The 132,569-nt window shown below is 40.5% G+C and overlaps 1 protein-coding gene across 3 annotated transcripts; it reads right to left on the reverse strand.

Annotated features, from left to right (window-relative positions):
• Positions 1–30,620: 30,620 nt before the first annotated feature.
• On the reverse strand, positions 30,621–105,893 carry LOC115172949 (gamma-2-syntrophin-like). Of its 3 annotated transcripts, XM_029730849.1 has the most exons (17): positions 105,644–105,893; positions 90,588–90,725; positions 89,998–90,054; positions 88,403–88,460; positions 85,872–85,915; positions 83,534–83,575; positions 82,550–82,637; positions 80,848–80,939; positions 73,334–73,461; positions 62,943–63,072; positions 60,407–60,445; positions 52,449–52,565; positions 50,470–50,541; positions 50,086–50,295; positions 34,303–34,395; positions 34,040–34,150; positions 30,621–31,675 (listed from the first exon to the last, which is right to left on the reverse strand). In XM_029730849.1, exons 1-17 carry the CDS (start codon positions 105,710–105,712, stop codon positions 31,550–31,552), a joined length of 1,614 nt encoding a protein of 537 aa, XP_029586709.1. In that variant the 5' UTR covers positions 105,713–105,893; the 3' UTR covers positions 30,621–31,549. The 3 variants fall into 3 exon arrangements, with proteins under 3 accessions (XP_029586709.1, XP_029586710.1, XP_029586711.1); XM_029730850.1 differs by lacking the exon at positions 52,449–52,565; XM_029730851.1 differs by lacking the exon at positions 105,644–105,893 and having other exon boundaries at positions 89,998–90,049; positions 90,588–90,616.
• Between the last annotated feature and the right edge of the window lie 26,676 nt (positions 105,894–132,569).

Raw genomic sequence — 132,569 nt, forward strand, 5'->3', positions numbered from 1 at the left:
GTGGTGCTAGTTTCTAGCTAGTTTCCAGTGTGGTGCTAGTTTCTAGCTAGTTTCCAGTGTGGTGCTAGTTTCTAGCGAGTTTCCAGTGTGGTGCTAGTTTCTACTGAGCTGCTATTTTCTAGCTATTTTCTAGTGTGGTGCTAGTTTCCAGTGCTGTGCTAGTTTCTAGTATGGTGCTCGTTTCTAGCTAGTTTCTAGTTTGGTGCTAGTTTCTAGGGTGGTGCTATTTTCTAGTGTGGTGCTAGTTTCTAGTGTGGTGCCAGTTTCTAGTGTGGTGCTAGTTTCTAGATAGTTTCTAGTGTGGTGCCAATTTCTAGTGTGGTGCTAGTTTCTAGATAGTTTCCAGTGTGGTGCTAGGTTCTAGTGTGGTGCTAATTTCTAGTGTGGTGCTAGTTTCTAGTGTGGTGCTAGTTTCTAGCTAGTTTCCAGTGTGGTGCTAGTTTCTAGCTGGTTTCCAGTCTGATGCTAGTTTCTAGCGAGTTTCCAGTGTGGTGCTAGTTTCTAGTGAGCTGCTATTTCCTAGCTATTTTCTAGTGTGGAGCTAGTTTCCAGTGCTGTGCCAGCGTCTAGTATGGTGCTCGTTTCTAGTTTGGTGCTAATTTCTAGTGTGGTGCTATTTTCTAGCTAGTTTCTAGTGAGGTGCTAGTTTCTAGTGTGGTACTAGTTTCTAGTGAGGTGCTATTTTCTAGTGTGGTGCTATTTTCTAGCTATTTTCTAGTGAGGTGCTAGTTTCCAGTGTGGTGCTAGTTTCCAGTGTGGTGGTAGTTTCTAGTGAGGTGCTCGTTTCTAGTGTGGTGATAGTTTCTAGTGTGGTGCTAATTTCTAGTGTGGTGCTATTTTATAGTGTGGTGCTAGTTTATAGTGTGGTGCTATTTTCTAGCTAGTTTCCAGTGTGGCGCTAATTTCTAGTGTGGTGCTAATTTCCATTGTGGTGCTAGTTTGTAGTGTGGTGCTAGTTTGTAGTGTGGTGCTATTTTCTATCTAGTTTCCAGTGTGGTGTTAGTTTCCGGTGTGGTGCTAGTTTCTAGCTAGTTTCTAGTGTGGTGCTAGTTTATTATTGTTGTGTTGCAGCAGGTTATTGTATTATCATTCAAACTGTTAAATTACAAATATTAGATTTTTCATTATTTTTAGAAAGTGTTTTGGTAGATCTGTTTAACCAAAGCAATAACACCCACGAAATCTCCAAGGTCTTTTCAACATATATATAGTATACAGTATATTTACAAGTCGGAAGTTTACATACCTCTTAGCCAAATACATTAAACTCAGTTTTTCACAATTCCTGACATTTAATCCTAGTAAAAGTTCCCTGTCTTAGGTCAGTTAGGATCACCACTTTATTTTAAGAATGTTGAATCTCAGAATAATAGTAGAGAGGATGATCTATTTCAGCTTTTATTTATTTTATCACATTCCCAGTGGGTCAGAAGTTTACATACACTCAATTAGTATTTGGTAGCTTTGCCTTTTAATTGTTTAACTTGGATCAAACGTTTCGGGTAGCCTTCCACAAGCTTCCCAGAATAAGTTGGGTGAATTTTGGCCGATTCCTCCTGACAGAGCTAGTGTAACTGAGTCAGGTTTGTAGGCCATGTTGCTCACACACGCTTTTTCAGTTCTGCCCACAAATTTTCCATAGGATTGAGGTCAGGGATTTGTGATGGCCACTCCAATACCTTGACTTTGTTGTCCTTAAGCCTTTTTGCCACAACTTTGGAAGTATGCTTGGGGTCATTGTCCAGTTGGAAGACCCATTTGCGACCAAGCTTTAACTTCCTTACTGATGTCTTGAGATGTTGCTTCAATATATCCACATAATTTTCCTCCCTCATGATGCCATCTATTTTGTGAAGTGCACCAGTACCTCCTGCAGCAAAGCACCCCCACAACATGAGGCTGCCACCCCCGTGCTTCACGGATGGGATGGTGTTCTTCGGCTTGCAAGCCTCCCCCTTTTTCCTCCAAACATAACGATGGTTATTACTGTCAATCAGTTCTATTTTTGTTTCATCAGACCAGAGGACATTTCTCCAAGAAGTACAATCTTTGTCCCCATATGCAGTTGCAAACTGTAGTCTGGCTTTTTTTAATGGTGGTTTTGGAGCAGACGCTTCTACCTTGCTGAGCAGCCTTTCAGGTTATGTCGATATATGACTCGTTTTAGTGTGGATATAGATACTTTTGTACCTGTTTCCTCCAGCATCTTCACAAGGTCCTTTGCTGTTGTTCTGGGATTGATTTGCACTTTTCGCACCAAAGTACGTACATCTCTAGGAGACAGAACGCGTCTCCTTCCTGAGCGGTATGACGGCTGCGTGGTCCCATGGTGTTTATACTTGCATATTATTGTTTGTATAGATGAACGTGGTACCTTCAGGCGTTTGGAAATTGCTCCCAAGAATGAACCAGACTTGTGGAGGTCTACCAGGTCTTGGCTGAGGTCTTGACTGATTTCTTTTGATTTTCCCATGATGTGAAGCGAAGAGGCACTGAGTTTGAAGGTAGGCCTTGAAATACATCCACAGGTACACCTCCAATTGACTCAAATTATGTCAATTAGCCTATCAGAAACTTCTAAAGCCATGACATAATTTTCTGGAATTTTCCAAGCTGTTTAAAGGCACAGTCAACTTAGTGTATGTAAACTTCTGACCCACTGGGATTGTGATACAGTGAATTATAAGTGAAATAATCTGTCTGTAAACAATTGTTGGGAAAATTACTTGTGTCATGCACAAAGTAGATGTTCTAACCGACTTTCCAAAACTATAGTTTACAAGAAATTTGTGGAGTGGTTGAAAAACAAGTTTTAATGACTCCAACCTAAGTGTATGTAGACTTCAACTGTACCACCACCTCACAGAAATATATTTAACAAACAAATACATTAATATCATCGCTTGTAGCCAATCAATTGACTCACACTGAAAACTTACTTGATTATTGTTTGTTTTTAATTAAACACTAAAAGTTTGTTCAACGTTCAAGCTAAATTAAAATTGTACCACGTTACAGGGTGTAACTTGTGGTGTGTCCAACTTAACTTTGCTGGAAGACACCAGCTGTGTCACCCATCTCTACATATCTATGATGTCACGGTACACTTGGTCCTCCTCTCTCCACCAAGCAATAAAGACTTTTTATTTGTTCGAAATTATACACCAGTAACTGCCAAAATAATGTACGTACTTAAGTAAAATGAGGGATACAAAGTATCAGAGGAAGAATTTTGATTCAAAGATAATTTTCCTGCTGTATGCCAGTAACATCTTGCTTGTTGAGGATTGGAATGTCTACCCAGGCACTGAATGTCCCAAAGCAAGCTCAATATAACTCGACAAACTGCCCTGGTTACGTGGTAATCTGACACCAAGCTGGTTTTACAGGGTTGTGAGTCGTCCGTGGCTTAAACAGCATATCAGTCCAAGTCGTAAACATTAGGGCGAACTTGATCCAATGGTAGAAGACTCATTACTACTGTACATTAACACTCTCTCTCTCTCTCACACACAAGCCCTACTGCATATCTTCTTTGGGCAGTACCAAGAACAGCACTTGCATCGAAGCGGAACCATCTTTTACTGTCTAGTGACGCACGTTTGACAGCAATTACAGCTATGTCATTTTGAATAGCGATCCACCAACTTTTTACATATCTTGGTTTTACTTTATGTCAATACATTGAAATGAAATACATGGATACTGGAGTGGGACAATTATATAGTTAAAATTGTACAACAAACACAGAACAACAAAAAAATAGTTGTTGTTTATAGAGGATCTCTTGCTTCTCATCTCATCTGATCTCATCTGGTGTTGACTGAAAGTAAACAGGAAATGCAATGTGTATTCAATGTGTATTTCCTAAAGTAATTAATCATGCAGGGTCCCACATCGTGACGGCAGGAGACACTGCTGTGCTCGAACACTTTTCTCCCACAATGGTGTTGCTCTAAGAGTATAGCACTGGGGAGCAGTTAAGAACCAAGGCAAGATTACACAGTGCTATTTTATACTGATGTTCATGCAGGGTGAGACAGATGAAACTATGTGTGTTAGATTTTCAGTTGGTATTATCCATGATTCCATCATGGAATATTTTGGATTGTATGGAAGACTGATTTCCTCTCACTACTGGTATTCTGTCTCACTTCAACTCGACTTCTGATTGAAATTAAGTGATTCTGGTGCAGAGGCATGGTCTAGTTGTTCAGAGATTACCCATCATGCATTAGTTTGCATGGAATTCTTCATATTTTCAATCGTAAACCATATGCTTGTGTTTTTGGTATGGTTAATAATATCATGCTTTGAGTGTGAAGCCCACCTTAAATGCATAAGTGCCAGGGAGAATCACATGACGAAGGGGGGGAGGGGGTCACCTAGCTCTACACTGAGGGGGTTGTGTGCTCCAGCCGTTCCCAGTGCAGATTCTTTCAGCTTAACCCTTTAAGCTATAACCATGGTTGCATGAATACAAAGCGACTAATTCTTCAGATGTGGAACAAAATACAAAATCGCAATTTTTCCTGTGCTGAAATTTAAGTGAGAGATTATTTCACACAAAAAGTGTCATAAAATGTTTCCATGCAATGATGGGAACGAGAACAATCCCTACTATTGTTTATAATGTAAACATAAAACCCTACTGAAATATCATACTGTAGCCATGTACAATATATAGTAGAACCAGCATACAAGGTGCTGGAACTACCCATACTACAGTACCTCAACTCTACTTGGAAAAATACAGTTGCTATTTTCACCGTAAAGCCAAAAAAACATCACACGGAAAGACGGCATCAATTCACATACAATTAAGTTGGTATACGCTACGCAGTGTAATGAGAATCCCTAATAAAACAGTTGTATTTGTTACGTTCGCTATGTAAACCATGTGAATGATTGTTGTGCGTTCCTTTTTGGACTCGTCTTATATGTCCTAAAGGGAGCCACAGTAAACATGTAGATGCTGCGATTGTTTTGAAATATGTAACCCATTTACATCTTACGTCATTTAGCAGACGCTCTTACCCAGAATGACTTACAGTTAAGTGCATTCATCTTAAGATAGCTAAATGTGGGACAACCACATAATCACAGTCACGTTATTAAGGAAAATGTGCGTACTATCAGCAAGGTCAGTAATGGGGAGGACAAAGTAGGTGGTGCAAGAGGGGGTGGGATTATTTATTTTTTAACTCTGAAGTGGTAGGGTTTTAGATGTTTTCGGAAGATGGGCTGGGACTCAGAGAAGCTGGTTCTACCATTGTGGTGCCAGAACAGAGAAGAGCTTGGACTGGGCTGAGTGGGAGCTGCCCTCCCGTATGGGTGGGAGGGTCAGGAGACCAGAGGTGGCAGAATGGAGTGCTCAAGTGGAGGTGTAGGGTTTGTGCATAGCCTGAAGGTAGGGAGGGGCAGTTCCTCTTGCTGCTCCATAGGCTAGTACCATGGTCTTGTAGTGGATACGAGCTTTGACTGGAAGACAGTGGAGTGTGCAGAAGAGTGGGGTGACATGGAAGTCCTTTTAACACCAGGCGGGCTGCAGCGTTCTGGATAAGTTGCAGGGGTTTGATGCGGGGAGCCCAGTCAACAGAGAGTTGCAGTAGTCCAGATAAGAGATGAAAAGCACCTGGATTAGGACCTGCGCCACTTCCTGTGTGAAGGGTCGTACTCAATGGGTGTTGTAGAGCATGAACCTGCAGGAGCGAGTCACTGCATTGATGTTTGCAGAGAACGACATGGTATTGTCCAAGGTCATACCAAGGCTTTTTGCATTCTGGGAGGGGGACACTGGAGTTCTCAACCTTGATGGAGAGGTCTTGGAGCTGGCAGACTTTCCCCAGGAGGAAGAGTATCTCCGTCTTGTTGAGATTGAGCTTGAGGTGGTGGGCCGACATTCAAGCTGAGATATCTGCCAGGTACGCAAAGATGCATGTCGCCACCTGGGTGTCAGATGGGGATGGAAGGAGAAAAGTAGTTGAGTGTCATCTTCATAGCAATGATAGGAGAGACCATGTGAGGATATGATGGAGCCGAGTGACTTGGTGCATAGAGAGAAAAGGAGAGGGCCTAGAACTGAGCCCTGGGGGACACCAATAGTGAGAGTCCTTGCTGCAGAAACAGATTGTCTCCAAGTCACCTGGTAGGAGCGGCCTGCCAGGTAGGACGCAATCCAAGAGTGTGCAGAGCCTGGGACGCCCACCACTGAGAGGGCGGCTGTAGGATCTGAAGGTTCACACTGTCGAAGGCAGTGGATAGATCTAGGAGGATGAGAACAGAGAGAGAGAGACAGCTTTGGCAGTGCAGAGAGCCTCAGTGACACAGAGCAGAGCAGTTTCGGTTGAGTGACCTGTCTTGAAGCCTCACTGGTTAGGGTCAACAAGATGGTTCTGAGAGATAGCGAGAGAGTTGTTCAGCGACGGCGCGCTCAAGTGTTTTGGAAAGAAAAGAAAGAGATACCGGTCTGTAGTTTTTGACATCAGAGGAGTTGATTGTTGGCTTCTTGAGGAGGGGACCGACTCGGGACATTTTGAAGTCAGAGGTGACGTGGTCAGGGATGAGTTATACTCATCCAGAAAGTTATACCTTTGACTCATCTGTCCATAGAACATTCTTCCAGGCGCTTTTTGGCAAACTTGAGTCAACTTTTTGGATGAGATGGGTCCCATTATGTCTGGCGAAAACCGAACACTGCATTTCACAGTACCAACGGTCAAGCATGGTGGTGCTAGTGTGATGGTTTGGGGATGCTTTGCTGCCTCAGGACCTGGACGACTTGCCTTAATAGAAGGAACCAGGAATTCTGCTCTGCATCAGAGAATTCTACTTGAGAATGTCAGGCCATCCGTCTGTGAGCTGAAGCACGGCTGGGTTATGCAGCAAGACAATGATCCAAAACACACAATCAAGTTTACAAGAAAATGGTTAAAAAGCAACACATTTAAAGTTTTGGAATGGCCTAGTCAAAGTCCAGAACTAATCCTAATTGAGATGTTGTGGCAGGACTTGAAATGAGCAGTTCATGCTTGAAAACCCAAGAAAATGTCACTGAGTTGAAGCAGTCCTGCATGCAAGAGTGGGCCAAAATTCCTCCACAGCAACATGAGAGACTGATGAACAACTACAGGAAGCATTTGTTTGCAGTCATTCCAGCTAAACCAGTTATTGAGTGTAAGGGGGCAATTACTTTTTCACACAGCAATTGGGTATTGCATAACTTTGTTAATAAAATATGTCTAAATTTTTTGTTATTGGTAAACTCAGGTTCCCTTTATCTAATATTAGGTTTTGGTTGAAGATCTGATATTCAGTATCAAAAATATGCAAAAGTAGATCAAATTAAAAAGGGGGAAGTGCACACACACACACACACACACACTACCATTCAAAAGTTCGGGGTCACTTAAAAATGTCCTTGTTTTTCAAAGAAAAGCACATTTTTTGTCCATTAAAATAACATCAAATTGATCAGAAACACAGTGTAGACATTGTTAATGTTGTAAATGACTAATGTAGCTGGAAACGGCAGATATTTTGGGGGGTATATCTACGTAGGCGTACAGAGCCCCATTATCAGCAACCATCACTCCTGTGTTCCAATGGCACATTGTGTTAGCTAGTCCAAGTTTATCATTTTAAAATGGCTAATTGATCATTAGAAAACCCTTTTGAAATTATGTTAGCACAGCTGAACACTGTTGTCCTGATTAAAGAAGCAATAAAACCTTCTTTAGACTAGTTGAGTATCTGGAGCATCAGCATTTGTGGGTTCAATTACAGGCTCAAAATGACCAGAAACAAAGAACTTTCTTGTGAAACTCGTCAGTCTATTATTCTTCTAAGAAATGAAGGCTAGTCTAAAGAAGGCCAGTTTTTATTTCTTTTTTAAATCAGGACAACATAATTGCAAAAGGGTTTTCTAAAGGGTTTTTTAAATGATGAACTTGGTGAAGTCATTTACAACATTAACAATGTCTACACTATATTTCTGATCAATGTTATTTTAATAAAAAAATAAATAAATAAGACATTTCTAAGTGACCCCAAACTTTTGAACAGTCGTGTGTACACACATAGTATATAGTGATCAGAGCCCTGGATGGGGGGTTGCAGTGAGATTAGTAGCGTATTGTCTGCCTGGGAAAGGGTGAGGTCGAAAGAGGCAAGGAGCAGACCAATGAATTTCTTTCCAACTTTCTCTAAGGCAGATGTCGAAGTCCCCAAGAAGATAAGTGAGCCATTGCCAAGAAATTTGCTTGTCAAGGTGTCAAGCTCATTGAGGAACTCTAAGGACACCTGGTGGGCGATAGATGACAATGTTAAACTTGAGCGGACAAGTGACAGTGACAGCATGGAATTCAAATGAGCAGATGGACAAGTGAGAGAGGGAGAAAATAGAAAATCACTTAAGAGAAATGAGTAGACCTGTGACACCACTGTGATGACCAGATGCTCTCGGACTATGAGATAAAAAAAAAAAACGTAGTCAGATGAAGAGCGAGCAGCTGGAGTAGCAGTGTTCGCTGGGGTGAGCCAGGTCTATGTCAGGGCCAAAAATTCAAGGGACTGAAGGGTAGCATAGGCTGAGATGAACTCGGCATTCTTGACTGCCGATCGGCAGTTTCAAACACTGTCAGAGACCAGGAATTCCACATGGGTTGGGCGCTCAGGGTACACTAAATTAGAAGGGTTGCAGTCAAGGGGCGGGGAGCGTCTTCTAAAGCCTACAGGGAGAGGAGCGAGCTGGTATAGAAAACACACAGTTGACAAGGCTACAAAAGAGCAAAATGAGATACTAAAATAACTAGGTAGGACACTCAAGTGAGAGAGTGGAGCCTTCCTTTCTCTTCATCCTCCAACAACTCCGCAGAACCGTCTTTGTTTCAGCGACGAGACCGCCGCTTACAACTGCCACTGAGAAAACAGGGGAGACTGAAGTACTAATACTAATTGCCTTCCAAAAGTGAAGAGCACACCTCCCTGTACTAATTACTGATTGGCTAGGAGAGGAGAAACCACTCCCCTTAATTGCTGGTTGCCTAGGAGAGGAGAAACCACTCCCCTTAATTGCTGGTTGCCTACGAGAGGAGAAACCACTCCCCCTCCAATACAGCCACTGATTACCAAAACAACAACAGTCGCAAATTGCCCCTTAATAGCAGTCAGCAGTTCACACACCAAGTAGGCTAACAGAAAGACAGGCCCTAGCTAGCAAAAAAAACAGTACTAGGCAATAAAAGTCTAAAATGATGCTAATCATTCCTGGAGATATCAGGAGCCCTGTAGCTATAAGATGAAGCCCTGAAAAACCTTAGCTTACATCCCAATACCTTTTAAACTACATCTTTAGTCTACTTAGCATAAAGAAAATCATAAAATTTCCTCTCATTCCTTTTCTACAAATGACCCAAGCAATGACTTGCTTATTATACCAGCATTGCTCTGGGTGGACACGTCAAAAATGGACTTGCTTTCTAATTTGACGAGCTGTGACGCCGTTCACGCTTGCAGCCTGTCTGTTTTTTCTCATTCAGTCCTGTGCATTCTAATTAGACCGTGTACAAAAAAACAAAGAACGTTTATTTTTATTGGGTTTAAGAATGGGTGGGGGTGGGTCCACTTAACTGCCAATGTTTAGCACCACCGACATTTAAATACAAACACATAAATGAATAAGAATGAATGGGCTAGGCTCCTCTCTTCAGGCCTCCCAAGCTCATTGATGGCATATTATCACACGAAGAAAAAAACTCTGGGTATTTCCCAAATCTGAAGGGGTCAAGAGGGGGCCTCGTTCACTTCACTTTTGTTACAGATGACAAGAGAGTGCCTTAGAAGTTCAACCCTCTGTGTAAACACCCTCACTGCCCCACCACAACCTGTCCCACCAGTCCAATATAGTCAGATACAGACACAGTAAAAAATAAAAAATAAAAAATGCATGAAATGAAATGTATGCATTACATTTTACATTTTAGTCATTTAGCAGACGCTCTTATCCAGAGCGACTTACAGTTTCATACAACATTTTCTCCGTACTGGTCCCCTGTGGGAATCGAACCCACAACCCTGGCGTTGCAAACACCATGCTCTACCAACTGAGCAACACGGGACCATTCACTACTGGATAAGAGCGTCTGCTAAATAACTCAAATGTAAATGTAATACGGCTCCACGCAGCATATACTAACACAATACTTCAACAGTGTATCCGATACCCGTTACCTTCCAAAGTGCTGTGTGGGTTTACTCTATGTCTTTCCATGTAGTCTGTAAATGTGTTTCGAAAGCTCACCTGACTCCGTCTCAAATCATCTGTTCCTCTACCAGTCCTCCCAGCCAGCAATCAATGTTGACAGGATGTCTATATAGGTCCATTATAAGTGTAGTCAGGATGTCTATACAGGTCCATTATCAGTGTAGTCAGGATGTCTATACAGGTCCATTATCAGTGTAGTCAGGATGTCTATACAGGTCCATTATCCATGTAGTCAGGATGTCTATACAGGTCCATTATCCATGTAGTCAGGATGTCTATACAGGTCCATTATCAGTGTAGTCAGGATGTCTATACAGGTCCATTATCAGTGTAGTCAGGATGTCTATACAGGTCCATTATCCATGTAGTCAGGATGTCTATACAGGTCCATTATCCATGTAGTCAGGATGTCTATACAGGTCCATTATCCATGTAGTCAGGATGTCTATACAGGTCCATTATCAGTGTAGTCAGGATGTCTATACAGGTCCATTATCAGTGTAGTCAGGATGTCTATACAGGTCCATTATCAGTGTAGTCAGGATGTCTATACAGGTCCATTATCCGTGTAGTCAGGATGTCTATACAGGTCCATTATCCATGTAGTCAGGATGTCTATACAGGTCCATTATCCGTGTAGTCAGGATGTCTATACAGGTCCATTATCAGTGTAGTCAGGATGTCTATACAGGTCCATTATCAGTGTAGTCAGGATGTCTATACAGGTCCATTATCAGTGTAGTCAGAATGTCTATACAGGTCCATTATCAGTGTAGTCAGGATGTCTATACAGGTCCATTATCAGTGTAGTCAGGATGTCTATACAGGTCCATTATCCATGTAGTCAGGATGTCTATACAGGTCCATTATCCGTGTAGTCAGGATGTCTATACAGGTCCATTATCAGTGTAGTCAGGATGTCTATACAGGTCCATTATCAGTGTAGTCAGGATGTCTATACAGGTCCATTATCCATGTAGTCAGGATGTCTATACAGGTCCATTATCCGTGTAGTCAGGATGTCTATACAGGTCCATTATCAGTGTAGTCAGGATGTCTATACAGGTCCATTATCAGTGTAGTCAGGATGTCTATACAGGTCCATTATCAGTGTAGTCAGAATGTCTATACAGGTCCATTATCAGTGTAGTCAAGATGTCTATACAGGTCCATTATCAGTGTAGTCAGGATGTCTATACAGGTCCATTATCAGTGTAGTCAGGATGTCTATACAGGTCCATTATCAGTGTAGTCAGGATGTCTATACAGGTCCATTATCAGTGTAGTCAGGATGTCTATACAGGTCCATTATCTTTCCAACAACATTTGCATTCTTTACAACTTCTCTGAAATCGTCTTGATTCTCTCTTCAGTCAAGTCCACCAGAACGTCCTCCAGTCTGGAACATAATTATAGTTCTATTTTCATTATGCCCGCTTACTAGATGACAAAAACAGGCCTTAACAGTGGACTAGTGCAGAGTGATTCATAGTTTTTGAATTTGGTTAAATTTCAATTAGATTTGTTTAAATGAAAAGTCCTAATTAATAACTTGTGATTATGGGTAACACTGAGCTGGTAGTCCATGATCACGTCCCTTCTGCAGGTTGAGTGCAGCCAAGTCCCAGCCCCGTGGGACAGTGAGAACCACCTGTCTCTCTGTCAGCTCCTCTGTCAGTAGGTTGTCTGGGGTCACCTGTCTCTCTGTCAGCTCCTCTGTCAGTAGGTTGTCTGGGGTCACCTGTCTCTCTGTCAGCTCCTCTGTCAGTAGGTTGTCTGGGGTCACCTGTCTCTCTGTCAGCTCCTCTGTCAGTAGGTTGTCTGGGGTCACCTGTCTCTCTGTCAGCTCCTCTGTCAGTAGGTTGTCTGGGGTCACCTGTCTCTCTGTCAGCTCCTCTGTCAGTAGGTTGTCTGGGGTCACCTGTCTCTCTGTCAGCTCCTCTGTCAGTAGGTTGTCTGGGGTCACCTGTCTCTCTGTCAGCTCCTCTGTCAGTAGGTTGTCTGGGGTCACCTGTCTCTCTGTCAGCTCCTCTGTCAGTAGGTTGTCTGGGGCCACCTGTCTCTCTGTCAGCTCCTCTGTCAGTAGGTTGTCTGGGGTCACGACAGCCGCCGGCGTCCCCAACAGACCTCAGAGGACTGGCTCTATTCCATCTTTCATCGAGGTAGAAAGATGACAACAATACACTTTCCACTATAAACACAATATTCTCCACACAAAAAAAAAAAAAATGTCCAATCAAATGATTTCTAGTTTAGTCATGTAAGTTTCCAGCAGAGCTTCTTGTGTGAATATGACAAGTCCCTTTCATTGCAGTAAAATACATATCAGAGAGGCTAAATCCTTCAGACTACTAATAATCACTGAGAAATTGCTATGACTATTATAGTTAGACATCACTTTGAATGTTCAGTAATGTATTCTGGATCAGCTCCACATAATGATGTATTTGACTTGTGTGTTATTCCTTTTTTAAATACCAAATAACAGTGTCAATTCTCTGCCAGTTTAACAATATCATATGAACAATACAAAACAGTACTTCAAAGGAGACCCCGTGTGAACTGTAGTAAGGTACATCTATTTATAGATTTCAGAGGCTACATTCATCAAATCTAATGTATTTATAAAGTCCTTTTTACATCAGCAGATGTCACAAAGTGCTTATACAGAAACCCAGCCTAAAACACAGAAGAGCAAGCAATGCAGATGTAGAAGCACGGTGGCTAGGAAAAACTCCCTACAAAGGCAGGAACCTAGGAAGAAACCTAAGAGAGGAACCAGGCTCTGAGGGGTGGCCAGTCCTCTTCTGGCTGTGCCGGGTGGAGATTATAAGAGTACATGGCCATTAAGGCCAGATCGTTCTTCAAGATGTTCAAAAGTCCATAGATGACAAGCAGGGTCAAAAAATAATCACAGTGGTTGTAGAGGGTGCAACAGGTCAGTAACTCAGCAGTAAATGTCAGTTGGCTTTTCATAGGCGAGCATTCAGAGGTCGAGACAGCAGGTGCGGAAGAGAGGGAGAGAGAGAGAGGGAGAGGGAGAGAGGGTCGAAAACAGCAGGTCCGGGGAGAGAGAGAGGGAGCATACTTAAATTCACACAGGACGCCAGATTAGATAGGAGAATTACACCATACAGGACAGACTGACCCTGTCCCCACAGCACATAAACTATTGCAGCATAGATACTGGAGGCTGAGACAAGGGGGATTGATGGCCACTGTGGCCCTGTCTGACGATACCCCCAGACAGGGCCAACCAGGCAGGATATAACCCCACATCACTAGAGGTATATCATCAGATCACCAACTTACTACCCTGAGACAAGGCTGAGTACAGCCCACGGAAATCTCCTCCACCGAACGAGCCTGAGGGGGGTATAGATATCTTGACTACACTGATAATGGACCTGTATAATAATCACAGTGGTTATAGAGGATGCAACCGGTTAGCACCTCAGGAGTAAATGTCTGTTGGCTTTTCATAGCCGAGCATTCAGAGGTCGAGGTGCGGAAGAGAGGGAGAGAGAGGGAGGGAGGGATAGAGAGAGAGAGGGAGAGGATTGAAAACAGCAGGTCCGGGGAGAGAGAGGGAGAATTAGAGGGAGCATACTTAAATTCCCACAGGACGCCAGATTAGATAGGAGAATTACACCATACAGGACAGACTGACCCTGTCCCCACAGCACATAAACTATTGCAGCATAGATACTGGAGGCTGAGACAAGAGGGATCGTTGGACACAGTGGCCCTGTCTCCTTCCACCCGCAATAACATCTGCTAAACACAAATTTGATTTCATAATGATCTACTAAATCGGTTGATGATTTAATGTTTATATTTTTTACTACAAAACATAGAAACGTTCCAATTTTAACATCATGTTGATGTTGGGATGGTGCTGGAGATGATGAATATGAAGTTTGAAATATTCTGAAATTTCCCTTAAACGTAAAGTGTTACCTATTTAGGTAATTAACTATAGGTGGGGAATACGTGCTGTAGAAAACATCATGATGTATATCCGGTAATGTGGCCACTGTTATTAAGCATGTACTGTATGTGATGACTCTATCTATATGTTTTATATCTGTATATACTGTATATTATATCCAATGCCACGGTGTTCCCATGAAATGAATTAAGATGCATGTAAAACTTAAAGTGGGGTTTTTACACTCTCCTTAGAAATGATTTGATTTCTATCCAAAAAATAATTTGTTGACCTGATACTTTCTACAAAGTATTGCTGGAGCTGACCAAAGCAGATTCTTCTTATTATTTATGTATATATATATATATATATATATTATTATATATATATACATATTTACATATGTAAGTGTTTAGTATGCAACAGTCCACCCAATTAGTTTCAAGAGTATGCATCATAAGATAATACAGACCCTCTTTGACGAGTCTCCAAGGACTGAAGAAAGTCTTATGCAGATCCAAAGAGGAGAAGCGTTCATGTTCCTGGAAGCTCTTGTTGAGTCTCTTGAGAACGGAGGGAACAGTGGCATGGCCAACATTGGAGGCTGAGGGCTCTGTTGTTGGATCGTAGGGACCAATGTAATGATCAAAAGCCTTTCAATGGTTCTGGGAACAAAACCCCTGCTGGTTATAATCTGGGGGTAAATGCAGAAAAAGCAAAAGGAGACCTTTAGTTACATTTTTAAAAAAAACATTTATTTTGTTGTTGCAATCTACAAGTTTCTATGTCCATGCCATACAAAAAGTGTATTTCCAGTAGTCTGGTGGAACAGGTTAACCTCAGGGTTCATAAGATCAGTTGATAATGGCTCTGCCAGATATCCTTAGCAAGTTTATCTAGGATAGGGTGCATATATATATATATATATATATATATATATATATATATATATATTCAACAGAAAATATTCCACTGAGATAGTATTTTGCGATATCCTGAATTTGGAGATTGGATATGATTGTTAATTTGTTCCCCTGTGGTTCACCTCAGAAATTTGTATCTGGCCTCATCACTATTTATAAAGGGCTTGGCACACCACCAGAATCTCAACACATATCCCACACAGAGACAGTGGAGGGCACATTGCAGTACTGTACGTGTGTGTAGCCTTGCTCTCTTCACTTTTGACAAGACAGACATCTATAGAAATCAAGTCTTCAAAAGACTTTGTTGAAACAACTGTACTCTGGTTGGTGTACTCATTTAGCCTCTCTCCAATCATCTTCTCTCTTAATACATTTAAATGTAAGAATGGCTGGGCGACGCTTGGCCTTACAGATCCTTCTTTAACCACTGTAATGCTGCTTTGTTCCAGCTGGGATAGCTGAAAGTATTTAATAGTCTACCTGGAAGCTTTTAATCTTTATACTTTCCTGTCCCTGTGGTCAGAGGGATTCCTAAGCAGGAAAGCATACACCATGAGGGTTATAATGTTATCCTCACATCTCGACAGGGAAAATGTTTTTTCATTGATTATGTTAGTCACTCACACAAATATCATATTAAAAACTGGGTACAGTAAGACTTTCCAATGTGTACAGTAGGACTTTCCATTGTGTACAGTCGGTCTTGCCTGGTGTACAGTCGGACTTTCCATTGTGTACAGTAGGACTTGCCAGGTGTACAGTAGGTCTTGCCTGGTGTACAGTCGGACTTGCCTGGTGTACAGTCGGACTTGCCTGGTGTACAGTCGGACTTTCCATTGTGTACAGTAAGTCTTGCCTGGTGTACAGTAGGTCTTGCCTGGTGTACAGTAGGACTTTCTTGGTGTACAGTCGGTCTTGCCTGGTGTACAGTCGGTCTTGCCTGGTGTACAGTCGGTCTTGCCTGGTGTACAGTAGGTCTTGCCTGGTGTACAGCCGGTCTTGCCTGGTGTACAGCGCCAATGATCTTGTGGTCCTGTTGATATACAGTGGCAAGAAAAAGGATGTGAACCCTTTGGAATTAACTGGATTTCTGTATAAATTGGTCATAAAATGTGATATTATCTTCATCTAGGTCACAACAGTAGACACACAGCGTCTGCTTAAACTAATAACACAAACAATTATACGTTTTCATGTCTTTATTGAACACACCGTGTAAACATTCACAGTGCAGGGTGGGAAAAGTATGTGAACCCTTGGATTTAATAACTGGTTGACCCTCCTTTGGCAGCAATAACCTCAACCAAACGTTTTCTGTAGTTGCGGATCAGACCTGCACAACGGTCAGGAGGAAGTTTGGACCATTCCTGTTTACAAAACTGTTTCAGTTCAGCAATATTCTTGGGATGTCTGGTGTGAACTGCTGTCTTGAGGTCATGCCACAGTATCTCAATCAGGTTGAGGTCAGGACTCTGACTGGGCCACTCTGGAAGGTGCATTTTCTTCTGTTGAAGCCATTCTGTTGTTGATTTACTTCTGTGTTTTGGGTCGTTGTTCTGTTGCATCACCCAACTTCTGTTGAGCTTCAATTGGCGGACAGATAGCCTAACATTCTCCTGCAAAATGTCTTGATAATCTTGGGAAAGCAGCCCCAAACCATGATGTGTACCATACTCCACCATACTTTACAGTTGGAATGAGGTTTTGATGTTGGTGTGCTGTGCCTTTTTTTCTCCACACATAATGTTTTGTGTTCCTTCCAAACACCTCAACTTTAGTTTAATCTTGTCAACAGAATATTTTGCCAGTAGCTCTGTGGAACATCCAGGTGCACTTTTGCAAACTTCAAACGTGCAGCAATGTTTTTTTGGACAGCAGTGGCTTCTTCCATGGTGTCCTCCCATTAGCACCATTCTTGTTTTGTGTTTTACGTATCGTAGACTCGTCAACAGAGATGTTAGCATGTTCCAGAGATTTCTGTAAGTCTTTAGCTGACACTCTAGGATTCTTCTTAACCTCATTGAGCATTCTGCACTGTGCTCTTGCAGTCACCTTGCAGGACGGCCACTCCTAGGGAGAGCAGCAACAGTGCTGAACTTTCTCCATTTATAGACAATTTGTACTGTGGACTGATGAACATCGAGGCTTTTAGAGATACTTTTGTAACATTTTCCAGCTTTAATCAAGTCAATAATTCTTCATCTTAGTTCTGAGATCTCTTTTGGTCGAGGCATGGTTCACATCAGGCAATGCTTCTTGTGAATAGCAAACTGAAATTCTGTGAGTTTTTTATAGGGCAAGGCAGCTCTAACCAACATCTCCAATCTGTCTCATTGATTGGACTCCAGGCTAGCTGGAGACTAGGGGGTTCACATACTTTTTCCAACCTACACTGTGAATGTTTAAATTATGTATTCAACATAAACAAGAAAAATATAATAATTTGTGTGTTATTAGTTTAAGCACACTATGTTTATCTATTGTTGTGACTTAGATGAAGATCAGATCAAATTTGATGACCAATTTATGCAGAAATCCAGGTAATTCCAAAGGGTTCACATACTTTTTCTTGCCACTGTATGATTTCTGAGCTCCAGTGTAGATTGACGGTCTTCAAGGCCTCTGCAATTCTATTGTGTTCCCTCGTCCACAGCGCGTGTAAAGCCGCCCAGGGCAGAACCTCCTTTATCCTGCTGTCCCCAGCCAGGAAACTATCCACCCTTTCCCTCTGGGGATCTCCTGGATCTTGGAAGCATGGAGACGGGCTGTTGGAGACAAAAGGCAGTTAGGGTCTACTGCTGCGGTCAGGAAATCTGCTGTTGACAGCCAACCGACCATCAGAGCTCCTTAGGTCTCGAAGGTCACTCTGTAAATATGGGGTGTGGTCATATACAGTACAGTGGTTGCTTCCAGGAAATACGTGAATGAGTTAATTTGTTGACGCTGTAGCACCCGGGGTCGGATCAGCTAACTTACTGCATTTCAGCACATTCTGCTTGTGCTTTGAGGAGTGAACGATATGTCATTGTCCATGTACTGTGCGTTTGATCATTCTAATCTTGTCCTCCTACTGTCCCACCCTGACCTTAGAGATCTTATTTATTATCTATGTTTAGTTAGGTCAGGGTGTGACTCGAGTGGGAATATCTATGTTTTCTATTTCTTCGGAGGTTTTTGCCGGGTGTGGTTCCCAATGAGAGGCAGTTGTCTATCGTTGTCTCTGATTGGGAATCATACTTAGGCAGCCTGTTTTCCACCTGAGTTTTGTGGGAGGTTATTTTCTGTTTAGCGTATGTGCCTGACGGAACTGTGCGTTTTCATTTTTCCCCTTTGTTATTTTGTTTGAGTGTTTCTTGAAAATAAATAATCATGAGCACTTACCACGCTGCGCTTTGGTCCACTTCTTCACCTTCAGACGACCGTTACAGAACCTCCCACCAAAGACGGACCAAGCAGCGTGGCCAGGAGAGTTGGAGATGGGAGGAGATCCTGGACGGCAAAGGGCCCTGGACTTGGACTGGGGAATATCGCTGTCCAAGGGAGGAGATAGAGGCAGCAAAGGATGAACGGCAACGCTACGAGGAACTAGCAGGCAAAAACGGAAGCCCGAGAGGCAGCCCCCAAAAAAATGTTGGGGGGGGAACACGGGGAGATTGGCGGAGTCAGGGTTGAGACCTGAGCCAACTCCCCGTGCTTACCGTGGGGAGCATGTGACCAGTCATGGCACCGTGTTATGCGGTGATGCGCACCGTATCTCCGGTGCACATTCACAGCCCGGTGCGCTCGTTGCCGGCTCCCCGCATTTGCCGGGCTAAAGTGAGCATTCAGCCAGGACGAATTGTGCCGGCTCAGCGCTCCTGGTCTCCGGTGCGTCTCCTCGGTACAGGATATCCTGCGCCAGTTCTACGCACTGTGTCGCCAGTGTGCCTTCACAGCCCAGTTCGTCCTGTGCCAGCGGCCCGCACTTGCCGGGCTAAAGTGAGCATCCAGCCAGGACGGGTTGTGCCAGCCTTACGCTCCAGACCTCCAGTGCGCCTTCACGGCCTAGTATATCCTGTGCCAGCTTCGCGCACCCAGTGTCCAGTGCGTCTCCCCAGTCCGGTGAGACCTGTTCCGGGCTCCACGTACAAAGCCTCCAGTGATGATCCATGGTCCGAAGCCTCCAGTGATGATCCATGGTCCGAAACCTCCAGTGATGATCCATGGCACGAAGCCTCCAGTGATGATCCATGGCCCAGAACCTGTAGGGATGATCCATGGCCCGGAGCCTGTAGGGATGATCCATGGCCCGGAGCCTGTAGGGATGATCTATGGCACAAAGCCGCCAGTGATAATGCATGGCGACGGTCCGCAGTCCGGAGTCTCCAGCGACGGTCCGCAGTCCGGAGTCTCCAGCAACGGTCCGCAGTCCGGAGTCTCCAGCGACGATCCGGAGTCTCCAGCGACGGTCCGCAGTCCGGAGTCTCCAGCGACGATCGGCATTTCGGAGTCTCCAGCGACGATCTACGGTCCGGTTCCTCCGGCGACGATCCAGGGTCCGGAGCCTCAGGCGACAATCCACGATCCGGTTCCACGAAAGTGGGAGGAGCCCCAAGCGGAGGGGGATCGGCGTCCCGCACCAGAGCCTCCACCAAGTGGAGATGCCCACCCGAACCCTCCCCTATAGGTTCAGGTTTGCAGCCGGAGTCCGCACCTTTGGGGGGGGGTACTGTCACACCCTGACCTTAGAGATCTTATTTATTCTCTTTGTTTGGTTAGGTCAAGGTGTGACTCGGGTGGGAATATCTTAGTTTTTTTGCCGGGTGTGGTTCCCAATCAGAGGCAGCTGTCTATCCTTGTCTCTGATTGGGAATCATACTTAGGCAGGCTGTTTTCCACCTGAGTTTTGTGGGAGGTTATTTTCAGTTTAGCGTATGTGCCTGACGGAACTGTGCGTTTTCGCTTTTCCCTTTTGTTATTTTGTTTGAGTGTTTCTTGAAAATAAATAATCATGAGCACTTACCACGCTGCGCTTTGGTCCACTTCTTCACCTTCAGGCGACCGTTACACCTACAGGATAATGAATGAATCGATAGCTTGAATCACACTGCAAGAATGGCCATAGCCCCCCCCCCCCCATCCCCTTATCGAAACAGAGGTTATCAATTTCACTGAATGGTCAAAGACTACAAGGCTGTTATGGCAACTTCACAACCTCTCTGGAAAAAAAAGGGATATACAGTAGCTTCAGAATCGCAGTAAACATGTTGTAATACAGACAAATACATGATGGGTTCAATTTAGTGGGTCAAACATTTAGTGGGTCAAACACTGTGCAAGTTATGTACACAATGTATTGTATATTTAGTGATGCATTTCTCCATTTAAAAAAAAAAATCCAGTTTAAGTGTGATGATAATATGAAATAAGCTGAAAATATCTGAAATGCAAATACGAATGCAAATCAGATCTTCCTCTTGGCAAAAAAACCCCCCCATATTAACATGTTCTTCTAAAAATAGAAATAGTCAGACTACAAATTGCAAGAACATATAACTTTGGGTCATATAATAAAATAATACTTTAGACAACAGCTATGTCTGAAGTGAAAATTAGTCTGATGCTAAAACAGAAAGGAAATGATTGCCTGTTTTGCAAAAAACATAGTAAAACAGTAGGTAACTACTGAAAACACGACCTAGATTTTAGTTCAACTACCGACAACGTACTGTAAAATGTAGTTGAATTACTAGTTGAAATACATGTAGTACACTACTTCCTAACACTGGAAATAGTCAATATCTCTGCTACTTGCCCAATGAATACAAATGCAGCATGCGTGTTGTCTGTATCATTTACTAACATAATTCTGTAGTTATTAAAATGCACTGTATGTACACCGTTTTTCATAGAAAGCAGATAGCACTGAACAAACAAATAAAATCCTATTGTAGAGTAAAAAAAAGAATAATAATGAAAACGTGATGCACCTGTAGTCTCACACTTTAGAGATTACCGGGGAAGTGTGAAGCCGTTGTATATTTGACCATGGTTCCAGCCCTGTTCTGCCTGAAGCCATCTGGCGCTGTTGGCTGTGCCCCAAAAATATGTTTAAAATATGTCAAAATATCCCATAATTTAAAACAGCTGTGTATGTCATCTCCAAATAAATTAATTATAGTGCATGGTGGGAGTTTTGAGAGGAATTGGGTGGAAATGAACAGAAAAGAGCTATATGTGTTTGTGCGTGTGTTTGTGTTTGTTTGTGGGACGAGAATTCTGAGTTCAATTTCTAGTTACTTAAATAACATCCGATCCTACAGTTATTTTTTTATATATATGAAGGAAAATCAACCCACTCTTCTAGCCTATTTTGAGAAGTGTCCCCTGTGGTTCAGTGTGGGCATATACGTATAAACAAACCTCATTTGTATGTGGCTGTTCATTGCAATCAGACTGAATGAAACTATGCTGAACAAAAACTATTAACGCAACATGTAACAATTTCAAAGATTTTACTGAGTTACAGTTCATAAGTAGGCCCTAATCTATGGATTTCACATGACTGGGAATACAGATAGGCATCTGTTGGTCACAGATACCTTATAAAAACATTTAGGGCGTGGATCAGAGAACCAGTCAGTATCTGGTGTGACCACCTTTTGCCTCATGCAGCGTGACACATTTCCTTCACATAGAGTTGATCAGGCTGTTGGTTGTGGCCTGTGGAATGTCGTCCATCTCCTCTTCAATGACTGTGCGAAGTTGCTGGATATTGGCGGGAATTGGAACACGGTGTCGTACACATCGATCCAGAGCATCCCAAACATGCTCAATGGGTGACATGTCTGGTGAGTACTCAGGCCATGGAAGAACAGGGACATTTTCAGCTTCCAGGAATTGTGTACAGATCCTTGCAACATGAGGCTGGGCATTATAATGCTAAAACATGAGGTGATGGCATCAGATGTATGGTACGACAATGGGCCTAAAGATCTTGTCACAGTATCTCTGTGCATTCAAATTGTGTTCATTGTCCGTGGCTTATGCCTGCCCATACCATAATCCCACTGCCACCATGGGGCACTCTGTTCACAACGTTGACATCAGCAAACCATTCGCCCACACGATGCCATAAACGTGGTCTGCGGTTGTGAGGCCGGTCGGACTTGCTGCCAAATTTTCTACAACGACATTGGAGGTGGCTTATGGTAGAGAAATTAACATTCAATTCTCTAGAAACAGCTCTGGTGGACATTCCTGCAGTCAGCATGCCAATTGCACGCTCCCTAATCAGCTTCTTGATATGCTACACATGTCTGGTGGATAGATTATCTTGGCAAAGGATAAATGCTCACTAACAGGGATGTAAACAAATTTGTGTACACAATTTGAAAGAAATAAGCTGTTTGTGCATATGGAATGTTTCTGGGATCTTTTGTTTCAGCTCATGAAACATGGGACCAACACTTTACATGTTGTGTTTATATTTTCGTTCAGTGTATATATTAACAATGTACTAGATACCTATTATTGCAAACACAAGAATAGGAGCGGTACTTGTTGGAGTCGATGTGACAGACCACTGGGTGGACGGGTGAAGGAAGAGCCTGACAGGTCTGCAATCAGTGCCATGTCCTCCAATAGAAGGAGCTCCTGAGAAGTGACAGCACCGAGTTCACTAATGCAAATAGTCTGAAACAGATCTCTAATTAGGCTGGTGCAGTGCAACCATTTGCAATTCAATAATATTGCAGATATATATATATATATATAAATATACACGCATTTAACTATTAGTTATGTTTGGATTCTGCATCTCTTTGTCGTGCCAATAATTGTCTCAATCTAAGTTAATGAGATACTGTATGTGTGGGCTATCTGAATATATCCACAGACTGGACATGCCCTTTGTGCTGTTATTGCAAGCAAATAGCATAGCCTAAATTATTCATATATAGTGTGATAACGGTTGAAGTGAAATATGACCATATATACCTGATACAACAAGGGGGCTTTTCTGTCTCCGGCTGACTCTGTGGTTTGGAATAAATCGAGTTGTGTCAAGACCTCTGCAGCTCTGGAAGTCTCTTGGGTCTCAGGCTCTGCTGCCTGGGAAATGTAAACAGCTGTATTGGGGACTGGAGTGTGTCTCGCCTGTGATTCAGAGCAATTGGCAGATAATGTGAAAAAGTGGACCCATCGTTCTTTAAAAAAAACATATTTTTGTATTATCTAGGAGCACTCCCCCGTGGATATACACAAATTATGAATGGGTTCATTTCTCTGTCCTGCTGTGACATGATGCTGTGTCAACCATCTCAAGGCTTTCTTGAAATGAGGAAATAAGCCATCCACAATTGTCAAATGATGGAAGAGTCAAACAGAGGACTTGTAAGTCAAATGATGGAAGAGTGAAACAGAGTCAAATGATGGAAGAGTCAAACAGAGTCAAATGATGGAAGAGTCAAACAGAGTCAAATGATGGAAGAGTCAAACAGAGTCAAATGATGGAAGAGTCAAACAGAGTCAAATGATGGAAGAGTCAAACAGAGTCAAATGATGGAAGAGTCAAACAGAGTCAAATGATGGAAGAGTCAAACCGAGTCAAATGATGGAAGAGTCAAACAGAGTCAAATGATGGAAGAGTCAAACAGAGTCAAATGATGGAAGAGTCAAACAGAGGACTTGGAAGCTAACAAACCAAGTCCTACAGAAAGCTCTGATTATTTACAAATTGTGAGAAAATGTACACATAAAGGAAGACAATATTATTAAAATGAGAAAGCTTATAGTATTGTGACACAAAATCTCTGTAGTTATTTGGCAAATAAGAAAGGGACACGAGCAATGACGTTCTGTTCTGGGCCCGTCTACATGATCTCCTGTAAAGCATCTAAGGAAGGGTCAATATACCTTTTGAATGGCACCTAAGGTGGGTGAGCAGGAGAAGATAATTAGTAACCATGTCACTCTCTCCCTCTCTCTCTCTCTCGTTTACCCGAGTGTATGACTTGAATTGACATTGATCTTATCCTCAAAAGGCAATCATGACATTCCGTGGAGGGGAAAGTAGATATTGAACCCAGTCCAGTGTGATGTGATATGGAACCAGAAATACTGTAGATGTAATCTCCCTCAGCCAATACAGCTGTCGTAATGGGCTTTAGAAAGAGCACTCACATGCCGCTCTCGCCAGGCTTTTACTTGGGATTTTAATCTTCTACGTATAGATGTTAAAAAAATAAAAAATAAACGTTTTATATGCCCTAATAAATATAATTTTCCCCCTGATAAGAGTATATCTCTGAAACACATCGCAATAGAAAATAAACATGAGGAGGGAGCCGTCGGCCATGTAGAAATTGATGTTTGGGCTTGAATCTACAGAGAACAGTCTAATCTACAGAGAACAGTCTAATCTACAGAGAACAGTCTAATCTACAGAATAAAGTCTAATCTACAGAGAACAGTCTAATCTACAGAGAACAGTCTAATCTACAGAATAAAGTCTAATCTACAGAGAACAGTCTAATCTACAGAATAAAGTCTAATCTACAGAATAAAGTCTAATCTACAGAGAGCAGTCTAATCTACAGAGCGCAGTCTAATCTACAGAGAACAGTCTAATCTACAGAATAAAGTCTAATCTACAGAGAACAGTCTAATCTACAGAGAACAGTCTAATCTACAGAGAACAGTCTAATCTACAGAGAACAGTCTAATCTACAGAGAACAGTCTAATCTACAGAGAACAGTCTAATCTACAGAGAGCAGTCTAATCTACAGAGAACAGTCTAATCTACAGAGAACAGTCTAATCTACAGAGAACAGTCTAATCTACAGAGAACTGTCTAATCTACAGAGAACAGTCTAATCTACAGAGAACAGTCTAATCTACAGAGAACAGTCTAATCTACAGAGAACAGTCTAATCTACAGAGAACAGTCTAATCTACAGAGAGCAGTCTAATCTACAGAGAGCAGTCTAATCTACAGAGAACAGTCTAATCTACAGAGAACAGTCTAATCTACAGAGAACAGTCTAATCTACAGAGAACAGTCTAATCTACAGAGAGCAGTCTAATCTACAGAGAGCAGTCTAATCTACAGAGAACAGTCTAATCTACAGAGAACAGTCTAATCTACAGAGAGCAGTCTAATCTACAGAGAGCAGTCTAATCTACAGAGAGCAGTCTAATCTACAGAGAGCAGTCTAATCTACAGAGAGCAGTCTAATCTACAGAGAGCAGTCTAATCTACAGAGAACAGTCTAATCTACAGAGAACAGTCTAATCTACAGAGAACAGTCTAATCTACAGAATAAAGTCTAATCTACAGAATGAAGTCAAATTCCCGCATTCAGGTAATCCATAGTATTATATAATTATAAGGTTCGTGGGTGGTAAATACACACAAACTAAATACACACAAACTAAATACACACAAACTAAATACACACAAACTATACATAGCAGGTAGCCTAGTGGTTTGAGCGTTGGGCTAGTAAACGAAAGGTTGCTGGATCGAATCCTCGAGCTGACAAGGTAAAAAATATGTTATTCTGCTCCTGAACAAGGCAGTTAACCCACAGTTCCCCGGTAGGCCGTCACTGTAAATAAGAATTTGTTCTTAACTGACTTGCCTAGTTAAATATATAGAGTATGTGCGTGCATATAATTGAATCATGCACATGTAATAAAATAATCAATAGAAACAACAACCCCTGAAAAAAAAACAACAGAGAGGAGGTTCTGGCTTTATCACTGAAAAATCTCATGAGGATTACCCAGGATACAATGGCATATTCAATCAGGGTGAAACAATCAGCCATGGTTTATTCATACCTGAATGTACTGATAATGACTCTCATAAATAGATCAAAACTGACCAAAATAGTTTTCCCTTTTCAATGTTGACTATGTTTAACTAAGCACCAGACAATCCACCATGATCTTAATGTGATGAGAGATTATTATTTCATGCCTGACATGAAAGAATAACTCCTAGTAACTATTCTGATTAATGAAAATATGCCCTGACAAGTATTTCAAGGAGTCACGCTATAGCTGCAATCGATCAATGTACACTACATACACACACACACACACACACACACATACATACATACATACATACATACATACATACATACATACATACATACATACATACATACATACATACATACATATGGGTGTGGCTGAAATGGCCGAATCTACTAATTTGAAAGGGTGTCCACATACATTTGGTCATGTAATATATTACATGATATATTACATGACCAAAAGTATGTGGACACCCTTTCAAATTAGTGGATTATGCTATTTCAGCCACACCCAATGCTGACAAGTTTTGCTCAGAGAATACTCTTATCGCCTGTTGGCAAGGATAAACCCTACCTGTTGGTCTGGTATCACAGTGACTGGCATTATAAGAGGTTCACTTATACTTGGTTGACTAGGTTGCAGTAACACTTCAAGACATGTTTTCCTTTTAGCTGCACACGTTGCCTGCTTTGCCTACGCATTTAGAGGACAGAGAGACATTTCAAAAAGAGAAATAATTCCGTGTACCTCACCATGCATGCCTTGCCATTGAATTATGCATCAAAGTCAAGCCTTGCTTATGTGAGCTAGGAAAAGGAAATGGGAAAGTCCCTTTCTGACTCAGAGTAAGATTACCTTGTCCTCATTATGTCTTTGAGCAAGAAGAATTACTAGCATTCTACAAATAAGAAAGGTACCATCCTATATTTATAGAGTAATAACGTTTAGATACTGACCATGTCCGAATGCCCATACTCGCGTCCTAAACAGTAGGCCGTTTGAGCATGCAAAAAATATAATTTTATAGTATGTGATATTTTGAAAATTGAGTATACTTTAAAAACCAGGATTTCATACTCATTTCGGCTTTGACAACAGCTGATAATCAGTTATCAATTACATATGGAGAGGCTCTACCCCAAATGAAACAATAGCAAGAAACAACGCAATCACACGTGACGCGTCCACAGCGAAAACAGAACGTTTTGTGACATTTTTGAAAATCGAATATGGCGTTAATGCCAGGATGTTAAACTCATTTCGGCTTTTTCATCTAGTAGAATTCGCAGCACGCTTTTCTGGAATATCACAGCCACAATCCATTGGAAGAAGGGGGCTGCAAGTTTTGATAGCGAGCTACATCTCAAGTAGACAACAAAACAACATGGAAGATGGTGAATAGCGAAAAAATATATATTTTTTGTTCTCCTTAAAAAAATTATCATGACCATTTAATCGTATATCGAATAATTCACAATTTCTTCCAGAAAACTGTTGAAATTAAAACATATTTTGGTTTCCACATTTATGTCTTCTGAATAATTTACTCAATCTTAGCTAATTCCACAAAGAAATCCTAAAATGGCCAGGACAATATTACTGGCACCTTCTAGAAGCAGTTAGAAATAATGAGATTTCAAATGAAATTAAATTAAATCAAATGTTATTGGTCACATACACGTGTTTAGCAGATGTTAATACGAGTGTAGCAAAATGCTTGTGCTTCTAGTTCCAAACAGTGCAGTAATATCTAACAAGTAATCTAACAATTCCCCAACAACTACCTAATACACACTAATCTAAAGGGGTGAATGAGAATATGTACATATAAGTATGTGGATGAGCAATGGCCAAGCGGCATAGGCAAAGTGCAGTATATGGTATAAAATACAATATATACATGTAATAAGAATAATGTAAGATATGGAACATTATTAAAGTGCCATTATTTAAAGTGGCATTGATTAAAGTGATTCTCATATACTTTGGAATTGTACTCATCTGTGCTGAGTTGAATGTGACAGCAGTAAAAAAAATCACATATTCAACCAGTTTGAATAGAGAAAAAGGACCCATTCTCCTGTTTTGTGTCACTGTGTGTACCAAATGAGCATGGACAAAACAGGTAATTATCTGAGGAGGTAAGACACAAGATTGTAGCCAAGCATGGACAATCTCAAGGCTACAAGTCTATCTCCAGAGACCTTGATGTTCCTGTTTCCACCGTATGTAATGTTATCAAGATGTTTAAGGCCGATGCCACTGTATCCAACCTCACTGGACGTGGCCGCAAGACAAAACTTGATGGAAGTTTGCAGCAAAGAATTGTTCGAATGGTGGACAAAGCACCTTGGTCAACTGTCCCACAGATTCAAGCTGACCTTCAGACACAAGGTAAGACAGTTTCAACTCGCACCATCCGTCGCCAACTCAATGAAAGGGGGTTATATATGGTAGGAGACCCAGGAGGACCCCACTGCTGAGAAAAATACATAAGAATGCCCGACCAAAACACACCTGAACATACCAAAATCCTTCTGGGAGAATGTCCTGTGGACAGATGAGACCAAATTATAGCTTTTTGGTAAAGCACATCATCTCTATGTTTACAGAAAACAAAATGAAGCTTTCAAAGAAAAGAACACCTTCACTACAGTCAAACATGGAGGTTGAGTGATGTTTTGGGGTTGCTTTGCTGCCTCTGGCACTGGGTGCCTTGAACGTCTGCATGGCATCATGAAATCAGGTGAATACCAAGGTATTTTGGAGCACAATGTCAGACCCAGTGTCAGAAAGCTGGGTCTCCGTCGAAGGTCATGGGTCTTCCAGCAGGACAATGACCCCATACACACTTCAAAAAGCACCCAGGAACGGTTCAAGACCAAACGTTGGACTGTTCTGAAGTGGCCAGCAATGAGTCCAGATCTAAATTCCATTGCAAACTTGTGGAGAAATCTAAAAACAGCAGTTAAGAGAAGGCATCCTTCATATCTGGGAGAACTGAAGCAGTTTGTGCAAGAGGAGTGGGCCAAACTGCCAGTACAGAGGTGCAGGAAGCTCATTGATGGTTATAGGAAGCGCTTGATTGCTGTTATTTTGACCAAAGGCTGTGACCAAATATTGCCTAGGGTGTCAATCATTTTGTCAATGCCATTTCTGTTTATTTTCTGATTTAAATAGATATATTAAGTTCTCAATCAAAAACAAAGGTTCTGTAATATTTACAGTGAAATAAAGAATTGTGAAGGACAAATAATTTGTTAAATTTCAACTTATTTTTAGGGAAAATTGTGAGGGATTTGAAAAAACTGCAAGGGTGCCAATATTTTTGGCCACAACTGTACATGCATTAGTAGCTATGACTAGAAGTTATAACTTTTCGAACAGCTACATGGTTACTTGGTGTTGGGCGAAAACTTCATATTTAACATTAGCTTGCTAGTTTCATTGCACATAGGGGTGTAATCATTACTCCAAACAGTTCCAAAATGTTCTGTTTTGCAACACAAACTAGTGTTTTTATTGGACAGATTCAGGTAGGTCCCTTCCTCTTTGCTAAACCTGGACCCAGAAAGACTCACAGCTGTAATAGCTGCCAAAGGTGATTCTAACATGTATTAACTCAGGTGTGTGAATACTTATGTCAATTAGATATTTTGGTATTTCATTCTCAATAAATTTGCAAACATTTCAACAAACATGTTTTCACTTTGTCATTATGGGATATTGCGTGTAAATTGGTGAGAATCTATTTCATCCATTTTTTTTAATTCAAGCTGTGACACAACAAAGTGTGGAACACGGTAAGAGGTGTAAATACTTTCTGAAGACAATGTAAATGTATAATCGTATGGAAATGTCATTTAATGGGAGGCCTATAGGTATTGTTGCATCGTAGTGAATGACACTGTTTATTCCCAGTAGTCGTGCTGGTTTGATAGTAATTTATCTCGTTGCAAGGTTGGACTCTTGGTCAGGCAGTTTTCATTACACTTTAGTGGATAACTACGTGTCCAAGTTATGCGCTTTTTTCGGCCAGTAATTCTGTTAAAGTGTTTTTCGTACTGCTGCTGCCGTCCCTGTGCTTCTGCCCTCTCACACTGTCATTTGTAATTGGCTTAATTTAACACTACAATGACCTGTTTTCCAATTCTCTAAAACAGGCTTCAGGATTTCATGGAATAAGTGCTCCTGGAGCCGCCCTCAGAAGCCCCTAATCAGAATGCTTCAGTTAGCATTCAGAGCTTACTGTTGCCTGTCGTCAAGAGTGGGTGGCATGCTTCCTGGTAGATTGAGCAAGGTATTTAAGCTCCATACTTGACAAACGGCTGATGAAACTGCATAACATTACCAAGCAGGCAGAGACTTCTGTTAAGTGGAAGGATATGGTCACTTCAGGCATCAAAGCCAAGCTACAGGCAGGGGGTAGAATACCTCCAATCCTCCAATTAGGAAAACCAAAATGGCAAGTAAGCCCAATAAACACATTTTGGATCTAAGAATGGGACATGAAAGTTAGTTGCAAAATATTATTGCTGTATAATTGAAGAGTTTTTTTTATGTCAATTGTCTCAATTTGCTTGTGTCCCTCGTCAAGACTCTTCATGTCTTATGTTCCCCAGCAAATCAACAATATTGACTTGTTATTCTGCATTTATTTCACCATAGCTGTGAACACATCAGGTAGTGCTAGGAATACAATAAAATAACATTTAACAATAAGGAGGAATGAGTCTAGATTTATTTTGGAATAGAAAAGAAAACAAGAGGCTGATGGAATATAAATATAAACATTTATATATTTGTAAGCTTTGTAATGACTGTCAATGCATGGCTACATACAAAGTAAAGGACTACAAAACGTAAAACAAATGTTGATTTAACTTTAGAAAGTAACATTTTAAATCACCTGACAGATACACTGAGATATCACTGCTACAATAAGTCTACATCTTCTTCCCCAGTGTTAATCCTGCCACCGTTTGGTAAAAGGAGCATATCAGTGACTAGCAGTGACTGTATACACTGAAATACAAACTAAAATTCCCTCTGGGGTCATGAAAGCCTGCCCCAAGCCCTGCATTGGTGGGCCTCAACACACATTCTTCATACACTCTTTTCCCCAAAATCATGCTGCAGCCACGGCATCTGTAGTCATGCTGAAGTTATGGAATAAGTGAATAACCAGAGATCGTATAGCCCAGCAGAATACACATTCCCAAATGTTTGCATGTGTGTTGATTAGTACAGTACAACAGTTCTGTTTTATCGGTTCTGCTTTTAAGTTAACTTGCATCTACGCATGAATTGAAAACTGTGCAGTGTCTATACACATTAACAAACATAGAAACCATTTTTGTGACAGATGTTTTTCTACATGGACAAAATGAAACAATCTTTAGCATATTCATACTCAAATGTCAATACCAACCAATTAATGCAAATATAAATATCCTTTACTTCCAGTCAGATATGTTTTTTTTATATATATATATATTTTTTCTTATTTAATAAGAGCCTTACAAAAATAACAGGAACAAGATATACATATCATTTGAATGTGCATAAAATAGTCGATCAGCTTATGTGACTAAAATGTACATGGCAACACCAGGAAGTGTCTAACTCATGTACTTTCCAGAGATGCTTTGACACTTGACAAAGACAGGGTCCACAGAGGCCACTTTGGCAGCCATAAAAGAAGAAATACAATGGAGGACTGCTGTCAGATTGCCAAACTCCAGCTCCTGCAATGGAAAGAAAAACCCTGAATACAAATTGTGAGAAATATTCTTAACAGTTTGCATAATATTTACATAATGTTTGCATACATTAAAATGTCACAATTACTTTTGTAACAAATAGCCACTCATCCTAATAACAATAATAACAACAACAGCCTTTACTTGTTCCCCACATGGAATTTACCAGAAATATTTTAGTTCTATATATTGATGAGGTAGCAAAAGCCAATTTGAATATAACCACAGTATTCAAAACATTCTTCTCCCTATCAATACCATTTTAAAGTGGAACTGACAGCATTTTATCAACATGGAATCTTATTCAAATCTGCTCGTATACACCCTCAGAAAGAATATGACCGCTTTGTTTTTTAGTTTATTTTTTTAAATTTTCTGACCAGCAAGCATTTAGACATGGTCATTATTCAGTTTTCATAAATTCATAGAATGTTTGGGAATGATGTACAGTAGAGAAAAGCATTTGTGAAAATTCTATAGCAATATATGTAGAGTGTGGAAAGCGGCCTTGCGTTTTGGACAATTAATAGACAGTGCAGTACATACAACCTAATCAAAACATCTCTCCTCCAGGACCGGAGTCTACGCAGACAGTGGCACCATAGCCAAACAGAGCTACAATAGGCCTTTATGCAAACAAGCCATTTGCCACACGGGCCTGCCATCATTAACTGGACTGGGGGTTTACAGGCAGGTGCAACAGCGCAACTTTAAATCTTTATAATGCATTCGGCAAAAGCCATAAAATACACCTGAATGGATATCTGCAAATATATAAATCAAACGGGAGTCCTCTTACATTTGGGAACTTTACAGTTCTATTGATTAAACAACCATGAAAAGGGTAGGCTCTCTCTCCCTCAGTTATACACATCAACAACAACAAGATCAACAAATAATGCTAGCCAGAGTGAGGTGAGCTAAAAATCTAACGAGGGAACATCAGATAAACCCTCTCAAACAAACATTTTCAGCGAGTTGTCCCGTTACAATTGCACTGATAAACGATGGGTCCTTCTGCAGCTTGCCTGCAAATGCACTATTGACAGTGGACGGTCTGGTCGAGGAGGAGGGTTGATATGAGGCTGGCTGAAGTTGGCTAGCTTGCTAACTACTTCCAGACACCTGACTCTGACCATTTTTAAATCACCCTAGGCTGTTTACATGTTAGTGACTAACTGAGCTGTTGGAAACTATTTCATTACTGTTTTTACCAACTGCGTTTACTAACACCGGTCATATTGAGCTGGTGTTGCCCCTCATCAACTGCTCTCTGGCACACTCTGAAATCAGAGTACAAAACCAGAGTGAATTGACGAGCACAAGAGATATGCAAACTGGATAACAGTCGTTCAAGTTCAGCATAGCTAACTAGCTAGAAAAGCAAGTCATATGTCTTGCTAGCTAACCAAATGACACCAGCATCTCCCTAGCCACCGAAAAACGAAATGAGGGGGGAAAAAGTCAATGACATGACATTCTCCTAGCAGCTAGCTAACTAGCTAATGTTAGGCTCTGTGTTTTTAGCTTGCTACATAAATAGATACGCTAGCCTATTAGCCACGTTTTGACTGACCTGTGATCATTGCTCTTGCTAGTTTGACTGTATTGACATTCCAAGCCTTAGTTACATTTGTCGGTTTTTGTGCAGAATATTGAGTCATTGAAACTGAAACAGTGCATCCTGAATGGAGGAAGCAAACAATGTACCAGATCAGCTGTGATTTACAACCTGATAGCAATATTTGTTGGGTTACCAAGAAATGTATTGGTGAATTATATTAATCATGCATTGAACTGCATCCATCTATTCTGCCAACAATATTTTTTACATTTATTTAACTTGGCAAGTTAGTTAAGAACAAATTCTTATTTTCAATGACAGCCTAGGAACAGTGGGTTAACTGCCTTGTTCAGGGGCAGAATAACAGAGTTTTACCTTGGCAGCTCAGGGATTCGATCTAGCAACCTTTTGGTTACTGTCCCAACACTCTAACCACTAGGCTACCTGCCTCTAACCACTGCCGCCCTGATGCCTTACTGTACGTCATAGAATTGAGTCAAATATAACCTATTTAATAAAACCTCTTATAAAGTTGTTTTTGTAGCATAAACTGGACATTTGATATTTTTTGATTATTTTGATTTTCTGTTTGTTTCATATCTGCAAAGTCGTTAAAACGCTGTCAGTTCCATTTTAATATGTGACCACAGTATTCTAACATTTTGCCGTCTATCAATACTATTGTAATATGTGACCACAGTATTGAAACATTCTGACATCTATCAATACTCTCTTCAGAGAGGCCACTGCAATGGAAGTTGAGTTGATGTCATATGCAGCGTCACCTTCATCTCTATCTGTTTGTTTTCAGCATTCTTGAAGAGGAGTTTCACCCTTGTTTTCCCATCATCAGAGGAGCCTTTCAGTTGAGAGAATTTGTATCTCCATAATATATTCTACAGGGGATAACATTGAGGAATATAGTAAGGGTTCATTATTTTGACCAATCGGTAAACAGAAGGAATTAACCAGTCTAGCATGGACAATATCCCCTTACTGTTTAGCCTGTTGAACTTTCATTTAGAATAGTGAATGAACAATGACTCACCTTCGAGGAGCTCTCAGAACAAGTGAAGCCAGATCCAAAGTCTATGGTCAAACACAGTACTTTACCCTGGCTGCTGCACATGTAGGTCTTTGACTGTTGAGAGACAGAGCTTTATTTAGAGAACAATCACACATTTCAACACAGACGGTATATTACTTCAGGAAAAGAGAATAAATATGTCAGTCTATTTTAAACATCTCATACTAAAACGTTTCATTCTGGAAATCAGAGGGTATCTGAAGATAGGGTTACTGAACAAAAGTTGAAATAATGTGCATTTTCATTGTGTTTCTAGTGAGGGGCATCTTAGGTGGGTGGTTTACAAAGGGAGCAATTAGGATTCTGTTAATGTATTCTGGGTGAAAGCTTAGGAACTGCTGTCAGGGTCAGAGTATAGTCTATGGTTTATTGTGAAATGAATGACATCCAAGAAAATGCTTGAACACCCTCTGAGCTTTGAATAATTACAGAATTGGACACTCACCCACTCAAGGGTTCAACAAACAGCATTTTTTTTTTAATCATGCATTGCTGAAATAGGCTATCCATTTATTTAGTCCTGATATTGTTACAGCAGTGTTCAATCCACTATGCTGGGTAGAAATTTTAATTGCGTCATTTGAGAATAATTCTGAACTAGTTCTGCATTGTTAGTCATAGTTTGGCTGTACTGATCGTACCAACTCGATATGAAATGCAAGAACAAAATCAAATATATCTGTGGCTGCCTCGTAGCCTTCCATTTACTGCCTTAACATGAACAACCAAATGTGTGACACAATGCTTTTCACAGTCTTATTGAAAGCAGTGATGTGTGAGGACCCACTGGGCAAAAAAACAAAACTGGTTGAATCAACCTCATTTCCCACGTCATTTCAACCAGAAAAAAATCTGATGTTGAATCAACCTGGAAAACTGATTGGATTTGCAAAAAGTAATCACCATTAAGGCATTTCCTTTTTTTTTTTTTTTTTTTTACACAATTTTTAATCTAAATCCAATGACATGGTGAAATGTTTTGTTGATTTCACGTTGAAGTCACATGAGTTGATAACTCAACCAAATGTATATCCAAATTAGACATTGAATTGTCATCTGTGCTCAATGTAGCTCATACTGGAACTAATGCTTGTGGCTCTGTGTTGTGGCTCTGTGTTGTGGCTCTGTGTTGTGGCTCTGTGTTGTGGCTCTGTGTTGTGGCTCTGTGTTGTGGCTCTGTGAAGCATCGCTATCCTTCATGGTTCAGTTCTTCAGCTAATGAAGGCCACACAAACAGAATTTAATCAGTCTAAAGACACCAGGAGGCTGCTTAGTGACCAGTCTAAAGACACCAGGAGGCTGCTTAGTGACCAGTCTAAAGACACCAGGATGCTGCTTAGTGACCAGTCTAAAGACACCAGGAGGCTGCTTAGTGACCAGTCTAAAGACACCAGGAGGCTGCTTAGTGACCAGTCTAAAGACACCAGGATGCTGCTTAGTGACCAGTCTAAAGACACCAGGATGCTGCTTAGTGACCAGTCTAAAGACACCAGGAGGCTCCTTAGTGACCAGTCTAAAGACACCAGGATGCCTACTTCTCCTTAGTGTTTCAGACACTTTTTCTTGTGAGTTTCAGGTACTGCTTGTTCCCCCCATCTCATGAGCCTGGTGGGAGCCTGCTGTTTTCAATCATTTACTACAGTGAGTAGTGAATGCAGTGGGACTCTACAGCCCCAGAGTGTCCTGATGTTAAAAAAAAAAATGATTCTCCAACCTGAAATTGAGTTGCCATGAAAAGAAACCTGCATGAGGACAGATTTACTTAGTCACGTTGTGTGAGAGGTTGCTGTAACATGGTAAATAGAGACTACACATTGCTAATTGGAGACTTTCCAAAACAGGGATTGGGATAATACGACATGTACTGGTTTCAGGAAATTTCCATACCACAGTTACGGTTAGCGTAACATTATACGCTAACCGTAACATTATACAATGAATGAACAAATAAACAAATAGTATGACCCTGTCCAAGTTTGATGAGAAAACACCAACACCTAGCCCCATACAAAATAAAATGAGTAAAATTGACGGACAAACAGTCCAGTTAGGTTTGTCCTCACTAATGTTTATTTAAAGTTTATTTAAAGCAGGATAATGTTCAAACTAGGCTCACTGTATCAGCTGTTAACACCTCAGGATAATGTTCAGACTAGGCTCCCTCAGAGAATACAGATCGTCTATTTGTTTCTATGGAGACATGGACAACAATGCTTGATCATTTTGGAGATTTAACTTGTCCCCCTATGTCCTTCGTAGTGTAAAAAAAACAACACTATTTGTATTTATTATGGATCCCCATTAGTTCCTGCCAAGGCAGCAGCCATTAGTTCTCCATTAGTTCCTGCCAAGGCAGCAGCTACTCTTCCTGGGGTCCAGCAAAATGAAGGCAGTTACAGTGCCTTCAGAAAGTATTCAGACTGCTTCACTTTTTCCACATTTTGGTTGTGTTTACAGCCATAATTTGAAATGGATTAAATTTAGATTTTGTGTCACTGTTTAAATTTTTACACATTCATTAAAAATTATGACATGTCTTGAATCAATAAGTATTCAACCCCTTTGTTATGGAAAGCCTGAACGAGTTCAGGAGTAGAAATTGCTTAACTTTTTAAGTTATAGGGGGCAGTATTTTCATTTTCAGATGAAAAGCGTGCCCAGAGTAAACTGCCTAATACTTGGGCCCAGAGTCAAATATTTGCATATTATTAGTAGATTTGGATAGAAAACACTGAAGTTTCTAAAACTTTTTGAATGATGTCTGTGAGTATAACAAAACTCATATGGCAGGCAAAAACCTGAGAAAAATCCAACCAGGAAGTGGGAAATCTGAGAATTGTAGTTCTTCTTTTGAATCCCTATCGAAACTACAGTGTCTGTGGGGTCATGTTGCACTTCCTAAGGCTTCCATTGGCTGTCAACAGCCTTTAGAAATGTCTTTCATCCTTCTCCTGTTACTGGGCAGAAAATAGGAGCTCAGTCAATGAGTGGACTGCCTGGGACCAGTGAGTTGTTTAATGCGCAGGCACATTTGGCGCGCCGCTCCTTCTTTTTCCTCTGTAATGAATACGCTATTGTCCGGTTGGAATATTATCGATGTTTTATGTTAAAAAGACCCTAAGGATTGATTGTAAACAACGTTTGACATGTTTCTACGAACGATAATGGAACTATGACTTTTCGTGTCTGGATTTACGCTTGCGCATTATGCCTTTGGATAGTGATCTGAACGCACGAACAAAACGGAGGTGTTTGGACATAAATATGGAGTATTTCAAACAAAAATAACATATCTTGTGGAAGTAGGAGTCCTGGGAGTGCATTCTGACGAAGATCAGCAAAGGTAAGAGTATATTTATAATACTAATTCTGAGTTTAGTTGACCCCAGAACTTGGCGGGTATCTGTATAGCTTGCTTTGATGGTTGAGCTATGTACTCAGAATATTGAAAAATGTGCTTTCTCCGTAAAGCTATTTTAAAATCTGACACAGCGGTTGCATTAAGGAGAAGTATATCTATAATTCTTTCAATAACTGTTGTAAATTTTATCAACGTTTATGATGAGTATTTTTGTAAATTGATGTGCTCATTCACCGGCAGTTTTGGTGGGAATGCATTTTCTGAACATCACGCGCCAATGTAAAATGGGGTTTTTGGATATAAATATGAACTTTATCGAGCAAAACATACATGTATTGTGTAACATGAAGTCCTATGAGTGCCATCTGATGAAGATCATCAAAGGTTAGTGAATATTTTAGCTGTTTTTTATTTTAGCTGTTTTTTGTTTTTTGTGATGCATGTCCTTGCTTGGAAAATGGCTGTGTGGTTTTTCTTGTGAAGTTTATGTCCTAACATAATCAAATTTTATGTTTTCGCCGTAAAGCCTTTTTGAAATCGGACAATGTGGTTAGATTAACGAGAAGTGTATCTTTAAAATGGTGTAAAATAGTTGATTGTTTGAGAAAAGGAAATTATGAGATTTTTGTATTTCGCGCCATGCTATTTCACTGGCTGTTGAATAGTGTGTCCCGCAGGTGGGACTAGTCCATAGAAGTTAACAAGTCACATAAGTTACATGGACTCACTCTGTGCAATAATAGTGTTTAACATGATTTTTGAATGACTACCTCATATCTCTGTACCCCACACATACAATTGTGACATTAAAACAGTTAGAGTGGGAAAACTGAGTATGGATCAACAACATTGTAGTTACTCCACAATACTAACCTAATTAAGAGAGTGAAAAGAAGGAAGCCTATACAGAATACAAATATTCTAACAAGGCACTAAAGTAATACTGCAAATCATGTGGCAAAGTAATGCACTTTTTGTCCTGAATACAAAGTGTTATGTTTGGGGCAAGTCCAATTCAACACATTACTGAGTTCCACTCTCCATATTTTCAAGCATAGTGGTGGCTGCATCATGTTATAGGTATGCTTGTAATCATTAAGGACTGGGGAGTTTTTCAGGATAAAAAAAATACTGAATGGAGCCAAGCATTCAGGCATTCAGGTTCCTAGAGGAAACCCTGGTCCAGTCTGCTTTACACCAGACACTAGGAGATGAATCATTCTTTCAGCAGGACAATAACCTAAAACACGAGGCAGAATCTACACTGGAGTTGCTTACCAATATATGGCAAAACCTTAACATGGTTGTCTAGCAATGATAAACAACCAATTTGACAGAACTTGAAGAATTTTGAAAAGAATAATGGGTAAATATTGTACAATCCAGGTGCACAGCTCTTAGACTTACCCACAAAGACTCACAGCTGTAATCGCTGCCAAAGGTGCTTCTACAAAGCATTGACTCAGGGGTGTGAATACTTATGTAAATTCAATTTTTATGTATTTCATTTGAAATACATTTGACAAAATTTGTAAAAACACGATTTCACTTTGCCATTATGGGGAATTATGTGCAGATGGGTGAGAGAAATCTATGTAATACATTTTCAATTCAGGCTGTAACACAACAAAATGTGGAATAGGTCAAGGGGTATGAACACATTCTGAAAGCACTTAAAATAACAGATTTCACAACAGATTTCACAACACATTAAGTGTGTACCCTCAGGCCACTACTCTACTACCACATATGTACGACACAAAAACCATGTGTACGTAAGTGAATAGTGCGCATGTTATTGTGTGTGTGTGTCTATTCAGTCCCCGCTGTTCCATAAGGTGTATTTTTATATATTTGTTTATCTGATTCTACTGCTTGTATCAGTTACTTGATGTGGAATAGAGTTCCATGTAGTCATGGCTCTATGTAGTGCTGTGCGCCTCCCATAGTCTGTTCTGTACTTGGGGATTGTGAAGAGACCTCTGGTGGCATGTCTTGTGGGGTATGCATGGGGTGTCTGAGCTGTGTGCTAGTAGTTTAAACAGACAGCTGCATTCAGCATGTCCATACCTCTCTCAAAAACAAGTAGTGATGAATTCAATCTCTCCTCTACATGCATATAATTATTAATGTTAGCTCTCCCTGTACATTTAAGGGCCAGCCCTGCTGCTCTGTTCTGGGCCAATTGTAATTTTCCTAAATCCCTCTTTGTGGCACTTGACCACACATCTGGACAGTAGTCCAGGTAAGACAATATTAGGGCCTGCCTTATTAAGAAGGCAGAGCAGCGCTTTATCATGGACAGACCTCTCCATCATCTTAGGGAAAGGATGATACCTAGTCAGTTGTACAACTGAATGCCTTCAACGGAAATGTGTCTGCATTTAACCCAACCCCTCTGAATCAGAGAGGTGCGGGGGGCTGCCCTAACCAACTGCCTTGCTCAGGGGCAGAACGATTTTACCTTGTCTGCTCAGGGATTCGATCCAGCAACCTTTCGGTTACTGGCCCAACCACTAACCACTAGGCTACCTGCCGTCTTAGCTATATGTTTTGACCATGACAATTTACAATCCAGGGTTACTCCAAGCATTTTAGTCTCCTCAATTTACTTAATTTCATGACCATTCATAAAAAATATTTAGTTGAGGTTTAGGGTTTAGTGAATGATTTGTCCCAAATTCAATGCTTTTAGTTTTAGAAATTTTAGGACTAAGGGAGTGAATGTTATTTATAATAAGGCTTACAGGGAAAATATATTTGACCTAAACCTCCATGAACGCTTGAAAAAACCCAAGTGACCCCCCTCCCTATACCCAAAATAATAATTAAAACAAAGAGGATAGCAGAGAACATGCGTACCGTTTACCCTCACTTCTTGGACAGACCAGAGCTTGGGATATGCAGTTTTAGATACTGTTCTTCGTCCTGTCAGAATTACATGTCAATGCAGAAATGTTGATAGCGCACAGGGCTGGGGCCAGAAGATTGTGAGTTTGCAGACCACCGTGGACAAGAGTAGACGTAGAAAGAGCTCCTTTATAGTAAAAGCATTGCATGAATCTATCATTGTATTTGCTGGTCTGAGAAAAAATGGCCTTTTTATAAACGGAATCATTTTTTAATACCACACAAATGACTGAAATTACAGGCTAAGAATGGACAGAGAGATAGGCCTATGTGTTCATCTTATCATATTTCTATAATGCGAAATCGGTGTGTCTTGTTTGCAACGAAACTGTCCCTATTGGGATATAATTAAATCTGAGACATCATTAGGAATCTGAGTATGGTACTTTCAAAAGTTAGGCCTATCTTTCCACCCCAGACAGAGTAGATCTACCGATGCAGAAAAATGCATGGCTACTCTTCTTCCGTGGCTTAACCCAACGAGAGAAGATCCCAAGTGTTTCCCTAAAAGCTGTCTGGGTTTAAACGTCTTCTATTGTACAGAAAGTGAATCGCTTAATCAATTGATAGTGACAGAATTAGATTACTTCCCAAACAAAGTCAATGTTTTTGGGGGAACGGCACCTCCGTACCTTCAGGCTCTGATCAGGCCCTACACCCAAACAAGGGCACTGCGTTCATCCACCTCTGGCCTGCTGGCCCCCCTACCTCTGAGGAAGCACAGTTCCCGCTCAGCTCAGTCAAAACTGTTCGCTGCTCTCGCACCCCAATGGTGGAACAAGCTCCCTCACGACGCCAGGACAGCGGAGTCAATCACCACCTTCCGGAGACACCTGAAACCCCACCTCTTTAAGGAATACCTGGGATAGGATTAAGTAATCCTTCTAACCCCCCCCCCCAAAAAAGATATAGATGTACTATTGTAAAGTGGTTGTTCCGCTGGTTATCATAAGGTGAATGCACCAATTTGTAAGTCGCTCTGGATAAGATCGTCTGCTAAATGACTTAAATGTAAATGTAAATGTTGTCTCCTTGGCTATAGAAGGTTGTAGCTCCACCTCTGAATATCAAGGAAATACAACAATGATATTCCCATAATGCATCAGTCACGTCTTTCCAGGGTACTTTGCTGTTTGTTTCTAGCATAAAGCATCGAGGACCAAAGCGCTGTTATAGATCACTTTATATAATCAGATCCATTTTATTTTCTTCAAAATCTTAAGCTAATTCTAACTTTAACAAAAGGTAGGCCTATGGCATACCCTCTCATACCCCCTCAATTGGAGTTTTGGTTCTACCTTAATTGACATGGAGTTAGGCTATTTAAAGAGTGCATGCTGGGTGGAGGAATTGACCGACATGGATATAGCAGCCTGTAGCCTAATTTTGTTTGTCAAAGACGTAGGTCTACCTCTTATTTCTTAAACAGGAAGAAATAGGCTCAACACAAAGCCCTCTTGTTAGTAAAGTCTAATTAAAATGAAGACTGTTTAAATGAGATATGCCTACTTGAATTTCTACTTTCAGCACCACAATGTAAATTACTCAATCTGAATTATTGTGAGGTCAATAACTCTGATAAATATATCATGGGAAAGAAACATATTGTTTTTATTAAAATCAATAATAGTAGTAGCAAGCGATCAAAGTTGACCTCCGGTCCTCCTCCTCATCTTCGCACTCTCCTTCTCCAACTGAACAGAACATACAGTAGGCTCTAAGCTTGTCCACGCGCAAGGCCGAATCCAAAATTATTTTCAGAATAAACCTTTGACTTTCCTCCTGAACTGCCATCGTAGCACTAAAAAGCACAGCCTGTGGTTAGGCAGCACACAGTTTTTGATTAGCAAGAGCAGAGCAGGCCAGGCCTCAAGGTTGGAATATCCATTGTGGTGTAATGCACTCTAGTTTTATTTATTTATTTACATTTACATATTTTTATTTATTTATTTCCCAGCAGCTATCTTAGAAATGTAACTTTGTCTCTGTGGACGGTTTATCCTCTGACAAATCAACTGTCAATTTCAGTGTTCCTCAAGGTTCCGTTTTAGGACCACTATTGTTTTCACTATATATTTTACCTCTTGGTGATGTCATTCAGAAACATAATGTTAACGTTCACTGCTACGCGGACGATACACAGCTGTACATTTCAATGAAACATGGTGAATCCCCATAATTGCCCTCCCTGGGAGCCTGCGTTTCAGACATAAGGAAGTGAATGGCGGCAAATGTTCTACTTTTAAACTCGAACAAAACAGAGATGCAAGTTCTAGGTCCCAAGAAACAAAGAGATCGCCTGTTGAATCTGACAATTAATCTTGATGATTGTACAGTTGTCTCAAATAAAACTGAAGGACCTTTGCGTTACTATGGACCCTGATCTCTCTTTTGACGAACATAGCAAGACTATTTCAAGGACAGCTTTTTCCCATCTACGTAAGATTGCAAATATCTGAAACTTTCCGTCCAAAAATGATGCAGAAAAGCTAATCCATGCTTTTGTACTTCTAGATTAGACTACTGCAATGCTCTACTTTCTGGCTACCCGGATAAATCACTAAACACGGCTGCTAGAATTGTGACTAGAACCAAAACATTTGATCATATTACTCCAGTGCTAGCCTGGCTTCCTGTTACATGGGCTTGCTCCCACCTATCTTTCCAATTTGGTCCTGACGTACATACCTACACATACGCTACGGTCACAAGATGCAGGCCTCCTTACTGTCCCTAGAATTTCTAAGCAAACAGCTGGAGGCAGGGCTTTCTCCTATAGAGCTCCATTTCTATGGAATGGTCTGCCTATCCATGTGAGAGACTCAGACTCGGTCTCAACCTTTAAGTCTTTATTGAAGACTCATCTCTTCAGTGATTCTATGATCTTCTATGATTGAGTGTAGTCTGGCCCAGGGGTGTGAAGGTGAAGGTGAAGGCACTGGAGCGACAAACTTCCCTTGCTGTCTCTGCCTGGCTGGTTCCCCTCTCTCCACTGGGATTCTCTGCCTCTAACCCTATTACAGGGGCTGAGTCACTGGCTTACTGGTGCTCTACCATACCGTCCCTAGAAGGGGTGCGTCACTTGAATGGGTTGAGTAACTGACGTGATTTTCCTGTCCGGGTTGGCGCCCACCTCGGGTTCGTGCCGTGGGGGAGATCTTTGTTGGCTATACTCAGCCTTGTTCAGGGTAGTAAGTTGGTGGTTTGAAGATATCCCTCTAGTGGTGTGTGGGCTGTGCTTTGGCAAAGTGGGTGGGGTTATATCCTGCCTGGTTGGCTCTGTCCGGGGGTATCGTCAGACGGGGCCACAGTGTCTCCCGACCCCTCCTGTCTCAGCCTCCAGTATTTATGCTGCAATAGTTTGTGTGTCAGAGGGCTAGGGTCAGTGTTATATATGTTATATCCTGTGTCCTGTGTGAATTTAAGTGTGCTCCCTCTAATTCTCTCGCTCCCCTCCCGGAGGACCTGAGCCCTGGGACCACACCTCAGGGCAACCTGGCATGATGACTCCTTGAGGTCCCTAGTCCACCTGGCCGTGTTGCTGCTCCAGTTTCAACTGTTTTGCTTGTGGCTATTTAACCCTGACCTGTTCACCGGACGTGCTACCTTGTCTCGGATCTCCTGTTTTCGACTCTCTCTCTACCGCACCTGCTGTCTCTAGCCAACTGACATTTACTCCTGATGTGCTGACCAGTTGCACCCTCTACAACCACTGTGATTATTATTATTTGACTATGCTGGTCATCTATGAACGTTTGAATATCTTAGCCATGTACTGTTATAATCTCCACCCGGCGCAGCCAGAAGAGGACTGGCCACCCCTCAGAGCCTGGTTCCTCTATAGGTTTCTTCCTAGGTTCCTGCCTTTCTAGGGAGTTTTTCCTAGCCACCGTGCTTCTACATCTGCATTGCTTGCTGTTTGGGGTTTTAGGCTGGGTTTCTGTATAAGCACTTTGTGACTTCGGCTGATGTAAATAATACATTTGATGAATTGATTGATTGTGCTTCTCCGCACATGCACTTCAAATACCTAACCCTACCCTTGACTGTAATTGAAAAAGCATGACCCTCCCCCATTTTCCTCCAGGTAACCATTCTGTACATTTCTATCTGTCCCTAACTTATTTCTTGCCACCCATTCTGAAACTGACTGCAGCTCTTTGTTAAGTGCTGCAGTGATTTCACTTGCTGTGGTAGCTGATATGTATAGTGTTGAGTTACCAGCATACATAGACACACAGGCTTTTATTTTAGAGCCAGTGGCAGGTAATTAGTAAAAAATGGAAAAAAGTAAGGGGCCTAGACAGCTGTCCTGGGGAATGCCTGATTCTTCTTTCAGCAAATCATCAGTCATTTGTGTGCCATACATGTTGACATTCCCTAAAAGCGTGCTGAAAAATCTGTTAATTTGTTTACACTGAAATACCATTGTATCTGGTAAAACAAATGTTTTTTTCCAAACGTTTACTAAGGGTTGGTAACAGGCTGATTTGTCAGTCGTTTGAGCCAGTAAAGGGTGCTTTGCTATTCTTGGTTAGCGGAATTACTTTTGCTTTCCTCCAGGCCTGAGAGCACACTTTCCTACAGGCTTAGATTGAATAGATGGCAAATAGGAGTGGCAATATTGTCCCCTGTCATCCTTAGTAATCTTCCATCCAAGTTGTCAGACCCAGGTGGCTTGTCGTTGTTGATGGACAACAATAATTTTTTCACCTCTTCCACACTCACTTTACGGAATTTAAAATTACAATGTTCTCTTTTTCATAATTTGGTCAGTTATACATGGATGTCTAGGTTCAGAATTTGTTGTTGTCATGCCTACGTTTGCTAATCTTTCCAATTAAAAAAATCATTAAAGTAGTTGGCAATATCAGTTTGTTTTGTGATGAAATGAGCCATCTGATTCAATGAATGATGGCGCCGAGTTTGCCTTTTTGCCCAACGTTTAATTTAAGTTGATCCAAAGCTTTTTATTATCATTCTTTTATATAAAGTATGTGTTTCATAGTACACTATGTCCTTCACTATGTCCTTCATAGTGTACCAGGACCACTATGTCTTTTGTAGTGTCCACTATGTCATTTTCATGTTGTATCCTCCATTTTGTATTCTACAATAAACAACAAGTCCCAGTCCAATTGAAGTACAGGATACATCAGCACCACAGGACATGACCATCTGTTCCTGCTTTCAAGGGTTCAGTCTATGAAAGATTAAGAGAGAATGTTCATTTCATTGGGCTTCATTTTGTTTGATAGGCCATTCCCTATTTCATTCTGCAGTTTATATGTTAAATATTTTTTTTTGCTGGTACAGCTAAGAACTTGCCTATGGAATGAATGTCCTCAGAATTAAGTGGCAACTTAATTGAGCCCTGTGGAATCACGATGCTGAACTATCCATGAACAAACAAGCCACTCTATAGAACATAATGGGATTATACTTGCCTTCAAAGAGACGTATTTTCTCAACAGCCAATGAATTTTAAGAACTTGCGTCTGGCCAACCTTTTTTGAGCAGAACCAAATTATGGAATTTTGTGGGTTCACACTTTGCCCTTAAAATGTATTTCAGCCCTGCAGTGATTTAAATCTCTTCTGACAGGTTCTTTCCTCTGTATTATTTATACATGTCTGTAGTTAAGGGTTCTGAGCATCATAGCCCTCCAGCTTAACTGTGTTTTAGCCTTTTACTTTGGTTGGCTGCTTTTGAAGAGGAGAATTATACAGAACCCTACCGGCCATTCGATGAGGCCCTGACTTGACATCTAACATACTTTTGACTCTTGGTTCAAGTGAATGAATAGAGAAGAGCTCAAAAAAGGGAGCATAGTTATTCTGAAAACATCAAATCTCATTCTGAAGCATATCTGTGAAGGTTTTGACAATTGTCCAATGTGTACAGTGCTAAGCCTGTTATTATGAAGGATCCTGCAATGCTCATAAAGTTGTTATGAAACATACATGTCAGGTGTTATGAATGTTGCCTGTAGATCCCTTTCAAATATAAGGTGTTATAAACTATATGCATCAGAGATACTCTATTGATACTTTTGTCAGCTGACAGTACAACACCACTCTAGTCTACATACAGCTGACAGTACAACACCACTCTAGTCTGCATACAGCTGACAGTACAACACCACTCTAGTCTGCATACAGCTGATAGTATAACACCACTCTAGTCTGCATACAGCTGACAGTACAACACCACTCTAGTCTACATACAGCTGACAGTATAACACCACTCTCACTGTGTTGACAGTAGCAGGTTCACTGTGTTGACAGTAGAAGGCCCACTGTGTTGACAGTAGCAGGCCCACTGTGTTGACAGTAGCAGGCCCACTGTGTTGACAGTAGCAGGCCCACTGTGTTGACAGTAGCAGGCCCACTGTGTTGACAGTAGCAGGCCCACTGTGTTGACAGTAGCAGGCCCACTGTGTTGACAGTAGCAGGCCCACTGTGTTGACAGTAGCAGGCCCACTGTGTTGACAGTAACAGGCCCACTGTGTTGACAGTAGTAGGCTCACTGTGTTGACAGTAGCAGGCCCACTGTGTTGACAGTAGCAGGACCACTGTGTTGACAGTAGAAAGTTCACTGTGTTGACAGTAGCAGGTTCACTGTGTTGACAGTAGCAGGTTCACTGTGTTGACAGTAGCAGGCCCACTGTGTTGACAGTAGCAGGTTCACTGTGTTGACAGTAGCAGGTTCACTGTGTTGACAGTAGAAGGCCCACTGTGTTGACAGTAGCAGGCCCACTGTGTTGACAGTAGCAGGCCCACTGTGTTGACAGTAGCAGGCCCACTGTGTTGACAGTAGCAGGTTCACTGTGTTGACAGTAGCAGGCCCACTGTGTTGACAGTAGCAGGCCCACTGTGTTGACAGTAGCAGGCCCACTGTTGACAGTAGCAGGCCCACTGTGTTGACAGTAGAAGGCCCACTGTGTTGACAGTAGCAGGTTCACTGTGTTGACAGTAGAAGGCCCACTGTGTTGACAGTAGCAGGTTTACTGTGTTGACAGTAGCAGGCCCACTGTGTTGACAGTAGCAGGTTTACTGTGTTGACAGTAACAGGCCCACTGTGTTGACAGTAGCAGGCCCACTGTGTTGACAGTAGAAGGCCCACTGTGTTGACAGTAGCAGACCCACTGTGTTGACAGTAGCAGGTTCACTGTGTTGACAGTAGCAGGCCCACTGTGTTGACAGTAGCAGGCCCACTGTGTTGACAGTAGTAGGCCCACTGTGTTGACAGTAGTAGGCCCACTGTGTTGACAGTAGTAGGCCCACTGTGTTGACAGTAGCAGGCCCACTGTGTTGACAGTAGCAGGCCCACTGTGTTGACAGTAGTAGGCTCACTGTGTTAACAGTAGCAGGTATAAGAGGGTATACCTTTTGGCTGTGATTATGAGCAGTTCTTCACTCGGGCAGGAGTTCACCGGAGCTGAGCAGCGGCACCTCATATGTTCTACTGCTGGAGCTTCTGTCCCTCTTACAGAATATTAATTCAAAAGTATTGTAGAGCTCCTGATCCCTAAATGTAAACAGTAACAGCACCCAACATGAGTACTGGCAACTATTTCAGTCCATGTTAAGCGCTGATTATGAGGAGTTTAGTAATTTAATTTAGTAATTTAATGCAGTCTGACCTTTAGCAAATCTTTCACATATACAGGTAAAGGTTAAATAAAACTCATATTAAATCCCGAAAAGACCAGTAGCAGTTAAATATGTAATCTATTCACTTCCTGAACATGGTGTGCTGCAATATGCGTTCTCTGCAAGAGCTCATCGCCATAATACTGCAGACTTTACCATAACAGAGGTCATCACCATAATACTGCAGACTTTACCATAACAGAGGTCATCACCATAATACTGCAGACTTTACCATAACAGAGGTCATCACCATAATACTGCAGACTTTACCATAACAGAGGTCATCACCATAATACTGCAGACTTTACCATAACAGAGGTCATCACCATAATACTGCAGACTTTACCATAACAGAGGTCATCACCATAATACTGCAGACTTTACTATAACAGAGGTCATCACCATAATACTGCAGACTTTACTATAACAGAGGTCATCACCATAATACTGCAGACTTTACCATAACAGAGGTCATCACCATAATACTGCAGACTTTACCATAACAGAGGTCATCACCATAATACTGCAGACTTTACCATAACAGAGCTCATCACCATAATACTGCAAACTTTACCATAACAGAGGTCATCACCATAATTCTACAGACTTTACCATAACAGAGGTCATCACCATAATTCTACAGACTTTACCATAACAGAGGTCATCACCATAATACTGCAGACTTTACCATAACAGAGGTCATCACCATAATACTGCAGACTTTACCATAACAGAGGTCATCACCATAATGCTGCAGACTTTACCATAAGAGAGGTCATCACCATAATACTGCAGACTTTACCATAACAGAGGTCATCACCATAATGCTAGAGACTTTACCATAACAGAGGTCATCACCATAATGCTAGAGACTTTACCATAACAGAGGTCATCACCATAATGCTAGAGATGGGAGGGTTGGACATATTTGAGGTTTGTCCTTAAAAACATGATCCAAAGTGTTAATTTCAGGCAGCTCTGAGATGGATATTTAAGACCAACAAAAATCTGGTTTTAGTGGTAACACAGTTGGTTATGTCATGAATTCTGACAGCTGAAACACAGCCTATCCAGCCGTGATGCACACTGCCCATATGTGCATGGAACAAGAGTAGCCTAAATGTGCTTTTAGTGCCTTTATACTTCTTATTTAGAAACAGAAAAAAAATATGTTTTTCCCCATTTTGTTTTATTTGATTGAAAACAAAGCATAGACTCCTCTCCTCTCAATGAAGGATTTTTATTTATTTTTTCTACCCAATGCAATTGCAAAGTAGTCAAGACTGTCGATAAACGGCTTGGCTCCTGAGACCGCTTGGAAATAAATCTTAATCACCAAAGCTCAATTAAAATATAAAGTTTGAGAGGAGGAAAACAGTGAGCCGACATTCCCTTTTAATCTATGTATTGTAGGCAGGCCCACATTATTTTAGACCTGAACGTCCCGTTTCGGACTAACATTGGAATTGGAGTTGATTACAAAGCAATACACAAATGACCATAAATACACAACCTGAAGCAGTGCTTAGATTTACCATTGCGTTAGGCTTGTTAAAATAGAGCCCTATGTACTATTCTAGAATAATCCACTAAATGGAACACATTATCAAATTGAATGCATGTCTTGAAGTAATGTGTTGGCATCGTATTTGCTGCAGTTAAAAAGTGTGATAACACAATGATGGCTCATCTTTTTCCAAAATGTGTAAACTGTCAGTCATACAGTATCTCAGCACCATTTATAAGAACCCCCAAAACCTTTGACTCCGGGGAGAATCACATCATGGCCAAACAAACCTAATTTGCTGTTCCACTTACCCCTACTCTCTGCACCTCCATGAAGACGGCTCTTTGGAAGGACTTCTCCCACACAGCGAGGTCAGAGGTCATGTCCACACTGAAAGTGTGACTCTGGCCGTGGCCGACCAGGATACTGAAACAGAAAGGCTCTCCGTCCTGCAGATCCTCATCCTGCTGGAGGCCAAGGTAGAACTTGGCCTGGATCCAACAGTCCTCTGTCACACATAGCTGCAACACATCCAAACATGAAACGTCATCCAGTTTTATTGACTGGAAGCAAAACTCTCAACTTGAGATGTGTAGATCTAACATAGACATGGTTCAAGTGACATGGCACATAATTCAAATTCCGGGTAACATTTTGTGCTGGTATCTTGTTCTGCATGTGAACGTTGAACATACCTTGTGAACCTTTAACAGAACCTCATAGAGGGTATACATAGTTTCAGCATGTCCCCAGTCTGTTCCACTAACCTAAGGTGGGAGGGGGGACAAAAGTGCATGTGCATTTTTTGTTTTTATAAATGTAATCATACAGTATCTTATAGGCATTGTGTAAGATACACTGAAACATAATAAGCCGACATACAGTGTGGTTGATAAACAGCATTTGGAAGCTCTGCATTAACTTATTAACCCAAATAACTAGGGAAGACAAATGGTTTCATTACTTGTTTAGTGGGTGGTTTGGGGTACAGCTCAAAACTCATTTCAGATATAGATGATGTAATTGTAAAGTATACTGAACAAAAATACAAACGCAACATGTAAAGTGTTGGTCCCATGTTTCATGAGCTGAAATAAAAGATTCCAGATGTAAAAAGAAAATGCTTATTTCTCTCCCATGATGAGCATAAATCTCTTTACATCCCTGTTAGTGAGCATTCAATCCTTTGTCAAGATAATCCATCCACCTGACAGGTGTGGCATATCAAGAAGCTGATTAAACAGCATGATTATTAGACAAGTCTACGACCTCTCAGGCCCACCCATGGCTGCGCCCCTACCCAGTCATGTGAAATCCATAGATTAGAACCTAATTTATTTATTTCAATTGACTTAGTACCTTATATGAAATATTACTCAGCAAAATCTTTGAAATTGTTGCATCTTTGCTTTTATATTTTTGTTCAGAGTATGTGTCAAAAAGGTCCAGAATAACCACTATAACTATACACTGTATGTAGCCCACCAACATGCTCCCAGCTGAAGAGAGAATGTACGGGCTATCATGTAGCACACCGACATGCTCCCAGCTGAAGAGAGAATGTATGGGCTATCATGGTTAAGTAAAAGCTGAACTTGTTAGTCTTTGGACTTTTAAAACCTGTTTGGGATAGGGGATGGTATTTTCACGTCCGGATGAAAAGTGTGCCCAAAGTACACTGCCTGCTATTCAGGCCCAGAGGCTAGGATATGCATGTAATTGGTAGATTTGGATAGAAAACACTCTAAAATTTCTAAAACTGTTACAATTATGTCTGTGAGTATAACAGAACTTATTTGGCAGGTGAAACCCCGAGGACAAACCATCCAGGAATTTTTTTGTTGTTGAGGTGACAGTGTTTTCTATGTGGATCTACATTTCTAAGGCACTTGCTTGTAGTTCCTATCGTTTCCACTGGATGTCAACAGTCTTTAGAAATTGGTTGATGTTTTTCTTTTGAGTAATGAAGAAGTATTGCTGTTCAGAACGAGGGTCGAGTCTAGTGTACTGTTGTGGTTGGGGCGCGCGACCTGAAAGCTCGCTCCACTTTGTTTTCGTCCTATATTGAACACAGTTTATCCCGTCTTAAATTTTATCGATTATTTACGTTAACAAATACCTAAAGTTGTATTAGGAAAGTTGTTTAAAATGTTTGGATCAAGATTACAGGTAACTTCATAGATATTTTGTAGTCATGTTGCGCGAGTTGGAACTAAATGGACATTTTGGAGATATAACGACGGAATTTATCGAACAAAAGGACCATTTATGATGTTTATGGGACATATTGGAGTGCAAACAGAAGAAGATCTTCAAAGGTAAGGCAGGAATTATATCGTTATTTCTGAGTTTTGTGTCACGCCTGGCGGGTTGAATTATGATTGTCATGTGTTTGTTTGATGGGGTGCTGTCCTCAGATAATAGCATGGTTTGCTTTCGCCATAAAGCCTTTTTGAAATCTGACATGGTGGCTAGATTAACAAGAAATTAGGCTTTAATTTGGTGTATTGCACTTGTGAATGTATGAAAGTTAAATATTTTAAAAATATATATTTTTTATTTTGCGCTCTGCAGTTTCACCGGATGTTGTGGAAACATTCCGCTAGTGGAACCCCTATCCCAAACAAGTTTTAACAGTTAATGAATGACGAGGAAATCAATGGGAGGTTCATACAGGAGGACTCCTGAAGATGTAGAGCGAAGGGCCTCTCAATGCCAGGAACTTGAAGGTACTTGATGGACCAGCATCATTAGCTTGAGGGTTTTCACACACCCAACCCATGTGGACAATCTGCAGAAACAAGGTAATCCATTCTCTTGCCTTTTTTTTGTTATTTGTAAATAACCTGCATACGAGTGGATACGTCTTGGTTAAAGATAGTTACAGATGTAGATAGTTATAGATAGTTATAGTTATAGATAGTTGAAGTTATAGATAGTTGTAGATGTAGATAGTTGTAGATGTAGATAGTTGTAGATGTAGATAGCTATAGATATAGATAGTTGTAGATAGTTATAGTAATAGATAAGTATAGATGTTGGTAGTTGTAGATGTAGATAGTTATAGATGTAGACAGTTTTAGATAGTTGTAGATGTAGTTAGTTGTAGATAGATGTAGATAATTATAGATGATTATAGATGTAGATAGTTGTAGATGTAGTTAGTTGTAGATGTAGATAATTATAGATAGTTATAGATGTAGATAGTTGTAGTTGTAGATAGTTATAGATATCTATAGATGTAGATAGTTATAGATATCTATAGTTGTAGATAGTTATAGTTGTAAATGTAGAAAGTTATAGTTGTAGATCGTTATAGTTGTAGATAATTATAGATGGAGATAGTTATAGATGTTAGATTTAGATAGATGTAGATATTTATAGACATCTATAGATGTAGATAGTTATAGATATCTATAGATGTAGATAGTTATAGATATCTATAGATGTAGATAGTTATAGATGTTAGATGTAGATAGATGTATATAGTTATAGATGGAGATGTTATAGATGTATATAGTTAGATGTTAGATGTAGATAGTTATAGATGTAAATAGTTGTAGATGTAGATAGTTGTAGATGTAGTTAGTTGTAGATGTAGTTAGTTGTAGATAGTTATAGATGTAGATAGTTATAGATGTAGATAGTTGTAGATGTAGTTAGTTATAGATGTTAGATGTAGATAGTTATAGATGTTAGATGTAGATAGTTGTAGATAGTTGTAGATGTAGATAGTTATAGATGCAGATAGTTATAGATGTAGATAGTTATAGATGTAGATAGTTATAGATGTAGATAGTTGAGATGTAGATAGTTGGAGTTGTAGATAGTTATAGATGTAGATAGTTGTAGATGTAGATGTAGATAGTTGTAGATGTAGATAGTTGTAGATGTAGATAGTTGTAGATGTAGTTAGTTGTAGATAGTTATAGATGTAGAGATGTAGATAGTTGTAGATAGTTATAGATGTAGATAGTTGTAGATGTAGTTAGTTGTAGATGTAGTTAGTTATAGATATTTATAGATGTAGATAGTTATAGTTGTAGATGTAGATAGTTATAGTTATAGATGTAGATAGTTATAGATGCAGATAGTTATAGATGTAGATAGTTATAGATGTAGATAGTTATAGATGTAGATAGTTGAGATGTAGATAGTTGGAGTTGTAGATAGTTATAGATGTAGATAGTTGTAGATGTAGATAGTTGTAGATAGTTGTAGATGTAGATAGTTGTAGATGTAGATAGTTGTAGATGTAGTTAGTTGTAGATGTAGTTAGTTGTAGATGTAGTTAGTTGTAGATGTAGTTAGTTGTAGATGTAGTTAGTTGTAGATGTAGATAGTTGTAGATGTAGATAGTTGTAGATGTAGATAGTTGTAGATGTAGTTAGTTGTAGATGTAGTTAGTTGTAGATGTAGTTAGTTATAGATGTAGAGATGTAGATAGTTGTAGATAGTTATAGATGTAGATAGTTGTAGATGTAGTTAGTTGTAGATGTAGTTAGTTATAGATATTTATAGATGTAGATAGTTATAGTTGTAGATAGTTATAGTTATAGATGTAGATAGTTATAGATGTAGATATTTATAGATGTATATAGTTATAGATGGAGATAATTATAGATGTAGATAGTTATAGATGTAGATATCTATAGATGTAGATAGTTATAGATGTTAGATGTAGATAGTTATAGATGTAGATATTTATAGATGTATATAGTTATAGATGGAGATAGTTATAGATGTCCGATGTAGATAGTTATAGATGTATATAGTTAGATGTTAGATGTAGATAGTTATAGATGTAAATAGTTGTAGATGTAGATAGTTGTAGATGTAGTTAGTTGTAGATGTAGTTAGTTGTAGATGTAGTTAGTTGTAGATAATTATAGATGTAGATAGTTGTAGATGTAGATAGTTGTAGATGTAGTTAGTTGTACATGTAGTTAGTTGTAGATAATTATAGATGTAGATAGTTGTAGATGTAGATAGTTGTAGATGTAGATAGTTATAGATGTAGATAGTTGTAGATGTAGTTAGTTATAGATATTTATAGATGTAGATAGTTATAGATGTTAGATGTAGATAGTTATAGATGTTAGATGTAGATAGTTATAGATGTTAGATGTAGATAGTTATAGATGTTAGATGTAGATAGTTATAGATGTTAGATGTAGATAGTTATAGATGTTAGATGTAGATAGTTATAGATGTTAGATGTAGATAGTTGTAGATGTAGATAGTTATAGATGTAGATAGTTATAGATGTAGAGAGTTATAGATGTAGAGAGTTATAGATGTAGATAGTTGTAAATGTAGATAGTTATAGATCTAGATAGTTGTTGATAGTTATTGTAGTAGATAAGTATGGATGTAGGTAGTTGTAGATGTAGATAGTTATAGATGTAGATAGTTGTAGATAGTTATAGTTGTAGATAATTATAGTTGTACATAATTATAGATGGAGATTGTTGTAGATGTAGATAGTTATAGATGTTAGATGTAGATAGTTATAGTTATAAATGGAGATAGATGTAGATAGTTGTAGATAGTTGTAGATGTAGATAGTTATAGATGTAGATAGTTGTAGATGTAGACAGTTTTAGACGTAGATAGTTGTAGATGTAGATAGTTGTGGATGTAGATAGTTATAGATGTAGACAATTATAGATGGAGAAAGTTATAGATGTAGATAGTTGTAGATGTAGATAGTTATAGTTGTAGATGTAGATAGTTATAGCTGTAGATAGTTATAGTTGTAGATGTAGATAGTTATAGATGTAGATAGTTGTAGATGTAGATAGTTGTAGATGTAGATAGTTGTAGATGTAGACAGTTTTAGACGTAGATAGTTGTAGATGTAGATTGTTGTAGATGTAGATAGTTATAGATGTAGATAGTTATAGATGTAGACAATTATAGATGGAGAAAGTTATTGATGTAGATAGTTGTAGATGTAGATAGTTGTAGATGTAGATAGTTATAGTTGTAGATGTAGATAGTTATTGATGTAGATAGTTATAGATGTAGACAATTATAGATGGAGATAGTTATAGATGTAGATAGTTATAGTTGTAGATGTAGATAGTTATAGATGTAGATAGTTATAGTTGTAGATGTAGATAGTTATAGATGTAGATAGTTGTAGATGTAGATAGTTGTAGATGTAGATAGTTGTAGATGTAGATAGTTGTAGATGTAGATAGTTGTAGATGTAGATAGCTATAGATGTAGATAGTTGTAGATAGTTATAGTAATAGATAAGTATAGATGTTGGTAGTTGTAGATGAAGATAGTTATAGATGTAGACAGTTTTAGATAGTTGTTGATGTAGTTAGTTGTAGATAGTTATAGATGTAGATAATTATAGATGATTATAGATGTAGATAGTTGTAGATGTAGTTAGTTGTAGATGTAGATAATTATAGATAGTTATAGATGTAGATAGTTGTAGTTGTAGATAGTTATAGATATCTATAGATGTAGATAGTTATAGATATATATAGTTGTAGATAGTTATAGTTGTAGATGTAGATAGTTATAGTTGTAGATCGTTATAGTTGTAGATAATTATAGATGGAGATAGTTATAGATGTTAGATTTAGATAGATGTAGATATTTATAGATATCTATAGATGTAGATAGTTATAGATATCTATAGATGTAGATAGTTATAGATGTTAGATGTAGATAGATGTATATAGTTATAGATGAAGATAGTTATAGATGTATATAGTTAGATGTTAGATGTAGATAGTTATAGATGTAAATAGTTGTAGATGTAGATAGTTGTAGATGTAGTTAGTTGTAGATAGTTATAGATGTAGATAGTTGTAGATAGTTGTAGATGTAGTTAGTTATAGATGTTAGATGTAGATAGTTATAGATGTTAGATGTAGATAGTTGTAGATGTAGATAGTTATAGATGCAGATAGTTATAGATGTAGATAGTTATAGATGTAGATAGTTATAGATGTAGATAGTTGAGATGTAGATAGTTGGAGATGTAGATAGTTGTAGATGTAGTTAGTTGTAGATGTAGTTAGTTGTAGATAGTTGCAGATGAAGATAGTTGTAGATGTAGATAGTTGTAGATGTAGATAGTTGTAGATGTAGTTAGTTGTAGATGTAGTTAGTTGTAGATAGTTATAGATGTAGATAGTTATAGATGTAGTTAGTTGTAGATGTAGTTAGTTGTAGATGTAGATAGTTATAGTTGTAGATGTAGATAGTTATAGATGTAGATAGTTATAGATGTAGATAGTTATAGATGTAGATATTTATAGATGTATATAGTTATAGATGGAGATAGTTATAGATGTAGATAGTTATAGATGTAGATATCTATAGATGTAGATAGTTATAGATGTTAGATGTAGATAGTTATAGATGTAGATATTTATAGATGTATATAGTTATAGATGGAGATAGTTATAGATGTCCGATGTAGATAGTTATAGATGTATATAGTTAGATGTTAGATGTAGATAGTTATAGATGTAAATAGTTGTAGATGTAGATAGTTGTAGATGTAGTTAGTTGTAGATGTAGTTAGTTGTAGATAATTATAGATGTAGATAGTTGTAGATGTAGATAGTTATAGATGTAAATAGTTGTAGATGTAGTTAGTTGTAGATGTAGTTAGTTGTAGATGTAGTTAGTTGTAGATGTAGTTAGTTGTAGATAATTATAGATGTAGATAGTTGTAGATGTAGATAGTTATAGATGTTAGATGTAGATAGTTATAGATGTTAGATGTAGATAGTTATAGATGTTAGATGTAGATAGTTGTAGATGTAGATAGTTATAGATGTAGATAGTTGTAAATGTAGATAGTTATAGATGTAGATAGTTGTTGATAGTTATTGTAGTAGATAAGTATGGATGTAGGTAGTTGTAGATGTAGATAGTTATAGATGTAGACAGTTGTAGATAGTTATATATGAAGATAGTTGTATTTAGTTATAGATGTAGATAGTTATAGTTATAAATGGAGATAGATGTATATAGTTGTAGATGTAGATAGTTATAGATGTAGATAGTTATAGATGTAGATAGTTGTAGATGTAGATAATTATAGATGTAGATAGTTATAGATCTAGATAGTTATAGATGTCAGATGTAGATAGTTATATATGTGGATAGTTATAGATGTACAGTGAGGGAAAACATTATTTGATCCCCTGCTGATTTTGTACGTTTGCCCACTGACAAAGAAATGATCAGTCTATAATTTTAATTGGAGGTTTATTTGAACAGTGAGAGACAGAATAACAACAAAAAATCCAGAAAAACGCATGTCAAAAATGTTATAAAATGATTTGCATTTTAATGAGGGAAATAAGTATTTGACCCCCTCTCAATCAGAAAGATTTCTGGCTCCCAGGTGTCTTTTATACAGGTAACGAGCTGAGATTAGGAGCACACTCTTAAAGGGAGTGCTCCTAATCTCAGTTTGTTACCTGTATGAAAGACACCTGTCCACAGAAGCAATCAATCAATCAGATTCCAAACTCTCCACCATGGCCAAGACCAAAGAGCTCTCCAAGGATGTCAGGGACAAGATTGTAGGCCTACACAAGGCTGGAATGGGCTACAAGACCATCGCCAAGCAGCTTGGTGAGAAGGTGACAACAGTTGGAAGAAACACAAAAGAACTGTCAATCTCCTTCGGCCTGGGGCTCCATGCAAGATCTCACCTCGTGGAGTTGCAATGATCATGAGAATGGTGAGGAATCAGCCCAGAACTACACGGGAGGATCTTGTCAATGATTTCAAGGCAGCTGGGACCATAGTCACCAAGAAAACAATTGGTAAATCACTACGCCGTGAAGAACTGAAATCCTGCAGCGCCCGCAAGGTCCTCCTGCTCAAGAAAGCACATATACATGCCCATCTGAAGTTTGCCAATGAACATCTGAATGATTCAGAGTGACAACTGGGTGAAAGTGTTGTGGTCAGATGAGGCCAAAATGGAGCTCTTTGGCATCAACTCAACTCGCCATGTTTGGAGGAGGAGGAATGCTGCCTATGACCCTAAGAACACCATCCCCAACGTCAAACATGGAGGTGGAAACATTATGCTTTGGGGGTGTTTTTCTGCTAAGGGGACAGGACAACTTCACCGCATCAAAGGGACGATGGACGGGGCCATGTACCATAAAATCTTGGGTGAGAACCTCCTTCCCTCAGCCAGGGCATTGAAAATGGGTCGTGGATGGGTATTCCAGCATGACAATGACCCAAAACACACGGCCAAGGCAACAAAGGAGTGGCTCAAGAAGAAGCACATTAAGGTCCTGGAGTGGCCTAGCCAGTCTCCAGACCTTAATCCCATAGAAAATCTGTGGAGGGAGCTGAAGGTTCGAGTTGCCAAACGTCAGCCTCGAAACCTTAATGACTTGGAGAAGATCTGCAAAGAGGAGTGGGACAAAATCCCTCCTGAGATGTGTGCAAACCTGGTGGCCAACTACAAGAAACGTCTGACCTCTGATTGCCAACAACGGTTTTGCCACCAAGTACTAAGTCATCTTTTGCAGAGGGGTCAAATACTTATTTCCCTCATTAAAATGCAAATCATTTTATAACATTTTTGACATGCGTTTTTCTGGATTTTTTGTTTGTTATTCTGTCTCTCACTGTTCAAATAAACCTACCATTAAAATTATAGACTGATCATTTCTTTGTCAGTGGGTAAACGTACAAAATCAGCAGGGGATCTAATACTTTTTTCCCTCACTGTATATAGTTAGATGTAAGATGTAGATAGTTATAGATGTAGATAGTTATAGATGTTAGATGTAGATAGTTATATATGTAGATAGTTATAGATGTATATAGTTATAGATGTAGATAGTTATGGATGTAGATAGTTATAGATGTAGATATTTATAGATGTTAGATGTAGACAGTTATATATGTAGATAGTTATAGATATTTATAGATGTTAGATGTAGATAGTTATAGACGTATATAGTTATAGTTATAGATGTAGATATTTATAGATGTTAGATGTAGACAGTTATATATGTAGATAGTTATAGATATTTATAGATGTTAGATGTAGATAGTTATAGACGTATATAGTTATAGATGTAGATATAGATAGTTATAGATGTATATAGTTATAGATGTAGATATAGATAGTTATAGATGTAGATATAGATGTAGATAGTTATAGATGTAGATATTTATAGATGTTAGATGTAAATAGTTATAGATGTAGATATAGATGTAGATAGTTATAGATGTAGATAGTTATAGATGTAGATATATATGTAGATAGTTATAGATGTAGATATAGATGTAGATAGTTATAGATGTAGATAGTTATAGATGTAGATATAGATGTAGATAGTTATAGATGTAGATAGTTATAGATGTAGATATAGATGTAGATAGTTATAGATGTAGATATAGATAGTTATAGACGTAGATATAGATGTAGATAGTTATAGATGTAGATATTTATAGATGTTAGATGTAGATAGTTATATATGTAGATATAGATGTAGATAGTTATAGATGTAGTTATAGATGTAGATAGTTATAAATGTAGATAGTTATAGATGTAGATATAGATGTAGATAGTTATAGTTGAAGATAGTTATAGCGCCTTGCATGAGAACATACCTGATCATCCGGAGAGCAATATCTGTTAATCATTTTCATCTGTAAGAGGTGAAAACAATAAAGAAAAGCATTTAATACATTATAAACCAGCTCTAATACATTACTGTCACATGGTCAAACCAGCTCTAATACATTACTGTCACATGGTCAAAACAGCTGTAATGCATTAGTCACATGGTCAAACCAGCTGTAATACATTACCAGCTCTAATACATTACTGTCACATGGTCAAACCAGCTGTAATGTAATTACTGTCACATGGTCAAATCAACAACAACTAACATCCTATTAAGCAAGCTGAAAGTCAGCTGCTATATCATATGAAGTCTGAATTGATGAACATGTCAGGGCCCAGAGGATGTCACAGTCTATTTATAGGTTGTTGGTCACCACAATAAAAGCCAAAAGAGTTCTGCTCCCCAAGCTCCTCTCACAATCACATCCTGATTGGACGTTTAGCAATCAGACTCCTTATCCATAATTAGGTGACGCATGGCTGAATTAAAAAAAAAACCCAGCTGTGTGGTTGTGCAGCTCAGAGCAGCATGGATGGATCTTTAGAGAGGCAGGCAGATAGATCATCAGTGTGCTAATCAAAAGGAGATCATGAAAATGAGATAGCTAAACACTAGCGAGCATGTGAGTATTTATGATGGATTACTACAAGGCAGTAATTCATTATGCTCATGAATACCTCTTTCTAGAAGAGAGGGAGAGGAGCATTATGATAGTAATGATATTCTAATAGGAATAGGAGGATTTTAATATTCTAATACCACTCAGCTCTCGGCACAAATCTTCTGTTGAGTAACTTGTGTGCATCTCAAGGTAGTATTTGGCCCTTGGGAAATTCAACAACAACAGCTCCCAGCGTGGCAGGCACCCAAAACCTGTACAGTGCCTTCAGAATGTATTCACACCCCTTGACTATTTCCACATTTTGTTGTGTATCAGCCTGAATTTAAAATAGATTACATTTAGATGTTGTGTCACTGGTCTTCATACAATACCATATAATGTTAAAGTGGAATTATATATATTTTTTTTTTACATTTTTACAAATTAATTATAAATGAAAAGTTGAAATGTCTTGAGTCAATAAGTATTCAACACCTTTGTTATGGCAAGCCTAAATCAGTTCAGGACTAAAGATTTGCTTAACAAGTCACATAATCAGTTGCATGGACATTATTTTTGAATGACTACCTCATCTCTGTACCCCACACATACAATTATCTGTAAGATCACTCAGTCGAGCAGTGAATTTCAAACACAGATTCAACCACAAAAACCAGGGAGGTTTTCCAATGCCTCACAAAGAAGGGAACCTATTGGTAGATGGGTAAAACATTTAAAAAAGCAGATACTGAATATGCATTTGAGCATGGTGAAGTTATTAATTACACTTTGGATGGTGTATCAATACACCCAGTCACTACAAAGATACAGGGGTCCTTCCTAACTCAGTCCCGGACAGGAAGGAAACCGCTCAGGGATTGCACCATAAGGCCAATGGTGACTTCAAAACAGTTGAGAGTTTAATGGCTGTGATAGGAGAAAACTGAGGATGGATCAACAACATTGTAGTTACTCCACAATACTAACCTAATTGACAAAGTGAAAAGAAGGAAGCCTGTACAGAATATTCCAAAACATGCATCCTGTTTGCAACAAGGCACTAAAGTAATACTGCTTTTTGTCCTGAATACAAACAAAGTGCTATGGTTCAGTCTGCTTTCCAACAGACACTGGGAGATTAATTCACCTTTCAGCAGGACAACAACCTAAAATACAAGGTCAAATATACACTGGAGTTGTTTACCAAGAAGACAGTGAATGTTCCTGAGTTGCCTAGTTACAGTTATGACTTAAATTGGCTTGAAAATGTATGGAAAGACTTGAAAATGGCTGTCTAGCATGATCAACAACCAAGAGCTTGAAAATTTAAAAAAAATAATAATAATGTGCAAATATTGTACAATCCAGGTGTGAAAAGCTCTTAGAGACATACCCAGAAAGACTCACAGCTGTAATCGCTGCCAAAGGTGATCCTAACATGTATTGACTCATGGGAGTGAATACTTATGTAAATGAGATATTTCTGTATTTCATTTTCAATACATTTGCAAACATTTCTAAAAACATGTTTTCACATTGTCATTATGGGATATTGTGTGTAGATTGGTGAGCAAAAAAAAATATTGAATCAATTTTGAATTCAGGCTGTAACACAAAAAAATGTGGAATAAGTCAAGGGGTCTGAATACTTTCTGACGGCACTGTGTATGTATGTATGTATGCATGTATGCGTGTGTGTGTATGTGTGTGTATGCGTGTGTGTGTGTGTGTGTGTGTGTGTGTGTGTGTGTGTGTGTGTGTGTGTGTGTGTGTCTTTCAGCGGTGTTGGGTTAAAAGCGGACATCACATTTTGGTAGGATTTTGTGTGCAATTGACCAATAAAGTAATCTTAACCTCTTAGTCCTATCAATTCAATCTGTGTTTTAATTTTTTTTACCTGTTAATACTGTAGACTTACATTCTCCAGTGTCAAATCACTGATATTGCTTGATATTGCTTGAAGCCAGTCACTGCTTTCTGCTGCAGTGCAAAATTGTAGAATATTGGTGCTCGTTCCATCTAAGGCACAGACTTCAAAGCTGTTCGACCTGGAGGGGTATGAATGCTCAGGTTATAGAAGTACAGTAGATTGAAAGCACTTCTTGAACTAATGTGGTCAGAGGGGAAAAGCTATTACCAAGCTGTTCTTTCACTGAAGTTAGGTCAGGCAGTGTTACGGTGCAAATTAACATTACAGTTCCACTGCATTCACTAACCATAGTACCTCTTGAACAGATTTCACATTCTGTAGCGTTAGTCTTTATTTTGACTGATATTTACAACGTACTCCATACATTCTGTAGCGTTAGTCTTTATTTTGACTGATATTTACAACGCACTCCACATTTTTGTAGAGAATGAAAAGTATAGAGAAATAAAAAATAATTACTTTGAAATATAATTCTCAGATATTTGATCGCATATGTGTCCATATGTCTCTATTGAGGCTTTAATCAAATGCAAGTGATATGCTTTTGTTTTACATTTTATGAAAAGTACAGACTCAGAGCTTCAAAATGGTCGACATAAACTGTAGTTGAAGGAAACATGGGAAACGTATGGTACTGAAAAACTTTATAAACTTGTTATCCCACATAAGAAACAAGTAGGAGAAAATGCCCTTTGAAAGATTTATGAGATTGTTGCATTTCCTAGAGAGCTCTTCTGTGTTTACACCTATTCAGCATAGTTGCTGCCAAGGACTGGAACGAACTACAAAAATCTCTGAAACTGGAAACACTTATCTCCCTCACTAGCTTTAAGCACCAGCTGTCAGAGCAGCTCACAGATTACTGCTCCTGTACATAGCCCATCTATAATTTAGCCCATACAACTACCCCTTCCCCTACTGTATTTATTTATTTATTTTGCTCCTTTGCACCCCATTATTTCTATTTCTACTTTGCACTTTCTTCCACTACACATCTACCATTCCAGTGTTTTACTTGCTATATTGTATTTACTTTGCCACCATGGCCTTTTTTTGCCTTTACCTCCCTTAACTCACCTCATTTGCTCACTTTGTATATAGACTTATTTTTCTACTGTATTATTGACTGTATGTTTGTTTTACTCCATGTGTAACTCTGTGTTGTTGTATGTGTCAAACTGCTTTGCTTTATCTTGGTCAGGTCGCAATTGTAAATGAGAACTTGTTCTCAACTTGCCTACCTGGTTAAATAATGGTGAAATAAATGTTGTTGTTTTTTAAATAAATAAATAGTTCACACCCTCTTAAGCCTTAGCCCCACCCACCCACACATGTAAACACGTGAGTCAGCATGGCATTGTCCTCCAGAGAGTATTCTCTCTACTAAAACACAGCTATATTCAGAGCAGCAGTGTTTTTGAGAGCTCTAGTAACACTTTTGCAGTTGTCCAAAGCTATATCTTAAATAAATCTGTGGTAGCAAATATTATCTATATACTGACCAGGAAAGCCCCCATTATTTTATAAACAGAATCCTGTGACATGACAGGCCAACCAGGACTCATCTCACGGCATGTCCAACCTCTCAATTATCTCAGCCAATCATGACTAGCCAGGAAGGATCCTTTCTTTCTCCCTGTATACTGTAGCTCAGTGCTTTCTCCTTGGCTAAACTAGGCTCATAATTCAACATTTGTATTAATATTTATAGATCACATACCAGTTTGTAATTAAGGCACATTAAAGTTCAAGAAGGCATTTCTGAAGAATGTATATATTTACGGCTCTAAAGTGAAGTAGGAACTGGAGTCAAATGCCTCATATCCTGTAACCGGTCACATATGTAATTGCTACAGCACACCCAAATTACTTCAGGAGCAAGTAAAAAAAAAACAGAACACCAAGACAATTACAAATGAAGGTTACATTATCTTTTGTTGCATGTCACAGATAATGACACTGCCACTGTAAAATGGCGTACAGATGTACGGAATACCTTTCATCACGTATATTTAATGTGATGCTTTTTGACATATCATTTTTGTGCATTTGAAATATGCTCAAGATAAATTAGACTTAGAGACAGCTGTCCAAAGTATTCAACAGAAATAGCATTGAACATGACAATAACGCCAAATCAGTTTTTCTCTGATGGTTAGGCAAATCACATTTATCACATAGATCTTATAAAAGTGTCAAAGGTTAAGCAAATCCTCCAAAGGCTGGGATGAAGTGTTAGACACCAAGCAGTGCTCATGTTCTGTAGGAGAATGTTGAGAAACATGAAGAGAATGTTCTGAAGGAGAATGTTGAGAAACATGAGGAGAATGTTCTGAAGGAGAATGTTGAGAAACATGAGAATGTTCTGTAGGTGAATGTTGAGAAACATGAGGAAAATGTTCTGAAGGAGAATGTTGAGAAACATGAGAATGTTCTGAAGGAGAATGTTGAGAAACATGAGGAGAATGTTCTGTAGGTGAATGTTGAGAAACATGAGAATGTTCTGTAGGAGAATGTTGAGAAACATGAGAATGTTCTGAAGGAGAATGTTGAGAAACATGAGGAAAATGTTCTGAAGGAGAATGTTGAGAAACATGAGAATGTTCTGTAGGAGAATGTTGAGAAACATGAGAATGTTCTGTAGGTGAATGTTGAGAAACATGAGGAGAATGTTCTGAAGGAGAATGTTGAGAAACATGAGAATGTTCTGTAGGAGAATGTTGAGAAACATTAGAATGTTCTGAAGGAGAATGTTGAGAAACATGAGGAAAATGTTCTGAAGGAGAATGTTGAGAAACATGAGAATGTTCTGTAGGAGAATGTTGAGAAACATGAGGAGAATGTTCTGTAGGAGAATGTTGAGAAACATGAGGAGAATGTTCTGTAGGAGAATGTTGAGAAACATGAGGAGAATGTTCTGTAGGAGAATGTTGAGAAACATGAGGAGAATGTTCTGTAGGAGAATGTTGAGAAACATGAGGAGAATGTTCTGTAGGAGAATGTTGAGAAACATGAGGAGAATGTTCTGTAGGACAATGTTGAGAAACATGAGGAGAATGTTCTGTAGGACAATGTTGAGAAACATGAGGAGAATGAAGAGAATGATGAAAGCACTGCAATCAACGTTTGAAATAACCAGAGCTTGTATCCACTCTCCCTGCCACTCAGACAAATCCGGGTTACAATGTTACAAATTAGCAAGGGCTGGCTCTTGGTAAATCTTTTTGGGAACCTTGATTCTTCGGTTGAAATGGCCTATAAAACTCTACAATGCATGTATCAATGGGCTTGTTATAATTCTTTGTTCCACTAAGTGGTGGTGACCCATTGGTGAGTCAGATGCAATTCTGAGGGATTCTCAATTGTAAAGTTAAGTACAAATGTTCTCGATGTGTAGGGCAGGGTGCACAGATAAATTCCCCTGTATAAAATCCCACTGGAAACATGCAGTGAGAATATACATCAAGAGAGTGATTATGATATACCACATAGCCCTTTCGAGATAACGTTATTTCAAGGAATGCAAGCTCAGTGATGGATACAGTATCGCTATACCCTGCCTGCTTGACCCGTTTCTGAGATTGCCTGGAGAGTGGAATGTTCTGCTTCAACTATCTGGATGCACACTGCAGCGTGGTCCCTCTAAAACCCAGACCGTCTCTGTGAGTGACAGAGCACAATAAAAATTCCATTAGTCCACAGTGTTCCATTCTTGTTGAGATTGAGGAGTACACTGAGGAAAAAGGACCGCAAGGGGGGGGGGGGCAGGATGTAATAAGAGCTCAGTAATGAATAGGTTAATCCAAAAAGTGGTCACCCAGGAGAAGAACTGTCTGGAATACACTGTCAGCTCCAAGTAGTACTGCGGGTGTCAATCTGTTAGTGATAGCCACATGTCCTGAAGTGGAACAAATAAGGCTCTTGGTTGACTAGTGTAGGTCATCATTGTAAATAAGAATTTGTTCTTAACTGACTTGCCTAGTTAAATAAAGGTTAAATAAAATAAAAATAAACTAGTCATATAGAGTATATTGAGAGAAATATAAAATCTAGTGGACACCCAGGATAACAGTTACCAGGAATATGCAGTGAAATCCAAGAAGAAGAAGGAGAGCTGTGATACTAATCCAAGAAGAAGAAGATGGAGAGCGGTGATACTGATCCAAGAAGAAGAAGGATAGCGGTGATACTGATCCAAGAAGAAGAAGGAGAGCTGTGACACTGATCCAAGAAGAAGAAGGAGAGCTGTGATACTGATCCAAGAAGAAGAAGGAGAGCGGTGATACTGATCCAAGAAGAAGAAGGAGAGCTGTGATACTGATCCAAGAAGAAGAAGGAGAGCTGTGATACTGATCCAAGAAGAAGAAGGAGAGCTGTGATACCAATCTAAGAAGAAGAAGGAGAGCTGTGATACTGATCCAAGAAGAAGAAGGAGAGCGGTGATACTGATCCAAGAAGAAGAAGAAGGAGAGCTGTGATACTAATCCAAGAAGAAGAAGGAGAGCTGTGATACTGATCCAAGAAGAAGAAGGAGAGCTGTGATACTGATCCAAGAAGAAGAAGGAGAGCTGTGATACTGATCCAAGAAGAAGAAGGAGAGCTGTGATACTAATCCAAGAAGAAGAAGGAGAGCTGTGATACTGATCCAAGAAGAAGAAGGAGAGCTGTGATACTGATCCAAGAGGAAGAAGGAGAGCTGTGATACTAATCCAAGAAGAAGAAGATGGAGAGCTGTGATACTAATCCAAGAAGAAGAAGGAGAGCGGTGATACTGATCCAAGAAGAAGAAGGAGAGCTGTGATACTGATCCAAGAAGAAGGAGAGCTGTGATATTGATCCAAGAAGAAGAAGGAGAGCTGTGATACTGATCCAAGAAGAAGAAGGAGAGCTGTGATACTGATCCAAGAAGAAGAAGGAGAGCTGTGATACTAATCCAAGAAGAAGAAGGAGAGCTGTGATACTGATCCAAGAAGAAGAAGGATAGCGGTGATACTGATCCAAGAAGAAGAAGGAGAGCTGTGATACTGATCCAAGAAGAAGAAGGAGAGCTGTGATACTGATCCAAGAAGAAGAAGGAGAGCTGTGATACCAATCTAAGAAGAAGAAAAATAAGGATAGCTGTGATAGTAATCCAAGAAGGAGAAGAAGAAGAATATAGATGTGAAACTAATTCAAGAGGAAGAAGATGGATAGCTGTGATACAAATCCATTAAGGATAGCTGTGATACTAATCCAAGAAGAAGGAGAGATGTGATAGTAATCCAAGAAGAATAAGGATAGCTGTGATATTAATCCAAGAAGAATGAAAGAAGGTGATAATAATCCAAGAAGAAGAAAAAGAAGGATAGATGTGATACTAATGCACAAAGAAGAAGATGGATAGATGTGAAACTAATCCAAGAGGAAGAAAATGGACAGCTGTGATACAAATCCAAGAGGAAGGAGGGATGTGATACTATTCCAAGATAAAGAATGAGAGCTGTGATAATAATCCAAGAAGAAGAAAAAGAAGGATAGCTGTGATACTAATCCAAGAAGAAAAAGGAGGATAGAATCAAGAGGAAGAATATGGACAGCTGTGATACTAATCCAAGAAGAACTGTGATACTAATCCAAGAAGAAGGATAGCTGTGATACTAATCCAAGAAGAAGGATGATAGCTGTGATAATAATCCAAGAAGAAGGAGAGCTGTGATACTAATCTAAGAGGAAGATGGATAGATGTGAAATTAATCCAAGAGGGAGAAAATGGTCGCTGTGCTGCTAATCCAAGAAGGATAGCTGTGATACTAATCCAAGAAGAAGAAGAGGGATAGCTGTGATACTAATCCAAGAAGAAGAAAGGGGATAGCTGTGATACTAATCCAAGAAGAAGAAGAGGGATAGCTGTGATACTAATCCAAGAAGAAGAAAACGGATAGCTGTGATACTAATCCAAGAGGAAGCTGCCATACTACAGTACATTGTACACTCTTCGAAAACATTTTTGTCAGCAGTCCCCATAGGAGAAAACCCTGTTTGGTTCCAGCTTGAACCCTTTATGGTTTCGAACCCTTTTGGTTCCAGGTAGAACACTTATCAAAAGGGGTTCTTCAAAATGTGCTCCTATAGAGACAACCCTTTTAGGTTCTATATAGCACATTTTTTTCTAAGAGTGTATGTCCAGGAACAGCAGAGTGTGCATAATCTGTTTACTAGTCATGGAGATAGAAATAGAACCACGCCGTAGGGCACTCAACTTCAGCATCTATAATGTGAGAGATCTGTACTCAACTTCAGCATCTATAATGTGAGAGATCTGTTCTCAACTTCAGCATCTATAATGTGAGAGATCTGTACTCAACTTCAGCATATATAATGTGAGAGATCTGTACTCAACTTCAGCATCTATAATGTGAGAGATCTGTTCTCAACTTCAGCATCTATAATGTGAGAGATCTGTACTCATCTTCAGCATCTGTAACGTGAGAGATCTGTACTCAACTTCAGCATCTGTAATGTGAGAGATCTGTACTCATCTTCAGCATCTATAATGTGAGAGATCTGTACTCAACTTCAGCATCTGTAATGTCTTCACTATTATTCTACAATGTAGAAAATAGTAAAAATAAAGAAAAAAACCCTGAATGAGTAGGTGTGTCAACTTTTGACTGGTACTGTAGATTATGGGGATAATGACGTAGATGGTGGGGATAATGATGTAGATGGTGGGCTTAATGACATAGATGGTGGGCATAATGACGTAGATGGTGGGGATAATGACGTAGATGGTGGGGATAATGATGTATATGGTGGGCATAGTGACGTAGATGGTGGACATAGTGACGTAGATGGTGGGGATAATGACGTAGATGGTGGGCATAGTGACGTAGATGGTGGGCATAGTGACGTAGATGGTGGGCATAGTGACGTAGATGGTGGGCATAATGATGTAGATGGTGGGCATAATGATGTAGATGGTGGGGATAATGACGTAGATGGTGGGCATAATGACGTAGATGGTGGGCATAATGACATACAGTGAGGGAAAAAAGTATTTGATCCCCAGCTGATTTTGTACGTTTGCCCACTGACAAAGAAATGATCAGTCTATAATTTTAATGGTAGGTTTATTTGAACAGTGAGAGACAGAATAACAACAAAAAAATCCAGAAAAACACATGTCAAAAATTTTATAAATTGATTTGCATTTTAATGAGGGAAATAAGTATTTGACCCCTCTGCAAAACATGACTTAGTACTTGCAGGCAAAACCCTTGTTGGCAATCACAGAGGTCAGACGTTTCTTGTAGTTGGCCACCAGGTTTGCACACATTTCAGGAGGGATTTTGTCCCACTCCTCTTTGCAGATCTTCTCCAAGTCATTAAGGTTTCGAGGCTGACGTTTGGCAACTCGAACCTTCAGCTCCCTCCACAGATTTTCTATGGGATTAAGGTCTGGAGACTGGCTAGGCCACTCCAGGACCTTATTGTGCCTCTTCTTGAGCCACTCCTTTGTTGCCTTGGCCGTGTGTTTTGGGTCATTGTCATGCTGGAATACTCATCCACGACCCATTTTCAATGCCCTGGCTGAGGGAAGGAGGTTCTCACCCAAGATTTGATGGTACATGGCCCCGTCCATCGTCCCTTTGATGCGGTGAAGTTGTCCTGTCCCCTTAGCAGAAAAACACCCCCAAAGCATAATGTTTCCACCTCCATGTTTGACGGTGGGGATGGTGTTCTTGGGGTCATAGGCAGTATTCCTCCTCCTCCAAACACGGCGAGTTGAGTTGATGCCAAAGAGCTCCATTTTGGTCTCATCTGACCACAACACTTTCACCCAGTTGTCCTCTGAATCATTCAGATGTTCATTGGCAAACCTCAGACGGGCACATATATGTGCTTTCTTGAGCAGGGGGACCTTGCGGGCGCTGCAGGATTTCAGTCCTTCACGGCGTAGTGTGTTACCAATTGTTTTCTTGGTGACTATGGTCCCAGCTGCCTTGAGATCATTGACAAGATCCTCCCGTGTAGTTCTGGGCTGATTCCTCACCGTTCTCATGATCATTGCAACTCCACGAGGTGAGATCTTGCATGGAGCCCCAGGCCGAGGGAGATTGACAGTTCTTTTGTGTTTCTTCCATTTGCAAATAATCGCACCAACTGTTGTCACCTTCTCACCAAGCTGCTTGGCGATGGTCTTGTAGCCCATTCCAGGCTTGTGTAGACCTACAATCTTGTCCCTGACATCCTTGGAGAGCTCTTTGGTCTTGGCCATGGTGGAGAGTTTGGAATCTGATTGATTGATTGCTTATGTGGACAGGTGTCTTTTATACCGGTAACAAGCTGAGATTAGGAGCACTCCCTTTAAGAGTGTGCTCCTAATCTCAGCTCGTTATCTGTATAAAAGACACCTGGGAGCCAGAAATCTTTCTGATTGAGAGGGGGTCAAATACTTATTTCCCTCATTAAAATGCTAATCATTTCATAACATTTTTGACATGCGTTTTTCTGGATTTTTTTGTTGTTATTCTGTCTCTCACTGTTCAAATAAACCTACCATTAAAATTATAGACTTATCATTTCTTTGTCAGTGGGCAAACGTACAAAATCAGCAGGGGATCAAATACTTTTTTCCCTCACTGTAGATGGTAGGGATAATGACATAGATGGTGGGCATAGTGACGTAGATGGTGGGCATAGTGACGTAGATGGTGGGCATAATGACAGATGGTGGGCATAATGACGTAGATGGTGGGGATAATGAGATAGATGGTGGGCATAATGACAGATGGTGGGCATAATGACGTAGATGGTGGGGATAATGAGATAGATGGTGGGCATAATGACAGATGGTGGGCATAATGACGTAGATGGTGGTGATAATGAGATAGATGGTGGGCATAATGACAGATGGTGGGGATAATGACGTAGATGGTGGGGATAATGAGATAGATGGTGGGCATAATGACGTAGATGGTGGGCATAATGACGTAGATGGTGGGCATAATGACGTAGATTATGGGGATAATGACGTAGATGGTGGGCATAATGACGTAGATGGTGGGCATAATGACGTAGATGGTGGGCATAATGACATAGATGGTGGGCATAATGACGTAGATGGTGGGCATAATGACGTAGATGGTGAGCATAGTGACGTAGATGGTGGGCATAATGACGTAGATGATGAGGATAATAACGTAGATGGTGGGGATAATGATGTAGATGATGAGGATAATAACGTTAATAGTGGGGATAATGATGTAGATGATGAGGATAATAACGTTAATAGTGGGGATAATGATGTAGATGATGAGGATAATAACGTAGATGGTGGGGATAATGATGTAGATGATGAGGATAATAACGTTAATAGTGGGGATAATGATGTAGAGAGAAAGAAAGATCTTGTTCACAGATGATTCATGTTTACATACACATCCTGGTAAAAACTTTATTCAAAGTTAGTTAGTGCCATGTTGTCAACTCCAATAACACTAATAAGGTCTCATCCTTAATTAGATAGAACTCATCAAATGGAATATCTTTAATCAAGAAATTGAGTGCATCAGCCTGTCTTGTGTTTATTATAAATCTTCCCATTAATATGCTGAAGCAGTGCCTTCATATATTATTTTTGAGTGCCAGATAATTACTTCTTATAAAATATGTCCACTCAATATTGTCTTCATTAATTAAGCCTGAAAAGTGTGATTATGGGTATCAATAATTTTAAAAAAATCATGTTTAAAGAGCACTTTCACTCTTTTCATACATTTTATTTTTATTTTTTGAATTCACAGAATCAAGCACCATAATGCATCATTTGGTATCAGGTTGTGACTAACAGCGATAATGTATTTGAGTTATAAAACTAACAAAGATATCCATTGATTACTACTTTGTTTATTTCTAAAATAACAGCTCCATTGGGGCTCTAGAGGACTGCCATATCTCTTACATCACTTCCTAGGTTCCTGCCTTTCTAGGGAGTTTTTCCCAGCCACCGTGCTTCTACATATGCATTGCTTGCTGTTTGGGGTTTTAGGCTGGGCTTCTGAATAGCACTTTGTGACTTCGGCTGATGTAAAAATGGCCTTAATTTAATTTGATTGATTATCTAGCAGAAAAAGGAAGGGGAAAAAAAAACATTTGTTGGGATTTCCTGCATTCATTTGATGTTGTTTATATCTCTAGAAGAACCAATTCAGTGTGTTAAAGTTAAACCTTCCTATCATGCTTCACTGTCTGGGCCCTGCTGCAGCGCTGACCTTGCATGCATGGGGATAGATAGTGAACACCCTCTCACCTAAATGAAAAGTGCTTGTAAAACCAACAGCAGCTCTGGGTGAACTGTACGCCTCAGAGGTGAATTACATCACACAGGATTACCTTACCTTAATTTAGCCGTTACGGCTTTGTATCTGGAGGCTCGGGCCATCAACAAGGGTAGGGACACTGCATCCAGCCAGCGCTTCTCGTACTTTGGTTCGTTAGCCGAGGGTTTGGAGGGCGAGGGTGGATCCTACGGGGGTCAAATGAAGAAGGCAGTGAGGGTCTCCTCTCAGGGGGTCTCCTCTCATTGAATGACTAGGTCACTGTGATCATTGTGCATTCAAAGGGCATTCTAAAAACAACGTCCTACTTTCAGTCCATTTTGCACTCGATAGGATGTTACCCTTGTTTACTTACTGGATAAACTATTCATTATTAGTGATTAGTGATCACTTACGGTAACCTAGTGAGCACATCTTTAACTTACAATGTCGTTGGATTTCACAATGGCATTTACCCATTTACCAATCATAGTACCTGGCACATATTGTTGAACAAATCATTTGCTTTCCCTCTGACCTAAGGCTATAACCAATCATGGCTACTTTCCACAGCAAACGATTCTCCCTTGTTCAATTTATGTTAGAGACGCTCAATAATTACACTCGACTATACTTTCAAAGTTGAGTGGTAGAGATGACAAGAAATGTAATACTATCTGGATGTCAACGCAGACTAGAGGGACAAGGTCTCTGCTCACACCTAGGACGTGGGAAACAAAAGCTAAGCTGCCACGCTTGTCCTTCGTAGAATTCCCTCTTCTCTTCTCTTCTATAGCTTGTGATATTTCGGGAGGCAAAACAAATACCAAAGCGTCATTATTTGGAGGCATGTAAATTAATCAATAGGAAGACCTCCTGGGGGCAATGAAAGGAAAACAATGTCAATCATGTCAATGCTGACGGCACCTAGAAGAGATGACAAACTTAGAGAATTATAAATCACCTGCAGGCATGAAAACAAGAACGCTAAAGGAAGGGAAAAACTGTCTGGGATAATCTTTTGTTGTTGTTGTTGTTGTGTGAACCAATTACAGAGCAGCATTTTTCCCCAGCAGTTTCAGCTACATCCATCAGTTGCAGGGAGAACAAGGTCAAAAAGGACACTCCACCATGGGTTTCAGTATCTAGTCTTACATGGTCCAAGGTGGTTGACCGCTATTATATCATTTTACAGAAGAAACCAAACAAGCTAAAAACATGTCATCCATGTCCTGCTTCCTCACTATGAAAAACACCAGAGGATGCATAAATTGAACACTCCTGATACTATACGATACAGTGATCCAACGTGACGTGAGCAGTTTGTTGTGGCTTCAAGGCAGCTTTTCCTATTGCATGTTTTTCAACTCGGGAGAGTATTTATTGTGTGTGTGTGTGTGTGTGTGTGTGTGAGGAAACTGGCCAGCTAATTGTGTTTGTCAGCCACCTGCCCTCTCAACTTCAGAATTTACTGTAGAGAACCCAACCAGCTGACCCATTGTGATAACCCAGCCAGCTGACCCATTGTGATAACCCAGCCAGCTGACCCATTGTGATAACCCAGCCAGCTGACCCATTGTGATAACCCAGCCAGCTGACCCATTGTGATAACCCAGCCAGCTGACCCATTGTGATAACCCAGCCAGCTGACCCATTGTGCTAACCCAGCCAGCTGACCCATTGTGATAACCCAGCCAGCTGACCCATTGTGATAACCCAGCCAGCTGACCCATTGTGATAACCCAGCCAGCTGACCCATTGTGATAACCCAGCCAGCTGACCCATTGTGATAACCCAGCCAGCTGACCCATTGTGATAACCCAGCCAGCTGACCCATTGTGATAACCCAGCCAGCTGACCCATTGTGCTAACCCAATCAGCTGACCCATTGTGATAACCCAGCCAACTGACCCATTGTGATAACCCAGCCAGCTGACCCATTGTGATAACCCAGCCAGCTGACCCATTGTGATAACCCAGCCAGCTGACCCATTGTGATAACCCAGCCAGCTGACCCATTGTGATAACCCAATCAGCTGACCCATTGTGATAACCCAGCCAGCTGACCCATTGTGATAACCCAGCCAGCTGACCCATTGTGATAACCCAGCCAGCTGACCCATTGTGATAACCCAGCCAGCTGACCCATTGTGATAACCCAATCAGCTGACCCATTGTGATAACCCAGCCAGCTGACCCATTGTGATAACCCAGCCAGCTGACCCATTGTGATAACCCAGCCAGCTGACCCATTGTGATAACCCAGCCAGCTGACCCATTGTGATAACCCAGCCAGCTGACCCATTGTGATAACCCAGCCAGCTGACCCATTGTGATAACCCAGCCAGCTGACCCATTGTGATAACCCAGCCAGCTGACCCATTGTGATAACCCAGCCAGCTGACCCATTGTGATAACCCAATCAGCTGACCCATTGTGATAACCCAGCCAGCTGACCCATTGTGCCACATTAAGTCATACCTGACTTGTTTATGCGTCGGTAACCATGTGTCCCGAGTATATTATCCCACAGGTGACATAAGTATGTGAATAACATGGGAATACAGTGATAATGCAGTCCACAGAGCTCAGTGCTCAAATATTTAATGTTCAAAGACTATCAGGGAATGAAGTATTTCTGTGAATTGAATCAGCTGCACTCGTTGATAATAATATATCTTTTTTAAAGTATGTTCAGTCAGGCATTCATACTGATGTTTAACAAAACATGAATATGTAGCTGGCCTTTGTAAGAATGTTCATCTGCATGGAATGAAATGTGTACGCTGGCAAAACTGTGTTTTAGGGCATTCAGATCACTGTGATGTAGGATGGTAAATCAGGCTCAATCTAGCTGCAAGACATGTATTTCTCTTAGATAATGATTTACATGTACTGTATATTTACATGAAGATATTTAAGCAGCTACATATTTGTGTATAATGTACCAACAGTCTCGGTTTCAATACTACGCTCAGGCTCCACCTACTAGCAGATGTTATTGCTGGCAGGCACACCCTGATCTGTTTCACCTGTCTTGTGCATGTCTCCACCCCTCCCCCACCCCACCCCACCAGGCGTCTCCTATTTCCCCCATTATCCCCTGTGTATTTATACCTGCGTTTTCTGTTAGTCTGTTGCCAGTTCGTCTTGTTTTGTCAGGTCTTATCAGCGTGTTTCCTGTTTTCTCCTGTTCTCAAGGTTTATTTTCTAGTCTTCTTGGTTTTGACCATTCTGCCTGTCCTGACCCTGAGCCCGTCCGCCGTTCTGTCCCTGATTGACTCTGACCTGGATTTACGAACCACTGCCTGCCCTAGACCTGCCCTTTGTTATAATAAACATTCTGAGGATCAAACTATCCGCCTCCTGTGTCTACGTCTGAGTCATATCCTGAGTAGTGATAATTATGTATGTTTGTAGCTCCAACAGTGCAGTAATATCTAACAATACACAAAAATCTAAAAGTAAAAGAAATGTAGAAATATTAAGATGAGCAATGTCGGAGTCCAGATATACAGTATCAGTCAAAAGTTTGGACACACCTACTCATTCAAGGGTTTTTCTTAATTCTTTTTTACTATTTTCCTACATTGTAGAATAATAGTGAACACATCAAAACTATAAAATAACACTTATGGAATCCTGTAGTAACCAAAAAAGTGTTAAACTAAGTAGCTACTCTTTGCCTTGACAGCTTTGCACACACTTGGCATTCTCTCAACCAGCTTCATGAGGTAGTCACCTGTAATGCATTTCAATTAACAGGTGTGCCTTGTTAAAAGTTAATTTGTGGAAATAACTTTTAATTAATTAATTAGAGAGAATGCCAAGAGTGTGCAAAGCTGTCATCAAGGCAAAGGAATCTCAAATATAAAATATATTTTGATTTGTTATGGCTAGGGGGCAGTATTTTCACGGCCGGATAAAAAACGTACCCGATTTAATCTGATTATTACTCCTGCCCAGAAACTAGAATATGCATATAAGCTTTGGATAGAAAACACTCCAAAGTTTCTAAAACTGTTTGAATGGTGTCTGTGAGTATAACAGAACTCATTTGGCAGGCCAAAACCTGAGAAGATTCTGTACAGGAAGTACCCTGTCTGACCATTTCTTGGCCTTCTTGAACATCTCTATACAAAACAGGGGATCTCTGCTGTTACGTGACACTTCCTACGGCTCCCATGGGCTCTCAGAAGGCGGCAAAAAGCTGAATCGTGGCTTTGCAGGCCCTGGCTGAAAAACATTAGCGCGTTTGGATAGTGGCCGGTCAGAGTACTATGAGACTGAGGCGCGTGCACGAGTCGACTCCATGTTTACTTTCTCTCTCTTTGAACGAAAACAACCACTCCCGGTCAGAATATTATCGCTTTTTTACGAGAAAAATGGCATAAAAATTGATTTTAAACAGCGGTTGACATGCTTCGAAGTACGGTAATGGAATATTTAGACATTTTTTGTCACGAAACGCGTCGGGCGCGTAACCCTTCGTCACCCTTGGATAGTGTCTTGAACGCACAAACAAAACGCCGCTATTTGGATATAACTATGGATTATTTTGAACCAAACCAACATTTGTTATTGAAGTAGCAGTCCTGGGAGTGCATTCTGATGAAGAACAAAGGTAATCAAACTTTTCTAATAGTAAATCGGAGTTTGGTGAAGGCTAAACTTGCTGGGTGCTTTCACCGAAAAGCTATTTTAAAATCGGACACCTCGATTGCACAAAGGAGTTCTGTATCTATAATTCTTAAAATAATTGTTATGTTTTTTGTGAACGTTTATCGTGAGTAATTTAGTAAATTCACAGGAAGTGTTCGGTGGGAATGCTAGTTCTGAATGTCACATGCTAATGTAAAAAGCTGGTTTTTGATATAAATATGAACTTGATTGAACAAAACATGCATGTATTGTATAACATAATGTCCTAGGATTGTCATCTGATGAAGATCATCAAAGGTTAGTGCTGCATTTAGCTGTGGTTTTGTTTTTTGTGACATTATATGCTAGCTTGAAAAATGGGTGTCTGATTATTTCTGGCTGGGTACTCTGCTGACATAATCTAATGTTTTGCTTTCGCTGTAAAGCCTTTTTGAAATCAGACAGTGTGGTTAGATGAAGGAGAGTCTTGTCTTTAAAATGCTGTAAAATAGTCATATGTTTGAAAAATTGAAGTTTTTGTATTTTTGAGGAATTTGTAATTCGCGCCACGCCTATCATTGGATATTGGAGCAGGTATTCCGCTAGCGGAACGTCTAGATGTAAGAGGTTAACCATTTTTTAGTTACTACATGACTCCATATGTGTTATTTCATAGTCTTGATGTCTTCACTATTACTCTACAAGGTAGAAAATAATAAAAATAAAGAAAAACCCTTGAATGAGTAGGTGTGTCCAAACTTTTGACTGGTACTGTATATACAGTTGAAGTCGGAAGTTTACATAACCTTAGGTTGGAGTCATTAAAACTCGTTTTTCAACCACTCCACAACTTTCTTGTTAACAAACTATAGTTTTGGCAAGTCAGATAGGACATCTACTTTCTGCATGACACAAGTAATTTTTCCAACAATTGTTTACAGACAGATTATTTCACTTATAATTCACTGTATAACAATTCTAGTGGGTCAGAAGTTTACATACACTAAGTTGACTGTGCCTTTAAAGCTTGGAAAATTCCAGAAAATGATGTCATGGCTTTAGAAGCTTCTGATAAGCTAATTGACATCATTTGAGTCAATTGGAGGTGTACCTGTGGATGTATTTCAAGGCCTACCTTCAAACTCAGTGCCTCTTTGCTTGACATCATGCGAAAATCTAAAGAAATCAACCAAGACCTCAGAAAAAGATTGTAGACCTCCACAAGTCTGGCTCATCCTTGGGAGCAATTTCCAAACGCCTGAATGTTCCACGTTCATCTGTACAAACAATAGTACGCGAGTATAAACACCATGGGACCACGCAGCCATCATACCGCTCAGGAAGGAGACGCGTTCGGTCTCCTAGAAATTAACGTACTTAGGTGCAAAAAGTGCAAATTAATCCCAGAAAAACAACAAAGGACCTTGTGAAGATGCTGGAGGAAACAGATACAAAAGTATCTATATCCACACTAAAACGAGTCCTATATCGACACAACCTGAAAGGCCGCTCAGCAAGGAAGAAGCCACTGCTCCAAAACTGCCATAAAAAAGCCAGACTACGGTTTGCAACTGCACAAAGATCGTACTTTCTGGAGAAATATCCTCTGGTCTGATGAAACAAAAATAAAACTGTTTGGCCATAATGACCATCGTTATGTTTGGAGTAAAAAGGGGGATGCTTGCAAGCCGAAGAACACCATCCCAACCGTGAAGTACGGGGGTGGCAGCATCATGTTGTGGGGGTGCTTTGCTGCAGGAGGGATTGGTGCACTTCACAAAATAGATGGCATCATGAGGGAGGAAAATTATGTGAACATATTGAAGCAACATCTCAAGACATCAGTCAGGAAGTTAAAGCTTGGTCGCAAATGGGTCTTCCAAATGGACAATGACAGCAAGCATACTTCCAAAGTTGTGGCAAAATGGCTTAAGGACAACAAAGTCAAGGTATTAGAGTGGCCATCACAAAGCCCTGAACTCAATCCAATAGAAAATGTGTGGGCAGAACTGAAAAAGCATGTGTGAGCAAGGAGGCCTACAAACCTGACTCAGTTACACCAGCTCTGTCAGGAGGAATGGGCCAAAATTCACCCAACTTATTGTGGGAAGCTTGTGGAAGGCTACCCGAAACGTATGACCCAAGTTAAACAATTTAAAGGCAATGCTACCAAATACTAATTGAGTGTATGTAAACTTCTAACCCACTGTGAATGTGATGAAAGAAATTAAAGCTGAAATAAATAATTCTCTTTATTATTATTATTCTGACATGTCACATTTTTACAATAAAGTGGTGATCCTAACTGACCTAAGACAGGGAATTTTTACTAGGATTAAATGTCAGGAATTGTGAAAAACTGAGTTCTAATGTATTTGACGAAGGTGTATGTAAACTTCCGACTTCAACTGTACACACACACACTGTGTATGTATATATGATGGGGATGTACAGTTGAATGTACATGTAGGCTACCTATCTTCTCTGGGATTCCATATGAGGTTTCCAACAGTATCCTGTCCTCTAAAGTAGTCTGTCATACTCACAACTACTACAGAACTTGGAGCTGTTATGAACAAAAGGCTGAGGAAGGCAATGTCATTAATGTGATGCTAAGCTCACTCTGACTTGCTGCCATCGCCCCCCTCATTGGCTCACTGCCAAGTGAGGTGAGTATGGCTGTAGCAATGGTTTGTTTATTTCAAGCATTGTGCTTTAATCTTACTATTGGGGGGGGGGGGGGGGGGGGGGGGTCACTGTAGGATTCCTTACACCTGTCAACTTACATCCTCACCTCCTCCCTCAGTCTAAACCAGACATCAAATCCACAAACCAGGTATTGGGAGCTTTCTAAAATTGTCACTGTGTATTAGTGTGAAATTAATGCATGATACCGGAATCACAAGAACATTTCATGTAAGAAAAACAATGCAATTTCATTAAGGTTTACTTACTGTGTTGCTAGAATTCCCATTTAAATGTAAACCGCTGTCAAATAGTGGTGAAGAGACTCTGCTACTTTGACCAGCGGATGTTACAGGAGAGCCTGAAAACCATGAGAGCAAATGTTATATTGTTGAAACAGGAAATACTTCATGTGATCAGCCTCAGAATAAGCCACAAAATCAGCCTTAGTCACAAAACCAGCCTCAGTCACAGAATCAGCCTGTCACAAAATCAGTCTTAGTCACAGAATCAGCCTCAGTCACAGAATCAGCCTCAGTCACAAAACCAGTCTCAGTCACAAAACCAGCCTCAGTCACAAAACCAGCCTCAGTCACAAAACCAGCCTCAGTCACAAAACCAGCCTCAGTCACAAAACCAGCCTCAGTCACAAAACCAGCCTCAGTCACAAAACCAGCCTCAGAATCAGCCTCACCTTTATTCTCCAGGCACAAGTACATACACTCAGAAAGTGATTAAGTAAAATGGTGCTGCCACAGTAAACAGAATCAACAGACAAGATTACAAACAAAAACGAAAAAACACACAAGCAGTGACCAAACACTACATCTGCCTCTCTGGGTACCTCATGTATTAGAGCACCACGGCTGCCTCTCTGGGTACCTCAGGTATCAGAGCACCACGGCTGCCTCTCTGGGCACCTCAGATATCAGAGCACCACGGCTGCCTCTCTGGGTACCTCAGGTATCAGAGCACCACGGCTGCCTCTCTGGGTACCTCAGGTATCAGAGCACCACGGCTGCCTCTCTGGGTACCTCAGATATCAGAGCACCACGGCTACCTCTCTGGGCACCTCAGGTATCAGAGCACCACGGCTGCCTCTCTGCGTACCTCAGATATCAGAGCACCACGGCTGCCTCTCTGGGTACCTCAGATATCAGAGCACCATACCTGCCTCTCTGGGCACCTCAGATATCAGAGCACCACGGCTGCCTCTCTGGGTACATCAGGTATCAGAGAACCACGGCTGCCTCTCTGGGCACCTCAGGTATCAGAGCTCCTTGGCCAGGCGGTAGAGAATTTAAAGAGGGCCTTGTGCTAGTATGTCTTGTCAAAAGCGTTGGTCCCCTAGCCTGGGACCCGGACCATGTGGGGAATTAGCATAGCTAAGAATACAACTAGGTCTATTGGAGCTCATCTCTCTCATCCAACCAATCAGCATAAAGCTCAACAGCTTCATTGTTGACTCACCATGCCGACAACTTCAAAGGACCATTTCCAGACTCATTATGTAGTCGTTCCTAGTTCGCCAGCAATATGGCTGCTAGGATTTTGGACACCAAGCTATTATGTGCCAACCTCGTTATCACATTGTTAAAAACAGACCAAAAACATTCAATGTAACCACAGAATACACCAGCCTGCTGACATTCTGTCTCCTGCATGCTGCAGGCCAGGCAGGGAGGCCAGCAGAGACAAATGCAGGTCTCTGATATGACATTAGGTTGGCACAGAAGTCCCAGCTACTGTTCTAATCAATCCTCTACAGAAAACAGCAAAACTCAGTTAGATCAGCTGCCACAGGAAGACAAAGGAAAGCTTATGAACATGTCTTCAGGCCATTGGTTGAGTCAGTCAACCAACGGACAGCTTCACTTGAGCTTCCCTCTCCATTTTTTGAATGCGTAGTTACAGTACAGAATACTACATGGCACATGTAATGGTAATGGTCCATCCACTCAGAACTCTTACCCAATGGTAGCTTTAAAAATGATGGAACTTCCCTGAGGTACCGAACAGTGATGGTGACTTCCTCTCCAGCAGTCCGCAGGAGATGAACCTGCCAGGTGGGGGGGGGGGGGGTCTCAGATGAACAAAAAATAGCCACCTACAAGTACATGTAACTGTACACCATTTAAGCACAGACGCGACGCAACACTTGAAATAAATACAGAATATGCAATCAGCAGTTAACCCTGTCTGAAGTAATGTCTCTTCAGTAATCACATACACTACTATATCTTCAAATACAGCCTTTCATTTGCTGGTGAGAAGCTAGCAAGATACAAGCAAACAATGGAAAGTAATTACCCTTTGTCTGAGACCAGACAACCCCATTATCTGATTTGTAGATGGTATTTACACTTGGTATGGCACAGACAGAGCCAAGTCAAGAAATACGTGTATTTTTTTATTTTTTTTAGCAGCAGGCCAAATTAAATATTTTCCAATGACATTGCAAAAGTGATACAATAATAAAACGACCATAAGCTATTGTCTACAATAAATTTATTCGACTTCTTCCCAACAACATCAGTTGTTACTCTTTTTGCTATAGTCTGTTACTATTAAGACAGCTTGGCTTTATACGCTTTAAGTATTTTTTAAAGTGAAATTGCTTAGAAGTTCTGGAGGTGATAAAAGAGAACAGCTGTTGAGAGTGCGAGAGAGCGAGAGAGAGAATGATGAATCATAGCTCTCTTAAACTAGGAGCTCAATTTCCGTGCAGCCTTTGTGTGATGAATCTACTCCTTATCGATTTGTCACAGTCCAGACAAGTAAAAACAAAACAAACTCAATGAGTCTCCTTTATCACATGACAGAGCTCCGCTCACTTGGACAAGCATCTCTCCGTTTTGCGGAATCACAGGGAAAATATATATTTTTTTTTATTAAATCTGGGGAAAATATTATATGTGACAACGTCTGTGCAGAAGCTGAATAAATTATACTCACAACTTCTTCATGACTACAGTTTTCGACATTGATACCGTTGATCTAAACGGAGGAAACAAGAAAGGATGAAGAACAAAGTTAACAAACACTCTCAATTAGAAATGAAACGCCAACTCCATGGCATATGTAAGTGATGCGAACAGATGCAATCTTGTTTTGCTTTTGGACATGTAAGATAAAGTCACTGTAGAGAACCTAAGGGTGCTCATGTTTTCTGAGTGGTGCTGTATACTGTAACTATGATTAAGACGGTTCAGTGTCATTGTAAATATTGTTCAGTAATTTACAACCATGTCTAGAATCTCTAGTTTATTGTAAGACGTGTGTTTCAAAGACAACAGGATAATTGCACATGAGAGAACATACCTACAGTGAGGGAAAAAAGTATTTGATCCCCTGCTGATTTTGTACGTTTGCCCACTGACAACGAAATGATCAGTCTATAATTTTAATGGTAGGTTTATTTGAACAGTGAGAGACAGAATAACAACCAGAAAAACGAATGTCAAAAATGTTATAAAATGATTTGCATTTTAATGAGGGAAATAAGTATTTGGCCCCTCTGCAAAACATGACTTAGTACTTGGTGGCAAAACCCTTGTTGGCAATCACAGAGGTCAGACGTTTCTTGTAGTTGGCCACCAGGTTTGCACACATCTCAGGAGGGATTTTGTCCCACTCCTCTTTGCAGATGTTCTCCAAGTCATTAAGGTTTCGAGGCTGATGTTTGGCAACTCGAACCTTCAGCTCCCTCCACAGATTTTCTATGGGATTAAGGTCTGGAGACTGGCTAGGCCACTCCAGGACCTTAATGTGCCTCTTCTTGAGCCACTCCTTTTTTGCCTTGGCCGTGTGTTTTGGGTCATTGTCATGCTGGAATACTCATCCACGACCCATTTTCAATGCCCTGGCTGAGGTGAAGGAGGTTCTCACCCAAGATTTTATGGTACATGGCCCCGTCCATCGTCCCTTTGATGCGGTGAAGTTGTACTGTCCCCTTAGCAGAAAAACACCCCCAAAGCATAATGTTTCCACCTCCATGTTTGACGGTGGGGATGGTGTTCTTAGGGTCATAGGCAGCATTCCTCCTCCTCCAAACATGGCGAGTTGAGTTGATGCCAAAGAGCTCCATTTTGGTCTCATCTGACCACAACACTTTCACCAAGTTGTCACTCTGAATCATTCAGATGTTCATTGGCAAACTTCAGATGGGCATGTATATGTGCTTTCTTGAGCAGGAGGACCTTGCGGGCGCTGCAGGATTTCAGTTCTTCACGGCGTAGTGTGTTACCAATTGTTTTCTTGGTGACTATGGTCCCAGCTGCCTTGAAATCATTGACAAGATCCTCCCGTGTAGTTCTGGGCTGATTCCTCACCATTCTCATGATCATTGCAACTCCACGAGGTGAGATCTTGCATGGAGCCCCAGGCTGAGGGAGATTGACAGTTCTTTTGTGTTTCTTCCATTTGCGAATAATCGCACCAACTGTTGTCACCTTCTCACCAAGCTGCTTGGCGATGGTCTTGTAGCCCATTCCAGCCTTGTGTAGGCCTACAATCTTGTCCCTGACATCCTTGGAGAGCTCTTTGGTCTTGGCCATGGTGGAGAGTTTGGAATCTGATTGATTGATTGCTTCTGTGGACAGGTGTCTTTTATACAGGTAACAAGGTGAGATTAGGAGCACTCCCTTTAAGAGTGTGCTCCTAATCTCAGCTCGTTACCTGTATAAAAGACACCTGGGAGCCAGAAATCTTTCTGATTGAGAGGGGGTCAAATACTTATTTCCCTCATTAAAATGCAAATCAATTTATAACATTTTTGACATGCGTTTTTCTGGATTTTTTGGTTGTTATTCTGTCTCTCACTGTTCAAATAAACCTACCATTAAAATGATAGACTGATCATTTCTTTGTCAGTGGGCAAATGTACAAAATCAGCAGGGGATCAAAAAAAAATTCCCTCACTGTATACCAGCATATTTTGTATTTTTATTTATTTAACTAGGCAAGTCAGTTATGAACAAATTCTTATTTACAATGACAACCCACTGTTCCTAGGCTAACTGCCTTGTTCAGGAGCAGAACGACAGACTTTTACCTTGTCGGCTCAGGGATTTGATCTAGCAACCTTTATGGTTACTGGCCCAACCTTTATGGTTACTGGCCCATTGATTGTATAATCAATGCAAATATATCCATATGTAAACTGATTTTATAAAAGTATCAAATAGCTCCTTTTCAGGTTCCCTAAGTGAAATTACAACTTCCATTCCAGCTCAATTAAAATTCAAAGAGCATATCTCTCCGTCTTTCGCCTCTGACCTGAGGGTGCACTAACCTGTAACATAGCGTCCCCAACGAATAGCTTTCCGGTTTGGTATGCTGCGGGCGCCAATCGTTGAGTGTGAAAGGTTAATAAAAACATTAGAAAATAATGACTCATTTCATACATGGCAATGTGATGGAAATATCAATGTTCCTGTCTGCCTAATCTCCACATCACAGAGCTCTCAGGAACACAATAAATCATGAAATATGGAACTAATCGGGATATTAACTCATTTGCAGCAGCGTTAACAAAACAATGAAACTTCTTAACTGCTGAAAAGATTTTCATCTTTGAAGAAGCATGTTAACTTTCCTCTCGGAGGCATGTTCCACTCTGGGTGACTAGAAGCATGTTCCTCGCTGGGTGACTAGAAGCATGTTCCTCTCTGGGTGACTAGAAGCATGTTAACTTTCCACTCTGAGGCATGTTCCTCTCTGGGTGACTAGAAGCATGTTCCTCTCTGGGTGACTAGAAGCATGTTAACTTTCCACTCTGAGGCATGTTCCTCTCTGGGTGACTAGAAGAATGTTCCTCTCTGGGTTACTAGAAGCATGTTCCTCTCTGGGTGACTAGAAGCATGTTACTCTCTGGGTGACTAGAAGCATGTTCCTCTCTGGGTGACTAGAAGCATGTTCCTCTCTGGGTGACTAGAAGCATGTTCCTCTCTGGGTGACTAGAAGCATGTTAACTTTCCTCTGAGACATGTTCCTCGCTGGGTGACTAGAAGCATGTTCCTCTCTGGGTGACTAGAAGCATGTTCCTCTCTGGGTGACTAGAAGCATGTTCCTCTCTGGGTGACTAGAAGCATGTTCCTCTCTAGGTGACTAGAAGCATGTTCCTCTCTGGGTGACTCGAAGCATGTTCCTCTCTGGGTGACTAGAAGCATGTTCCTCTCTGGGTGACTAGAAGCATGTTCCTCGCTGGGTGACTAGAAGCATGTTCCTCGCTGGGTGACTCGAAGCATGTTCCTCTCTGGGTGACTAGAAGCATGTTAACTTTACTCTCTGAGGCATGTTCCTCTCTGGGTGACTAGAAGCATGTTAACTTTCCTCTCTGAGGCATGTTCCTCTCTGGGTGACTAGAAGCATGTTCCGCTCTGGGTGACTAGAAGCTTGTTCCTCTCTGGGTGACTCGAAGCATGTTCCTCTCTGGGTGACTAGAAGCATGTTCCTCTCTGGGTGACTCGAAGCACGTTCCTCTCTGGGTGACTAGAAGCACGTTCCTCTCTGGGTGACTAGAGGCATGGTTTTCTGCTTTCACTACCAGAAAGGAATTGGGGGATGTGGCAAAAGAGAAGATGCCCTTCTATTTTAGGGTTCAATCTCAGGGTTATCCTGAGCAGTGGGAGGCTCTAACAGAATGGGTCTAGTTCCTATTCGTTACAATTAAACCATTGTTTTATATACCTCGTCAGAATATTTCCATGTACAGTTGATCAACTGCGTTCTGGTTACCAATGTAGTAATACAATAATTACCTGACATAGAAACGTATAAACATGAGCGGAACATAACCTAAAGTGTTTCAGTCCACGTCACTGTCCGACGTTTCAGTCCACGTCACTGTCCGATGTTTCAGTCCACGTCACTGTCCGATGTTTCAGTCCACGTCACTGTCCGATGTTTCAGTCCACGTCACTGTCCGATGTTTCAGTCCACGTCACTGTCAGACGTTTCAGTCCACGTCACTGTCCGATGTTTCAGTCCACGTCACTGTCCGATGTTTCAGTCCACGTCACTGTCCGACGTTTCAGTCCACGTCACTGTCCGACGTTTCAGTCCACGTCACTGTCCGACGTTTCAGTCCACGTCACTGTCCGACGTTTCAGTCCACGTCACTGTCCGATGTTTCAGTCCACGTCACTGTCCGACGTTTCAGTCCACGTCACTGTCCGACGTTTCAGTCCACGTCACTGTCCGATGTTTCAGTCCACGTCACTGTCCGATGTTTCAGTCCACGTCACTGTCCGACGTTTCAGTCCACGTCACTGTCCGATGTTTCAGTCCACGTCACTGTCCGATGTTTCAGTCCACGTCACTGTCCGATGTTTCAGTCCACGTCACTGTCCGATGTTTCAGTCCACGTCACTGTCCGATGTTTCAGTCCACGTCACTGTCCGATGTTTCAGTCCACGTCACTGTCCGATGTTTCAGTCCACGTCACTGTCAGACGTTTCAGTCCACATCACTGTCAGACGTTTCAGTCCACATCACCGTCAGATATTTTAGTCCACGTCACCGTCCGATGTTTCAGTCCACATCACTGTCCGATGTTTCAGTCCACATCACTGTCCGATGTTTCAGTCCACATCACTGTCCGATGTTTCAGTCCACATCACTGTCAGATATTTTAGTCCACATCACCGTCAGATATTTTAGTCCACATCACCGGTAGATGTTTCAGTCCACATCACCGTAAGATGTTTTAGTCCACATCACCGGTAGATGTTTCAGTCCACATCACCGTAAGATGTTTCAGTCCACATCACTGGTAGATATTTTAGTCCACATCACTGGTAGAAATGTTCAATACTGCCTTACCTACTTGATCTTTAAACATCTTTGAAATGACCACAGGCACTTTATGCTCAGCACCCCCCTGGGAGACACAAGAGAAAGGTAATTTTTAAATGTGTAACATGTGTAACATTTCTATATATATAGTGCATTCAGAAAGTATTCAGACCCCTTGACTTTTTCCACATTTTGTTACGTTACAGCCTTATTCTAAAATTGATTAAATTGTTTTTTTCAATCTACACACAATACCCCATAATAACAAAGGTGGCACTAGTATCAAACGCACGTTAGTTAGCAATTCCATCATGTAAAAACCAGGTTCGGCAGTTTACCTGTCTTATGTCACCTTGCTTGTGCTCAGATGGGAGGGGTGGAAATATTTGAGGCGTGTCCAAAGTGCTAATTTCTGGCAGCTCTGAGACGGATATTTAAGACCAACAAAAAGCTGGTTTTAGTGGTAACACAGTTGGTTATGTCATGAATTCTGACAGCTGAAACACAGCCTATCCAGCCGTGATGCACACTGCCCATATGTGCATGGAACAAGAGTAGCCTAAACGTGCTTTTAGTGCCTTTATACTTCTTATTTAGAAACAGAAGAAACAAAACTTTTTCCCCATTTTGTTTTATTTGATTGAAAACAAAGCATAGACTCCTCTCCTCTCAATGAAGGATTTTATTTATTTTTTCTGCCCAATGCAATTGCAAAGTAGTCAAGACTGTCGATAAACGGTTTGGCTCCTGAGACCGCTTGGAAATAAATCTTAATCACCAAAGCTTAATTAAAATATAAAGTTTAAGAGGAGTAAAACAGTGAGCCGACATTCCCTTTTAATCTATGTATTGTAGGCAGGCCCACATTATTTTAGACCTGAACGTCCCGTTTCGGACGTGCGTAAAACCCTCCATAGTCTGAGTCGTATTAATATTATATGTCCACAGAGAGAAATGATGATGCCTGTAAGTGTGACATAGCCTATTTAAAACAGGTTGTTGTTTCGTTTTGTTTTTATTTGTTCTCTTGTTAGGCCTTATCAATAATGAATTTAATCTTGTTTATTGACAATGTTTGGCAAGTCCATTCTCAGCCATCATTTAATTTACAGAAGGCCTAGCCCCTATATCAGTGTGAATGCTATTGAAAACATGCAATTGCTTAGAACAATGTGGACAGCAAATGGGTTCCGAGTTAACTTATTTAACAAAGATAGGTCTACATTTTGTTATTTCATTTCTGTTAAGCCATTTAACAAACTATAACGGACTAACATTGGAATTGGAGTTGATTCCAAGGCAATGCATAAAATACCCTAAACACACAATGTGGAAGCAACCACATATTTCACCATGGAGCACGTTCTGATTGACCAGTGAAGGGCCAAGCCTCAACACACCCACAACTTGTATATTCATCAAAATACAGCTCTTTCTCGCCAACGCCAACAAGTCAGCTGATAATTGTAATAGCGAAAATAGCAACAACAAAAAATATTTCTGACTACCACCTGCGCTTAGATTTACCATTGCGTTAAGGTTTGTTATAACAGAGTCCAGAATCTCTTATAAAAGGTCCAATACACTTTAGATGTTCTATTGATGAAAATGTAACCACTTACTTTGATGCTTAGGCCCAGACCTCCAGCTGCCTGCCTTCGGAGAACGACAGTTCTGTGCTTTAAAAAATGGGAATTGACCTTGGTAAAATAATCTTGAAATGTTGAAACAAGGCTGGAGGATAACACCCGAGTGTGCATCCTCCAATTATCCTCACTATCAAAACCCTAACATTGACAGATACAGAATGCCTCCATGCTAACAATAAAGAAGATACTTCCATTACTATAGATTTTCAATACAGTATATGTACGCTATACAATTGACGACCATACTAAAGCTAAATGTGAGTCAGATCTTTCCTGTCCCCAATTACATCCAACTAAAGCTATCGTGAGCTATGACATCAGTATCAGGAAGTGAAAAGCCAGCCGAGTTGTCGTCGTCATCAGGTATTAATGTGAACGGAACTGAAGTCACTTCAGGTCACCTTCGGCGAACGCCGAGTAACAGGAGCACAAATATATTCACACACAAATACCAGTTTGAGTTTAAAAGGTTAGTTATGTGTACCTGGTTAATCCAAGTATAGGAAAGCCCACTATGACACCCATGCGACCCCTTAATGTCAAGATAGATCTTAAGTACTTACATTTAATTGTGGGTCACACCCTCTCGTGCAAACCACATCCAGCTTCTGTACGGTCAATACCTCTTTAGTCAGCTTCAGACGAACATCATAAGTATTACTGGTCTCCTTGTTATACAGCAGGGCAATTCCAGCTTTTGTCTGCGAACACATAGAAAACAAATAGGATTTTACCTGCCTGAGTTACAGGGACGTAGACTGTGGATTTGTCGGCTCTTCTGTGTTTACACCACAACAGGACGTAAATATTATAAAACTCGATCGCCATGTGGTGAGATGTTGCTAATCTTTGACGGTTTGAATCCCGGCCTGAGACAAATAAAAATAATTGAATGTATAGCAACTGATCTTATCACCCAAAACCTGAGGGTCTGAGAGTAAAACCAACAGTATGTTTGACCATCTGTTTGGCTGCATTTATCATGTCCTCCGTTCCTAAGGTAATTGGGTCGTCCAAATAACCAGTCTTCTAGTGGCCTAGTTCTCTCACTAACAACAAGAACTCAGAGAGCAGATGTACACTGCTGCTTCAAAGAAAGACTAAGATTTATTAACATTTGTTTTCTTTTCCCTCTGTTTTGTGCCGCTACTTCTGTTCACATTATATCCTCCATGGTTTATTTCTATGCCTTCTTCTTCGTTCCATCTCTTGCTTTTGCATAATGTGCTGGAAAAATAATGCATGGAGGATTTTTGAGAGTTCTAGAATGGTCTTTTATTTTACTAAAGCACTCAGGTGTTATCAAATCAAACTGTATTTGTCACATGAGCCAAATACAACACTGTAGACCTCACAGTGAAATGCTTACTAACAAGCCCCTAACCAATAATGCAGTTAAAAAATAAAAATCAAATAAGAATAACAAATAAAAGTAACAAATAATTAAAGAGCAGCAGTAAAATAACAATAGCGAGGCTATATACTGGGGGCTATTGGTACAGAGTCAATGTGCGGGGGCACTGATTAGTTGAGGTAATTGAGGTAGTATGTACATGTAGGTAGCGTTATTAAAGCGACTATGCATAGATAATAACAGAGTAGCAGCAGTTTAAAAGAGGGGGCGGGGGTGGACAAATCAAATGGTCTGGGTAGCCATTTGATTAGATGTTTTGGAGTCTTATGGCTTTGGGGTAGAAGCTGTTTAGAAGCCTCTTGGACCTAGACTTGGCACTCCGGTACCGCTTGCCATGCGGTAGCAGAGAGAACAGTCTATGACTAGGGCGGCTTTGACAATTTTTAGGGCCTTCCTCTGACACCACCTGGTATAGAGGTCCTGGATGGCAGGAAGCTTGGCCCCAGTGATGTACTGGGCCGTACGCACTACCCTCTGTAGTGCCTTGCGGTCGGAGGCCGAGCAGTTGCCATACCAGGCAGTGATGCAACCAGTCAGGATGCTCTTGATGGTGCAGCTGTAGAACTTTTTGAGGATCTGAGGACCCATGCCAAATCTTTTCAGTCTCCTGAGGTGGAATAGGTTTTGTCGTGCCCTCTTCACAACTGTCTTGGTGTGCTTGGACCATGTTAGTTTGTTGGTGATGTGGACACCAAGGAACTTGAAGCTCTCAACCTGCTCCACTACAGCCCCGTCGACGAGAATAGGGGTGTGTTCCTTTTCCTGTAGTCCACAATCATCTCCTTTGTCTTGATCACGTTGAGGGAAAGGTTGTTGTCCTGGCACCACACGGCCAGGTCTCTGACCTCTTCCCTATAGGCTGCCTCATCGTTGTCGGTGATAAGGCCTACCACTGTTGTGTCATCGGCAAAATTAATGAGGGTGTTGGAGTCGTGCCTGGCCGTGCAGTCATGAGTGAACAGGGAGTACAGGAGGGGACTGAGCACTCACCCCTGATGGGCCCCCGTGTTGAGGATCAGCGTGGCGGATATGTTGTTACCTACCCTTACCACCTGGGGGAGGCCCGTCAGGAAGCCCATGATCCAGTTGCAGAGGGAGGTTTTTAGTCCCAGGGTCCTTAGCTTAGTGATGAGCTTTGAGGGTACTATGGTGTTGAACGCTGAGCTGTAGTCAATGAATAGCATTCTCACATAGGTGTTCCTTTTGTTCAGGTGGGAAAGGGCAGTGTGGAGAGCAATAGAGATTGCATCATCTGTGGATCTGTTAGGGCGGTTTGCAAATTGGAGTGGGTCTAGGGTTTCTGGGATAATGGTGTTGATGTGAGCCATGACCAGCCTTTCAAAGCACTTCATGGCCACAGACGTGAGTGCTACGGGTTGGTAGTCATTTAGGCAGGTTACCTTAGTGTTCTTGGGCACAGGGACTATGGTGGTCTGCTTGAAACATGTTGGTATTACAGACTCAGAAAGGGAGAGGTTGAAAATGTCAGTGAAGACACTTGCCAGTTGGTCAGCGCATGCTCGGAGTACACATCCTGGTAATCCATCTGGCCCTGCGGCCTTGTGAATGTTGACCTGTTTAAAGGTCTTACTCACATCGGCTGCGCAGAGCGTGATCACACAGTCGTCCAAAACAGCTGATGCTCTCATGCATGTTTCAGTGTTACTTGCCTCGAAGTGAGCATAGAAGTAATTGGGCTCGTCTGGAAGGCTCGCGTCACTGGGCAGCTCTCAGCTGTGCTTCGATTTGTAGTCTGTAGTTTGCAAGCCCTGCCACATCCGACGACTGTTGGAGTCAGTGTAGTACGATTCAATCTTAGTCCTGTATTGACACTTTGCCTGTTTGATGGTTCGTCAGAGGGCAAAGCAGGATTTCTTATAAGCTTCCGTGTTAGAGTCCCGCTCCTTGAAAGCGGCAGCTCAAGCATTTAGCTCAGTGCGGATGTTGCCTGTAATCCATGGCTTCTGGTATGTACGTACAGTCACTGTGGGGACGACTTCATCAATGCACTTATTGATGAAGCTAATGACTGATGTGGTGTACTCCTCAATGCCTCCAGAAGAATCCCAGAACATATTCCAGTCTGTGCTAGCAAAACAGTCCTGTAGCTTAGCATCTGCTTCATCTGACCACTTTTTCATTGACTGAGTCACTGGTGCTTCCTGCTTTAATTTTTGCTTGTAAGCAGGAATCAGGGGGATAGAATTATGGTCAGATTTGCCAAAATGGAAGGCGAGGGAGAGCTTTGTACGTATCTCTGCGTGTGGAGTAAAGGTGGTCTAGAGTTTTTTCTCCTCTGGTTGCACATGTGACATGCTGGTTGAAATTTGCTCAAACCGGATTTAAGTTTCCCTACATTAAAGTCCCCGGCCACTAAGAGTGCCGCCTCTGGATGAGCATTTTCTTGCTTGCTTATGCCCGTATACAGCTCATTGAGTGCGGTCTTAATGCCAGCATTGGTCTGTGGTGGTATGTAGACAGCTACAAAAAATACAGATGAAAACTCTCTAGGTAGATAGTGTGGTCTACAGCTTATCACGAGATACTCTACCTCAGGTGAGCAAAACCTTGAGACTTCCTTAGATATCGTGCACCATTACAGTGTAATGCCTGTTGTTCATGTCGTCGTTCAGCCACTACTCGGTGAAACATAAGATATTACAGTTTTTAATGTCACTTTGGTAGTTTAATTTTGCTCGTAGGACATCGATTTTATTTTCCAATGATTGCATGTTTGCCAATAGAACGGATGGCAGTGGGGGTTTTACTCGCTCACCTACGAATTCTCAGAACGCAGCCCAAACTCCGCCCCCTTTTTCTCCTTCTTCTCTTCACGCAAATTTGGGCCTGTTCCCGGGAAAGCAGTATATCCTTCACGTCGGACTCGTCGGACTCGTTAAAGGAAAAAGCTTCTACCAGTTCGTGGTGAGTAATCGCTGTTGTGATGTCCGGAAGTTATTGTCGGTCATAAGACACGGTAGCAACAACATTATGTACAAAATAAATTACAAAATAAGTTACAAACAATGCAAAAAAAATGAACAAATAACACAGTTGGTTAGGAGCACATGAGACGTTAGCCATCCTCTCCGGCGCCATTCTACTATTGGCATTGATCAGAAGTAATTCAGGTACAACTAAACAATAAGTTTGAATTAAAACAATGCTTGCTTAAGCACCATTTTTGTTTAAGCATAAAGCACCATATTTTTCTCTTCCCAATAACGCCACAAGAAGACCAAGATGTCCGCCTTAGAGGAGCTCTTTGAAAACGTGGAAAAATAGCTTAAGAAAACAACTCAGAGCCACTCTGTATAGCCATCATTCAATGAGTTCACAACAAGATGCAGTTGTACAGAAGCCTTCAATTCCCACACCTCAAGACCCAGTACCCTGGTGGTGGGAGAAGAGAGACACGGCATGTACCCGTCCCATCTTGTCAGAGCTCTTCGACATGCACTTGAGTGTCTTCACCTTCCATGTTTCTCAACTGCAGGTTATGCAATTAGCCAGGAGAGATCACACAATCTGCTAACGAAAGATGACATGTCGAAATTTCTAAAGAAGAACTGTTCATTTTGAAGTCTATGACACCACAAAAAAGAAATGCCACAATACAAAAGAAATATGGTTCTATTATTTTAGGTTTTCTAACTTTGGTTGAACCTTTATGTTTTCAACAACATTTCATAAGAAGGAACTTCCAGTAAAGTGTTAATGTGGTAAATCTCAATTATTTAAAATAGCAAAAAATACTTGAGATCCAAATCTTTTAATCCAAATTTGTGTTTTCACTAAACCCAAAGAGTGATCTACTAGGATGTAATAGCACAAACGTTTGATCCATGCCTCTTTTAAAGTTTTAGAGAAGGAGCAAATTCTTTTTAAAACACAGTTTGGAATTTAGGTCATGCATCCCCCCCCCCCCCCCCGATTTCCAGGAGGAGAGAAATATACTTCAAAGCTTTATGTAGAGACTAAGGGAAAATACTGCTGGACAATAAACACGAGGGGACACTACACCATAATTAAATCTGGCATTCTATCTGGATGCAGATGGGGTGAAAAGAAAGTACAAAGCCTATTAGTGCCATAAGCCAGTCGCTAGGTTTCCATCCAATTGGCAAAAAAAAAAGATTGTATGCGAATATTGTAAAATCCACATAAAAAAAAAATACATCCCACCAGAGATGTGCTTCCGTCAAATGTACTTGTTGCGGATAAAAGGCTGTGCGTGATGACGGGGGGCCAGCACAGAAAAAATAAAAATGTATGAAATTGTATGAAATGTATGCATTCACTACTGTAAGTCGCTCTGGATAAGAGCGTCTGCTAAATGACTAAAATGTAAATGTAATGACGTAGCGCACATAAAAATATATATATATATATATATATTTGCATTTCAAATTCCATGTACCGAATAAGAATTACAAGTCCAATAGGTTTCCATCGCATTTTCCACTTCTCTTATGGTTCTGTCACTAGATACGTTGCATTATATAGTTAATGTGCCACTCTGGTCTTGGCACTGTGCTCTAACCAACAGCTCGCACTCATAGTGTAATGTGGGTATAGGCGACATGATGAGATTATTATGGATAAGATTATTTTTATTTGTCAAACGGCAGCCAAGTATCATGTCACCAGAACCTTTCGATATTTATTCGAAAAGAGCATCAAGCTCATCACCGTGTATTTGAATCTGTAGATGAATAAACTGCATGGTTTCCCGAGTCGTAGTAAAAAGGACCACACACTATCATTGCGCAAGTCCAATTTATTTAAAAAAATGTTCTACTTCATTTTCATAATCTGCAGCACTATTCAAACATCAACATGATGTGAAAATGGCGCGTTTCTATGTTTTGTGGTAAAAAAAAAAAAGATATGGGAAGATAAGTGTTTCAGTTGACATCGTCAGTGTGCATTTTTTTTAAATAAATTACTAAATGGTTGATGATGTCATTGGAAACTTTTTTTTTTTACTGCAAAACATAGAAACGCGCCATTTCCACATACAGTACCAGTCAAAAGTTTGGACACACCTACTCATTCAAGGGTTTTTCTTTATTTTTTTACAATTTTCTACATTGTCGAATACAGTAAAAAGAAAAGAAAAACCCTGGAATGAGTAGGTGTGTCCAAACTTTTGACTGGTACTGTACGTTGATTTTGGGGTGGTGCTGCTGGAGATAATGAATATGAAATCTCCCTTTAAGTTACCACTTCTGACAAATAAAAAAAATCTATGAAGCCCATCAAAAACTGGATGTTTATTTAACTAGGCAAGTCAGTTAAGAATAAATTCTTATTTTCAATTACAGCCTAGGAACAGTGGGTTAACTGCCTTGTTCAGGAGCAGAATGACAGATTTGTACCTTGTCAGCTCGGGGATTTGAACTTGCAACCTTTCGGTTACTAGTCCAACACTCTAACCACTAGGCTACGCTGCCGCCCCATAATGCCAATAGAGCTTCATTAAGCTCCCTAACTACTGTCAACTGGCCAATCACATCTGTGGTGGCTGGATATGACACTAATAAACAATGTTGTTTTAATACAAATAATTTTGTTAAAGGACCAGTGCAATCAATACCGTAATCAATAACGTCCTGTGTTTTATATATATTTCCACACTATAAGTTTGGAATTATACTGTGAAATTGTGAACATTTTGATAATGTCATTTTAGTGTAAGAGCTGTTTGAAAAGACCACCTGAAATTTCAGCCTGTTTTGGTGGGATGGAGTTTTGGCCTGCCTGGTGACATCATCAGGAAGTAAATTAATGAATAGTCCAATAAGAAAGAGTTCCAAACCTCTCTGCCAATAACAGCTAGTTTTCAGTTTTCCCCTCCATACTCTGACACAGTCCTAAATACATTCTTGCTTGAGAAATTTGTTAAGAAGCTATTTTTGTTTCTTTTTGACCATTTTAATTGAAAACAATCACAGTAAGGGACTTAATTGTTACCCAGAAATTATTTGATATTGAGATATAAAAAAAGACTGCATTGGACCTTTTAACTTGTATTTCATTACAGAAAAGAATCTGAAGGTGCATCGGGGTGGCAGTTGGGCCAGTAACGGAAAGGTTGCTGGATCGAATCCCCGAGCTGACAAGATAAAAAAATCTGTCATTCTGCCCCTAAATATGACAGTGAACCCACTGTTCCCCGGTAGGCCGTCATTATAAATAAGAATTTGTTCTTAACTGACTTGCCTAGTTAAATAAAGGCTACATTTTAAAAAGCTAAATCAACAAACAACAAATGGAGATTAAATGTTTCTATTTGGATTGGGATGAAAGGCTTGGAGTTGAGGCAGATTGGATTGGAAAGGCAGTGTAGCTTCGGTGGGGGGAGGGGGGCATCGATGGCACAGCCAGAGAGAAGACTGTCTGACATACAGGCCCGGAGCGCTTCATCAGTGCACCAAATCTACTTCTCTGACGGTCAGTTCCTCCATAGGACCCTCTCCTCAGTGGGTATTGGTCCTCCATTGCCGAACAAGGAGCACCCACCTGGTACTATCAAACATGCTGTTAGCATGCCATTGGGAGAAAAAAAGCCATATCAGAAACCAGAAGGAAAAAAACTACCACATGAGAAACCAGGGGAGAGAAACAGACACATGAGAAACCAGGGGAGAGAAACAGACACATGAGAAACCAGGGGAGAGAAACAGCCACATGAGAGACAGCCACATGAGAAACCAGGGGAGAGAAACAGACACATGAGAATCCAGGGGAGAGAAACAGACACATGAGAAACCAGGGGAGAGAAACAGACACATGAGAAACCAGGGGAATGAAACAGCCACATGAGAAACCAGGGGAAAGAAACAGCCAATTGAGAAACCAGGGGAATGAAACAGCCACATGAGAAACAGCCACATGAGAAACCAGGGGAGAGAAACAGCCTATTGAGAAACCAGGGGAGAGAAACAGCCACATGAGAAACCAGGGGAGAGAAACAGACACATGAGAATCCAGGGGAGAGAAACAGACACATGAGAAACCAGGGGAAAGAAACAGCCAATTGAGAAACCAGGGGAATGAAACAGCCACATGAGAAACAGCCACATGAGAAACCAGGGGAGAGAAACAGCCACATGAGAAACCAGGGGAGAGAAACAGCCACATGAGAAACAGCCACATGAGAAACCAGGGGAGAGAAACAGCCACATGAGAAACCAGGGGAGAGAAACAGCCACATGAGAAACAGCCACATGAGAAACCAGGGGAGAGAAACAGCCACATGAGAAACCAGGGGAGAGAAACAGCCACATGAGAAACCAGGGGAGAGAAACAGCCACATGAGAAACCAGGGGAGAGAAACAGCCACGAGAAACCAGGGGAGAGAAACAGACACGAGAAACCAGGGGAGAGAAACAGACACGAGAAACCAGGGGAGAGAAACAGACACGAGAAACCAGGGGAGAGAAACAGACACGAGAAACCAGGGGAGAGAAACAGCCACATGAGAAACCAGGGGAGAGAAACAGCCACATGAGAAACCAGGGAGGAGAAACAGCCACATGAGAAACCAGGGAGGAGAAACAGCCACATGAGAAACCAGGGAGGAGAAACAGCCACATGAGAAACCAGGGGAGAGAAACAGACACATGAGAAACCAGGGGAGAGAAACAGCCAATTGAGAAACCAGGGGAGAGAAACAGCCACATGAGAAACCAGGGGAGAGAAACACACACATGAGAAACCAGGGGAGAGAAACAGCCAATTGCGAAGCCAGGGAAAAGAAAAACAGCCAATTGAGAAACCAGGGGAGAGAAACAGCCACATGAGAAACCAGGGGAGAGAAACAGACACATGAGAAACCAGGGGAGAAAAACAGACACATGAGAAACCAGGGGAGAGAAACAGCCAATTGCGAAACCAGGGGAGAGAAACAGTCACATTAGAAACCAGAGGAAAGAAAAACAGCCTATTGAGAAACCAGGGGAATTTAACAGCCACATGAGAAACCAGGGGAGAGAAACAGTCACATTAGAAACCAGAGGAGAGAAACATCCACATGAGAAACCAGGGGAAAGTAACAGTCACATTAGAAACCAGAGGAGTGGGTGGTGAAAAACAAAAAATAAATTAAATATTCCATGGCCTTCAGGATTCATGGTAACACTGGTCTTACATTCAATGGCCTTCAGGATTCATGGTAACACTGGTCTTATAGTAATGACCTTCAGAATTCATGGTAACTCTGGTCTTATAGTAATGACCTTCAGGATTCATGGTAACACTGGTCTTATAGTAATGACCTTCAGGATTCATGGTAACACTGGTCTTATAGTAATGACCTTCAGGATTCATGGTAACACTGGTCTTATAGTAATGACCTTCAGGATTCATGGTAACACTGGTCTTATAGTAATGACCTTCAGGATTCATGGTAACTCTGGTCTTACAATTATGGCCTTCAGGATTCAAGGTTGTGAGACTTATTATGACATAGAACTAATATCCTCTGGCAAACATTCCCACACTAGGGTCATAAATGAATACAGTGTTGAATAAATCTTTCTAATTATTATTTTTTTTAAACGTCTGTGTAAATTGTCTTAAATGCATTAAGGGTCAGCTAATAAGGGTAATTTCAGTAACACTTTATTTTACAGACCACTACTTACAACGTTACTTAATAACGACTTATTAAAACGGTAATGACCTAATAATCTCATAGTAAATAACACTTCAATGTTTTCTGAGATTAATTGACAACAAAAAAACATCCCCATGTTCCACTTGGTTCCAGGTAGCTACCAATTGTGTTGCATTATTTTAGAAATACCAGAAACATTCCAGAATGACTGATTGATTATAGAACTGAAGCACCATGTATAGCAGTAATCACCTAGAAGTCAAATGGAACAAGTAAAAGACTACAGAACAGTACTACTGAGTGCACATGCAGCAATGGATAGAAATGATCAGTTCCAAAAGGATGTGGATAAAAGACAAATACTGGGTGTTCTTGGCAGGTGTCACAATCAGTGCTTTTGTCAGGCTTGGTCTTTCATCCGTTTCCCTTTAACAATCTTTCAGTGTGGAATCAAAAATGAAGTCAATGGAATATAGGCAGAGGATGAAAAACAACACAGATCAAGTTCTCATGGCAGCATCCCTCTGCTTGGAGGTCATTTAAACCTACCATTGAAGAATAAATGGTTGGAGGTCATTTAAACCTACCCTCGAGGGATAATGTCAGCAAACTGATGCTCAGTTGAGTGCCAAGCATAATTTGCTGCTTCAGTTTTAAAGGAAATATCTAACTTGTAATGCAATCGGGGGCTGTCAAAAGTACACCTATTTCTGGTACATTTGACTGCTTGTGACCATTCAGGAATTCAAGGAGAATTACAATCCAGCATAATGATTTATAGTAAATATAATTTTAATAATAATTACAAATCAACTGCAGTATGACTGCAAAGTTAAACAGGTCTTACACAAATCAGTAGAATCTGGTGGAAAATGCATTTACGAAATGCCAGATTTTAAAGGAGGCGAGGCAGATTTAAAAAAAAAAAAAAAAAAAGAAAAATCTCATTTTGAAATGCATGGGACATCATTAAAATTCATGAGGTCCCTCTGCCTTAGATCAAAATGAAAATGTCAACGAAAGATTGTTGGGGCACTAATAATTATGCAACGGAGGAGTTGCATTTTAATTGACTAAGTAAACATCTCAGGACAATATTTTAAATAGGTATCATCAAGCCGGGTCTAATAGGAAAAATAGGAGAATCATTATCTGGTTGAGATTGCATTGCTTCCAACCAGTATAATAGAGGCAGGGAAAAGTCACCAAGGTGCCTCTGGATATGACATTTTCAAAACAGATACTAGAGCAGGACTGACTTGTTTTAATATTAAAGCCTGATTGATTTCCTGGCTACAACTCCATCGACTTTCACAGTCCGCTGGGGTGTAATTACCTTTCTGCTGCCCATGCTAAAAGAAGGAGGAGGGGGTGCATGCTTTTTTTTTAATACCTCACAGTTTTCATTACAGCGTAAATCAAAAGGAGGTGTTTAAATAAAGAATAATAACTGAAAAGACCCAATCCCGAAGGAAGATTAGAACATAGTTTGATAATACAGATACTGCTAGGCCTTAATATACCTCAGAATGGGTGATCAGTCCTTGGAGAATGTAACTGAAGTGATACATCTGCTGATGTTAAAAGAGCTTTATAAATACATTTGATTGATTGCAAATCTACACTGAGTGCACAAAACATTAGGAACACCTTCCTAATATTGAGTTGCACCCCCCCACACTTTTGCCCTCAGAACAGCTTCAATTCATCAGATCATGGACTCTACAAGGTGTCGAAAGCGTTCCACAGGGATGCTGGTCCATGTTGACGCCAACGTGTCCCACAGTTGTCAAGTTGGCTGGGTGTCCTTTGGGTGGAGGACCATTCTTGATACACATGGGAAACTGTTGAGTGAAAAACCCAGCAGCATTGCAGTTCTTGACACACTCAAACCGGTGTGCCTGGCACCTACTACCATACCCCCGTTCAAAAGCACTTAAATCTTTTGTCTTGCCCATTCACCCTCTGAATGGCACACATACACAATCCATGTCTCAAAGCTTAAAAATCCTTCTTTAATCTGTCTCCTCCCCTTCATCTACAATGATTGAAGTGGATTTAATAGGTGACATCAATAAGGGATCATATCTTTCACCTGGATTCACCTGGTCAGTCTGTCATGGAAAGAGATGTTCCTAATGTTTTGTCGACTCAGTGTACAGCATATCTAAATGATTTTGCTGACAAAAAGGGATACAGATGTAATCATCCTAAAACCAGACCCAACTGTGGAAATACAGGCTGTTGATCCCGTGGGAAGAAGACAAATGGTTGAACACCTTGTGAAAAATACTTTTGAATCATTACTGAGATTCATAACAGAAGACAATTATTTCTGACTAAAAGGGTTTGCTGCTCACCAGTAAATAATAACCTTATCTAACAATCTATTTTCTTGTCTGTGAGCTTCAAGATACATTCAGTGACGCTTCTGAGCATGCATTCACTCACAGGAATTCACTCCGTCATGCAACGTGACAGCTGCGTGACAAGAAATGCTAATGAGTTTAACCTCTTACTTCATACTCTCTCTTGGTGCATTTATACAGGCAGCCCATTCTGATCTTTTACTGGCAAAAGAGCTGATCTGATTGGTCAAAAGACCAATTAGTGGAAAAAGATCAGAAGTGGGCTGGCTGTGTAAACGCAGTTCATGTTTATGTCGGAAGTCTTACTGCTACTTATGATTGCGTAACATATCAACCTTTAACATCAAAGATCCAACTTTTATGTCTGCAGGTCTTTCTGACATTGAAGGGTTATTTCACCTATAGCAAACAAACATTTGGGAAATTCACTTTCAATAACAGAAGAATATCGGGGGAGTTATTAACAAGTTGAAAACATGTACATTGCATGAGTCAATTAACATCACGGGGAAGGAGAGGAGGGACCAATGATGGAGAAATATCAGACTGAACCTCGATGTCAGGGACAATGGCTTGCATTTACACAGGCAGCCCAATTCTGATCTTTTTCCACTAAATCGGTCTTTTGATTAATCAGATCAGCTCTTTCGACAATAATTTAGCAAAAAAAAAAATGGTTCCCCTATGGGGAGTCACCAATTAAACTCGGGCAGAGTTTATAAAATCAGACCTGCATCCACTATGAGTGAACCAAGTCCATTGACAACAAATACACACTAGTCTTATTATTAGTATGGCCAACTGTTTTAGGTCTATGCAAGGTGCACACTGTTTTAGGTCTATGCAAGGTGCACACTGTTTTAGGTCTATGCAAGGTGCACACTGTTTTAGGTCTATGCAAGGTGCACACTGTTTTAGGTCTATGCAAGGTGCACACTGTTTTAGGTCTATGCAAGGTGCACACTGTTTTAGGTCTATGCAAGGTGCACACTGTTTTAGGTCTATGCAAGGTGCACACTGTTTTAGGTCTATGCAAGGTGCACACTGTTTTAGGTCTATGCAAGGTGCACACTGTTTTCAGAGTCTTGTTTTGCAAAATTGTTTTTAAATGTGCCTAGTGTTCTTTCTGCCTTTTCTAACATGATGACCAAACCGGCTCCGCCCCCGTGAATCTTCGTGCACCATCATGCGCACGTCGGTTTTATCTAACCCCACCAGGCGCGTTCACGTTGGTTTTGTCTAACCCCACCAGACGCGTTCACGTTGGTTTTATCTAACCCCACCAGACGCGTTCACGTTGGTTTTGTCTAACCCCACCAGGCGCGTTCACGTTGGTTTTGTCTAACCCCACCAGGCGTGTTCACGTCGGTTTTGTCTAACCCCACCAGGCGTGTTCACGTCGGTTTTGTCTAACCCCACCAGACCTGTTCATATCCTCACATGTTAAAATACCAAAACCAACTGTGAACCAACTATTTTAATTTGGGTACAGGTCAAAACACAAACATTCATGGACATTTAGCTAGCTTGCTGTTGCTGGCTAATTTCTCCAGGGAGATAAAATAACAACCCAATGTTTATCTGAAATGAATATGGTCCTTTTTATTATGGACCTTTATAGAATTTTGACTCATATTTGAGTCACATAAAAGTCTTCTCTACTCTGACAATTAATCCAGTTTAGTTTTTAGTTTGTTTTCTTTAATTAATCTCTCCTCGTTGAGCTTCTTCTGTGGATTTTATATGGCGGTTGGCAACCAACTTAAAGGTGCGTTATCGTCCACCAACTGGACTGGAGTGTGGACCTTGTTCATCTTTCAATTACCCACGTGGGTATATGCTCGTAAAAACCAATGAGTAAATAGGAGAGGCAGGACTTGCAGCATGTCAAGCGAGCTAAATTAGAATAGAACCAAGTTCTATATTAGCGCCTGGCTACACAGACACCCGGGAACAGTTTGGATGAAATGATTGAATAACATGTATGTGTACATTTATTTTTTGCCGCGCTCGCACACACAACGCAGCCGGTTTGGTCAGCATGTTAGGCTAAACCAAGATGGAGACGGCAGGAAGCACACACTCTTATAAAAAGAGGTGCTTAGTAAAGCCATATAGGATTCTTATGTTTGTCCCCATTTCGGGAACCATTTCTTTCAAAAAGGGTTCTCAGGATGAGAAAGATTCTAGGTTGAACCCTTTGCCTTGCAAAGAACCCTCATCTTTCAAAAAGGGTTCTACATATGAAAATGGTTCTTGGTAGAATCCTATCCCTCTGCAAAGAACCCTTTTGGAACCCTTTTTTCCCCCCTAAGAGTCTAGTGGTTAGAGCGCTGGGCCAGTAACCAAAATGTCACTAGTTTGAATCCTCGAGTTGACAAAGTGAAAACAAATCTGCCGATGTGCCCTTGAGCATGGCACTTAACCCTAATATCTCCAGGGTCACCGTTCATAATGGCTGATCCCTGGCCGTGACCCCATGGGATATGCAACAAACAAACAAAAATAACACACATTTCCAATTCACACATATTAATACACGCGTGTGAAATAGCACAAATATAATAGGACAAATAAGCACCTACCAAATGTATTTAAAATTCTAATAGGCTTAGGGCCAACCTCAAACTTACATAGATGGGAGACCATGAACTTACGTGTTGCACCATAACTAATGAGTAAAATATGTCAGTGTAGGCATTCTTCATACCATCCCACTCTTGACAACATGTGACAATTGTAAATACAATTGTAATAAAAATGAACAAATATTTAATATTCAATTAAAGTAATTTTATGTTCAAATAAGACTCAACCAGAACCACACAATAATAACTAATATGTGGTAAATAGTCTTGCTGCTTTCTATATTAGCCTATATTGGTATTATATTAGATATTCTAGTAGCCTTGCTGGGATTTAATTAAAAAACACATGTGTATAATTCTTATTGATAAACACAAGCCTATGTAGGAACAGTAGTTGTAATCCAATACGGGAACTCAATGAGTGCATGAAGGAAGAACTGATTGTCAACGTAACAAAACAAAAAAAAACGTTCTATGAGTGCAATATTTATTCAATTTCTCCTGTGATCATTTGTTTAAAACCTGACCTTCTCTTTACAGCATAACTGGGGTATATCTGATTAAATACACTAAACATCATACATCTTTAGTGGGCTAAATGAAGGCAGGGAGACCCTCTACTTGCCCAAGTTGGAACCAAGAGGCTGGCTGGTCGCTCTAACAGTTCAGGTTGCTGTTTCCCGGGCACATTCATTTCCCATACAGCCGCTGGCTCTGTCCACTGAACTCGAAGATACTTTCAGAAGTCATTTATCCAACAATAGTCGAGTAGTGCCGTTCAATGATGTCCCATTCACCGGAAGAGGCACACGGACGTACGGACAGACCGAGCATATAGCCTAGCCCCTGTACGCAACTAGAGTAGATAAGGAAGGTAGGCAGGCTACCGCGCTCAACACTGCACTGTCTCCAGTCGCTATGTCACATTTTCCGACGGTGATTATGGATCTGATAGAAAGTCACGCAATACATAGCAAATATGAGAAAAACAAATGCACAGCTCAGTGTCAGATAGGTGAATCCATGATTGAGGTTGAAACAGCTTCCGCTGCTACGTTGTTAACTGCATTCTGTCGTTGTACTCGGTGAAACGCGGGACAGTCCGCACGTTGTCTTCTTCACCTGCTGCCTCTCCCTCCCCCCCATCTTATTTTTAACCATTGCGATGGGTCCAGTAGGCCTATGGATTAACATGTTTACACATATTCTCTGTTGTCAATTGTTACTGCAGAATTTATGCTGTGAACTAATTTTCTCCTTCAAAAAATGTAACATTCCATGATTGACTTTAGCTGTGTCCAGATGAGGTAAAGCAATGCGTTGTGTTTATTCACTCTTTCATCTCTGTGTCATAAAACTATCTCCAATTCGGCATCCAAATAAATACACTAAATTAATTTACAATTCAATAGGACTACTGGAGTAGCCTGTTAATCAGCTATCGGCCTACTGAACCAGATCAAATAAATACTCTATTGTTGTCATTAGTTTATAATAAATTGCATTTATTTAATATCAAACACACAATGGATACAAATGAATGGAATTTGGTTTTACCCATGATTAAAAGTTGTGTGGAAGACCTAATTTGTCTAATCTAATACACCAGCACTCCCAGGCCTGTAAATTATTCCTCTCAATAATAAAGGACATGATTGAAATTTACATTCTAAGAAATTCATGTTGATTTTGTGATAATATACAGGGAGCAGAACTAGACTTCAAGACTCTCTGCAACAGACCTATAAATTCATTTTATCCATTCAATCCACAAACCAGATGTATTGTTGTGTTATTGTTGTTAAAAAAAAAAAACATTGTTAAGAATGTATTTGTTAGAGAGCACTGTGCTTCTCTCGAAAGGTGTACAGGCAATATAGTTGCAATTTGTTCTTTGTACGCTAGTCTACAGTTTTCAGAATACCCTAGAGGTTAGAATAAGCACAGGGGCTTGTTTCTTTTTTCCACATTTCCCTCACCCTCAAATGGAAAAAGATCTCTCTTCTCCAGCCTAACTGTCCATGCTATGGATAACACTAATTTCAACAAATGTGGCACAATACTCAAGACAGTTATGTAGTCTCTGATTCTATATGTTTGATTCAGCCTGAGGTTCTGAAATTGGGGGATTCATTAGCACTGTCAGCAGGTCTATTTACTTGGGACAAGCTATTGTTTTGCAGTTTGAAGAAAATAAACCATCTGATGACATTAAGTACTTGATGTGTCATTTCAATTCTTGAGGTGAAAATGCAGTCTAACATGTCAACTCTTGAAAATCTTTCCATTATTGCAAATAGTAAGATCTTTCTATGGAAGAGGAATTCTGAATAACTCTTTTTTTGAATGAGTATTTTTGTAACTGGTTAAGGCATGGCTCTCCAACCCTGTTCCTGAAAAACTATTGATGTGAGAAGTGGCGGTGGAAACTCGTCTAAATACCACTGTCTTTAGCTGTGATTCCACTCCTTGCAGCGGCGGCCCACCCATTAGGCCATTAGTGGCGGTGCCCCAATTGTGATTGGTCAAAAAAAGTTTAACTATATAATATATATGAAATAATTCATGGATTAAGTTTTAAATGGTCATAAAAGTGTGATAAATGTGTATATTTTCCTTTTCCTGTCAAATATATATTTTTCATAGCAAGCTGTTCAGTTACTTACTAATCTGGCCCTCAGTAAATGCCAGCAGCAGCAGCAGCAGCAGCTCCGTGGCCTTGCAAACATTATTTTGCCAGCTATTTGCTATGAGGGGGGGAACTGCCCCAATGAACTCGCAGGATTTCATAGCATAAATTCTAACTGTACAAATCAAATGGACCAGTGTAGATTGCCTCTGCGTTGTGTTCTGATTGGCTTAAAGATAAGAGTTGGAGGTGATCTTTTATTCTGATGAAGGAACAAACAACATCCAGAAATGAAATATTGTGCTGCCCTCATGCACCAACTCCTCTCTTCCACATGGATACAGTAGACAGGGCTAAGAATAACAGTTGTCTCGTTAGATAACAATACAATATAGTGCAATGTACAGTACAGTCTATGGTGCTGGGCTAGCCAACTTTCATCATGTATAATAATGTACAGTACAGCCAACTTCCATAAATTACAGCCAGGCTATACGTATAGTTGGTACATGACATGCACTTGTAACAGTTTAGCAGTCCCTCTCCTCGCCCCGAACCAGGGACCCTCTGCACACATCGACAACAGCCACCCTCGAAGCATCGTTACCCATCGCTCCACAAAAGCCGCGGTCCTTGTAGAGCAAGGGGAACAACTACTTCAAGGTCTCAGAGCAGGTGACGTCACCGATTGAAACGCTATTAGCGCGCACCACCGCTAACTAGCTAGGCATTTCACATCGGTTACACACTTGCAAACTAACAGTGAAATATTGTAAAAAAATATCATAACAAAGGGCCTTCCGAGTGGTACAGTGGTCTAAGGCACTACATCGCAGTACTGAGGCGCCACTTAAGCCTCGGGGTTCGATCCCAGGCTGTGTCACAGCCAGCCGTGAGCCCATGGGGCTGCGCTCAATTGGCCCAGCGTCATCGGGGTTTGGCCGGGGGGATTTCGTTGGCTTGCTCTAGTGACTTCTTGTGGCGGGCCGTGCGCCTGCAAACTGACTTCGGTTGGACGTGTTTACTCCGACACATTGGAGCGGCTGGCTTCAGGGTTAAAAGAGAAGTGTATTAAGAAGCAGTACAACTTGGCGGGTCATGTTTCGGAAGACGCATGACTCTCAAACTTTGTCTCTCTGTTGGCGAGTTGCAGCGATGAGACAAAATCGTAACTACCAATTTGGGAGAAAAAGGGGGGGGTATAAAAATCATAACAAACAAAAACACAGGACATAGCAGATAAAGAGACATACAACATCCATCTATAAAATGTGCTGCCCTTATGCACCAGCTCCTCTTTAAAGTACAGATTAACACGGGACATGAATAGCCATGCTAGCCCAATGACAACATGTAGCCTACAGTAGAAAGTACAGTAGCTAGCATGTACAACGTTCACAAATCAACAGATGAAAAGTTCATAACTATCACAATATACTGGTCGAACATCATGATATTACAATATCACTGACTATATAAACTCAAATGTGTTTTAACATATAGGCTTGATTCTGATTTTCATGGGACAAGTTCAGTGACCTACCTCTTCCACATGGATCCAGAAGACAGGGAAGAGGTAAGGGGGCAGGGGATATTTATGAGGGGGAAGGCAGAAGGAGAAGGAAGTGTGAGACATTAAAAAAGGACACTGACAACAACATGTACAGTAATATCAGGCAAGGAAACTATTCAGATTTTGTGCAATTATACAACATACAATTCAACACTTGTTACATTGGGATGCTCAAATGTGTGTCCGTTCAGTCAGAACTGGGTCAGAACTGGCTCTAGTCTCCTCCCCCAATGAGTCTCTCGCGCCAGACGGCTTACTTCCGCACGTGAGATCAGAGCTGCTCTATCAGAGTTCAATCTTGGTTTCATCAGACCAGATAATCTTGTTTCTCATGGTCTGAGAGTCTTTAGATGCCTTTTGGCAAATTCCAAGCAGGCTGTCATGTGCCTACTGTGAAGTGACTTCTGTCTGGCCACTCTAATATAAAGGCCTGATTGGTGGAGCGCTGCAGAGATGGTTGTCCTTCTGAAAGGTTCTCCCATCTCCACAGAGGAAATCTGGAGCTCTGTCAGAGTGACCATCGGGTTCTTGGTCACCTCCCTGACTAAGGCCCTTCTCCCCTGATTTCTCAGTTTGGCCGGGCGGCCAGCTTTAGGAAGAGTCTTGGTGGTTCCAAACATCTTCCATTTAAGAATGATGGAGGCCACTGTGTTCTTGGGGACCTTCAATAAAGCAGAAATGTTTTGTTACCCTTCCCCAGATCTGTGCCTCGACACAATCCTGTCTCGGCGCTCTACGGACAATTCCTTCGACCTCATTGCTTGGTTTTTGCTCTGACATGCACTGTCAACTGTGGGACCTTATATAGACAGGCATGTGCCTTTCCAAATAATTTCCTATAAATTGAATTTACAACAGGTGTACTTTAATCAAGTTGTAGAAACATCTCAAGGATGATCAGTGGAAACAGGATGCACCTGAGCTCAATTTCGAGTCTCATAGCAAAGGGTCTGAATACTTATGTAAATACGGATGTATGGATGTATGTAAATAAATGTAAGTAGAAAACAGCTTAAACAAATGCAAATGCGGCTACTTTGCTGTTTTTCTGGCTGCACTTTTTGACGTGACTGTAAGTGTAACCGATGTGAAATGGCTAGTTAGTTAGCGGTGGTGCGCACTAATAGCGTTTCAATCGGTGACGTCACTCGCTCTGAGACTTGAAGTAGGGTTTCCCCTTGCGTTGCAAGGGCTGTGGCTCTTGTGGCGCGATGGGTAACGATGCTTCGGTGGGTGTCAGTTATTTATGTGTGCAGAGGGTCCCTGGTTTCAGCCCAGGTTGGGGCGAAGAGAGGGAAGGAACCTACACTGTTACATAAGTTCACCATAGTTGGCTAGCTAGCAAGCAAGGGATAAGAACGTTGCCAGCCGGTATGGCAATGGAACATTTAGAACGAATGACTGGGTCGCGTCCATAGATATAGAACGAACCACCAGCCGGCTTGGGTAGCAACTCTAGATTTGTGTCGGAAAAATATCTTGTGGAATGATGGAAATAGTATGAATAAATTCATCAAAATAGCGTTTTTAATTCAAATATGTCAATCTTTATTTGAATATGTTGGTAACCCGTTGTATAAAAGTGATAATGCCCTTGAAGCCGGTGTTTGGAGGTTATATTGGCACAGTTTGCTTCTCAGGCATTATCACTTAGGGTGTGTTCGTAAATTCAATCTGGAGTGCCACAGTGTGCTCTGAATGCGCTCTGGGCATTCCTAATTCAGAGCGTTTGGCTCTTGGAGTGTTCAGAGCGCATAGTGGACAATCTGGCTGCGGAGAAGGGTTGATCAGAGCGTTCTGACCTTACAATGGCAGTCAATCACCCAAGCTAACTGGCTAACTTGCTAGTTACTTCCAGACACAAATGAGAGAACAGCTCACTCTGACCATTTTACTCACCCTAGCAGAGCTGGTTAGGCTGTTTTCATGTTATCCAGAGCGTTGGTGACTAACTTTGCTGCTGGCAACAATTTAATTACACCGGTCATATTCAACAGGTGTTGAGCATTCGTAAATTCACCAGTTATTCTACGAACGCACCCTTAATTAGAACATTTGTTTTCACTTATTGCATCTGAATGCTTGTTGCCTTCTCCCTGGTTTCCATAGTTACCACAGCCAGAAAGTGGAGATATATATATATAGGGTGCGTTTGTAAATTCACTCTGGCCATCTACTACGAGTTCAGAGCACTCTCGTCTGAGTGTGCCAGAGCGCCGAATTACTGATTGTCACGTCTACTCCCACTCCCCCTCTTCGGCACTCAACGTCGTTGGTTTACTAACAACTGGTCCAGACAACAATCATTACACGCACCTGTCCCTCATTATGAGAGTCGCCTGGACTCCATCACTTCACTGATTACCTCCCCTATATCTGTCACTCCCTTAGGTTCCTTCCCCAGACAGTATTGATTATGTGATTCATGTCGAGATGTGGCTCCTGGTTTGTATCTGTCGTTGTTTTATTAAACTCACCACCTGCTTCTCGACTCCCAGCGTCTTCGTTACAGTGATGAATTTACAAACACTCAACACCCATTGAATAAGGCCAGTGTCGGTAAACGTTGGAGAAAAAAAAAAGCGCAATTATATTGTGGCCTGCAGCACAGTTACAGTCACCAACGCTCTGGATAACATGATAACAGCCTAACCAGCTCTGCTAGGGCAAATAAAATGGTCAGAGTGAGCTGTTCTCTCATTTGTGTCTGGAAGTAGCTAACAAGTTAAGCAAGGTTAGCCAGTTATCACTGCCGTTGTGAGAGCGAAACGCTCGGATCAACCCTACTCCTCGGCCAGGGCGTCCAGTGTGCGCTCTAAACGCGCTAAACGCGCTAAACGCTCCAAACGCGAAACGCTCTGAATTTATGAACAGACAATCTGACAACACTCTGAATTTGCAGAGTGCACTTTAGGATCACACCCATAGTAGAAATTCATAAAAACTAAAATTATCTATTTTGGTTTTAATTTAAGATTATGGATTATGCATAAGGTTAGCAGTGTGGTTAAGGTTAGGTTTAAAAATTGAATTTTAAGGGAAAATTGTAGAAATAGGCTGACTTTGACTATAGTTGGGATAACAGGTGAGGACTGTTCTCCCTGGTGCACTCGTCTGTTCGTTCATCACCTGGCAGCTAAATAGTATCATCTAATCTGTTGAAAACAGTGGCAGCATGTGCAGCAGTGGTGATTCGGTGTATTTATACTGTTGTTCAAATGCGCAAATCGTTTTATACATCTTCTCAAAGAAACTACCGGTAGTTTGAAAACTTGGCATCATATTTCTGTCACTCTGCTTTGTTGACAAGTCCAACCATCTCGCTTCCCGGGTATTCAGCCAATCAGCGGCCACCGTGGACTCCTTGCCACCACACGTCATTGGGCACATTAAATGTATGTTTGAATTTTCAAACTAGTTTTAAAATGGGAAGGCAGATCGTTTTTTTATGAAAAACATTCACTTTAGAAAAACATTTAACTTTTGAAAAACATTCACTTTTAATGATGAATAATTATTAATATCCCCTCACTGCCAATGGCCTTTCGGTAACGTTCAATATGCACTGGATTTACAGTAGAGTTGGACTTTATTATGTAAATCTTGGTGGGGCAAACTCAACATTTTTTTAGATGCATACCAGCAAAGCCACTACACAACACATGAATTGCACTATAATGGTGACAAATGATGCATTTTACATAAAACAAAAAGTAATTTAGCAGACGCTCTTATCCAGAGCAATTTACAAATCAAATCAAATCAAATGTATTTATTTACATCAGCTGATATCTCAAAGTGCTGTACAGAAACCCAGCCTAAAACCCCAAACAGCAAGCAATGCAGGTGTAGAAGCACAGTGGCTAGGAAAAACTCCCTAGAAAGGCCAAAACCTAGGAAGAAACCTAGAGAGGAACCATGCTATGAGGGGTGGCCAGTCCTCTTCTGGCTGTGCTGGGTGGAGATTATAACAGAACATGGCCAAGATGTTCAAATGTTCATAAATGACCAGCATGGTCAAATAATAATAATCACAGTTGTCGAGGGTGCAACAAGTCAGCACCTCAAGAGTAAATGTCAGTTGGCTTTTCATAGCCGATCATTGAGAGTATCTCTACCGCTCCTGCTGTCTCTAGAGAGTTGAAAACAGCAGGTCTGGGACAGGTAGCACGTCCGGTGAACAGGTCAGGGTTCCATAGCTGCAGGCAGAACAGTTGAAACTGGAGCAGCAGCACGGCCAGGTGGACTGGGGACAGCAAGGAGTCATCATGTCAGGTAGTCCTGAGGCATGGTCCTAGGGCTCAGGTCCTCCGAGAGAGAGAAAGAAAGAAAGAAAGAGAGAAAGAGAGAATTAGAGAGAGAGCATACTTAAATTCACACAGGACACCGGATAAGACAGGAGAAATACTCCAGATATAACAGACTGACCCTAGCCCCCCGACACATAAACTAATGCAGCATAAATACTGGAGGCTGAGACAGGAGGGGTCAGGAGACACTGTGGCCCCATCCGACGATGGGGCCGCAGTATTGAGTATTGAGCAGTGGCGGATTTAGGCATAAGCAACATGGGCAGCCACCCAGGGTGGCATCTTGCCGAGGGCGGCACGGGGCGCCTGCACAAAAAAACATTTGGAATAGTGACATTTGCGCGATCAGTTTTCTATCGCTCATTTGCACCTCACATCAATGATATCATGTCGCCGTGTGGGACTGTGGGTCAGTTAACCTTGTCGAAGTGGGCACCCTGATTCTAGTTTGTGAGCTAGGGAGGCTACTGCCTGGGAAGGTCTCCCACTCAGAAGTATGAGATGGGTAGGGGGAGCGGGGGTAGGTTGACCTCAGGTATCCCCACTGGAAGCCTGAGGTAGGGGGAGCAGGGTTAGGTTGACCTCAGGTCTCCCCACTGGAAGCCTGAGGCAGGGGGAGCAGAGGAATCTATCAAATAGCACACCTCTAACTTTGTACAGTACTAATGCAATTAGTCAAATCAGTCACACTACGAAATGCTACCAAATAAACCCCAATTCATTCATAATACTGTGAATATATAGTTTCACAGACTTACTGTTGCAATTTTTTATGGTTTGTTCGAAATGGTTCAGAATAATATAAAACCAGTCTGCACACCACCAAGGTGAATTGGTTTAGGCTTGACTCTTGGTTGACAGTGTTGGGGGATGGGTAATGTATTGATGCTCAAGTGCCAAATCAACACAAATTTGTTTCTATTTGTCTTTGTTACTTCTTTTTGATATTTACGAGTCTCATTTTTGTATTTTTATATTTAATGTCTGAACAAAAATGAGTTAGTGCAGAATGGTGTTTTTTTGTTGTTGTCCTAGGCTACCTTGCTAAAATAATTGTTCGCTAGCCTAACTTCCTTTCATGGGCAACGATGTGCCAAGGCTAGCTATTAACATTCACCTACCACATCAGGTTACATGTTGAACTTCCATCCTCTGAGGCTAGAGGCACAATGTATAACTTTATGGTTGGATCAGAATTATAATCATTGGCCAGTACGGAGAATTAAGTAAAACCACAAGTCCAAATCCCTATCTCCATCCATGGCTAATTTAGGAATGGGACAATATTATCTAGCTAGCTAGCCACCAGAGGACAAGGACAACGAGATGATGCAACAATTCAAGTTTTTTTCAGTCAATGAAGTTTGTCTTCTGATGTGATGTGACTGACTGACCAAACTGGATTTCCTTGATTTCCTTGACATTTTTTTTTATATATGCCAGGACCATTCACAACTGAGCTCACTCAGTTTAGATCAAAGTTGATTGGCAATTTTTATTTTATTTTAATTATCAAGGGAGGCCAAATGCTCCTGGCTTCCCTTGCATTCAATCAATGAGTGATTCAATGCTATTTTTGACCAGACAACATCAGATAGATATGCTACACATACTGAGACATAAGGGAACTGTTTTGTTTACTCAGTTGCTTTCTCCGGTGAGATACATTCAGCCTCTTGCAAACTGAAGGACATTTAGGAATCACATAAGAAGTATTGAGCCTGTAATCGTTGCTAAATGTGCTTAAACAAAGTACTGAGTAAAGGGTCTGAATACTTATGGAAATGTCATATTTCAGTTTGTTTTTTTAAATACATTTGCACAAATTTCTAATAACCTGTTTTCACTTTGTCATAATTGGGTATTGTGTGTACATTGACAAAGGATTTTATTTTATTTTTTATTTCATTCATTTTAGAATAAGGCTGTAACAAAAAGGGAAGGGGTCTGAATACTTTCCACATGCCCTGTATATAGCTTTATTTCCCTTTTTATTTAGCAAATATTTGTCTTACTTTTAACTCAGCACTCTTGGGAATGAGCTCATAAGTAAGAATTTTACTGTAAAGTCTACACCTGTTGTATTTGGCACATGGGACCAAAAACATTTGATTTGAATGCAGCTGAGGTGTCTCCCGCCAATTCTTGCGCATTCGTGTTTTTATTGTGTTAATTGTTTGCCCTTTGTTTGTTATTATGATCAATTACCCATTACATGCCACCAGTGGTAAATGCACCATTAATCCTGCCATTTAGTGACATTCATTTCTGTTAATGCATGGATTAATTAGGCCTGCAGTCATTTACTATGAAGTTGGAGTGGAAACGTTGTTTGCAGAGTTCACAACCTGCTAAACTTGTGAGAAACAAGTTTTGGTATATTTGATACCATCATTTATTCTGGGGGGTTTTTTCACAATTTTTTTCATTGTATTTTATTTACTCCGTGTGAGCAATTCGTATTTGTCTGGCTTCTCTGTCCTCTTAATGTTGAATAGATGTCCGGTCTCTTGATTGCCGTGCCCAGCACTGTGTTTGCTTGCTAGGACTAGTGGACTGTTACACCTAAGTGTTTGACATGGGCAGAAGCAGGCATTTGAGCCGAGGGAGAACGAATGCCATGTTCCTTATTTGATATTGTTCCCATTCCCTTTTCGTCAAGTTTAGAATGATAAACTAATAGAAAATAGATGTGGAGAATTGTGAGCACTGCTTCAGATCACTTGATATCCACCACAAGTGGTAGAGAAGAGAAAAGGGAGAGTGGGTAGAGGCACAGAGAGGGAGAGAAACAGAGATCCAATTTAATTCAAACTAAACTGTCTATCATACGGCAGAGCGTGTCTGACTCCAAACCCCCACAACTGAATAGATAAGAGCATATCATGAGGGCACCGCTTACAGAACAGAGCTGAGAGCTCTCCATGCACAATAGGTTCCATATATAAATATCCCGTGTTTTTTTTCTCCCCTACCCCAATCCCATTATATCAATAATGCAAACTTAAATTGTTTTAATAGTTTGTTATTGCAACAATACATATTCTTAGTTTTACCATCTTTGAAGCAAAGGGTGCAGCAGCATGTCCTGTGGCAATACGAGTACAGCAGTATGAGTCCACCTCCACTGTGGGGCTCTATGGAACGTTCATATTTGAAGATGGCAGAAAGGCCAGGCTCGGTCTTTGGCACTTGACAATGGAGTAGGTTACATGGAGTGGATTCGCTAAAGAGACTGGTACCCAGGCTAGGTGGAAACGCCTTTATGAGCAAATATTGTGAGTCACGCAATGAAATGTTGTGTGGTCCTCCCACTATGACGCGGGAAAGCGTGCAGTTTATTAGGCTACAGATGAAATGTTGTGTGGTCCTCCCACTATGACACAGGAAAGCGTGCAGTTTATTAGGCTACAGATTAAATGTTGTGTGGTCCTCCCACTATGACACAGGAAAGCGTGCAGTTTATTAGGCTACAGATGAAATGTTGTGTGGTCCTCCCACTATGACACAGGAAAGCGTGCAGTTTATTAGGCTACAGATTAAATGTTGTGTGGTCCTCCCACTATGACACAGGAAAGCGTGCAGTTTATTAGGCTACAGATTAAATGTTGTGTGGTCCTCCCACTATGACACAGGAAAGCGTGCAGTTTATTAGGCTACAGATGAAATGTTGTGTGGTCCTCCCACTATGACGCGGGAAAGCGTGCAGTTTATTAGGCTACAGATTAAATGTTGTGTGGTCCTCCCACTATGACACAGGAAAGCGTGCAGTTTATTAGGCTACAGATTAAATGTTGTGTGGTCCTCCCACTATGACACAGGAAAGCGTGCAGTTTATTAGGCTACAGATTAAATGTTGTGTGGTCCTCCCACTATGACACAGGAAAGCGTGCAGTTTATTAGGCTACAGATTAAATGTTGTGTGGTCCTCCCACTATGACACAGGAAAGCGTGCAGTTTATTAGGCTACAGATTAAATGTTGTGTGGTCCTCCCACTATGACACAGGAAAGCGTGCAGTTTATTAGGCTACAGATGAAATGTTGTGTGGTCCTCCCACTATGACACAGGAAAGCGTGCAGTTTATTAGGCTACAGATTAAATGTTGTGTGGTCCTCCCACTATGACACAGGAAAGCGTGCAGTTTATTAGGCTACAGATTAAATGTTGTGTGGTCCTCCCACTATGACACAGGAAAGCGTGCAGTTTATTAGGCTACAGATGAAATGTTGTGTGGTCCTCCCACTATGACGCGGGAAAGCGTGCAGTTTATTAGGCTACAGATTAAATGTTGTGTGGTCCTCCCACTATGACACAGGAAAGCGTGCAGTTTATTAGGCTACAGATTAAATGTTGTGTGGTCCTCCCACTATGACACAGGAAAGCGTGCAGTTTATTAGGCTACAGATTAAATGTTGTGTGGTCCTCCCACTATGACACAGGAAAGCGTGCAGTTTATTAGGCTACAGATTAAATGTTGTGTGGTCCTCCCACTATGACACAGGAAAGCGTGCAGTTTATTAGGCTACAGATTAAATGTTGTGTGGTCCTCCCACTATGACACAGGAAAGCGTGCAGTTTATTAGGCTACAGATTAAATGTTGTGTGGTCCTCCCACTATGACACAGGAAAGCGTGCAGTTTATTAGGCTACAGATTAAATGTTGTGTGGTCCTCCCACTATGACACAGGAAAGCGTGCAGTTTATTAGGCTACAGATTAAATAAGATATGATAAACTTCACAGGGTGGTGAAAGTGCACGTTGATGAGCTTGATGCCACTTTCCAATAAATATCGAAGTTCTTACTCTGGTGACATGAAGATCGATGTTTGGCTGCCGTTTGAAAAACGAATGCTGTATAAAGAGTTTGGATAACTTTCTATGGATCTAATTTAACTGCACTGTATATAAGTCTCTGAATATGTAATAGTGTTTAACCCCAGATGACTGGTGTGTGGTCATCCACACCCCCTTCCAAAATGGCTGCTGTGCCATTTCTTCCTCTTCCCCGTGTAACCCCAATCATCTAATTGCAGGTAGCCTACCTGCACTGTATCTGCAAACTGTTGGCTAGAGCGCACATGCCAAAAGCAGAGTGGGCACATTCGTTATATAACGGAAGATTTATTCTGACAAAACCATCAGTAGAGTTAAAAATGCGATGGAAAGCCATTTATTTTTGTTATTTTTATTTGATACATGGGAATTTAACAGTAAAAGTAATTTCTTTCTGTGCACTATGTCATCACGCACACAGCCTTTTATCCACAACAAGTCAATTAGATGGAAACATCTCTGGTGGAAAAATGCGGCAATTGTTTTTATGCGGATTTTTAGAATACTCGCATGAAAATCTGTCTATCAGGTTTCAGGCAAGACCCAATTGCAAACTGTGTTGAAGTAACAATGTTTATTGCAACAACAGGGGCAAGCAAACGACAGGTCAAGGCAGGCAGGGGTCAATAATACAGAGTAGTGGGGCCAAGGCACAGGACGGCAGGCAGGCCCAGGGTCAGGTCAGGCAAGGTTCAAAACCAGGAGGATGAGGAAATAAAGAGAGACTGGGAGGGGGAGACAACAAAACACTGGTTGACTTGAACAAACAAGACGAACTGGCACAGACAGACAGAAAACACAGGTATAAATACCCAGGGGATAAGTGGGGAAGATGGGCGACACCTGGATGGGGGGGTGGAGACAAGCACAAGGACAGGTGAAACAGGTCAGGGCGTGACACTGTCACCAACTACTGGAAACCTAGCTAGTGACATTTTCCTTTATATGATCATATTAGCATTAGTAAGCTTTCTCTCAGTTTTATTGAGATGTTGATGCTGTTCAATGACTAGTAACATAGATTATCCATTATATTAACCAGATACTATAGTGGCCACATGGGAAATAAATGTCTTCCAAAATGGAAAGCAGTCGGGAGGAGGCAAGATCAGGTGGGACCATTTTGGCCAATGAGAGAGCAGATTGGAGTGTGACAATAGGCAAAACTCTGGTATAAAGTGTTTTTTCTAAAAGTTGGCAGGATGTCACATGTCCTACTTAGATCAGTTCAGTAGTAACAACAAGCATTATGAAACATCTATTTGACCAAATAAAACACAAATAGCAAATAAGCCATTACATTTTTAAAAACAAAATTTTACTCTCATTGACCTCAATAAAAAAAATACTCCTTGCTTGGTGAGTGAATAATAACAAAAACACGGCACCTGCTGGAGAAGACTGATTTTGGGCCTAGTTATCCCTCTCGCTTCGCCTCTTCCTCTCTGCTAGTAAGCACATGAATGGAAATGTCCCATTGGGATGACATCATTTCAACGTCCAGTTTTTATTAACGTTTTGGTTCCATTGTCAACTAACATGAATTCAACGTGAAATCAAGTGTCACCATGTCATTGGATTTAGGTTAAAAGTTGAGTGACAAACTGCTACATGTCCTTACTTTGATGACTTTCAAATCCAATCCGTTTTCCCTCGCATTTAACCTTTTTGTTGAAATTACGTGGAAACAACGTTGATTCATCCAGTTTTTGCCCAGTGGGATATCTGTCCAGATGAATATATCAAAGCTCTTGTCATCGTTAATTAAGTAGTTGGACTCCTGAGTGGCACAGTGGTCTAAGACACTGCATCTCAGTGCAAGAGGTGTCACTATAGTACCTGGTTTGAAATCCAGGCTGAATCACATCTGGCTGTGATTAGGAGTCCCATAGGGTGGTGCACAATTGGCCCAGTGTCGTCTGGGTTTGGCCAGGGTAGGCCGTCATTGTAAATAAGAATTTGTTCTTAACTGACTTGCTTAGTTGAATAAAGGTTATACACTAAGTGTATGTGTATGTGCTAAAGTATCCACACAGCCAACAAACAAGTTGTACTCTGAATGTATCTTTCACAAACACACAGAATGAATGAAGATTCTCAACTGTAACTGATGCAATGGTTCAAGCAGCATAACTGGTGTTGCTAGGCAATGCAGTCACACCTGCAACCACACCTGCAGACAATTCATTTGAATGGTTCACAGTCACATTGCAACCATAATTCACCAAATAGACTGAGGCAAGTTGAGGTTGTCATGTAGTCTCTGCTCTCACAGACTATGTGGCTTTAATGGATAAGGCTTTACACTTCTGATCAGAAGATTGTGGGTTCAAGTCACATCATGGCTGTTTAGATTTGATAGCTTTATGTATATTGAACAGGTTCTCTAGTTGCTTAGACTATCCATTGTTGCCAGGTTAAGGTAGGAGATTGTGATGTAGGCTCTTCCACTTAGAGCAGAACAAATCTGATTGGTTTCTAAAAGGTCAATGGGCCGAGTTTAACAGATGCGCAACTTTTGAAAGCATGGCAGAGGTTTGAACTGAAAATCTTGTAAATAAAACTTTGAGTTACAAGTTACCACACTTTGAAATCCGTATTGTTTTAAAGTAGCCAGACAAATGTGACAATATATCTAAGATACAACTGCTCTCCTGAACCGAATTGTTAAATGTAGCAAGCTAGCAGCAACATGCTAAGCTATTCAGAGCAAACTAGCTAGCTAAGCATTTAGCAATCTATTAGCTTCTCATGTTGAATTAATAAATAAAGCTAGCTAGCTAGGTGTCAAATATACAAGTCAGTTAACGTTTGTTTTATTGAAATTAGAATAAAGCATCATCGTAAAATGCTAAGCTAAACAGCTAATTGGCCAGCAGATAGCCATATTTGACTAAAGTTGTCATAGAATAGTGCTAGCTAGGTCTCAAATATACCAGTAAGTCACCTCCCACTTCAGCAAAATATTTAGTTAAATAAGCTATATAAACTTAAAAATGGAAATGGACTGTTATGCTTCTCAGAGGTCAGAAACTTAAAATGCTACGCTAAAATTAACTGGCTGGCTAAGCAGATAGCTTCCTCTTACTAACATTGAATCGTAAAATAGAGCTAGCTACTGTAGTTAGGTCTCAAATATGCCATTAAATATGAAAATAATAATAAGCAAAAATTATTGTTAACATTAAGCTTAATAAACCAAAAATTGGAATGCACTGTTGAAATGCTGCTTCATTGGCAGTAATGTTACATTGGGTGAAGATAACCATAGGATATAATTTACATAAGTCCATGGCTGCCCACAGGACAGTAAACACTTTTTTAGATTACCTTTTGTGCTTGAAGTCTGCCCCTTAAGGCACCAAGTGATCTTGAGCCAAACTAAAACTACTGCCTCTCGGGAAGCGTTTAAACAGTGCATTCAAATGGCTCCCCCAAGGGGAGCGAAGACTTATTGTAAATTACATTTTGGTGCTTGAAGTCTGGCCTTATGGCCTACAGTGATCTTGACCCAAACTAAGGGCAGCATAAACAGTCTAAATGTTTTATAAAACAAATATCAACTGGCATATTTGAGACCTTGCTTTCTATTTTTATTTTATAATTCAACATTAGTAGGCGATAGCTCTCTGCTCAGCTAAGTTACATTTAGCTTAGCATTTTCTACCCCAGAGAAGCATAACAGTCCATTCCAATTTGTACGTTTATAATGCTTATTTAACTAAATATTTTGATAACATAAGTGGGAGCTGACTTACTGGTATATTTGATTCTATGACTCAACATTAGTAAGAGGTAGCTATCTGCTATCTGTTTAGCTTAGTATTTCACGTTGCTGCCACTGGGGCAGTATAACTGTCCATCCTCGGTTTTTTTAAAAGTTCCTATAGCTTATTCAACTCAATATTTCAATAAAGCAAATGTTAGCTGACTGTATATTTGACAGCTAGCTATCTCTATTATTAATTCAACATAAGTAGCTAAGAGGTTGTTAGCTTGTTTTGATTAGCTTTATATGTTGCTGCTAGCTTGCTACATTTTACTTTTTGGTTCAGGAGACCAGTTGTATTTTAGAGATATTGTTACATTTGTCTGACTACTGTAACACAATAACGATTTAAAAACGTTACAACTTGTAAATCAAAGTTTTTTTTACAAGATTCATTTTTTTTTACATTGTTTTTGAATTTTCAACACCAGCATTTACAAAATAATTGCACTTGTACATTATTTGCTAGTAATATTAAACAACATAAAGACAACAATACAGCAAAACAAATAGTGAGACAAAAAAATAAATAAAATAAGATAAGAAAAAATATATTTTGATAGTGTCACGCCCTGATCTGTTTCACCTGTCCTTGTGTTTGTCTCCACCCCCTCCAGGTGTCGCTTATTTCCCCAGTGTATTTATCCCTGTGTTTCCTGTCTCTCTGTGACAGTTCGTCTTGTATGTTTCCAAGTCAACCAGCGTTTTTCCTGTTCTCCTGCTTTTTGCATTATTGTTCTAGTCCTCCCGGTTTTGACCTTTGCCTGTTTCTGGACTTTGTACCAGCCTGCCTGACCATTCTTCCTGCCTTGACCACGAGCCTGTCTGCCACGCTGTACCGCCTGGACTCTGATCTGGTTTTGACCTTTTGCCTGTCCACGACCATTCCCTTGCCTACCCCTTTGGATTAATAAACATTGTAAGACTCCAACCATCTGCCTCCTGTGTCTGCATTTGGGTCTCGCCTTGTGCCTTGATATACATTAGTTACAGGTCAACTAGCACAGATAATAAGGTCCTTAACATCCGAGATGTCGTGTATACACATACCAGGCCTCTTACATCACCAATATATAAATATACATCACTCTGGAACTGCAGTGAAATGTAGTCATTTAACATAAGAAAAGAAGGGAGCCCACATTGCATAGAATTTGTCTATAGACCCATTGAGTGTGTTAATTCTTTCTAACTTTATGCAATTCAAAACGGATTTAATCCAAAGAGCATGAGAAGGGGGTACAGAGTATTTCCATCTCAGCCAAATTAATCGTCTCGTTAACAAAGTGACAAAGGCAATTACATCCTTATTCATTTTGGTATGTTGTATTGTGGGTAAGGAAACCCCAAATAAAAGGGTGTGCCGCTTAATTCTGAGAGTGTGTTAAAGATGCCTTTCCAGAAACCAACAAGAGATGGGCAACACCAAAACATGTGTACATGATTAGCAGGAGACTAGTAACATCGTACACAATTAGGGTTCACATCCTTGTAAATGATGGATTATCTTGCCTTGGTCCATTGGGCCCTATGAATGAGTTTGCATTGAATGAGACCGTGTTGAGCGCAAATAGAAGAGGTATGTACAGTGGGGGGAAAAAGTATTTGATCCCCTGCTGATTTTGTGCGTTTGCCCACTGACAAATAAATGATCAGTCTATAATTTTAATGGTAGGTTTATTTGAACAGTGAGAGACAGAATAACAACAAAATAAATCCAGAAAAAAACGCATATCATAAATGTTATAAAATGATTTGCATTTTAATGAGGGAAATAAGTATTTGACCCCTCTGCAAAACATGACTTAGTACTTGGTGGCAAAACCCTTGTTGGCAATCACAGAGGTCAGACGTTTCTTGTAGTTGGCCACCAGGTTTGCACACATCTCAGGAGGGATTTTGTCCCACTCCTTTTGCAGATCTTCTCCAAGTCATTAAGGTTTCGAGGCTGACGTTTGGCAACTCGAACCTTCAGCTCCCTCCACATATTTTCTATGGGATTAAGGTCTGGAGACTGGCTAGGCCACTCCAGGACCCTAATGTGCTTCTTCTTGAGCCACTCCTTTGTTGCCTTGGCTGTGTGTTTTGGGTCATTGTCATGCTGGAATACCCATCCACGACCCATTTTCAATGCCCTGGCTGAGGGAAGGAGGTTCTCACCCAAGATTTGACGGTACATGGCCCGTCCATCGTCCCTTTGATGCGGTGAAGTTGTCCTGTCCCCTTAGCAGAAAAACACCCCCAAAGCATAATGTTTCCACCTCCATGTTTGACGGTGGAGATGGTGTTCTTGGGGTCATAGGCAGCATTCCTCCTCCTCCAAACACGGCGAGTTGAGTTGATGCCAAAGAGCTCCATTTTGGTCTCATCTGACCACAACACTTTCACCAAGTTGTCCTCTGAATCATTCAGATGTTCATTGGCAAACTTCAGATGGGCATGTATATGTATTCTTGAGCAGGGGGACCTTGCGGGCGCTGCAGGATTTTAGTCCTTCACGGCGTAGTGTGTTACCAATTGTTTTCTTGGTGACTATGGTCCCAGCTGCCTTGAGATCATTGACAAGATCCTCCCGTGTAGTTCTGGGCTGATTTCTCTCTCTCCTTTCTGATTGAGAGGGGGTCAAATACTTATTTCCCTCATTAAAATGCAAATCAATTTATAACATTTTTGACATGCGTTTTTCTGGATTTTGTTGTTGTTATTCTGTCTCTCACTGTTGAAATAAACCTACCATTAAAATTATAGACTGATCATTTCTTTGTCAGTGGGCAAACGTACAAAATCGGCAGGGGATCAAATACTTTTTTCCCCCACTGTACCCTTTTGAGTGCCCCTTCCCATAGTTCATCAGATATTTCCTCACCCAGTTCCTCCTCCCATGAGGATTTCATATTGTTTAATGAGGTGGTATGTAGTGAGCAAATTTGACTATAGATTATTGACAAGGTGCCTTTGCGTAGGAAGTGGGATAAGAAATGAGTCAAACTGTGTTTAACCAGGAAGGGTGGGGAATCGATGATCTATGCTGTGGACGTAACTCCGGATTTGTAAGAACCTAAAGAAATGATGTCTGGGGTGACGAAATTTAGCTGATAATTGTTCAAACGTACTAAATGTATTGCTAATATAAAAGATCTCTGAATCTTTTAATACCGACACTAGACCATGTTGAGAAAGCACCATCAACCATAGATGGGGGGAAAAGCTGGGTTTGAGGCTACCGGAGCCAAAGAAGAGGTTGTCTGAAACCCAAAATGGCGCCTAAATTGACTCCAGATCATCAATGTTATTCTGACACATATATTTATGATGAAGGAGGAGTAAGGGCCTGTAACAGAGGAGTGAGCGAGGGAAGACAATAATGCCGGTATAGACGAGGCGGCCTCCATCTCTAGCCAAATTGGGGGTGGGAAAATCTCTCTGCTCTGCAACCAGTACTGAATGATCCTAAGGTTAGCGGCCTAATAATAGAATCTGAAATCCTTTACCGCCATCTGGTTTGGGCAAAAGCTGTTTTCGTATCGTAGGGGGCTTTTTGTCTCATATAAAAAGGTAGAATTAGAGCATCGATATTTTTAAAAAACGTATTGGGAAGAAAAATCGGTTGGCACTGATCGAGATATAAGAATTTAGGGAGAGTATTCATTTTAAAATAATTAAATATTGCGACTAAGGAGAGGCGTAGCAAAGACCAGCGTTCTAAATCGTCCTTAGTATGGGTTAAAAGAGGAGCAAAGTTGGCTTGACAAAGGTTTTCAAATCTGATTGTGACATGTACCCCAAGATAAATAAAACTACTGTGAGCAATTTTAAATGGCAAGTTACAGTTGAAGTCTAAAGTTTGCATACACTGAGGTTGGAGTCAATAAAACTTGTTTTTCAACCACTCTACAAATTTCTTGTTAACAAACTATAGTTTTGGCAAGTCAGTTAGGACATCTACTCTGTAAATTTTCCAACAATTGTTTACAGAAAGATTATTTCACTTATAATTCCCTGTATCACAATTTCAGTGAGTCAGAAGTTTACATACACTAAGTTGACTGTGCCTTTTAACAGCTTGGAAAATTCCAGAAAATGATGTCATGGCTTTAGAAGCTTCTGATAGGCTAATTGACATCATTTGAGTCAATTGGAGGTGTACTTGTGGATGTATTTCAAGGCCTACCTTCAAACTCAGTGCCTCTTTGCTTGACATCATGGGAAAACCAAAAGAAATGAGCCAAGAACTCAGAAAAAAAATTGTAGACCTCCACAAATCTGGGTCATCCTTGGGAGCAATTTACAAATGCCTGAAGGTACCACGTTCATCTGTACAAACAATAGTACGCAAGTATAAACACCATGGGACCACACAGCCATCATACCGCTCAGGAAGGAGGCGTGTTCTGTCTCTTAGAGATGAACATACTTTGGTGCGAAAAGTGCAAATCAATCCCAGAACAACAGCAAAGAACCTTGTGAAGATGCTGGAGGAAACAGGTACAAAAGTATCTATATCCACACTAAAACGAGTCCTATATTGATATAACCTGAAAGGCTGCTCAGCGAGGAAGAAGCCACTGCTCCAAAACCACCATAAAAAAAGCCAGACTACAGTTTGCAACTGCACATGGGGACAAAGATCATACTTTTTGGAGAAATGTCCTCTGGTCTGATGAAACAAAAATATAACTGTTTGGCCATAATGACCATCGTTATGTTTGGAGGAAAAGGGAAGGCTTGCAAGCCAAAGAACACCATCCCAACCGTGAAGCACGGAGGTGGCAGCATCATGTTGCGGGGGTGCTTTGCTGCAGGAGGGACTGGTGCACTTCACAAAATAGATGGCATCATGAGGCAGGAAAATGATGTGGATATATTGAAGCAACATCTCAAGACATCAGTCAGGAAGTTAAAGCTTGGTCACAAATGGGTCTTCCAAATGGACAATGACCACAAGCATACTTCCAAAGTTGTGGCAAAATGGCTCAAGGACAACAAAGTCAAAGTATTGGAGTGGCCATCACAAAGCCCTGACCTCAATCCTATGGAAAATTTGTGGGCAGAACTGAAAAAGTGTGTGCGAGCAAGGAGGCCTACAAACCTGACTCAGTTACACCAGCTCTGTCAGGAGGAATGGGCCAAGATTCACCCAACTTATTGTGGGAAGCTTGTGGAAGGCTACCCGAAACGTTTGACCCAAGTTAAACAATTTAAAGGCAATGCTACCAAATACTAATTGAGTGCATGCAAACTTCTGACCCATTGGGAATGTGATGAAAGAAATAAATGCTGAAATAAATCAATCATTCTCTACTATTATTCTGACATTTCACATTCTTAAAATAAAGTGGTGATCCTAACTGACCTAAGACAGCGAATTTATACTAGGATTAAATGTCAGGAATTGTGAAAAACTGAGTTGAAATGTATTTGGCCAAGGTGTACGTAAACTTCCGACTTCAACTGTATGTAAAGGATATTTTTTTGTGGCCATATTAAGCGGCATCAATTCGCTTTTACTGGGATTCAGTTTATACCCTGATAAGTGACTAAAGGATGTGAAAGTGGCAAGGGCAGCAGGAACAGAGACAGAAAGGTTGGATGTGTATAATAATAAATCATCTGCATATAAAGACAGTTTGTGTTCATGTCCGTATACCTTTGATGAGGGGGTTGGAGCAAAGTGCTATTGCAAGGGGTTCTATGGCGAGGGCAAACAGTAAGGGACTTAAGGGTAAGTGTCAGTCAATTACTAATATACTAATACTCTTAGTAAAAGTATTTATCTTCAACAAGCAATCTGTAGATTCTATTCGATTAGATAGATTGAATTTGTACGAAAAACATTGAATGGTTGAGGGACAGCTATTGGGGAACTGTGGGGGGGGGATCTTGGAGGGTTCAGGTTTCACAAGATTGTGATCATGAAAAAGGAAACTATGACATATATTTTATATCACTATCATGCACACGCACCCTCACACATAAGGATGGCTCTGTTGCGAAAAGGCTGATACATGTTTGATAGTGTCTTGATGCTATATTGTTTGTCCTTCATGTTCTAAAACTTTAATGTTACCCCTTCCTTGTGTTTTTTGTAATAAATAATAAGAAAAAAAAAGAAAAAACAGTAAGGGACTTAAAGGGTAACCCTGGCGTGTCGATCGTTGCAAAGGGAAACAATCTGAGTGTTATTATTCCTGACAGAGGCTTGAGGGGATGAGTACAGAAGTCTTATCCAAGTCATTAATTTGGAGCCAAAGCCCAATTTATTTAGAGTGTAAAAAAGGTATTTCCATTCCACCCGGTCAAACGCTTTCTCCGCATACAGGGATATAATGGCTTCAGAGGCATTGGTGACAGAAGGATTATATATAATATTAAATAATCGTCGAAGATTGAAGAATGAGTGTCTATTTTTAATAAATCCTGTTTGATCCGGAGAGGTAATTGATGGGAGGACTGTTTCCAGACGCGTTGCCAGAAGTTTGGCAAGAATTTTATAGTCAACATTTAGCAGGCTAATAGGACGGTATAATACAGTCAAGAGGGTCTTTGTTTTTTTTAAGAATAAGACAAATGGTTGCCTGAGTGAGAGTCTGTGGGAGAGCACCATTTACAAATGCTTCATTGTACATTTCAATTAGAATAGGGGCTATTTTGGAGAGAAAGGTTTTTATAAAACTCTGCCGAGTAGCTGTCAGGCTCTGAGCTTCTCCTGGATTGAAGGGATTTGACAGCATTAGACAATTGTTCAACAGTGATTGGCTGCTCTAATTTTTTCTCTCCAAATCCCGGCTGACAGAAGACACAGCAAGTGAGTGGAAGAAATCATCCAATTCCAATGTATCCGCTTTACTTTCAGAAGTATACAGAGACTGGTAAAATCTCTTGAACTCTTCATTGATCCCCCTAGGGTCTAATGATATCCCAGACGATGTACGAATTTTAGGACTCTGGTGTGTTGATGATACTTGTTGTAACTTGTGAGATAATAGTTCAGTAACCTGGTCTGTTAATAATGTGTCAAATTCTGCTTGCATAGTTAAACGCTCCTTATAAAATATCTGGAGATGGTGAAACGGCATAAATGTAATCTAATTGGGCAACATAGCATGTTAACATAGATAGCCTATCCCTTTTTCAGTTTGTTCTCGTGTGCGGTGTAGGAAAACATTTTACCTCTGATATAAGCTTTCAAAGTTTCCCAGAGAGTAGACGTAGAGATGTTTGGTGTTCTATTTGTACTCATGAAAAAGTCTATTTGACCCAAAAACAAAATTGACAAAGTGTTCATTACTGAGCAGTTGAGTATTTAGCCACTAATGCGGTAGCAGGTTGTCAACAGTTTGACAGGCCACTTCCATAGTAACAGGGGCATTGTCAGATCCATAGTAACAGGGGCGTGGTCAGATCCATAGTAACAGGGGCGTGGTCAGATACAACAATTAGATTATATGAACATGAAGATATGGAATGGAGGAGCCTGTCATGTACAAGGAAGTAGTTTATGCGCGTAAAAGTGTGGTAAACCGATGAGAAAAAAAGATTATGCTTTTCCAAATGGATTAAACATTCTCCATGGGTCTGAAACCGCTAATTCAGACATAAAGGTTCGGACAACTCTAGCTGAGGTTGACAAGGTAGTAGGTTTAGTGGAGGATCGATCCAAATGTGGGTCTAACCAACAGTTAAAATCACCACCTAAGATCAACATATGGGAAGACAAATCACGGAGTGTAGAGAAAACAGATATGAAGAAAAAAAACAATCACCAATTAGGAGCATAAATATTAACAAGAAGTACATTTATATTGAGCAGCCTACCACTGACAATTATGTATCTACCATGGGGATCTGCAATCACATTAGAACATGTAAAAGGTAGCGATCTGTGAAGTAAAATAGCCAACCCTCTTGCCTTACTCTGAAATGAGGAATGGACCACCTGACCCACCCATCTGCACCTAAGACTTGAGTGTTGTGATACCTTCAGATGAGTTTCTTGGAGAAAGATGATGTGCGCTTTCAATTGATGAAGGTGGTGTAGCACCTTACTACGTTTAACTGGGTTATTGATGCCCCTTCAATTCCAAAGTAAGATTATTAAAGTCATTCCCTCCAGCTGGATGGGCTACACAAGGCTGAGTCATGTCTTAAGAGAGAGAGGACGTGTAAAGGACAAGGTACAATGAAAACTAAAGATCTTAGTTGACCCTAATAGCGCAAATTTAAAAAACAAAGACAAGCAACGAAGCGTAAAAAAAAACATTCAAACTATATTCAAATAAAGACGGGAAAATCCCTTCCCTCACAACCTCCCTTTCCGAAGAAGCTCCCCAACTGAGATGCAAGCAAAACCCTAAATACAAAAAAAAGTTTAGAGCAAAGCATGATAACTTTTACTCTGTGCTACTTGAGATTTGTGACCATTTAACCAGTAAACCAAACGTACAGATTGGTCCCCAACAGAGTCTAAGGAAAACTAACCTCGGTTAACAGAGGTTTAAGAGCAATACAAATGGTAAAACTACGACTAAACCATGAAAACAGCCAGATATTGGCATTAGATGCGGCTTAGATCAAAATAAAATAGTAATGATGCAAATAAAAAGCAACAACTTTACTTACATGCACAGGTTCCCAAATTGCTTACAAAAACATGTCCATTGTTGCCAAGAAACACTATGATATTGTCATGTAGTCCCTCCAAACAGACCGCTTGACGTAATGGATACGGTGTCTGATTCCAAATCAGAAGATTGAAGGTTTGAGTCCCATCGTGGTCATTTAAATCTAGTCAAAATATTATTCTTATCGCAATAACCCACTCATTGATTGTCAGAGACAACTTTAACCAAGAATGCGTTATTCGACAAATGTCTGGTCTACTTTTAAACCCTCTGATTTCCACCCAAAACCTTTGGTGAATTTAAAAAAAAAGAATACTTAAATCTAGTAAAAATATGTTATGTTGTTTTTGTCGCAATAACCTGGGCTGAGTTTCCCAAATTCAACCGTTCATTACGATACATTGTAACAATACTAAAGTGCAATATTTGTAACCAGTGTTATCAAATAACATTTACATTTACATTTACGTCATTTAGCAGACGCTCTTATCCAGAGCGACTTACAAATTGGTGCATTCACCTTATGATATCCAGTGGAACAACCACTTTACAATCTATATCTTTTTTGGGGGGGATTAGAAGGATGACTATATCCTATCCCAGGTATTCCTTAAATAACACCTCTGTTTCATTTAGTTTATGAAAATATCTGGAAACGGTTCCAAAGAAAGAAAAAAAAAACCATCAGGATTCACAAGTGTTGTTCATATATAGTGACAAGAAACAGTATGTGAACCCTTTGGAATTACCTGGAATTCTGCATAAATTGGTCATCAAATTTGATCTGATCGTCATCTTCATCACAACAATAGACAAACATAGTGTGCTTAAAACTAATAACACACATATCATTGTATTTTTCTTGTCTATATTGAATACATAATTTAACCATTCACAGTGTAAGTTGGAATAACTATGTGAACCCCTAGGCTAATGACTTCTCCAAAAGCTAATTGGAGTCAGGAATCAGCTAACCTGGAGTCCAATCAATGAGACGAGATTGGAGATGTTGAGCTGCCCTATAAAAAACACTCACAACATTTGAGTTTGCTATTCACAAGAAGCATTGCCTGATGTGAACCATGCCTCAAACAAAAGAGATCTCAGAAGACCTAAGATTAAAAATTGTTGACTTGCATAAAGCTGGAAAGGGTTACAAAAGTATCTCTAAAAGCCTTGATGTTCATCAGTCCACGGTAAGAGAAATTGTCTATAAATGGAGAAATTTCAGCACTGTTGCTATATTCCCTAGGAGTGGCCGTCCTGCAAAGATGACTGCAAGAGCACAGCGCAGAATGCTCAATGAGGTTAAGAATCCTAGAGTGTCAGTTAAAGACTTACAGAAATCTCTGGAACATGCTAAGATCTCTGTTGATGAGCCTACGATACGTAAAACACTAAACAAGAATGGTGTTCATGGGAGGACACCACGGAAGAAGCCACTGCTGTCCAAAAAAAACATTGCTGCACGTTTGAAGTTTGCAAAAGTGCACCTGGATGTTCCACAGTGCTACTGGCAAAATATTCTGTGGACAGATTAAACTAAAGTTGAGTTGTTTGGAAGGAACACACAACAGTATGTGTGGAGAAAAAAAGGCACAGCACACCAACATCAAAACCTCATCCCAACTGTAAAGTATGGTGGTGGGAGCATCATGGTTTGCTGCCTCAGGGCCTGGACAGCTCCCTATCATCGCTAGAAATATGAATTCCAAAGTTTATCAAGACATTTTGCAGGAGAATGTTAGGCTATCTGTCCGCCGATTGAAGCTCAACAGAAGTTAGGTGACGCAACAGGACAACAACCCAAAAG

The sequence above is a fragment of the Salmo trutta genome, chromosome 33, assembly GCF_901001165.1.
Source record: "Salmo trutta chromosome 33, fSalTru1.1, whole genome shotgun sequence".
Classification (NCBI taxonomy): Eukaryota; Metazoa; Chordata; class Actinopteri; order Salmoniformes; family Salmonidae; genus Salmo; species Salmo trutta.

What these genes read in the sequence shown, in the direction of transcription:
- LOC115172949 (XM_029730849.1), bottom strand. Translation starts at nt 105,712, where the DNA reads ATGAATGTGCCCGGGAAACAGCAACCTGAACTGTTAGAGCGACCAGCC. An exon ending in ATTGCTCTCCGGATGATCAG is followed by an intron (nt 52,566 to 60,406) that starts GTATGTTCTCAT and finishes TTGTTTCTGCAG; the next exon opens with ATTGTCCACATGGGTTGGGT. An exon ending in ACATCTTCAGGAGTCCTCCT is followed by an intron (nt 50,542 to 52,448) that starts GTATGAACCTCC and finishes CTCCCACCTTAG; the next exon opens with GTTAGTGGAACAGACTGGGG.